Source organism: Sipha flava, unplaced genomic scaffold, assembly GCF_003268045.1.
Source record: "Sipha flava isolate LNK unplaced genomic scaffold, YSA_version1 222_pilon_pilon, whole genome shotgun sequence".
Lineage (NCBI taxonomy): Eukaryota > Metazoa > Arthropoda > Insecta > Hemiptera > Aphididae > Sipha > Sipha flava.
In genome coordinates, this window is record NW_020272853.1 from 1,792,628 (window position 1) to 1,902,717 (window position 110,090).

Sequence of the window (110,090 nt, forward strand, 5' to 3'; positions counted from 1 at the left end):
CCTTCCGTTGGTCGAAACTCCAATGCTTTTGACGATGTTTTGGCAGGTGTTGGTGAACGACATTCTGCAGATCTTGTACTACTGGATGGTGAAGATGTAGGACGACCCCTTTTTTTTCCGGGACTGAATCGTCCAACCATCACTAGCTCTTCAGCCAAAGTGATTTTGAAATGCAACAAATCTTTTTGATCTTTTTTTAATATTCCCATATTTTCTGCGTTCTGTTTGTATTCGAGCCTAGAATTTGCCACAGCCATATCAAAAGCATGAGTTATCATATGCAGAGTCCATTTTCGAGATTTCATGTACACGCGGTAATAACTCACAAGTTGATCGTGTTTGTCCACATGGACTTATTATATAGTTTGATAATTTCTGGTCTTTCGATGTTAACATATTGTTTATTTTTTTTGTCCCAGCGAGAAACAGATTCCGGTTTTCCTGAAGTAATGAAGTTAGATGCCATGGTTATTGCTTTATTGTCGCACCATTTCAACAGTCCAACTCCTAATGTTGAAGTTACTTCATAAGAGGTTCCTCTCCCCATTTTCATAATAACTTTATCGGATAAAACTGGTGGATTAAAAAATCGATTTTCGAATTGTGCCTGCTGCATATATTTGACGTGCGGTGAGTGCATAAAATAAATTATACGAAGAAAAAAAGTTGTCAAAAAAAAGAAAATGTCGATTTGGCGTAAGATGTTTAGTAAGACCGAGGACAACTGCTCCACCTAGACCGAAATTTTTTTGTAAATCCTTGTTAATATTAGTTGAAACTCCTTGATAAAGAATCATGTTATAGACCAGTGTTTCTCAACATTTTTACCACCCCGGACCACTTCGATAATATTTTTTAGGTCACGAACCACCTCAATTTTACAAAAACTAGGAACTAGGAAGACTTTTTTTTTTTTTGTTCATCAACAAGAATACACAAAATTAATTACAACATGTGTTAATTTATTAATTTATGTTACATTTTATTACTATACTATAACTAATTTTTCTAGTTTTGATTGCAAGATTTAAGTATTATACTTTTAATTAATTCTTAATAATATTTTTATAAATCAAAAATTACATTTTAATGAGTACTTTCTAGTTAATTTTTAACAATATATTTATAAATAAAATATTACATTTTAATGAGAGCGTTGTGCTTGTTTTGTTTTAACAATTTTATCAAATCTTGGTTCCACTGTAGTTGTCAAAGATACACGTAAACTATGTGTGGCATCGAGCCTATTTCTAGTTTTGGTTTTTATATGGGTCATTCCAGAAAATCCAGCTTCACATAGATATGTCGAAGAAAATGGAAGAAGAATTTTCATTGCTTTTTCGAAAAGCACGTAATACTCGTCCTTGAGTTCAATCCAAAATTTGGTTACAGACATTGTATTAAATTTAGATTGTAGACCAATATCTGATGATATCTCTAACAAAAGTTCTTGTTCTTTTAAACACAATTTATGTTGAGAGTTTGTTAAAAATGGATTTTGTACCCACAAATATCCGTCTCATGGATCTTGATTCACTGGATAATAATCTTCAAACGTATCATACAATGATTGCAAATGATTTTCGATAGTAATTTTGATATTACTATCGATCTTTAACTCATTAGTTTCTATAAATGATGAAAAAGATTCAAACATCTCATAGTTTCTTTCTTGAATAAGCGTTATCCACAACTGTATTTTTTTTTTAAATGCATAAACTTTATTTAACATGGTGAAAATTGTTGTGAGTGGACCTTGTAAACTTAAATTAAAGGTATTTATTAAGTTAAAAATATCAGATAAATAAATACATTTTGCGATCCATTCAGTATTTTGAATAATTGAAATGTAATTACTTTTCTTTTGAATTAAAAATAATTCAATTTCTTTTCTTAATTCAACAAATCTATTCAGGACTCTACCACGGAATAATCACCGAACCTCTGCGTGCATCAATAAATGAGAATTTTCAGATCCCATTTCCTCCTCACATAAAATTAAAAATAATCTAGAATTTAAGGCATTACATTTAATAAAATTAATTATTTTTACTGCCTCAGTCAATACTTCATTCAAAACAGGTGACATTTTTTTCGCAACTAAATGTTGTTTATGTATAATACAATGTATATGAACAAAATGTATGTTTGCTACATTTTTAATTCTGGAAACTACACCAGAATATTTTCCGGTCATACTTGCGGCATCATCCGTGCACACAGACACACAATTTTCCCAGTTTAGTTGGTTTTTTTTTAGATACTCATTTAATCGTTTAAATACTTCACTCCCTGTAGTATGTGAAGGTAATTCACAACAACACAATAAATCTTCACACATTTCTGATGTTTGAAAATCAATAAAACGTACGTAACATAGCAAAATTGCTTTTTGAGATACATCAGTTGATTCGTCAAGTTGTATTGAAAACCATTTCGATAATTTAATTTTATCTATAACTTGTTCTTCGATATCTACAGAAATATCAATTATTCTTCTAGAAATCGTGTCATTAAACAAAGGTAAATCATTCATTTTTTTAGCAGCGGAAGGCCCTAAAAGTTCACTAGTAACATCAAGTAAACAAGGTTTAATTAAATTTTCCCCGATATTATACGATTTTTTGCATTTGGCTATATGAAATGCTACCAGATAAGATGCTTTAACTAATGAGTAATCAACCTTAGAAGTTGCAGACATAACTTTTTTTTGAGCCGTTAACTCTTTACCTTTTCGAATAAAAAAATCTATAGGTTTGTTATTAAATTCTTTATGCTTTGATTCCAAGTGACGAATAAGTTTAGCAGGTTTCATTGCTTCATTAGATAAAATCACAGAACACAATACGCATTGCGGTTTCGGTATGTCGTTAGAATCAGAAGAAAAACAAATAAATCCATACTTAATATAATCATCATTATAATTACGAACAAATGTACCTTTTTTCTTCTTCTTAGATGGTGATGCAATGATATTATCAACGGATTCCGAAACTGAATTGGTGGCAATATCATTATTATTTTTTTTGTAAAAATTTAGTAAGTTTGTTTGTTTAAAATTCATTTTTATTAAACAAAATAACGTCGTACAGCCGCAACGTCACAGTTGCAATTGAAAGCTGAATCAATAATGTAGATATGAAACTAATTGTTGCGATAGTATACGGGTAATATAATACACTAATAAAATTCCTAACGCTACACTAAAAATAAATCAGATAACAACACAATACGGACCGGCATCTCTTTTATCGCGGACCGGCGGTTGAGAACCACTGTTATAGACAATGCCACTTTGACCACAAAGTAAAAATATTTTAATGCCCCACGGATTCGGTTTTCCTTTCATATATTGTTTTATAACTAATTGACCTTTAAAAGGAACTATTTGTTCGTCAACACTAATGTTTCGTTCCACTGGTAATTGTTTACATCGATTATTTAGCGCATCAAATAATGGACGAATTTTTACAAATTTATCGGTATTATCACGAGCTATATCCATATTGTTGATGATATGAATATTTTGTCGAATAGAATAAAATCTATTTCTGGGCATTGTATCGGCAATTATATTTACGCGAAATTTTTGATCCCAGTACATCCTGATCCTAGGGTACTTCAAAACACCCATCATCATTTGAATTGCAATAAAAGATCTTATTTCTAATGGTGACGTAGGTTTAAAAGAAAAATCATTATTTTGAACTGCGTATAAATTTGTATAAAATGACAAGTCTTCGAATATTTTTTGGTCAAAATATTTAGTGAAATATTCGTATGGTTGTGGTATTGTGGAGGGACAATCTATTGGTTCTAAATCTGTAAGATTTATATACGGCTCTTGAAATGGTTTATTTATCCATTTTATATCTTTTTTTTTGACAAATAGAAACTGCATTGGTGATATATCAAAGACTTCATTCCCAGACTGAGTTTCATTTGTTGTTTGGTCGTCTTCTTCGTGCAAGTCTAATTCTGTATTAGCCAGCATTTCATTATCGAGTTCGGAAGAGAAATCATCATTCGCAAATTTATTTAATAAATCTTCAAGTTCATTCTCTGACTCACTATTCAATATATCTATATCACTAATTGTTCCGTCATCCAAAAAGCTCAAAATTTGTTTTTCGTTTAACGCCATATTATATAAAAACTTGAAATAATAATAAAAAACCGTGACGTGCGAGCGAATACAGACGGTACTGATACAGAATATCAACTAAACACAATATAATTGTTTTTATATTATTACCATTATTACGTCATACGATATTGATAACAATACCACAAAACTCAATTCTAGAAAAAAAACCCAAACAGTTATAAAATTAGAATTGAAATTTTACCCGATATTCCCACTGTCCATTTCAATGGACATACTTTTTATCATGTATTACTTGTAGTGTATGATACTAAGGTATGCTTAATCAACAAAATTTTATCATTCCAGATACCTTTTACCAAGAAAAAAATATTCAGTGTTACCAACACTTATATTTCAGTGAATAAGTTAAAATATATTTCAGTTGTTGATAACACAACAGTATACAAAATTTTTTTTTGTATTTTCATTTCTTCACAAAAAACTATATTAGTTAGAAGTCTAAAAATATTTTTATTTTGATTTATACTAGTATTAGATAAATATATATGCGTAATATGATTAGTTTGTATACATAGTAAATTATAGAAAATAAAATAAAGTCATGTCCATTGCAATGGACAATGGTAGCGAAAGGGTTAGAACTAATTAAAGTTTTTTTTTTTAAAAAAGAGGATATTTTAATAATTTTTAGGGTATAACTGCATACGTAATTAATAGACTTTTAGGGCATAATATTATGTATATTTGTCGGATGTCGGTTCTAATTATTATGTGTATCAAGACCATCACACCGATTGGCCGGCGATCGCCGAGATCTCTATATGTTTTTACTTTATATAATTATATGAGTCTAGCCATTCTAGCAACAACAGACAAAATTATAAAATAATATTAAAAGAAATTAATTTGACCATATGTTGTTAATTTTTAAAGATAAAAATTATTGACTTAATTACTATGTGTCTATGTATTAATATTAAATTCTTTAAAAAGTTAAAATTATATAAATGTTTTAAGGGGCCTCGCTACGGTTATTATTTAAAGAACAACATTTAGGCAATTCATAATCTCGTCTTAGCCGCCTGAGGTCTATGTGTTAGTTGTAAATGATTATAAATGTAAGTGAAATACGATGCGGGTACCGACTGGAGTACGCGCATGCAAATGTCATTAACCCAATAATAATAAAAATTCACTATACAAATTTTACGATAACTTACTCATTGATTTGACAAAATTTAAGTTAGTTAGCGTTGTCTGATCTTAATTCTGAAAAAATATTTATATTCAGCAGAAAAATGTCTATAGATCGTACAAAACATTCTGGTTTTAATTATAATTTTAAATTTTATATTATGATTTGAAGAAATGCATATTTTCAAGTTTCTATTACCACTTCATTAGAATATAAGATTTAATTTTTACAAAGTATTCCGTACGATCTATACACAATTTTCTGCTGAGTTTAGATTTTTTTTCAGAATCAAAATCGGACATCTTAAACTAACTTTAATTTTGTAAAAACTACCTATTTTGAGCTCAAATTGATGACAGTAGTGAGGCCCCTTAACAGTTAATATATTCTTACCTTATGATTTAAATCAATCTGCTTTATTTGTTAATCGACCGATGTTCTTAATCAAATGCGGAATGCTTATACGATAACATAAATTACAACCATATTAAATACTAAGAAATTTTTCCGAAATAAAAATAGACGTGTTATTACACAAGTCAACGCTGTAATACGACGCACGACGCGACGCCGCGATAACGTCGTAAATACCCTCGAAACAATATAAATAAAAATAGTTATAATGATGCCGGTGTATGTAGTTGACTGTACATAGGCAATACGTATGAGTACGAATATATTACATAATATTATCATTATTAATTGATTATTATTATTATATTATCCCAATTATTACTTGATGTGTGTGTTCAAAACTTCAAAAACTTCAAAAATTACTAATTATATTTGAAAATTTTTGATGAAATGAAAATAAGTGAAGACTGAGGACTGGGGTTTAGGACAGTGGGTCCGGGGGCCTTTTCGGATAGGGGCCCAGGCGGCAAATGTCCATTTTTTTCCCGTTAAATCCGCCACTGGACCTTATCGGTATGGACAATTTTTTCTGTAAATCCTCTGCAGATCGGTTAAAAATTCAAACTGCCAATCCGGATTCATATAGAACTCTTGTTCGATATTTAAAAGAACAAAACGCTGAATTCCATACTTATCAGCTTAAGGAAGACAAACCGATCCGCGTTGTTATTCGAAATCTACATCCTACAACACAGACCAAATGAATTAATAAAGAACTGGAAGTTCGCCTTTTCGAAGTCAGACGCGTAACAAATGTTCTCCATAAAGACACCAAAATACAATTACCTCTTTTCTTTGTTGATTTAGAACCAACCCCTAGGTCAAGTGAAATATTTCAACTTTCGTCGCTATTACATACCAAAGTTAAAATTGAAGAGCCATACAAGCTAAAATCGATCAGTCAGTGCAATAATTGTCAAGAATATGGTCACACCAAAACTTATTGTGGCTACCCCTCACGCTGTTTTCAGTGTGGGGCTCATCATCAGTCCGCCACATGTCCAAATTCACGCGATGATTCACCAAAATGCGCACTATGTTCCGGAGATCATCCTGCCAGCTACAAGGGATGCTCAGTATACAGGGAGCTTCAACGCGGCAGGAAACCTACCATCAACAGTAACTTTTTATCAGATAATATTAGAAATCAGAATACAACTGTTAAAGACAGCCGCCCATTAACTAAAACTTCAATAAATCAACCCTTTAACCACGTACCAACTTACGTTCAAGCCATTTCTGGTGAATCTACCAATACAGATCCTAACTCCACATCTGAGCTCAAAAATTTCCTTGGTGAGTTCAAATCCCTTATTAAACCTCTTATCACTCTTCTCAATAAATTAATCTCAAAATTACTTGATAAAATATAAATGTCTACTAATAATATTACTAACAAATCTATCCTTATCCTTCAATTCAATGCAAATGGCCTAAAAAATCATATTAACGTTCTTGAAACTGTATTATACAATAAACGCATAGACATTGCTCTTATAACCGAAACTCATTTCACCAAATATTCACACATTAACATTCCTGGTTACAAAGTATTAAATACAAATCACCCTGATAACACGGCGCATGGTGGAGTTGCCATTATAATTTAATCCTCAATCGTCTATCAACCATTTCCAAATTTTTGCCAAGAATATCTACAGTCCTGTGCTTTAATTACAAAAATTAATAATGTTTCCGTCACTATAGCAGCGGTCCACTCTCCTCCTAAACACAAAATTACTAATCAAATTTTTACAGACTACTTTAACTCAATTAACAACAATTTTATAGCTGGAGGTGACTATAATGCGAAACACCTAGCCTGTGGATGTCGTGTTAATAATCCACGGGGAATAATTTTCCAAAATTTCATATCAACTAAAAATTACAAAATTCTTGATCCTCCAGGCTTCTTGGCCGTCTTCAGCACGCAAAAACCCCGATATCTTAGATATCTTTGTTACCAAGATACCTAGTAACTTAAATTGCAACACCGAAAATCTCCATGATTTAAATTCTGACCACTCCTCAATCTTGTTAACTATAAGTGCTTCTCCTCTGACACGTCTTGAATCTCCTTAATTATTTAAGCCCTCTACCGATAAAAACAAATTTCATGATCTTGTTAACCAACAAATAAATTTAAATGTAAAATTAAAATCAACTAATGATATCGATGTTGTTGTAAATAATTTTACACAACTTATTCAATCTGCAGCATGGTATTCTACCTAAAAATCTCAAACTTAATTTCATAACCCTCTTCTTCCAGAATACATTCGTTGTATAATAGTAGAAAAACGTAGAGCTAGAGCTAACTTTTAACGAACTCGTCTTCCTTCTCATAAGCACAAATACGATAGATTAACAAATCACCTTAAAAAAGTGCTGACAAAACATTAATCTGAGACCTTCACTAATTTCCTTTTCAAACTTTCACCAAAAGATGGCAGTCTTTGGAGAGCGACTAAAAATATTTGTAAATTCAAAACCTCTAATTTACCAATTAAAAAATCCGGACGGTAATTATGTCATCTCAGACTCTGATAAAGCTAACTTTTTAAAGTACATCTATTTGGTATTTTTCAACCTCACCCTGATATTTTCTCTCAAACCAATATTAGTGCTGTGAAAGATTTTCTTAACGCCTCACCTTACTTGCCATCCAATCCTATCAAACATTTCACACCTAATGATATTAAATTTGCCATAAATAAATGTTCCCTTAAGAAATCTCTAGGTTTTGATATGATAATTGCCAAAGTAGCTAGGTGTTTACCTAAAAAAGCCTTTATTCATCTTTCACATATTTTTAATTCCATTATTAGATTATCATACTTTCCCATGCTGTGGAAATTTTCTACTATCATCCTAGTGCCCAAGCCCAATAAGCCACCTGACTCAATAACCTCTTTTCGACCTATAAGTTTACTCCCTTTTTCGCTAAAATTTTGGAGAAACTTATACTAAAACGTATTCTCCCATGTATTACTGAAAAATCTATCCTTCCTAATTCACAATTCGGTTTTCGCTCTTTTCACTCTACTGTCCAACAGATTCACAGAGTTGTAGACGCCATTTCATACTCACTAGAGAAAAAAACTATACTGTACAAGCGCATTTTTGGTTATCTCTTAGGCCTTTGATAGGGTATGGCATGATGGCCTCCTTTATAAATTAAAAAAGTTTATTCATCCTACATACTTCGCTATTATTAAGTCGTATCTCTTCGATTGTCACTTTCAAGTTCGTGTCGGTGATGAATTTTCTTCCATAGTCAATATATCAGTGGGTGTTCCACAAGGTGGTATCCTTTCCCCTACCCTTTACAATATTTTTGCCTCAGACCAACCAACGATACCTAAATACAATAACTACCGACTATGCAGATGATAGAGCAATATTATCTATACACTCTGATCCTGTCGTAGCTTCTCAAAATTTCCAATCTCACCTTGATCTCATGGAAAAGTGGTACACCGACTGGAGAGTTAAAATAAACCAAACCAAATCGGTTCATGTGACGTTCAACCATAAACTCACCCCTTGCCCTGATGTCTTTATTTATAACACTCCAATTACCAGTGCTTTGAATGTTAAATATCTTGGCTTGACCCTTGATAAAAGACTGACCTGGGCCCACCATATTAAATCCAAAAAAAATAATCTAAACCAACGTCTACGCCTACTAAAAAACTTCATCAACAATAATAAATATACTCACATCAATACCAAATTACTTATTTATAAATCACTACTAAAGCCTGCTTGGACATATGGTCTACAGTTTTGGGGAAACGCAAAAAAAAACTAACATTACTAAAATCCAAACATTTCAAAACATCGCACTTCGCAAATTATTAAATGCCCCTTCTTATGTCTCTAACTACTCTATACATACAGACCTTAAAATGCCTTCAGTTTCAGAAGAAGCTAAAGCATACTATAAACGTTTCCATTTTCGCACTTTAACTCATTCCAATCCTCTTGTCAGAAACCTTGCTAATCCTACAATTCCTGGCAACCCTCCGAGACGTTTAAAACGGAAATGGTGTCGTGATCTTTTGGCATTTTAATATTAATGAAAAAAAAAACTGAAAATAAAAATTAAAAAAATAAATAAAATAGCTAATGATAATGTTACTAATGGGTGGCTGCTTTCCTCAAAAATTCTCTTATTATGTATAAATGTTATTAAGGATATATTATATATATGATGTATTTTTTTTAATAATTTGTATATAACTAATCTGTTTCACATCTACTTATTGTGCCAAAATGGTACAGATTGTAGATTGCATTTAAAAAATAAAAAAAAAAAGAGCTACTTATTTCAAAGGTTTACCTTGGAAGCGGTTGCCTATTTTTTCCAAGTAATTCAATCGATCAATTTCGAATACTTTGTCCACACATTTTTCATGTAGGTACCTACTCAATTATTTGTATCATTTCTTTCCGGCAATAGTTATAACAATAATTTTTATTGAATTTAGTTTAAGTTCAGTTTCTGATTGAATGTTAAAATAACATCTATTACTTGGTACACATGTGGATGAGGGTTATAGAATTGATTGTTAAAATGCTTATCGAATACTTCAGCTCCGTTCGTTGTTCTGGGTAAATCATCTGGTTTTCCCGCCCATAGAGATGGATTGAAATTTGAATTAGGTAATGTATATAATGAAAAAACATAATCAGAGAAGTATAATCCATCTGGTGGAGAAATTACTAATAAATTTAAAAATGCTATTTCTATTTCTTCAGGTAGCAAGTACAGCAAACCAAAAAAAAATGTATAAGCCATTTACCTACCCTCTGAATTATTATTTTTATATTCCCGTAAAAATTAACTACTTTTTTGTATTCGACGAAACCATGATTGAACTAAATGAAATGTGCAGCATACAATTTTACACTGTAGAAAGACTTTTAAAATAATTTTAAAATCTTAATTATTGAATTATGAGCTTATTTTTCAAAATCAACATGAAATTCTTTAATAATATGTTGCTAATCGAGAATGTGAGTACAAAGATTTTGAAGCGATTCCCACATAGTTATGTATGTTGATGTATGTTTATCTTCTATAAAACAAAATACTACTGATACGTAAAAATAATTCTGATAAATATGAATGGTAGAATGGTATACTGTTGTGTAAAAAATTTTGGGCAATAAGAAAATGTTCTATTTCCAAATACATGTAGAGCGTCACATAAAGCACTTAAATTTATTGAGCATGTTAACAATACTACACTATTATCGTCACTGAATACATAAATTGTTCATCTTTAAATTTAACTTAAAATTATTTCAGCTGTAATACAGCCTCGTTAACAGTATTTGGGAGTTTTGGGAAATGTTTTTTTCTTGTTGCATTGAATTTCGTAACAAATGCATGTCACCATGATTTAACAAAATATATTAATTGTACAAAATATAATCATAGCTATACCATATTATTGTATTAACAAGAGGTTTCTACTACAGTATTATATGCTGTACTCAAACGAGTTACAGGTTATAACAGGGAAATTTTAAAATGTGCCCAAACTAATTGTAGCCAAAATTAAGACTTAAAAGACTTAACATCTTTTAAATCAATTAACAAAACAATATGTTAAACAATATAAGCTCAACGTATTAACCTATGGTAACTATAATACATATATACTTTAACAGTTTAAATTACTATTTTGTTTAAGTCTAAGTGTGATTATAAATTATGATTTGTTCTTAAAAATTAGATAGTAGTGGTGTGTAATAAAAAACATAAATTTAAAGAACTAATAAAAATTATTTAATATTTAAATATATTTAAATAAAAATATTTTAGTTTGTTTACAATAGTATACTTTAGACTTGTATCAATCAATTAATAATTAATCAATTTAATTAATACCTAATTAATTATCTTATAATCAATGGTTTAACAGAAAAAATTTAGAATTCAATTAAGGATATCCATTTTTATTACCTAGAAAATTATAGGTTTTTTAAATTTTTTTTTTATGTTGAAAATTAAAAAAATAATTTCATAATGACGTATTTAATAAAAATGAAAATTATTTAATAATTTTATAATTCTTGTCACATTATATCAAGCCGTAAACATAGATCGTACATACAAAAAATTTTGTTATTTTTCTTTCCCAAAAGTATTGGTTTTCGGGACTTTGTTCATATTATACACTCTGAAAAAATCTTTTGCCCCGGAGAATTATGCAAGCGCATAGCTGCTTACGAACAAACGAAAATTAAAGCTGCAAATTCTATTCTGGTACTGTGGCGGTATTAAAATGTAATTGATTTAAATTGAGAAACATATCAAAATTAATGTTTCACAACTCAAGAGTTGTCAATCAGGGATGAACGTATGTAAAAAGTCGGGTAGTGAGGTTTGAAAAAATATCATAACCTTAGTATTGCTGTTTATTAATCTTTAATAATAAATATATAATTGGTAATAATATTTCGTAGGGAGGTTCTCTTCGCTGCGAATAGCCCGGCGACGAACCGGTCTGCAGTGGAACGTTCTAGACCCGTTGTTATTATTTCGTAAATCGTAATTGTATATTAAAGACCTGCAAGGGCCGGGCCGGCCAAACCCGGTCTTCAAAAATCCCGGCCCGTACTGAGACTGGACCGGGCCGGGCCTTAAAAAAAAATGAGTGCTTGATCGGACTTTCGTTTTTGTAAAAATTTTCAGGTCGGGCCGGACTGGGCTTTTTTTTGTAAAACTTTTCGAGCCGGGCTGGGATTTTTAATTTCTGGCCGCGCTTGGACATTTTATGGATTTTTTTTTTGCATGACAAATAATTGTTATTTAAAATAAAAATGATAAATTCTCATTACGGCGTAGGAATAACCACGAATATTATGTAATTCGTGGAACGTGGGTACGAGTAATGGTTATAATAAAGTTATTAATATACAATTCAAAAATATGTCATTAATAAGTAACAACACTACCAAAATATATGGCATACTATTAGCGGGGTAGAGGTACTTGTCTATTAGCGAGATTATTATTTCTATAGTATCATAGTACCAAGTACTAATATAAAATAGAAACGATAATTAGTATTTAAAGAAAATCCATTGTGTTTGACTATGGATATTGTTAAGACCAATAATATAGGATACTATACTATAGCCAGTTACAGCTGCCTAGTTTTTAGGTTCCACGTTAGTGTACCACTGAACGGCTACAACTCGTTTGCGCAAAAATGCACAACTCCATTGTGCACATACATTTTGGCTACCTGTGACGAAAATACCTAGTGTCAGAACTCGTTTGCTTATTACCGTTGGTTATTATACTCCTCATGAGTATGAGAATTGGTTACTTTAATTAATTTGTTTTAGTTATTACCAATAACACTCACAGGACATTTTTTTTTTAGTGCATCTAAATTTTGAACATCCACTTATTAAAACACGGTATTTACTAAATTTATAATTATCAATATTAAAACCTCACCGAGATTTAAAATTATTAGAAATTTCTACGTCATATTAAAGTTTACGACATCAACACACTAGTCATCATTGTACCGTCCATATTCATAGTCCATATGTACTGTAACTTTACGTGTCATGTGTGTGAATGTGTCGTGTGCAAACGAGTTATTTATTTTCAGGTAAACGACAACAACAACAAAAAAGACTATATGAGAAGAAAGCACTCGAAGAACTTGAAGGAAAGAGGAACAACCCGAGAATTTTTTTTAAACATTGCAAACGACTCAAACAGGGTTTTAAACTACAAACACTTTTCTTAAAAAATAATCAGAATGATCTCATTTCGGAACCGAGAGAAATCGTACATTTCAGAAAACATTTTGATACGCTACTTAATGCGAGCCAAACAAATAACAGTAACAAAACCAAGTATAAAGAACTGACTTATCAAAGAGCCGTACCAGAATACAAGGAGCCTGATCTTACAGAGATAGAGTATATTATCACTAACCTTAAAAATAAAGCTCCAGGAGAAGATGACAAAAACTCCAAATTACTCAAAACAGCAGAAAAAAACTTAATTATAGAGCTACAATCCTTAATTCGAGAAATATGGCACAAGGAATAGATTCCAACGGATTGGAAAACCGGGATAATTTGTCCAATATTCAAAAAAGAGACACTGGTGTAATATCAAACTACCGTGGAATTTCCTTGTTAGATACAGCTTACCACATTTTATCGATGGCGTAGCTAAGAAGATTAGTAATATATGCGGAAGACATCTTAACTAATTATCAAACTGGTTTCAGAAAAGAAAAATCTACGACGGATCATATATTCACAATAAGACGAGTAATGGAAAAATTCTACGAATATAATAAAGACCTTCATATACTTTTTGTAGATTTCAAACAAGCATATGATAGTATTGACCGTGAACAACTCTGGATAACGCTAAGAATTGTCAATATACAAAGGAAATTGGTGAAACTAGTTGAGATCTGTAACCAACAGACATACTGCAAATTGCGTTTAATGAGGGAAACTTCCGAAGCATTTGAATGCAAGACCGGCTTAAGACAGAGAAACGCACTATCTCCGGTACTCTTCAATCTTGCTTTGGAACAAGTGATAATGGACATGCATGAAAAACGAGAAATGGAATTTGTTTGTTATGAATACTCTTCTAGCATATACAGATGATTTAGTCATTTTAGGATCATCTATAAATGAAATAAAAACTAGCACGGAAAAATTATTTAAAGCAAGTAAAAACATGGGTTTAATAGTTAACGAGGAGAAAACAAAATACATGGTTATGTCAAGATAAGTAACACCGAAGAGCAATCTCAAGATATACGGATATTCTTTCAAACAAGTAAAAGAGTTTAAATATCTAGGGGTAAATATTAATGGGAAAAATAACAAAATTTGATGTTCTAGTGCTAAAAATATATCTCAGATAGAACACAATATCTCTGGTATAATGTTTGATGATTATTTTTCCACCTTTGGCCATAATTTTATAGAGGGTGGTGACTTAAATGCAAAAAACATCGACTGAGAATGTCACTCTAATAATTCTAAAGACATCTCTCTAAAACAAATCTCTCTCATCAAAAACCTCTCCATAATAGCACCCCCTGGCCCAACATAATGGCCAACGTCAGTTATAAAACGCCTTGACATATTAGAAATTTTTGTTTCTAATATTCCCAACCATATTAACACTGAAGTTAATAACCTGTCCGGTCTCTTCTCCGACCACTCTCTTGTCCTCTTAACATTAAATACCTTCGCTCCAAGGCGATACAAATATCCTACTCTCTTAAATGGTAAAATTAACTTGGAACAATTAAAAAAATACTAGATAACAAAATCAATCTTAATATCAGTTTCAAAACTCCAGAACAAATTGAAACGGCAGTAAAAAATTTTACTTCCTTTATACAAACATCCACCTGGAGCTCTTCTTCAATCCCTACACAATCTATTCCTCATTACTCAATGCAACTTCCAACCATCGCTCGTGATCGTATCTTGAAACGCCGCGCAAGATCCAAGTGGCAGAGAACTAGATTACCGTCAGACAAACAAATTTATAATAATCTATCTAATCGAGTAAAAAAAATGCTATCTGAATTACGAAAAGAATCCTTCGATAAATATAACGCTTCTTTAACTGTAAAAAAAACTGTTCTCTTTGGAAAGCTACCAAACGTATATTACGCAGTTATAAAACCATAACACCATTGAAAAAAAAAATTCCAGTTGGGCAATAACTGATTACGATAATGTGGTGTTATTTGGTACTCATCTTGCTAAAGTATTCCAACCACATAACGACATTCCAATATCTCCAGTATTTAATAATATAGATGCCACTTTATCTATTCCTTTACCCATGTATTTTCCCCCGAAACACTTCTCTCCGGGCGAAGTAAGTCAATGTGTAAAACCTTTTCCTTCAAAAAAGTCGCCTAGTTGTGGCCAAATAATGGCCAAAATTTCCCGTCAACTCCCAAAGTAAGCTATACTCATGCTAACATATATTTTAAATGCAATTATTCGACTTTCATATTTCCCCTTATAATGGAAATTCTCCATAATAATACTTATTCATAAACCAAATAAGCCTCAGGACTTACCGTCCTCCTACAGACCAATAAGTTTACTCCCCTTTTTTTCAAAAGTATGCGAAAAATTGTTATCAAAACGCATACGTCCGATTTAAGTGTATAAAAAAATTATCCTAGAATATCAGTTTGGTTTCCGTGAAAGGCACTCCATCTCACACCAAATACACCGCTTTGTAGACTTAATATCTGGAAAAAAAATGTACTACTCAACGATAATGCTTGATATGTCACAAGCTTTTGATAGGATTTGGCATTCTAGTCTTCTTCTAAAACTACGTGACTTTCTCCCTCCTTCTTAATTTTTATTTTTTAAAAATGATCGCGAAAACCGCTTCTTTTCAACTAGAGTTAATAACGATCTATATTCTATCTATCACATCGATTCAGGAGTCTCCCAAGGTGCTATTTCCTCTCCACTTCTTTTCAATATTTACACTTCCGATCAACCAACCACTACAAATACCTACGTAACTGACTACGCCGACGACAAAATACTTATTGTTGTAAACCAAGATCCTAACACCACTTCCACCCATCTTCAATCGCATCTCAATCATTGGCGTTTTGAACTAATTTTTGATGAGGAGCAAAAAGGTATACAAACATACCCACCCATAACTTTTATCCATCATAACGGCATTTCCACCACAACGAAAAATTTAAAATTTACTAAATACACATATATTAGTAGAGGTACTTGTATAATCGGATGTACCTATTCAATTAGTTCATTAACTATCTTGTATCATGATCTATGTAGTGTACATAGGTGTAACGATGTTGAACGTTGTATATTGTCTTGAAATGCTTAGTACTTTATTTCTGTAACGTTTTGAAATTTGTATAAAATACTGTTGGCTTTGGGGATGTCAAGGATTTTGCATTATTGTTACACCGTGCGGGCACTTGTTGATCGCGGTCGTTGGACGAATTTTCAAAAACCATTCATCTGTTTTTTCCTAATAATGCACTGTAACCGACCGATGACGAAAATTTGCATCGACAGACTGATGTTTTCAGCGTACTAATTTACTATTACGTTTTTAAGGCTTTATACTGTAGGGTGTGGCGTAGGTTTCTTATGTAAGGTACATATTATATTTCCATTTTCTACGATGTATCTAGCCACCTAGGTAATTTATGGCAGGGTGACCACCCACTCACCAAAAATTTTGAAGAAGCAATTGCTTCAATATAATACCTTCGCCACGCCACTGATCTCAATGACATGCACAGCTTGTTCCTTAAATGGCGCGTAAAGTTAAATGAAAGTAAGTCATATTACACAACCTTCATTCTCCGTAAAAAAAACCCTTCTCAAATATATTTTAACAATATTCCAATCCCAACCAACACTCAAACTAATTACCTAGGCTTAATCTTATATAAACGACTGACATAGTCTCCATACATCCACTCAAAAAAACTTGCTATAAATCTCCGAACAAGAATGCTTCAAACTCTTCTAAATATTAAACAAAGACTAGTCTACAGTCTAAACTAATCTATACTATATATAAAATTGTAAGGGTTTTTCTTAGACTGCGCTAACCGAGAAAACTACTGAACCGATTTGGCTGAAATTTTTTTTGGCAGAAACCCGACACTCTGTTGAAGGTTTTAGTACCACTTTTGTCAGTAAAAAAGTTCATAAAAAATTTAAATCAATTGTAGAAAAGTCGCGTGTAAGCGGCTTTGTAATCGGGCCGCGGGTTTACAGCTACCTGCAACTTAACCTTTGTATAGTGTTAGATATCTAACTGGTCATCAAATGATTTAATTGACATTCATCAATAGTACACGCGCGTCCAAAAACATTTGCCGAATTAATAATAGTTTTAAAATTATAAGAAGTGTATGGAAAATACCGATTACGTTTTGCGTTATCGAAAAATACTCTTATGTAATAATATTCTTGCCAACAAACGTGTTACCATCGATTATAAATAGTATTTATCAACACTATTATTTAATAGTGTTACGATCCACCTGACGCCGAACGCGTTTTTCCGCAAATAGTATTTTATCTATTTTTATACCTACATAGTTAATCGCTAATATAATACGCAATACCTACTGCTTATCTAACAGCAGGTTATTAGCAAATAACTCACGTGGCATTAAGGGCTCAGTCTGTGCTTGGTAGCCGACGAGTGTGATTCTTTGCTACGCACGCCGCTTTGGTTACGCACTGATATAATTTGTATTTAGTTTTTTTACCTACTTTTTACCTTTTTTTTTATCTAAATTTCGGGTAAGTGGCCAATTCATTATCATGCCGAGAGCGCAAAGAGCACGCATTGGCAGAAGAACTGCTAATGCAACTCGAATGCATAACAGAAGGCAACAAAATAACACACCAGAACGTTCTCAAACACTTGCACAGAAGCAACGTGACGCTTTGAGTATGAAATCTTCGTTTAATTATCAATCCGAGATTGATTATTTAAATATTAAAGCGCTTCAAATTGGGCGAATGACTATATTATGTCCTAAGTGCCATGCAAAAAAATGGAAAGATGAAACCCATGGACTTTGCTGCGCTGACGGTAAAGTTGTTTTCAGAGGCGTCATTTGGGGGATTCAGACTATACATTGGCAGCCCTATTTTTTTAAATGTTTGGTTGGCCCGTATAAAATGTTATAATTGCGCCGTCGTCGATAAAATGTAAGATGCAAACGCGCTGTAATGGTGCGAGTTTTTCATAAGAACCTATTGTACTATTGAAGAATTGAAGAATTTTTTTAAGTTCCGCTAAATAAACAGGATATATAAATGGCCTGGTGGAGGGAACAAATGGCCTGATTCAAATGTTTGCATCCCTATTGAAAAGTTGAAATGACGCCCCTGCTTGTTTTACACCAATTTGAAGATCTTCCAGACCTAATTAAAAGTTTAATTGATAATTCTTACCCTCTATCAAAACATTTCTTTGATAATTCTAGACGGTATAATACTGTTTCAAATGACATCGTTTGGAGCAAACGAAATAGCAGAAGGGAACTTCATGCCCTCTTTTAAAATTCAGGGTCAAGTGCATCATTTAATAGGTAGTTTATTACCCGAAATTGGAAATAATGCTAAATTTTTACAAATATATTTTATGCCAAAGTCGGATCAAATATCTATTCGAACAAATATGATTCCAAATTTAAAAAGAGGTCTCATTGAATCATTGCAAACAATTTTGCGTGAAAATAATCACCTCATACAGAGCTTCAGATCTAATCTGGAGTCGAGGTCTTTTGACGAGTTGCAAAACTTTAAGTTAATTATTCATGCTGACAGAGTTCCTCAAAATGAACACAAAGGTCAATATAATGCACCTACCATCGATGAAGTAGCTGTATTATTAGTTAATGAAGATAAAGGTCTCAGAGATATAGTTCTGCACGGTCGGAGTGGATACTTGAGTCGAGTTTCCGAATTGAATAGATTTAATGATGCACTGCAATATTCATTGATGTATACTAAAGGCGAAGACGGTTATCACATTAATATTTTACAGAAAAATAACCAAAATCGAACAAAAACTGTCTCCTGCATGCAATTTTATTCTTATAGGTTTATGATTAGAGAAACAAGTCTAAATCATCTACATTATTACAAAATATTATTCAGCCAATTCGCCGTAGATATGATGGCAAAAATGATTTTTGAAAGACTACACTTTATTTGTAACCATCAAAAACAACTACGCGTGGATGATTATGTTCACCTCCGAGATGCTGTTAACAATGATGCAAATATTAATGCTAATAACGTGGGGTAACAAGTAATTCTTCCCTCCTCTTTTATTGGCTCCCCAAGTTACATGCATGAAAAAAATCAGGACGCCATGACTTATGTTCGTAAATTTGGCCGTCCAGATTTATTTATTACTTTCACATGCAACCCGGAATGGCCGGAAGTAAAAAATGAATTATTTCAAGATCAAAAGTCGTTTGATAGACACGATATAATTTCTAGAGTTTTTCATCTCAAACTAAAAAAGTTTATGCATTTATTAAAAAATAAATATATTTTCGGTGATGTAAATTGTTATGTTTACAGTGTTGAATGGCAAAAACGAGGTTTGCCATACTGCCACATTCTTTTGTGATTACAAACGAAAATTCAGCCAGATGAAACTGATAAAATTATTTCTGTCGAGATACCAAACAATGATAGAGATCCTATACTTTATGAAATAGTATGCAAGAATATGATTCATGGCCCATGCGACGAGTTAAATATTAGATCGCCATGTATGAATAATGAAAAATGTAGTAAGAAATACCCTCACAAATTGGTCAAGGATACTCAAACTGAAGATGATGGTTATCCGCCTTATCGACGGAGATCACCAGATGATGGAAGTTATACTGCAATATTTAAAGTTCGTGGTCAAACAGAAATCGTGGTTGACAACCGTTGGGTTTTACCGTATTGTCCAGTGCTATCTAGGTGCTTTAATGCGCATATTAACGTAGAATACTGTCATTCAATAAAAGCGATAAAATACATATGTAAATATATTAATAAAGGATCAGATAAAGTTACTTTTTCTGTTAATCGTGAAAACGATGAGATTACAAATTATTTGAAAAGTCGATACATATGTACTTCTAAAGCGTTTTGGAGAATTTTCAATTTTGAAATCCATGATAGAGATCCGACAGTTCAGCACTTGGCTGTTCATCTAGAAAATGGACAGCGTGTTTTTTTTAATGCTAATAATCTTCATCAAGTTATTGAAAATCCAAGAAAAACGACACTAATTGCATTTTTTGAATTGTGTTCACATGATGATTTTGCGACCACACTGTTCTATCATGAAGTTCCTTCTTATTATACCTGGGATGATAGCAAAGGCTGGTTAAAGAGAAGACGGGGAAAAGATGTTCCAAGTTGGCCAGGAATAAAAATGAACACTACCATTGGTAAAATTTACACGATTCACCCAAATCAAAGTGAGTGCTTCCATTTAAGATTGTTACTAAATTATGTACAAGGTCCTACTTCATTTGAAAGCTTGAAGGCCTTTGATGGAGTCATTCACACGACTTTTAAAGCTACCTGTTTTGCTTTTAGGCTTTTAGAAAATGACGAGCAATGGAAAAATGCTCTAACGGAGGCAATTCTTTTATAAAGTCCTTCAAAATTAAGAGAATTATTCGCAATAATCATAGTTTTCTGCCAACCGTCTGAACCTCAATCTTTGTGGGAACAGTTCAGAAATGATTTTTGTGAAGATATTCTTCATACAGAGCGCACTCGATTAAATGACTTGCAATTTACTTTTTCTGATGAAATATTTGATAGAGGTTTGATTGAAACAGAAAATAAAGTTGTTTGTCTGTCTGAAAAATATTTAACTGAATTTGGAATGAACTCACCTGTTTGAAATTAAAATGCATCTGATCTTTTTGAATTCTCAATATTGCGTTCTTACGATAATAACCGATTACAAGAATTTGTAGAAATCAATTTACCAAAATTAGTAAATTATCAAAAATATGCTTTTAATGTTATTACAGAAAGCGTAATGAATCATCAAGGAAGAGTTTTTTTTTTTAGATGCTCCGGGTGGTACAGGAAAAACATTCCTAATTAATTTGTTGTTGGCTCAAATTAGATCCTCAGGTAAAGTTGCATTAACAGTAGTTTCATCTGGTATAGCAGCAACTCTCCTTAGTGGCGGCAGAACTGCTCACTCGACTTTCAAGTTACCGTTCAATGTATTATTTGATACAGAATACGTTTGTCCGATTCTGACGAATGTGAACAAGGAAGCTTGCTTCTGTAATATTAAAAATAGGATCTGTTCCGTGGGAAATGCATATCAATACGAGTAAGTATTGATATTGGTTTCCGTTTCGGTTTTGCCACATTAGTATCAATACATCATATAATGTTAGCGGATGTTTGCTACCCGATGGTTTACTATACCGGGCTTTAGAAAAAAATGTTGAACCGAGCTGGGCCGTACATTTATGACCCTTGCAGGTATATTTTGTATATTATTGAAACAGTTGATATTCGTAGCAATATTTTCGGAGTAATATCGTTATCGGAATAATGATTGTTCGTGGTATTATAATTTCATCATTCATATTCGGAGCAATTTTGTAGTAATTTATTTGAAATATTACTATAATCAGAGAAAACTTTTCGTGGCTATGGTGTTATCACCTTTCCACCAAGGTGGATTTCCTTCTTGGTTTCCACTATAGATAACTGATTCACAGATAACATATTTTATATTAGCTCTTATCAATAATATTAAAAATTAGGTAAAACATATGTAATGCAAACAACTATGGATTCAAATTGAAAAAATATTCATTAGTCTGTGGCCGGTGATATTTATATATAAGTTAATAATAATAATATAAATTTAATATACATTACATTTTTTATATATATTTAATCAAATTCAAGAATGGTACGATTTAAAAACAGGTAATTTGTGACATTAACATTAACAATGTTAATATTGTTAATGTAATTTGTAACATTAACATAATTTATGTTATTATTGTATTAAATACATTGGAAAAGTTAAAAAATGTTGTAGATTACTATATGATTAATTTTATCTGCTACGATTTTGTATTTATGTTATGTACAATATTTTATTAGTATAAATAATACATTTCACATTTTCTATTTATCTAATAAACCACATACCTCTATTACATATTTGTCTGCATGTAATTTAATTTTTAAATGAGGTGCTGAACTCAATCGAAATATAGTAACTGGAATGTTGATGTTAATTTATAGACTTGACTGTTCAATTCTTGATGGTTAATTCAAGAAGAATTATCATTTTTAATGATTTGAAAAAAAATGTACTCAAGAGTTAAAACTTCAAATAATTCAATATTTTTGGATAGAGATAGAAAAATATTTTTAGAGTTGGATTCACTTGTTTTATAGACATTGTATACAAAATGTCTTAAAAGATAATTGTTTAATATGTATTAATGCTGTCCTTATAATTGTAATCAAATTTTTTTTAGATATATGGTTGTACAACTGAAAAATTTAGAAGATAGTGATTTAGATTTTAAAATTTCTGATAGAGAATTGCAGTCAACAGTATTAAATATGGTCAAAACATTACATGGAGATTTTGGAGTAGGTGCCATTCGGACATGTTTTAAAGGTATATACTGAAATATAATTTTTAATTTCAAAAAACCAAGTAAACAACTTTATTATATATTATTTATATATATTAATATAATGCCATACAAAATAAATAAATTTATTAATAATATCCTTTATGTTATTTAAGTTAAAGCCTAAATGTTAAACCCAAAAAATCCCCTTTTAAAAAGCAATTTTTGGATTTTTGACTGTTTAATTTAGTTTGAATCTACACTACAATATAGAAATATTATTTACATTCAAACCATTTTTTCTTTTTTCTTTTTACTGAGAACCTTATTTACATTACTTAAAATACTAACATTCATGGTTCAATATTTGTTTGCTGTTTATTATAATTAAATTTAGAATGTTTACAGTTTCAGATTTCTTATTTTCATCATATTTACTTTAAAACTAACAAAACTTTTACAATTTTTATGATACTTACTACAGTTTTTTTGAATTTATAAAGGTTTTAGAAAATAACTATTAAATGCTTAATTGAAGTAAGGATTAAAAAATAATGCCTAGTATGATGAACATTGAAATCATTTTTCATCAATATTCATGATTGAAAATAATGTGTTTAGCCTCTTTTGAAAAATCTAAGAAAATTTTTCATAAAAATTCAAAAAGTTATTTAAAATACTTAAATTTAAAAATATGAACTTTTTTTATAATCAAAATATAAAACATTTGGATAGTCAATAAAGTGGAAGTTTTGTGAAATGTATAAAAAAAAAAATTGTTGTTATATTTGTAAGAAACAAGACATGATATTTACAAATCTTTTATTTGTTTGAACTTGAAACTTGAACTTATAACTTTTGATAACAATGAACTTTGTATTAGTTTATTAAATTTTCTTTTTAGTTTTAGAAAAACTATTTAAACTTTTATCATGTTTTAGTTCGTTATTGTAATCCAGCAACAAAAATTATTATTTTTAAAACCAGACATGGTCCCCATATATTTCTATCATCTGTTCTACCATTTATAATCAAACTACAGGAGAAACAGATTCAGTTATCAACAATTTATACTGGTGCTTCTATGTTTCAATGTTTCAAATTTATTCAGGTAATTATTAAATATGCTGATATTTTTCTTTTTAATTTTGTTGCCAATTATGCTGCAGATAGATCATATGATATTAAATTATTTAGTAAAAATACATGAAATTATAAATTTTTATGTATGCAAGAGTTGTTATCTAATTATTTCCTTGATGAAATCTAGAAATTAAATATAAAAAATAGTTGTATTTTTATTGGTTATAATTAAATAAAAGGTGAATTAATTTTAATTTTGTTTCAGATTTATCAAAAAAATCTTGTTAGAAAATTATCTAGTACAATAAATGTGACTACAAGAGAAAAACTGTTGAATATTTCCGATATATTTAAATTCAATAAATTTTAAATTAACTTTTACTTTATTATTACTCAATAATTATAATTAATTCCTAAATATATTATGTACACTTATGTATAATAAAACAGTAATTAAGGTATATCATATCAATTAAAAATCAATCTAGAATGCAACTTTTTCCTACCCACCATTCTTTTAAAAAAATTAATGACAAATAGAAACCATATATATATATATAGGGGCAAATAGTGATTACCTCTTTCTCTTTCAAATACATGATTGTAAATGGATGTTCATTTGGTATATTTTAAAATTTGAAAACTTTTTTTTGAACCAGGCAAAGTAAGATTTTACTTAAGTTATGATAAATTTTAAGTCCCAACATTTTATATTTATGATTACTATATATATATTAGGGTAGTCCTTATTTTTTGACTTAAAAATGTTATTGCGGTGACCCCTAAATTTTATTTTGTTCTAAAAAAATATTTATAGTAAATTTTGAGTGTGATAAATCAACTCCTTTGCGTGCCCCAAAAGGGTTAAAGTTTTATAATTAGGGGTGAATTTTCAATCTTTTGAATATACTTAATTTTTAAAAATTTGCAAAAATCATTAAGATCTTTATTGTAAGAATAAACATTTTCAAAAAAAAAGTATCTTGCTAAATTGTTATTAAGTTGGTCCTTTTTTGTAAGATCAAGAATAAAACATCAAAATTAGAGATTCAGAAAAATTATTCAATTTTTAGTTTTCTTTCTAGTTTTCTAGTTTTTTTTAAAATTTTGAATTAATTAAAAACAGTGATAAAAATAATAATAATTCTATATAAAAACACTTTCAGCTCTTCTAATAAATGGCCTCTTAAAATAGCCTGACCCACAGTTCTCAAACTGGATCTGCTGCTGATTGAGTTCCTATTTTAAAAATATATCTCAGGGCCCCCCCATAATTACCAGGTATCTGGGTGGGCCAGATCGAAACTGATTACAACGAATTATTAAATTTATCACTTATATTTTTGAGTGTTAAATCTTATTATAGTTATTCTATTCGAGCTCCATGGCTGTCCTGATGATTTTCACGCTCCAGGCAGAGTAAAATAGCCTTAAATATCGAAAATGTCATTATCGCGCGTTAGTTGCATATTGGAACTCAAATGTGTGCAAATAGTCTTAACATATATAATACATTGCACTTACAACAATATGAACAAGTAAATTAATTAATTATATAACAAACAATTTTATATGAAAAAAAAATGATATGTTTATTTTTTTTTTGCTAATCAATTAAACTTTATTTATTGTATCTATGATCTATTAAAGCAAGGCCTGTCCATCTGTGGTGAGAGCGCGGGGCCCGGGGCGAGGGCCTTACTCGCCCTGCCCTAGGGACGGCCCTGCCTTTCATCATGCGCGATGGTTGGCGAAAGCAATATAAAGCTTAAAAATATTTTTGTATCAAGACTTTTATTAAACAATCGACAAAAAAATTGGAGTTCACGATTTTTGTATTTTTCTTGTACGAACTTAAATTTTGGTTTTCTGCGACAACGCAATTGAAGCTCCTCGACTAGATTAAGAATGCTTAAAAAGTTATATGGGATATTAAAATACTTATTCAGATATAAGTGAAGTAGGACTCAATTCAGCAACCGTTTAGAGTATTTATCATCCGAAAATTCTGTATTAGAGTTTTTTGACGATTTTTTATCGTAAGAAATAAAAAAAGTATGGTTCAGGCATTAAAAAATAATATTAAAAAAAATCAATGTAGCAATCGATTATAAGGTATTTTTTAAGGAAACAATTGATGAATTTATTTATCCAAATTCAATAACATTTTTTAGAAGATTTGATATTAGAAATAGTTTTTTAAATAATAAATAGAATAAATATATAAATATAAATATATAAATAATAGTGCCGTAAGTGCATTTAAATTAATTGAAGATTTAAATTATATTTTAACCAAAAACGAAAAACAAAAACAATATCTTTTCAAAACGTGGCTGACTATAGAAAAAATTATCCTCATTCAAGAAAAATAATTTAATTGAAGGATAAAATAAAATTATGTAAAATAATAATAATAATATAATAGATGTTTTAAATGTAATAATAAAATTAAAAGATCGTATATAATTATAAAAATTGAATTTTACCAAAAAAATTTTTTTTTTTGGTATTGTTACATTCAACAATAAAAGTTATATTCATTTTTACTCTAAGCGCTAGTTTCAACATTAACTTTAAAAAACTAAAAAATGATAAAATACAACCTTTTGAGCAATTTTCAAGCACCTTGCGCCACGTATTATATATATATATATATATATATATTTTTAATTTACGTTTCTTAAAAATATTGAGAAGTACCCCTATAATAATTTCTACTTTCATACATAAGGCATGGGCATATTTAAGGGGAGGGGGTGATCGATCCCCCTGAATCTGTATTTAAGGAATTGATTACATGTGAGATACACATTTCTTATTTTTAATAATGTACAGGTTCATATTTAGGGGGGGGGGTCACGGGTAGGCATATGCCTGGGACGGCAAAATATTTTAGCAAAATTAATTTTAAAAATGTACTTAATGAAAAAAAAATAAAATAGTATTTTTTTTTTTATTGATCAAAAATGCATCGACAACTAGGCCATCAGTATATGTACATTATTGATAATTACATTTTAATATTTTTGACAACTTATGAGTACTATATTAAATTATATAATTGAGATTTTTTGAGAAATAAAATTAGCTTTCTTACATCTAATGGGTTAGGACCTAGAGTTTGGCAGATTTGTTCGGAGATGTGGGATTGGTAGCGGAAATGTTGGTATTTTTGACATTCTATGATGATATGGTTTACCATTAATGGAACGCCACATGAAAAAAATTGTATTTTTATTATGTTATAATTTGTTTAATTTGTTAATTAAAAATGGTATTAAACGATTTCCATTTATAAGTTATATTTTAATATTAAAGAATCTTGATTATGGACGAAATAATAAATGTTATATTATTATTATTTATTTTAGGAAAGGGAGCATAAATTATATGTTCGGGGTACCAAATTTTGAAATACGGGCCTGATAATGTGTATCATTTTATAACGAAATCAAATTGCGCGTGGATGTGAATACAGAATTGGACTTTTTTCGGGTCCATACTTAGTGAAAAATCAAATAAAACACAAGGGTAACTTTCAAAACACAGATAAGTGTTAAAAAATAACTACACAAAAGTCGATTCTAAGTGGATGCGGGCGGTATTAGATTAACCAAAAACCTCAAATATTAAGAATTTACTTGATTTAAATATTACCAACAATTTTACATGTACATTTTGAGCCTGAATTAAAGAAAAAATTTGAGTCGCCTTCCCTAGAAGTACGTCTAAATATGCTCCTGACATAATGACTATCTTAATGTGTAAAGTTTTTCTTTTCTTGCTTTAACATAACTTACTCATATGTGCATGTATAAAACAATTATTTTTAGTTGACTGAAGTAAAAATTACAAATGATGACACAATTTTGCTTTTCTATTTTGCGATAGGCTAACTCTTAAGACTATTCTAGATTGGGTCTTACGAAACTCAAATAGTATTAAAAATTGTAGCGAACGCCTAAGTGCTGTAACCGGTTGTTCTTCAGTGAAAAATGATTTGCTAATTTGTGATCGTTTGTTCACCAAATGAAAAAAGAAATAATATGAAGTAATAACAAAATTGATACGCACAAGAACTCTTTTATAATTATTTTGTATAAACATTGAGTGCTGCAGCGAATAGTTGATCGATGTTTTTCTTATCGGTTACGGAGAAAACACTAATGGTTGTATACAACTTATAAATTACAAAGTTTAATGTACTACCTTAATAAAATTATTCTTACATTGCAAGAACTCATAATACGCAACACGTTTAAGTTTAATTTAAATACCAATAGAAAAATATAATTTATTGATATTGTTAGTTCACGTTTTTTGTATTATGATTTTACTTTTGAGTGTCTTTAATGGGGGTTAAAGCGAGGCCTGGATAATATTCAAATCGCGAGACCCTGGACAAATTTTCCACTTGTCCTACACTAAATTCATCACCACTCTAATATATATATAAAACAACATAAAATATTTCATGAGTTATTATTGGTATAGAAAAACTTGACATTTATATTAATAAGTTATCTTAGTTGTATTAATTAGATATATACAGTTACAAAATCCTAATTTTATTAATAAGGCGTAGATATTTATAATAGATAATTTTAAGAATGTAAAATTGTAAGTATATTTTGTAACACATACATTTATATGTTAATCTATATTATACTATTCATTAATATTTAAGTGAATTCCATAGACGGAAAAGATTTATTAATTGATTTGAATGAAATTATAAAATGTGTATAATGTATAATTGATAAATTATTTGTTGAACTCCAAAATAACATATCTGACAGATTTTTGACTACTAATAAGATGCAACTAAGGAGTAAAATTTATGAAATTAAAAAAGAAGATACTACAGACATTTTATTATGAACTAATTAACATTTAATTTAAAACAGTTAGATTTTTAAATAAGTACAGTGAACTTGATATATATAGTCCAAACAATATACAATATATATTTATGATTGGAAGGTTAAATGAAACTACTGTTCATCTCAATTATATTATATGTATATTACATATTTAATGATGGGCTTTAATTATTATTGTGAGTCATATATTCATTGGAAAAAACCTAATAGCCCGAGCTATAAACAGATTGCGTTAAATATATAAAAAAAAATAATTATGAACATCAGGTATCTAAAAATGAAGATGTATTTCAAACTTTTTCTACCAATAAAACAAAATAAATTGAGTTTCAAAACAAATATTAAGTATTTTTATTAAATTCACTTATTTATATTATTTTTAATTAATACTTTATATATTTAAATGTAAAATTAAATATACAATATTAAGTACACACAAACAAATTACAACTACACTTAAGATAATATTTGAATATTTGTACTACATTAAACACAATATTCATTATAGCATGATTATTTGTATTCATATTAATAACACCTTACAATTACAATCTAATAAAGTAACTTTTTCTTAAAAATATCGTTCCTTTATCAACATAAAATAATACACAAGCAAATACAATGTGTGTAAGTTAATTAACAATGCCAATTATACACCAATATGTAATACAGCTACTACATTTATTAGAAAAAAATATAAATTTGTTCAAATAATTTTATTAATTAACTTATATTATTTAAAAATTTATAAAACACAAGGAAGGTAATGCATTTAAAATGAAAAGTAGGTATATTAACTCACTAAAATCAATTTAATTACATTTACAAATTATAAATATTAATTTATAAAACCTTTTTTAAGTGATAAACTTTATCTAATTTAAAATATAATAGGCATATAAATTCAATGTTGTTAAGATTTGTATCATTAAATCATGAAAAAAAAAAAAATAACAAATTACAAATTATAATCCAGGAAAATTTGAGATATAAAAAATTAATATTTATATAGGAACTTAAAATTCTACCTTTTTGAAAAAAAAAAAAAATCACACATCAAGCAAATGTTTTAATATTATTTAAAATAAAACAATGTGATTTTACATAATTGTACAGAGATCAAATGGACCAATTTATATTATTTGATTAAAATATTGAATATCAAAAAAATAAATAGTGATGTGGCAATGATTTTTGTTTATATTTTTCTTTTAAACAAGATAAATATTCTATTAGGTATTTAACATTATAAATTAGTAATAATATAATAATAATAATAAATGAGTTAAACATTTGTTATAATTAAGTGGCCATCTTTTAATTTCTATACATTTAAAAAATAATACATTTGTTAAAATATAAACAAAACTATAAGATATATCAGAAATTAAAACATAAATAATTCAATGAGGAAAGTATGAAAATAATTAGTAGGTACAATAAATATTAAAATACTCAAATACTTTTAGAAAATATACATTATTTAGCTATGTCATATGATTTTAATATTTACATTGGTTTTTTTACATTAGTAAATTACTTATGAAGTCAAATTATATTAATTTTATCTCTAATATTGTAACAATAAAGTACCTACAATAAGGAAGAACTTAAATATATTTTAATCGATTAACTATGAGATGCAAAAATATAATTTATTTTACTATATACCTCTCTATCAAACCTATCTAATTTTAATTTTTAGATTTGTATTAACTTTAGTTAAAGTTTTAACATTAGTTTTTATCAATAATTCCTAAAATTGTTTAGTCACACTAATCTTCATATGCCAATTCAGCTATAGCTTTAACTTTTCGTAATAAGGGTGGAAATTCATCAAGGGTGTATCTGTATTTAAACACATGCAATTGAGGTGGACATCCACAAAGTTGTTTAAAATGACGAAGACATGCTAATCTTTTAGGATCACATGAACAGGATACTGCAGATACATAAAGAGTTGTATTACACACCATGCATTGTCGGAAGTCATCTGCTTGGTGTTCAAATTCAACAAAATCTGCTTCTGTAACACCCCAATCTAAAAGTGCTTTACGTTGAATTCTTTCGAACTTTACCATTTCATTCAAATCGTCATATACAAGTTCAGCTGCTTTAGGTGCTAAATCATCACATGAGCTTACCATGTTACAAATAAGTTCATCATGTGAAAATACACATATTCGTTTGAGAGATGAATAATGATTTACACATTCACGGCCTATTGATATCCAGTCTGCAGGAGCAAAATTCACAGCTTCAGCAAAATTATAACCTTGATTAAATCCAGTATGGTATGATCTTGGAAAAGTAACAACAAATTCACCAGCATGCTGATCAGTTCGACAAATTGGAACATTTGCTTTCATTAAGATATTTGGATTAAGAATAGTAACTAACTGATGTAAAAGATCTGGTTGAGAATGAAATAATTCTGGTGTTGTTTCTTTCATTACTTCTTCAAAAGCTTCAGCAGAATCTCCAGGAACTCCATACCATGTTTTAGGTTCACCCCAATGTAGGTAGTTAATTGAGTAGCTCCAATGATCTTCATTATGCCAACAAAACGTAGAAAAACACATACCAACATACATCCATGGTATTTTCATACCTGATATATCAGCATTGATATAACTAAGAACAGAATCTTTTAATATAGGAATGTTATTTAAATTCCAATGATCTTCTATATAAGACTTATAAAAAGTATTGTCTTCATTTCCACAAAGCGCAAGGCCTGTAGGGAATCCTGAACCATGGTCCATAGTATGTAAATCAGCACCATATTCTGCGATTACTGAAGAATCAATAGACGACACAATTTTCCAATATTCTTGTTCAACTTTATCTGTAGGTACAAGATGTACAGGCATATTAAAATACTTGGATTTAAACTGGTCTGCCATTTCTCCAAACTGTTGAAGTGTATACTCACGCTGAGCTTGTTCAAAGCCAAAAGCATCACTAGGTTTTATCACTTCATTCACTACACATTTATGGCATCTCCACTCCCCTTTAGGAACAGAAGAAAGTGGTATTATTAAACACTGCATATGAAAACTTAAATCACATCCATCACAAATTAAAATGGTCTCCTCAGATTTACCACTGCCACATTTTTGACAATAATATTTAGCCAAATTGTCAACAACAGGTTTGCGATTTCTTTTAGATTTTTTAGTTTCTTTAGTTTTTAGATGTCCTATTCTGCACTTAGAACTAAAACCTGCCATCTTGGGACCAGCACCAAAAAACTGCAATTTTCTTAATTCTTTATTTTCCATAAGATAAAATGGATCTTTAATATAATCATCGGGTTCATCATCATCAGGACTTAATCTAGCTCGTTTCTTAGGTGAATTTGAAGCGGAAGAGCTTTCTTCTATAACATTAACACTATTGTTTTCTTTTTTAACTGGCTTATTATAAATTTCATCTTTAATTGTAGCATGAAAAAGAGAAAATGGATTGAGCCATCTTTCATGATGAGCTTTTAATACAGCACCAGAAGCTTTTTCGTATACATAACCCATACGACTTGCCACCTTGTTCCATTTTTTTTCTAAGCACACTTGATTAAAACCACCTTCAAATTCTACAATTTTATAAAGAGAATATAAATCGACAGCTCTTTGTTCTAATACAGGTATTTTTATACGAATTCCTTGTAAATGCCAATATTTGGCAATTTTTTCCAAGAAATTAAGTTTAACTCTAGTACTTGCATCTAGTTCATTAAGTTTTTGAATCCGAGGTGTAAATTTAAAATTATCAACATCAACACAAAATGGAGGATGCCAATTAGACGGAGGTCGAATTTTACAAATTCCATGTTTTTGTGCTTCATTCCTAATTTTTGCAATATATTTCAATGGGTCTTTAAATTCTTCTGCGGTGGGTTTATAAACTGGAGCTTCTGGTGGAACTTTGAATACAAATTTTCCATTTTCCATTAGACTGACAGGATCAATAAATTTTCCTTCAGGACATTCTTTTTGTTTTGGTTCATCAATTTCTAGTTTACATTTCACATCCCTTTTCCCACTCATTTTATTATGAATAATAAAATATCTACTTACTTAAAGAATCAAACACTTTTATTTAAACACCTTTTAAACTGATTGAATCTAAAACATAAATATTAAACTTTAAAAATGAAAAATGTATGCCATATAAACAAGAGCCAAAGATTGTATTTTAAATTGACGTCCATCCCACATCACTAAAATGTCACGTAGTCCACACCACTACCACCACGGGTGAATCGTTTAATGATTTTCAAAAGGGAAAATGTATCTTCGGTGCACCTCGAATTAAAATTGTAATAATCGGTGTTAAGTGATCGTTAATATTGTAATCAAACTAGACATATAGATTTCAGTAATATTTAAATATAGAGTAATACACTCAACCAAAAATATTGAAAACTAAATTTACAGCCTTTTGTTTAAAAGTAGTAATTTCACTATGGAAGATTGAATGCAGCCAACATTGAACATACACAACACCAACCACATACACACACAAATGCTATTGGACAGTGCACACATCACACACGTACAGAACTTCAACATAGACTCAAATATTACGAGGTACGCACCACTACCAACTACACAAAATACAAGCGCGCGCACTCGCATTAACATCGACACAAATACATACTTGAGAATCTCGCAAGCAAAAACGCGCACGTACAAGCACAGCACTGATCACATCACAATTTCATAAGTTCTAACGATTAGAAAACCGAGACTCGACCCTAATTATGTTAAATATCCTTCACTACAGTCTTCAATTGAGTAATGATAATATAGTGGTTGTTTTAATATTTGATTATCAAATTCGAAAAATGTACCAATTGTGGAAGTGTAAATAGTGTAAAACTACAATAAAATATATATATGATTACGATTTACAAATAATATTTTATTAATACACCTATATACCTTTTAAGTATACCTTTTGTGTCTTCGTAATTTTAAAAATAATTCATGTACAGAAGTAGTAGTGTGCATACAAATATTTCACATATATGTTTTTTTTAGTTTTATAATTATGTTGTATGTAATACTATTGATTTTAGAATATATTATATATATTTTAATATATTCTAAAAGCAATTGTAATACTTACTGCCATCCATCATAGCTCTACTATTTTTTGATTAATATTTAAAACATTTTGATTGACTATCATATTGAAAACAAATACTAAAATATTTAAATGTATTAAGTTTAACCAATGATATTCTAAAATCAATGGTTTAACTCAAAACTCAATTACTTTTTGTCAAAAATTATTCCTATACTTCAACTCAGTAATAAATAAAGTGTGTTATTTACTTATGAACTGATCAAATTTGTACTCACTTTCTCATTGTCACTGACTATATTCTTGATCCTTACTATCATCTCAGGAACAAGAACACCATAGAAAAAAAGTAAATAACTAAATAGTCAGCAGTACCAAAACGTAAACAATTCAGGTTGTTCATAAAATGATGATATTTAACCACTAACCCACAATTGGATATAGAGCCATGTGTACAGAGTTCATTACAAAACGTGTTTGTTTATAATTCATAATAACTAATGACTCGCTGACCTCTGATGACCAACTAGCACATCACTGAAATATTATAAGATAGGGCATTTGTTTTACCAAAAAAGGTTCGGAGCCAATGTAAATATTAATCGATTAGTTATGATTCTTTATTAACATTTCAAATTTTTATACAATTAAATGTTTCCATATTACATAAATAGCTTAAAAATATCTAATAATCTTAATCATGAAAATTGGTACACTTAAAAATAATAATTAATAATAATAATGTAAAATTGATTTGAAACCGAGTGGTCTGGGATAAAAGAAAGAATCTTCTTTTAATAGAAGATATTATAACATAAGGATTTTTAACATAACAAATCATCGAATAAGCTTATCTAAAGCATTGATATTAAAATACTGCATGGAAGCAGAAAATATAAAATGTAATTATTTCTAAATCCCAACTGAATTTTAAATGGCAAAAAATTTTATTTAAATACATTTTTTTTTCTTTAGTAATTCTTATTATATTAATTATGCATTATTTTACAACTAATATAGAATTTAATGTCAACAATAACAACAATATATACAATTTGATATGCCAAATAATATGGGTCAACACTTTAAACCCTTTAATTATGATTAGAAGGACTTAGAAGAACTTAGCCTTCTCAAGGTATGTATATATTTATTTATAATAATATACGGGCAAGCCCTTTATAAATGTTAGTTACAGTAATAGTGAGAACAGAGATAATAATAAAAGAAAAAGAAAATAACAATATAGAAATATAGATAAAACGTATACAATTAAATAAGTTAAAGGTTGAAAGATGGGTTCGCATTGGCATTTGACATAATTCGTCTTAAGGCTCATTCAATAAATAATTTATATTAGCATGAGGAACATAAAAGGTAGCAATGGACCGGGATGAGCATTGAGGGACTTTAAAACATAATAAAGATCGAAGGGTAGGTGAATCAACAGTGTTATTAAGTAGACCGTTGAAGAATCAAATGGCTGCATCTTTTCTTCTATCATTCAGGGAAGACAAGTTTAAGAGAGTGGTAATGGAGGTATAGTCGTGAGGTTTGTAAGGAAAATTGAAGGAATAACTAATGGATTTGAGGAACTTACATTGAATTCTATCAAGGTGTCTGGAATTATATATATATATATATATATATATATGTAATGGGTAATTGAAGAAAACAAATAGGGTTCTTTTTGTTCAAGGGCTCAATCCCTAAGAATTACACAAACCTATTTATGTTTATAATAATGTATTTATAACTATTGTAAAATTAAATAAGAAAATATAATATTATTACATAATTTGAAGCAAAAAATTATAGAAATATAACAAAAATGTAAATTAATTATTTAATTAGTACTACCTTTACAAAATTTAAACTTTGTTCTCATTTTAGGAATAATAATACTAGTTATATGAATATTGGAAGTATTAAAGCTACTTTATGAATTTCAATTTTAACAAAACTTGAGATATTTGTAACATATTCCATTTAAATTAATTATGCTGTAATCTTTGTGAATAATGATACAAGAGTACATTGGCTTAAAATAAAATAGATAATTGATAGTAACATTTAATCTATTAGTAATAATTGATTGAACTAAGCTAGTATAGTTATAACTCATAATCAAGAGATAAAATATTTTTGAGTTTATTTGATCATATTTATTGAAAGTTATTCTCTAATATTTATTTGACTGTAGACTATATATAAGTGTTATGTGCCTGAGAGAGGTCCCATGCCATTTAATTTATAACCTGACACTCATAACTTATAATAAATTATATACCATATAACTAGATATCAAATAATTTTTGTATATTTAATAATAAAGATTAAAGTACGATTAACAAATATAAATCCTATAAATATAAAATCTAAAAAAAAATATATAATTTCAAAAGAATAAATAAAAAGTGAGATTGAACATTTAAATTTTATAGAAATAGATTATAAATTACAATAGTAATGAATTAAACATAAAAATAAAAAAATTCAAAAAAATTGGATCTAGATTTCATAGACAAATATAAATATATATTAGAGGTCAGGGATATGGTACCCGATCGTAACTAACTAAATCTCTAAGTACCTGAAGAACTTTCATATGAATTATAACATGTATGATAGGTATTCGTGATTTTTAATTAATAATAAATAATAATATTACACAATAGATATAATTAATGGAAATAACATTTTTTCGTTGTGTGAATAATATAATAAACAGAAAAATTATCGTTTATTGAGATTAATAGATAACAATTTTCAAAACAGCTGTGTTTATCGAATCAGTGATCAGCTTTTCAACATGAACAATAAATATTAGGTACACACGTTTAATACAATTTTATTTATTAATTGTGTGAAACATTTTAGTAAATATCAATTTAACCAATATTTTAATATAAATTTATATAAAATACAAATCCCAAATATTAAATTAAATTTAATTTTAAATCATTGAAGTCGTTTGCTCAATTTTGAATAACCTGAAAATTATCAGTAGCCATCTTGAACAAAGCGTTTACGCACAAACACAAACAGTGGTAGTGGTGAAATTTATATGATAAAAATTATAATTTTTTATTAATTTTTTTTAGTCCAAAATTGTGACAAATGTTAATTTTGTATGTAGTCAAAGTAATGTTAAGTTAATGTTCGTTTTTGAAATGTTTTCTTAGTTATGGCTGCTTCTAGAAAACTTCAAGGTAAATATCATTAATCCATGTATTATGTTTGAAAACTTATATTTCATTAATTGTTGAATAGAACATTAGGCTTAAGGATTAACTGATGTGTATATGAACAACAATTATTTGTTAAAAAAATTTATTTTATGAATTCATATGTCCTTGAATAAATTGTTTACAATATTTAAAATACATTACTCTTATAAATTTCAATTGTACAACTTTTTGTGTCAAAACTAGTTATAAATAATGTATGTATAAAATTTAAGATTTTTTTCAGAATTCTTTGTATTGAATTTTTATTGAGACAGAATTTGTCTGTTCATTGATGAATACACTCAAAGTTAATATAAATAACAAATAAATAAAATATATGCTACTTTAAATTATTTTATTGGTTAAAGCATTAATTGAATATCTTGATTTTATATAAATTTTAGGTGAAATTGATCGGTGCCTTAAGAAAGTTACCGAAGGTGTAGAAACTTTTGAGGATATTTGGCAAAAAGTTCATAATGCCACAAATAGTAATCAAAAAGAAAAGTATGAGGCTGACCTCAAAAAGGAAATTAAGAAATTGCAAAGGTTACGGGATCAAATCAAAAGCTGGATTGCGTCCGCCGAAATTAAGGATAAAAGTGCATTACTTGATTATCGCAAACTTATAGAAACAGTCAGTATATTTTATTTAAAATATTTTTCATTTATAAAATGTTTTATATTATAACTTAATCTTATTTCATTAATCATTTTTATTGATAGCAAATGGAAAGGTTTAAAGTAGTCGAACGAGAAACAAAGACTAAAGCTTATTCTAAGGAAGGGTTGGGTGCTGCCCAAAAACTAGATCCCGCTCAAAAAGAGAGAGAAGAAATAAGTGCATGGTTAACACAATCAATTGAGTCGCTCAATATTCAAGTAATTAATTAAAAAAAATATTTTTCATATCTATAAATACTTTTGTGCAATAAATAATTCATTAATAACTAATTAGTATTCAATTAATGATTCTATAAAGACATATTGTAAGTTCTAAACTTTTATTAAAAAAATTAAGGTTAACTTTGTTTTTCTGTAAATTATATAAAAGAATAAAATCACATTTACAGATTGATCAATATGAATGTGAAATGGAGTCATTACTTGTTGGAAAAAAAAAAAGATTGGACAAAGATAAGCAAGAAAAATTAGATGAATTAAAAGCAAGAGTGGAACGACATAGGTTTCATATACGAAAATTAGAGACTGTTTTAAGAATGTTAGATAATATGTCAGTGGAAGTAAAAAAGGTATTATTAACTATAATGAGTATTATTTATTTGTTTTTAATGAGTTTATTCATAGATTCGAACGATAAAAGATGATGTAGAATATTATATTGAAGCATCACATGAAGAAGATTTTATGCATAACGATGACTTGTATGATGATATTATAGGGTTAGCTGAACTTGAATTAGGGGTGGCTGCAAACAATTCGGCTGAAGCTAATGGTAATATTAATTTATGATATTTTTAATTTTATTATTTATAAAACCTATTTTATTGAATGTAGAATTGCACTATGTTGTTTTATTGTGTGTAATCTGGATTCAAAATTTCTTTATATTTATTATCCAATTATATTTTTTTAGGAACACCTACTAGCCAGACTGCAAGTGTAACTGGTTCATGCCCAGCATCTCCTGCTCCAATGACGCAAAATCATTCCATCGAAGAGCCTATTACTGTAGCTATAATTACAACATCCACACCAGTGTCAACAACTACTGTCACTTCAATAAGTGAATCAATTTTAACGATCTCTACAGTATCTACAGTTGTAACTACTACTACTGCTGCTTCTATTGTAGCAGCACCAGTAAGAAAAAAAAAAGAGGAAACTACTAAAGTTAGTTTAAACAATAAAATATTAATCTACAGTAATAATTTATACCAAATTCGACTACATTTTTATTCTAGAATACAATCAAACCAATGCCCATTAAAGCAACTTCATCAAGTAGTGCTAATACTACTGTTAACAGTAAAGGTCCTACAATAGCTGCTGTTGTTAAATCATCAGTTAATAATCATACCACTACAACATCTAGTGTGTCTACTGTAGCTCAGTCTATAACTACTCAAACTAGTACGACTACAGTAGGTAATTTCGCAACTGTAGCAGCTTCAAATCTTCATAATAAACATACACGTAAGTTTTTAAAATATTTTAATATAAAAAAATGTAACTAATAGTAATAATAATAATAATAATAGACAGATTGTATTACTTAGTTATTTAGTTATTAGTTCTTTTCATATTTAAATTATTAAAGAAGTATTAAAATTTTAATAATATTATGAATTATACTATAAGAAGCATTTTATAATTTTTAATATATTTTTATTTTTTTATTTACTAATAAATAAATGAACACTGTTCAACATTTATAGTTATTATACAAGTACAAATACAATATTTGCTAAAAGAACTGTGAAACAATAATGAAAGTATTTAATAATTAAGAATTTAATGTCCTATTTGTAGGTAATTAAGGAAATAAATTTAAATTAGGAATCATGATAGAGAATTTTTAAGAATTTGAAGGCTGTATTTTTTTCACCTATAAATTATAAATTTTAAAAAATTATGAAAATCAAATGTATTTTATTACTTGTATTTTTTAAAAACTTTGAAAAAATAATTGTAAATTAAATTTAATTCAATGGTTAGTAGAAGTAGTAAGTAAATATGTCTTCTAATTGACAAATAAAATGGACTAAAAAAACCAAAGATTTTGATCTCCTATAATAATGTTTTATACAGTTTGATGGTGTACATTCATTTTCTTTAAAGAAATCGTTTTTAGTACACCAACAATAAATAAATTTGTAATAATAATTTAAGATTTTCAGAGAATTTTTTTTAGTAGAGGTATGTGTAATCTGTCTGATTTTCTAAGATTTTGTATACAGAAAAATTTAATGAATATGAATTTATTTTAAAATAAAATTTGTTATAAACAATATATGTAATATATTTATTTGATTTATGTCTTTAGCTTAATTGCTAATTAATAGGGCCCGGATTTAAATGAACTTAAAACCATACAAATATGCTCTAAAAAATAGCCAAAAATGACCTTAAAAATGACATATTTTTTTTTATTTTGGGCATTATTTAACACACTATTTAATACATTAAAATCACATTCACACGTAATATGAGCAACATCTGCAAAGTAATATGAACTAGCTGATTATTTGTTATTTGATCGAATATTGGTGACGGTCCATAGTCAATAATAAATTAAGATAAGATAAAAACTGAATCAAAAAATAAAGATTGACAATGTGTATGGAAAAACCCGGTAAACCTACTTATATTATTTGAATATTATATTTGAATAGGATAAATTTATTTAATATATCGAACAAATATGCATTAAAAACCAACAAAATGACCCAATAATACTAAAAATGCTCTAAAACTGAAAAAACGTCGAAATATACAAAAAAAAAAAAAAAATGCATAATAAAATTTGTAGTTCTGAAACCCTCATTACATGAAACGGATTATGTTCTTAGAGAGCATTGTGTTTGATCAACCAAAAAAATATGCACTTTGCAATTAAAATCTGAGTTCAACTAATTAAACATAAAATTGTATTTTTTTTTTTACAGAAGCACAATCTGTTGAAAGTACATCGGTTGTTACCTCAATTACAACTTCTCCATCATCTTGTCATACAACCAATGTTTCAACCACACAAGTAAATGTTATTAATTCTGACAGTGTTGTTAATTGTGTTTCTACTACACCTTCATCAATAAGTTCTACAACTTCACCTGTACTAGTTGATTCTCACACAGCTCTATCATCACTCAAGACTATGGCACAAAAAGCAATTGATCAAGCTGGAATTGATATATCACAACAGTCTACTGAAACTAAAAGTAATTGTATTAAAATTATTTTTTATTTATTTCATATAACTTTACACAAATCAACTTTTCAAAAAATATAACAAATCATAAAATTACAAAATAATAGTATCAATAACTGGCACATAAAATATAATATAGTGGTTTAACGCGAAGAGAATCATAATTAATTGTAAAGGAAGTAAGAAAATCGCAAATATAGGATATAAGAGTCTTTAAGATCTTCATAGCATATGTTGAGATTAATAAAACAATTTATTGCTTCTGGAGTTACCATATGTATACCTTCGAATCCTTGGTTGAATTTTCTTTCTTGGCCCTCCAATCACGATTTAATTCATGGTTTGATCTCCATTGCCACAGTCGCATACTGGGTTGTCTTGGAATCCCCATTTGTGTAGAAAAGCACCGCATCGGCCTTGACCTGTTTAAAGTCTGTTTAATATAGACCAGGTACTACGAGGGAGATTTATCCCTAAGACTTTTTCATTAGGGTCAGGTTCTAGATTCTGATTTGGTACAGAGAAGTTAGCACTATTGTATCTTGAATTGATCAGTTTCCTGGCAGTCTCACCAGGTGGACTCTTAGCTTTTAATCTTTTTTCCGGAATTTTGAGTAGCATCTGATACAGGAGTGAACGTTTTAGGTCTTCAGCTTTCACAGCAGGTTTTATAAGCGCTTATTTTTTTCGTATGTTTGGAGGTCTAATGTTTGCCAGTACTGGTAACCATTGAAGTGGTGTAGATTTTACAGTTCCACTGATTGTTCTCGTAACATTGTTCAATTGCGTATCTACATTATTAAAGTACACACTATTGCACCAAATTTAGGACCCGAACTCTGCTGTACTATACTAATTATTGATCACTCATATTTCATCAAATTCTACTTCAAGTTTATCCTTAGCCTGTTTATTGTTGGGGTGGAATGCACACACTTCAGTTTTCGCTGGATTCAGCTTTAAATACTATTTGCAAAAATATATGTTCATTACCTCTAGGTCATTGATTAAAGATACACTACCATCTTTTCAAGGTCTTTTCGTGATACCTATGTGTTCCGCAAATTGGAACTTAACCCCTTCCATATTTGGTATGTCATGTTATATAAATTAAACTAAGTAGGAGCTAGTACCGAGAAAGCCCTAGGGAAGCCCATTACTCACCATCCTCTATATGTTCCCTTTTTTGCCTAAATATACTTGAAAACGTCGATTTACTAGGATTTTTTCTAAAAGCATTACTAATTTTCAGCATTTTATGACCTTACTAAATTTATACAGTAAACCGTGTCTCCAGACCATATTGTACGCGGCTAATAGGTCAATTAAAACTACACTGGATTTAGTTTCTTCTGTAAGCCATTTTTTATTAAAGTAGTTATGGCAAGTACTTGTTCTTCACAGTCTCTATTGTGTCTAAAGCCTCCTTGTTCTACTGGGATGACCTCTTCAATACAAGACTGCATTCGCTCCTGTGTGAGTCTTTCTAAGATCTTATATGGGATGCTAAGCAATGCGATTAGGTGATAATCTGGAGCCTCTTCTCCAGATTTTCCCAGTTCTAAGAGTGCTTACTATGGCTATTACTTTGGCCCTTTTAAACTGTTTCGGTATATTTGATGTAGCTAAAATATCACTATAGAACCGGGAAAGCCACTCACGAGTCCTGAGTCCAGAATATTTGATGAATTTGGGATAAATCCTATCAAATCCAGCTGCTTTATTTATTTTGATTTTACTCAAAGCAATATCAATCTCATTTATTGTAAAAGGTGCACCGACTATATCTTCTTCTTGTAAGAGTTTCTTTTGACGTTTTAGTTCTGCTTTTATGGTCCTGCTATAATCTTTATAAATTTGGATTTTCCCCATCTCAATAAGTCTTGATGCCACTTCATTAGGTCTTCAATTTTCTTGTTTCTCCTTACCATAACTATGAACACCTAGTTTTTTAATGAAGTTTCACTCCATCTTTGCTTCCTTATTGCATTCAACCTATAGATGAACTTGTCTACTATTTCATCATCATTATTTTACTGGAAATCTTCAAATAACTTTGTGCATGAATTATTCCATCTTGGTATGTATTGTTTTCTAAAGCCTCTGGGAATATGTTTTTTTGCCACAAATTTAATTGCTCCAACAAATTGTTCATATGAGCTGGATCTAGGAAAGAGATTATTTATAATGAATTCTTATTAGACATATGTCAAAATATATAAACACTTAGGTTATTATTATTTATTATTTTTTAAAAGTATTGATATAAGATATTGTTTTTAAAATCGGTTTGTACATTTAAAATTGTATTAAAAATATTTTTCTTTATTTCATTGTGTTTGTGTACTTTTCTATAATGAATTATTGTAAATGTTATTTTAGGTTTTTAATATTTCTAAGTCTGTATTATTATCAAAATATATCTTATGATTATTTTTTAACACATATTTTGTGAAGTTTGAATTAAGCAAAGTATTTTTTAATTTAATTTTAGAAATGTGTTCTTTATATCTAATTTTAAAATTTCTATTTGTTTTACTAATATACAATTTCTTACAATTAAACTTTAATTAATATATACCTGCATTTTTTAAAAGAAGGGATTTTTTGTGAAATTCTTAGTGTTTTTATTTATGAATTAATTTACAAGTATTAACCATTTACTAATAATTTTATTTTATTTTTTATTTTAAATATATATTAACATATACTTCCTTAGTATATTCAGTATACAAAGTCAATACACATCTTGGATTTAACCAGTGTTTAGATTATTTAAAATTATTAATAAATTACATTATTGTTTTTTATTGAGAGACTAATTTTAATCTAAATGAATTCATTATTAATCAATCGTTTGCAAACCAATATATCCATAATACCATATGTCTTTCATCATGTATGTAATTCTATATATTAATTATGTTTTATTTTGTATTTTAAAGGTATGAATTCAAGTGTAATACAAAATTCAAGTAATCACCTAAGCATGCAACAACAGCAACAACCACAACAGCCACCAGTTTCATTTGAAGCTAATATTTCTCCTTTATTAGGAGTGGCTCCATTGGGTCCAGTTCCACTTTCTAAAGACCATCAATTTCAATTTACAATGCTTGAATCAGCATTTCTTCATTTACCTCATCCATCAGATTCAGAACGAATAAAATTATATTTACCTCGAAATCCATGTTCAACACCTCATTATTATAATCAAGTAATTAATGTATCTACTATTTACATTTAATACTTCATATTATGCGTTTATTAATACAAATAATGTGTTTTTAGGGACCTCTTCCTCATTCCGATAGTTTAGAATTTTTCCAGAGGCTTTCAACAGAAACTCTTTTCTTTATATTCTATTATATGGAGGGGTCTAAAGCCCAATATTTAGCGGCTAAGGCATTGAAGAAACAAAGTTGGAGATTCCATACAAAATATATGATGTGGTTTCAGAGACACGAAGAACCCAAATTAATAAATGAAGAATATGAACAGGTTTGATAATTTTTTTTTTTTTTATATAACTTAAGATTGTAAATTACATGTATAATTTTATTATTTAATTAGGGCACATACATTTATTTTGATTATGAGAAGTGGGGTCAACGGAAAAAAGAAGGTTTTACATTCGAATATAAATATCTGGAAGACAGAGAATTAAATTAAAAATTGTTTTTTTTCACATAGTCCTACACTAAAAAAAAAAAAATTGTATAGAATATAATCCGTGGATAAATAAGGATTATTTATAACCTTAAAACTTGTGATATTATGTGAACATTTGGAGAAAAGAAATTTGGAGTATACTAATTTTTTTTAAATATTGAAAAAGAACATTAATATAGTCTTTGTTTTTATGTATAGTACATATTAACCAATGATGTACATTTTAACAAACTGCTTTATACATTTTTTCTAAATTATTTGTTCTTAAATCAAGAAATACTAGGGTTTATGTCCCATATACATTATTCCTTGAAAATGTCATGTTTTCTTTTTTTTTTCAATACTTTTTTATGTTTCAAATTTAAAACTCGTGCAAATAGAATTATTATTAGTGACAGTTAAATTTCTCATAGTTTAATATTAGTTTTTTCTGTATTGCACTTTTTGTACTTCAGGTTTTTTGTCAAATTTGTTATTAAATCTGTGATGCCAAAAAGTTAACTTTATTTGGTGTCATTCAAAAATTATGTAAATGTATAATTTTCCATTCCTTATGTCTTGGAATTAGTTTTTCCTTCTTCATTAAAAATATGTATATAAACACATGATTAACCATGTTATATTCAAGTAAATACAATTTTTAATATAATTCATATAAATAATATAGATCAATATATTTTTTTAACAATAAAATTGTATGAATTTATATAAAATTTACCATTTCTATTAAGTTTTAAATCTATTTGTGTATATTAAATAATTTTTGAATGACCCTTTTTTTTATAAACAAATTATTCCCTTTTCCATATAATTAAAACAAATGTAAAACTTACATTATTGTAATTATAATATTTTTTCTCTTATTGAAAAAATATATAGCAAGTACTACAAATTAATTCTCCACTTGGTACTTAAAAAAATTATTCACTTTAGAACAAATCATTTAACTACTATTTTTATACGGTTATGTACCAATAATACAATTTAATAATTTTCATTTGTAACAAAATTTACCAACCAACATTTTCAAAATTGTATTTCATAAGAGTCTTTCAAAACAATTATACATATTTCATCAATAGAATTAAGCTTATTTTTAATTATTATTATTATTTTTGTATAATTTTTTTTTTTTTAATTCATTAATTAAGCATTGAACATTCTTTCAGATGGTTCTAAAATATTCAATAAATGTTGATAGACTCTTATGGCCCTGTTAAAACCAAACAACCTCACTTTTATCAATGTAATACATAGTTATTATTATAGACCGGGAAAGTATTAAATTAAGTTACTTTTCCTCTTGTGATTTATCTTAGGGACAAAATGATCAATGTTTTTATTTTATTATTATTGTTGGCTATTAGGTATATTAAGCTATGATTAAGGTTAAATGCATGGACTAACAGTTTGATGTTTTGTTCCTATAACATCATCTTAAAGCCAATCAAATGAATGATAGATGTACAAAAAGTAAGCTATTTAATAAAATAAAAAATAAAAAAATACATATATATATATATATATATATATATATATATAATAAAATTATGTTTTGATATTTTTCTGATCTCTTAATTTGATTTAAGTTTTAAGTTAATGAATTCTTAATTTGATAATTGCTAATTTTGTTCGTAAAATATCAATATATAGTAACATTTATTAATTAAATAATATCTTAGTTTATTTCTCAAGTGTCAATAAATTGTTTACTATACAATATTTTTAAACAATCAAAAATTGGTGGTCTCCAAAATAGTTAATTACTATATGTTTCGTTTATTATTAATATAATGAGTGATGAGATCTGAAATATTGACTTTCTGGACCAATATTCAATCTAAAGTATAGAATATAAAGCACGCATTATTCGTAAGTATATTTAAAAATTTTCCTTATAAAATGAATGAATATTATGCTATCTTCAGAATCATATATTTTAATTCTTTTTTTATTTATTTTATACAGATGTAAAAATTATATATGAACAATATACCTCACAAACAATTTAATATTTCTTCATATCAATTATAATATCAATAAACCTAAATTTAACATAAAATATTCACAAATATTTAATAAATTTAGTTCAAAATATACATAGGTAAATTATACTTTACAATATAAAAATGAATTATTCCATATAATCTATTATAATGCTGTACAATTTTTAATTCATTACATTAAAAATTCAGTGATTTGGGATTGGATAATGATGCCAATGCTTTATTAGCTTTACTACTTTTACCTATCCCAAGTTTAGGAAGTCCTCGATTTAATCCTTCTAGTAACATACATGCTTTACAAATATCTTGACTTGACACAAATCCACATTTAGTACAAACACCTCTTTCAGGCATTTTTACATTTTCTTTAATACACATTGTCTCACCTATATAAAATTTATAATTAATAAGCATAAGAAAACATGTACAATTATTCAATACCAGAATGTATTATATCCATAATAGATGATGGTTTTAATCTTTCTAAGTCTTTCAAAAAAGTTCTTGCGTGTCCTCTATAAGCATTTGGCGCAAAAATACATTCAGTTGAAAAATAATTTAATTTCTTGAAGTATGCATACATCACTATTTCTTTTTCATAAGTGTATTTCAAAGGTTTACAACGAGGAATAGCACCTTCTGTAGTCTTAAAAATACATCACAGTAAAAAATTTTAATTATGAACACATAAATTACAATATAATATATATTATACTCTTTTCAAGTTATGAATCACACCTAAATTATCATGATTATGTTTATGGCTGGTATTGAAGCTCAGTCCTGAGGATAAGTAGTCTACTATGTTTCTTAATTTCAATAGAGTATGGTTTATAATAGAAGTAAAGACACTTGTCTGTTAAGGTTAGCAACCCTTTAGTATATTATGGTACACTTATAGAAACACCTATTTCTTTATATTGACACATTGTTCATTTAACATAAGTATTTTAATTCAAACTGAACTAAGAAAGCAAAATGTATTCATCTTATAAAAAATAAATTATTCTAGATAGCTGGAGGACACCACAGTATTGAGGAAATTTAAAGGTTTCAAATATATATTGCAAAATAAAATATACAAAAAATTGCAGTTGGTTGAGTTTTTTATTCAATTTCAACTATTTTAATACTTACGGTTATAATATTAACACATCTTTGCAATCTAGCCACATCACCACGCAAAATATTCATCAAAACAGTTTCAGCTATATCATCAGCATTATGACCAGTAGCAATACAATCAACATTTAACAACATTGCACCTCTATCCAAAGCTTGTCTTCTGAATACACCACAAAATGTACAATTATTTTTACGTCCAACTTCAGCAACTATTTTATCCATTGACCACCCATATAACTGTTGATATGATAATATTTTCAATGGCATTTGATATTCATCTTTATTTTCTAATACTGTTTTTAAACTATCATCTCTATAACCTATTAAATACACAAAAAATTTAAATATGGTTAAATAAATTCAAAATAAATATAATGTGAATTACAAACAAATTATTAAAAGTATTAATTTAGTAATAGCATATTCTAAACAACAGAAATAAGTATTTAACTTATCTACTTTATAAATTAATGGTATCAAAAATATTTTTTAAGTAAACATTAATATAAACTTATAATTACAAAAAAATGTTCACAAGATATTATATTACCAGTAATGCCTTCATCTATAGATAGTAATACTAATTTTAATCCATAATTATAACGTTCATTCAAAGTCTTAAGAACTTGAGCTAAAACTGTTGAATCTTTACCTCCAGAAGCAGCAATTGCTATAACATCACCTTTTTTAAACAATTTACCATTGATAATTGTGCTGTGTATTTCAAGTTCAAATGCCCAAAAAAAACATTCTTTACATAATGTATCACCAGTTTTTGGGCGCTATAATAAAATACATAATAAACAGTTAAAACTTTAATAATAATATTTAATTCAATATAATAAATTATTATTATAAAAAAAAGTTAAAATATTTACAAATAAATATAATTTTAAATAACATTGTTTAAATATTATAATAATAAATAAATTCATGGATTCCTAAAGTATGAAATCTATCTAGATGAACTTAAACAAAGATATATAATATAGATATACAGATACAATACATTATAAGTTGTTATTTATATAATTCTTCCATATCTTTATGTGCATTGGTAATAGCTATTACACACATTAAACATTTTTAAAGACTATTTATTTTATTTATATCGCTAGCAATTTTATTACCAACATTAAACTATAATAAATATAAATTTTATACCCAATTATTTACATCTAATATATAATAAATATTGCAATTTTTTTTAAATAAATACCGTTTGAAAAATATTTACCTATTTTTTATATCTTATACATAGTTGCAAATTACAAATATCATAAATCTTATACATTAAATCTATGTTCCTCGTCCTTAGTATTATGGCGACACATTATTAAAATATTTCATACTCTGTGACATATAATAATAAAAATAAGAATGGGTAATATTAAATATTTATAATTAATTGATAATGTAAAATATAAATATACTATATAGTAAACACTTTTTATAAATAAATATCGATAAACCAACATTTATCAATTAGAATTACGATACTGATAAAATTTATTTAATATCGATATCTGATAATCTATTTTTATTCATCATAGAAATTATATCAAATACCTATTAATTTTTTTAAATAGTGTCAATAATGTACATTTTGTGTTATTTAATATTACTACACGCAACACATTTGGACTTAGTCGGCAACACATCAGTGTTATACTGATACTGTAAATTTTTTAAAAATCATTAGTGTGAAATTTATTTCATAAGCGTTTAAATCAATTATTTTACATAAGATTTTTACATCAATTTTTAACATGAAATGTTTATTAAAAAAATTTGGTCTATCCAATCATAATAAAACTTTGAATACAGTTAAATATTTAGTTGAAAAAAAAAATGTCTTCGTAAAGAAAAAAAAACCTATCGATAATTAGACTAAAAATGGTAAAGTATACTTATAAAAGGTTGATTTTTATACTGAACCTTTGCTTAGAACTGTTTTGATAAAGAAAAGACTAATAATTTCTTTAAAACTCAGGATATTTCTACTAGGTTAGTCACTAATCTCGGTGTCCCGGCCAATCATTCAGTTTTTCCCGGTTAATAGAAGTTGAGAAGCTAAGAGAAAATAAAATTTAATATTATATTATTTAATAATAATTTAATTAATAATTAATATTTAATAATAAAACATATTATAATATTGTAGATTATATTATTATATTATGGTAATCTAATCAGTATGGTTATATACAAAAATAATGTATTTTTAAATTAGCCAATAAATATTTCAATTACAAAATGATATATTTATTTTGTTTCATATCAAAATAAAAAGAGTCATTCAATATGATGGTTTGAAAGTGGCAAGCCTAGTAGAAAATATACTGAGTTTTAAAGAAAAAAGTCATCTCTTTAACAAAACAGTTCTGAGCAAAGGTCCAATATAAAAATCAACCATTTATATGTATATTTTACCATTTTTAGTCTAATTATCGGTAGATTCTTTTTTTTATCAACCATTTCAATAATTTTATTGTTGACGAAGAAATTTTTTTTTTTTTTTACCAAATATTTATCTGTATTCAAAGTTTTATTATGATTAAATGGACCAAATTTTTTAAATAAACATTTAATGTTAAAAATTGATGTAAAAATTGTAGGTATAATAATTGACTTAAACACTTATGAAATAAATTTCAAACTAACGATTTTTAAAAAATGTACAGAATCGGTAAATAAGTATTCATAAATAAGTATGGTGATATTAATTTTCACTTAATATCCAAAAACAAAATTTTCATTACATAAATACTTTCAAAAAATTAGGTATTTTTAAAGTTCTATATTTAAATCAAAATCACTTTTTGAAAATGTTATCAAATACGAAAAAAATATTTTTGTTACAGAGTAAAAATTTCAAGTTTCTAACCACATTACTTTTGGAATTATGACTAAATAACTGAAATTTGAAAAGTGAAAATCTAATTTACAGCATATTTTTACCGTTTTAGGAAAGTTTATTTCTCATGCCTAATAAAATTATTAAGATTCAAAAAGTTCCTAGAAAAAACTTTTGGACCAGTATTTCTAAGCTTTTCGTGTTAAAAAAATAAAATTCGAACATCATTATAAAACCATAATATTCTTCGCTTTACTTAGAATCTAAAAGTGATCATGTGATGAAAAATTTGTGTTTACAGACGGGTAATTTGTTATATGCACAATAAAAATATAAAATCAAAGTGAACAATTTAAATTTAGAAATATTCAAATATTTTAGTAACTGTTGAACTTTACGGGTTGCAGATGTATATAACCATTAAGAACACGAAATAGATGGGCTTCAGCACCCCCAGTTTTTTCATTGAAATTGCGCCTGAGTATACAACCTATAAATATTATCTTAACAATTCTAAACAGTTATTTCAACAATGGCCGAGTTACTGTTGATGAAAAAATTATTATTTAATAATTTAAACCAAATTATTCATTAGTTATACCTTAAGAACAGCATTCCGCCCACATTTTGTTGAACATAAAATGGTCATTTTGGTTTAAATTTTTTTTTTAAAATACTAATAATTATAATAACTTAATTATATTGTAGGTAACTGAAAACGTAAAATAAATTGCACTTAATCGTTAACAGAATAATTAATATCGATTTGCTCACAAAACAATATAATTATTAACTCAACTCTATACAACCGACAGCTGTGATAACATGATACAAATTACAAGCCCACGTGTGTGTTCTTATCAAAATAATATTTTACAAGTTGATAACAGTGAAATGCGGACTATATTATCACCACAGATATGTATAATAATGTTTATTATACATATCTGTGATTATCACAGATTAAATAAAATTTTGTATTATTTTATCTGTGGATATTATTCTGTACTACCACCACGAAACAATAATACCACAGATTATATGAATCTATTATATTAAAATAATATAATATTCATATAATATATGTATAATATAATTAATATAATTAATATAATATAAATACTATAAGTAATAATAAATATTATTAATATTATTAATTATTATTATTTATTAACATAAATAATATAAATTATATTTATATAATTAATATATAATATAATATATACAGTGAAACCTCTGTATAGTGGACAGCCACGGGGAATTAAAAATTGTCCATTATAGAGAGTTGTCCACTATTGAGAAAACCTCTACTTAGTGGACATTTGCAAAAAATTACTAGACACTATAGGAAATTGCAGGTTATATGTTCACTGTATATGAACATATACATTGGAATATTAATTTATTATTTATTATGTATCTATATTATAATATAAATATGCAGTGGCGTAGCCAGAAATCTCTCAAGGGAGGGGCCCACCAAATATAACGCCAAAATCATACGTTTTAGTATATTATATTTTATATTTAATTAAGATTAAGACAATTGAAGTACTTATATTAAAGCATGTACAATTTAAGTAATGTTTATTATTTTGACCAGTCTTGTAATTGCATTCTCCTGGTGGAGATTTTTATGAAATCTTGTGCTATTTCCTCCATAGTTACATTTACTTCCTTATTAATGTTTGTTAAAGCCAAACCATTTAGCCTTTCTTGGGATATTGTTGATCTCAGGTAAGTTTTTATTCTTTTAAGAGTAGAAAACGTGCGTTCTGGAGTGGCAGAAGTAACTGGTAGTGTGGAGAACAACTGTAAAAGTGTTTTAATGTTCGAAAAAAGATCTTCGCAGTGCTTTTTTGATTGCTGAGAAGTACGTTTACCGCTGTTTGGTCTCCATTTTCATAGTTTTTTAAGAAGTCTTTTGCCCTTTGACTAGAGATCATATGATAATTGGTTTTAGAATGTTCATTTAAATCAGCCATTGCATTCTTATACTTGGTCATCGGCTCTCTTACTAGATTATTTAACGACTACAAGAAATAATTATAAAATTATTATATTTATAAATAATCAAGGGAAATAGTTATTTTTTTCTGTGTAATATACCTGGTTGCCTGATCCACCGCCTGAAAAAGCAAATACAACACACCATTTGCAATAGGCTCCTTTATTAATCTCACTATAAGCTAACCATGGAAATATTTCTAAATACTTATATTGAAATTTTCTGCTATGTTTGCCTTCTGCATGTATAGGAAAATCATACTTTGGGTCGGGTATCCAAGTCAATTTCAAACAATTAAATATTTCAGAAGACTGTAAAGTGTGTTTGACCACAAAATTGGCAATATCATACAAATGCCCTGATTTCTAAAATAATAATAACAAAAGCGTATTACATATTACAATACTAATTAAACCTACATTTTTAGTATTCATAGCTAAGAATTGAAAATTTAATACAAGGTTTTCTATAAGTTTTAAAATTTATATTTGATGAAAACTGTGTTTTAATAATTATTATAATTCTATACATGAGTGGTGTCATATTATTAAACTTTTTAAAATAAAAACAATAATTTGTATTATTTTATTTTTGTTAAAACTGCTATGTCCATGCTATTCCATAATTAATATTATGATTATAATATGATAATGATCAAATTTTTTTACTTCTGTAAAACAAAAAGTATGTGCAGCTCTAATATTTCTTTAGCGCAATCTCTGAGACATTAAGATTTTTAATATTTGAAAAACTAAACGTCATATTACTCAAATACTACACAATAGTATCATTGCGACAATACGTATAGCGTATATACCTACAGTCTTGCTTATTTATTTTATAATATAATACCTTCTTGATTTCCGTTGAAATTAGTCTCTGTGAGTCAGACTGTGACTGCTGCTGTCCGTCATCCACGACGTCGTTAGATTCTGTTATAATTTTTTTTTGTGTTGAGTTAAAAAAATTAGTTATCTTCGATGTTCTTTTATTTTGTTGCATATTATTTTTAAATTCGGTTGTCAATTTATACAAATATTAAAATATATACACAAGTAGATAGTTAAGTTATAACTTATAAACAATGCATTGACAAGTAAAAGAATACGTTATTCACAACTACACGATTAGACTAGGATCACACTATATTGTGTTTTATCGGCAATTAAACAGCAACTGAAACTGAGCAACGCGTGTGCGGTATCGAACGGTTCCAGAGAAACAGTCTAGTCTAGAATCTAGATACGATAATCCATTATCGATTTTATCTTTTGCTATTTATATTTTACTGGGTATTGCAAAATAATGCGAATTAACAATTTACTATTTTTATTTTGGTTTTCATATCAAATCATTATTTAATCATACATTATAAAGTATTAAAGTATAATACGAGTGTCGATTACTGAGTAGTATTGTGTTATACTATTATAATATGTACTACACGGGCCAAGGGGGGGGGCCCGGGCCCCTATGGGCCCCTCCCTAAATACGCCACTGTAAATATGTATGTTTATGTATGTATATTTAATGTATGTATGTATGTATTAAAAAATTATGTAGTATAAAAATGCTTATAAAAATGTTTAATGATTATGTAAAATTAAAAAAATCTGTAATTTTTTTTGTAATTTTTTCTGCTCTTCAAAATGAATTTGTAAATTGGCTACCATTGTTAATGCGATTTCATCTTCTTTATTTTTAAAATATGTTTTTAAATTATTTATTGTTTTTCAAACTTCTTCAAACGTTGGATTGTATATCGAATCGTCTTCATCTTCTTCTTCTTGTTCTTCGAGTTGTTCGGTTTCTTTTTCACTAAAATTGTCTAGATTACAATTGATTATATCTGATATGATTAATGTATTGTCTTCTGTAAGGATATTATTATCTATAGAAACATAGTCCTCAATTTCGATAGTACTCGGTACAAGTTCTGAGAATAAGTCCAAATTTGCAACATTGTCATTTTCCAATACATATTCTGCTGTATCGAACGAAAAAAATCCCTACTTTTTAAAACAATTTTTGACTGTCTCTGGTTTTATATTTTTTAATGCGGACTTTATCCAAAAAATTGCATCTAAAACGTTTATAGATTTGTTTTCTACATTCTGATCAACTCTAGATAAAATATGACGAAATAATCGTTGGCGATAATGAACTTTAAAATTTTTAATAATTCCTTGATCTAGTGGTTGGCAAATCGAAGTCGTATTTGGAGGTAGGAATATAAGTTTTATATTTTTTAAGTTTAATGTATCAGGATGTGAGCTAGCGTTATCTAGAAATAAAATAATTTTTCTATTTTCCATCTCCATTTTTCTGTTAAAACACATTAGCCAATCTGTCATTAAATCTCGATTCATCCATGCCTTACGGTTAGCTTTCCAATTAACACCTAACGTTGATACATTTACACTTTTGAAAAAACGTGGTTTTAGTGATTTTCCAATTATTAACGGAGTTTCAAATTCCCCGATCATATTTACACATAGTAAAACAGTTAATCGATCTTTAGCTATTTTACCTCCACGACAAATTTCGTTTTTTAAACACAATGTTTTATCAGGAAGTGCTCGAAAAAATAAACCTGTTTCATCACAATTGAATATATTTTTTGGTTCATAATCTGAAATTAATGTTTTCAATTTTTCTAACCACTTTTCTACGACACTTGTATCAACAGAGTTACCTTCACCACATATATTTTTAAAAGAAATGTTATGACGTTCTCGGAATTTTTCAAGCCAACCATTTGAAGCTTTAAAATTTTCTAAACCTACCTCATTTACAACTTCTAGTGCTTTCTCTTGGAGCAATGGTCCAGAAACAGGTAAATTATATGAACGGGCTCTACAGAACCATTCAAATGTAACTTTATCTACAAGTGCTCCATCCGATGTCTTCGAAAATTTTCTCCTCATATCTTCATTGCCGTTCTCAGCGTAATATTTTTTCAAATTACACGCATCTTGTAAAATGTTATTCACCTGTATTTTTCATTAAATGATTTTTAGATAAATTAAAACAAAATATGTATGTATTTAAATTAAATATTTAAATTTACCTGTGACTTGCTTATGCAAAATAGTTCTGCTAAAACACGAACACTTAGATTTTCTGTTTCTTTGGTTTTAATAATATTTAATTTTTCTTCTAAGTTCAATCTTTTTCTTTTATTATTATTCATTTTAACGCAGGTACGTGTTCACACAATGTGCTGCACACAACTAACGACCGAACACATAACCGAACCATTAGTAATTTTTCGAATAGGAAAATCATTAAGGTAAGATAAAATATGAACGAATATATAACAGATAAATATAGTATTTTTATTAAACTTTTTCGAAATGTACATGTATTGTGTCCATTTATGAGAGGTAATTTTTAATTTGGTACCAGTTTATTATGTCCACGTCCACTATTAGGAGTGTCCACTACTAAGAGGTTATAACTCCTATTATGCGCATACATTTTTGCGGGGAATTTAGAAGTGTCCACTATTGGGAAGGGTCCACTATTTAGAGGTGTCCATTAATAAAGGTTTCACTGTATATATATTATTCATATAATCTGTGATAATACTGAACTAGGGATGGGTTGTACGTGTGAACGACTCGTTCAATCTAAACGAATCAATTTAGTGAACTAAATAATTTAGATTCAAAAAGTTAGTACGATTCGTTCACATAATTTATTTCGTTCGCTGATTTACGTTACGGTAATGGCAATGTATAAAAAAATTTTAGATTTAGATTTTATTTGTACCCTATAGTTTTTAAAAAAAACGTCATGTTTAAAGTAAAGAATATTGCAGAGTTATTGGAAGCAAAAAAATTAAATATAATGGACGACATGCAGTTAATTTAAAGTACAGTAATACTTATCGTTTCAATCAGGCACCTAAGCAGGTGTAATGAGTGATGTCCGAAAATTTTTAAAACTAAAGTTCCGATTTTTCGAAAATAGATTCAAAAAATGTTAGTTACGATAAGAGATTAGAGCCAGATAAGGTACCTTAAGCTTAGGTTTATAGTCATTTACCATTAGACTATGAGTCTAAAATTAGAGTTTAGAATATTATCTATTTAAGCGTATATATGCAATCGTTGAAAATTCTTATTTTTCAAAAATGAATAACTCAAAAACTAACGCTTTCCACCAATTTTTTTTTCACCATCATTTTTAAAACGTCAAAATAGTTAGGTTTTCGAAAAAAAAAGGGTGTCCGGTAAAGTAACAAAGTTCAAAAAACTATATTTATTAACATATTGCAAACTTGGTGTGTATTTTTTTAATGTGAAGATTAAGGAGTCTCCTAATTAATATTCTCCAGGCCCTAAAAATCCTTAGGACGGCTCTAAGTGCAGAGATTTGAAATAATATTCTATTTAAAACAAGGACTGAGACCGGACCGAAAAGAACCGGTTACGGAATCTAAAACCTATTGTAAATTAAAGAACTGAAGATAACCGTTACCTGAATTTTATATTTTTAATATACCCTAACCAATACCGAAACCTATAAACAATACCAAGATACCGGTTTTCTTAAGGGTTTTTTACTGTTTACAAATTCCTATTGAAATCGAAAGAAATTACTCTTTAAACTAAAGATATATTATTTAGAAACAATAATTACATATAATAATTTATATTATATTAATATATATATATATATATATTAATTTATTATAATATATTATACAGTATTTACGCTGTTATATTCGGCCGTCGACCAATGAATATAATATTATTTTCTAAGAAATATTAATATATATTATGAATATGTTACACGATAATGTCGATAACAGATCATTTCTGCGGACACATAAGTTATTTTTACAATTACAAAAATGACACTGGGTTGTTAAAGTGTTTATTTTTATTACATATCTACACGTAAACATAGTACAAACGCATATCGTATTATCGTTATTAATTATTATCGAATATCGGTGCTCAGTGGTGAATTTGCTATATTTGTTATTCAGTCGCCGATGCATGAATACGCAGTCTACGTTTATTAGTTAAAAAGTATCAAATTAAAATTATGGGTCGTCATACCGTGTCATGCGCTTATAAATATTTTGTTTACGATAAGAAATCCAACGAGTCAGTTTGTAAAAGTTGCAATGGAAAAATAAAAGTAAGTAGCTACATATTTTTGTTTCATTTAATTTTAATTTAAGTTTAAAATCATTGACAAAAGAATTAAAATAATATGGTAATATAATGGTAGGTAACTATGTAGTATTCAAGTAAATAGACAAGACATTATCTTTATAGTTTATCTATACCATCAACTATAATAGTGCAGTCTTAAGTAATTTATTCAGGTCCTACTCGCTAGTATGTTAAGAATACCCAATGTGAATATTATGTGATTATCTACAAAATAAAAAATAGTACCTATGATTTTACCAGTAATTGCTCTACCTGTACGTGTAGCTTTGTAGCAGATTACTTATGAAAAGTTAAATAATTTTTATTTTGATTAATTTAGTTTGTATATTGTATTCCTTAAATATTTATATTTTGAAAATCTAATTGATATAGCTAGGTAATCAGATATTATATAAATATTTATAAATATGTTCCTATAATTTTAAAAGGGAAAGCATGGAACAAATTTGAAAAGGCAACTGAATTCCCACCATGATATATATATGAGGAGATGCTGGTTAAAGATACAGAAATAAAAAGATCTACCCAGATTAACACATCTGTTATCAAAGCACATGAGAAACTCTTTTATTTTTTTATTACCGAGGTTAAAATTAACATTAATATGAATACTTTAATCAACGCCTGCAAATACTAAACAATAGTATACAATATATATTTTTGTATTAAAATTTCTAGTTTGAAAAAATAATGTACAAAAATAAAGATTAGAAACCGGTCGGAACCGGAACTTAAATTTTAAAACTTAAAATCCCTAAATTTAACCTAAACCCTTCAAAAAATATTTTAAAAACCCGAACCCCTACCTAAACCGTTAAAACCATTAAGGTCTCAGTCCCTGGTTTAAAATCTCAGATAAAAAAGTAAGTTAGTAGTCTATTATTGTAGATCATTCTGTAAATCATGATTAAAAAGAATATAAGTTTTCTTACGATTTTCCTTTATAAAACTACGAAATTGAAACAGATAATTTGATAGATAATTATTACATGAAAATTTAAATATTTATTCTATTACTCGTTAGTATAGGTACCTTTTGGTCACACCATCGTGTTGTATGGTACGACCACAATTATATAATTAATACTAGCTGAATTACCCGTCGTTACCGGGTTTAAGTATAAAAATCTATGTAACCTAGCAAGATTAAATTTGGTTTAATCTATTGAAATTGAAATTAATTAAGATTATTGAAATATTATTTTATTTATACATATTTTTATTTAGTTTTTAAGATAATAATTATTATCATAACCCATCGGTTTCCAAAATATGCACCGCGATGTCTGTACAGGGACACCGTGCCGTCATGAAATATCGGGTATAATATTTTCCTTATGATTAGTCATGGGTAGTTAGTTAAATTTGAAAAAACAGGGCCAGAAGAACCTGTGGAATCTATCTGACCATGTTGTAAAATCATTATTAATTCATCTAACTTTTTAATGCCTTTTAATTTTGCTTCATCTGTTGCAGTGGTGGCGATTCCTATTGTTACATTAATTAAAGCTGTAAAGCGAGTCGAAATGGAAACCGATTATTTTTGATTTACCGATGTTATTTGAGATTCTTGGACAACATGATTACTGTGCTCTTCAAATTCTGACGTCGCTCTGTTTTTATCAATATTTATTTCACTATCTTTTTTTTCAGATTGCTTATACAGAACGCAATTGGGCAACCAGCTCCAAATTCATCAATTACGAGTAACGTTATGAGCTGAAAGTCATGACTGGTAGTTTCATGGGTGCTGTCAACGCAAATTCTGTCAGTTGCGTATTTTGACAAAACATCTATTTGATATGGTGTCATTATTACAATTATAAAATCGTCTTTGAATAGTGAACCTTCTTTCTCACCATCTTGCATTTTAAAATATGCTACTGGTGACTTTTCTTTGAGTAACATTTGTTTTTGTACCCATATTTCTGTACTAAAAGCGTCATTTGTGTGTACAATGTCTCTGTCCCGGTCATAATCCCTTATAATATTATGTAAATCACGTTTGTCCACAGCTTGGAAACGGTTGACATTTTCTGTTGAAGTTACAGATTTTCGAATATCGTCCAAAATCCGTTCAAGTCACACCTGATTTTATTTTACCAGCCAGTTCATCTCTTTCTTCTTTTGACAGATGTAAAAATTTCATATTTAATGCATGGCCTACACGGGTTCTTCTAAATTCTACTGTTATGTGACCGTCAATATTAGTAGTCATCATTCCAGCAGGACAAATCTTACCAATTTTGTAGGTTTGTGACCATTTCATTATCTTCCCTGTACCTGTTGTCCGAGAAGATCCTGATCTGTGACAAACATAGTAGGTTTTGTTTTCAACTACTCTTTAAACTATATGAGACAACCTAACTCAATAGATACCAAATTCTTAGTTTTTAGTTACCTACTTCTTTTTTTATTATTTACTTATTTATTATTGTTATTATTACTATTATTTATTTATTTATTTAGTATGCCAAGGCCATATGCTAATATAATATATACTGAAAAAATTATCTTTTTTGTTTCTTTTAAAATTATGTTATATAAATATAATATATTATGCTGGATTATTTTGTAATAATATTTACATTATTATACAGTACTATAATATTAATAATCATATATAGTAAAATCTCTCTATAACGGAATTGTTTGGGACCAAACATTTTTTTGTTGTAAAGAGTTTTCTGCCCTAGAGAAGTAGAAAAAAAATTTAGTTTCAAGATTGTATGTATGAAGTATTTATGTGTTAAAAAAATTATATATTCGGTAAATGCTCCGTAAAACGTAAATTTATACAGTAAGATTATAATGTATGACTTAATATTTAAATGGGTTATTGTATAATATTAAAGAACTAAAACTAAGAACTAAAATAATATATATTGTATTATATATTATGTAATTAATATGACAAGATGTGCATTGAGAGTAACACATTTTGCACATATGTACCTTTTCTAATAAATATAATGTTTGAGTATGGTTATAACTAATAATATTTGAAAAATCACAAAGAGAGAAAATAAATAATATGGACAGATAGAAAATGTATATATTACTAAAAACGTTGAATACAAACTGAATAATCATAAAATACATTATAAAATATAATAACTAAGAATAATCTGATAACTGAGTTTAATTCTAATAAATAAGGGGTTATTTAATAATTTAAAATTAATAATTTTCAAACATTAACAATATTATTTTGTTTTATATCACAATTCGAAATTGTATTAAATATTACATTATTATTTTTATTATAGTACCTAACACATTTTGCACTTATGTACCTTTCTAATAAACAATTTGCTTATCACTCGTATTAATAATTGATATGATGATAGTAGTAATGATGTGCGCCTGCGCGTGCGGAGCGTGGAATTAGCTGCAGTGATCCGCTCGTCTATAGCTTGGAGAAGGGCATCCTGAAAAAAACCTTAGATCAAAAAAGGCGCCATGAGTCGAAAAAATTTGGAAAGCACTGTGACATAACCTATTCTGTAAGTTAGTTTTTAGCGACCGTAGCTTTGTTGGCGATTAGTTTTGCTGTAAAGGTTTAAAATAAATGTTTTACTAATAGTTTTTTCAAAATGTTATCTAAAAAATTTCTCTATAGACAATATTCTTCGCTGATCTATTAGTACGCGACAAAATAACCAAGCTACTAGGTGAGCTTACGCGTGAGCAAGCTACGTAGAACTGCCCATGTGAAAAACAGTTTTATCGCTAATCTATTCCTGCAAATCTGAGAGTTTGACCTTGAGACTTGAGAATCGTTTAAATTCGAACGGAAGATCATTTGGAATTAAAGGAATTTGTGGTACAAACACAGTTTCCCCTTTTGCACATCCCGTTAAAATTGTGGCTTCTACTATATTGCGATGTAAAGTTTTGACTTTAAGCATAGTCCCATTGCACAGTTTAGGTGGTTTCAAATTTCGCAACAACATAATAGGTGTGCTCACACGCAGAATAAGCCTATGATGTAGCATACCCTGAGAGCTTTTATAACGGGTTAAGATTGTTATATTAAATGTATATTTAGAGAATTTTTTTTTTTTTATACATTTATATCAGTGAAACAAAACAAAAATTAGTGAATGAAAATTATAGTAAGAATGAATTTTAATATAATATAATTAAGTTACAATTGGCTTGTAATATTATCAATTGTTATCATTATACAAATTGCTTATGAATAGTTTAGATTTTTATTCGGTATTTAACTATAGATGTGGCATACCCGTTGGCTCAATGAATTTAAAAATTCAACCGGATAATTAGTAGCATCGTCTATGTTGACCACCGCCGTACCTATCAAAGTATATACTTTTTCTTACCCTTCAAAAGACATCAGCAGTGTATCATTGATAGCCGCCGCTTGGTCATATTTCGCAGTGAGTATAGCACGTTCACACAACCATTCCATAGGCTTATCATGAATATGAGCAATATCTGGATAAATTTTTGATCTTAAATCCTGAACCGTAGTTGCAACTGTGCACAAATTTTCTGAGATAGTTATCATTTCATTAACTGATGAATAATCACCATTGCCAATTTCAAGTAAAAGATCTGCAAATCTACCAGAAAACTTTTCTTCTTCCAAGTATACTCACATATTTTTCGACAGTTTATGTATATAAATCTGAGGCCACAAAGTAGATCACTTAAGACATGACTTTATTAACTTCATCAGTTCTGGTCCTTTTTGGTACTACTGGTAAAGCCCGCCTAAAGTCTCCAGACTGCAAAACCATTACACCACCCATTAACCTTTTATTTCATCTTATATCCTTTAGATATCTATTTAAAGCCTCAACACTAACCTTATGTTTCATTGTAATTTTGTCCCGTACTATTTTATTTTTGTATTTTTTAAAACTTCCGCAAAATTACTTTGTTTTAATATATTACAAACGGGAGTGATCGAAGTTGTTAAATTGAGTGTTATTTTGAATGTAGCATGGGCAGTTCGATCACCCTTGAGCAGCGTAGCTGCGATTCTAGAAGATGCTACAGCTAAGGCAATGTCGCGAGTACTTCTAACTTTCGCTAAAATCAAATTGATTAAAAGAGTTTTTCTTTTTTTTTTCATTTTTTTTTCATTTTTACACTTTTAAACCCTTTAACTTAACTCATTTGGGGTTGAATTTTAAAAAATCTATTCTTAATGAATATCTACATTGCGAAACAAAATATTTATATGCATATATAAACAATACATTTCATTCTCATAGCTTCAGCAGTTTTGGCTAGATTATTTTTCCCATATTTACACTTATTAACCCTTTTAACGCTCTTAGGGGTTGAATTTTTAAAAATCCTTTCTTACAGATGTCTGCATCATGCAACGAATCTACTCTACCGTACTAAGTAAGAATGCCGTAATTTCCCTCCATGCTATCTTGAGAAAAAATGACATTTTATGTTTAGTAGTTTTTAGTAGTTCTAAATAAATAAATATAATATTTTCCAAAGTAAAATCCATAGTTTCTCATGGAAATATATCTGATAAATGCAATTGCACTATTCAATTTTATTTTCGATTTTTATTTCACCAAGATATCATTGTTTTGATATTTATACTAAGCACGCTATTAATTATTTAGAATTGTTTACTAGGCAAAAATGCCGCAATTCTGATTACGGAATTTTTAAGTAGCATACCAAAATGTACTGATCACTAACGGTTGAAGAAATAATGCCGTATCTATATATTTTTTTAGTTATAATTATTAATATATTTAGTTATAACACGTCAATAAGAAAATGATTAAAATTATTACAATGGCTTTACCTTAAAATCATAGTTAATATCTATATATATCTTCAAATTCAATTAATTACATATCGTTATATTTTCCCAAAATTGTTTTCTATATTTTCTATATTGTTTTATAAATAACACATTTTCTACATTCAGCTTTTATTTGCACAATGTCCTTTAACAAAACTCTATTGGTAGATTTTAATAGTTTCTGTTGTGCCTTATAATCTTTCTATTGAAAAAAATCAGAATAACTCATATTTTTTTTTTAGGTGTACATTTCCTTTATTAGTTGCCCCTACTGCATTAGCAAAATCTTCAAAATCATAGGTTTTCTTTTGATGTTTTAAAGATAGTTCCACTTGATGGTGAAAACTATCGGCTGACATAAATGTGTGTCTTGCTTCAAAATAATTAAAAATAATTTCTTGGGCACAAATATCACTTGAGTTAACTATGTATACTAAAAATGACAATAAACACCAGTTCTTATTTTGACTGCTGCAGTTATCTAGCCAAATTGTCAACTTTTGGGCATCGCGATAGTATAGGAAAAATGAAAAAAATTTACTGACCAGGTCTTCTTTTTTTCGTCCACTAATACCTTCATGCCATATGCATGCAAATGGAAAAAAATGAATATTTCCCCCGATAGGCATAAAATTTTCATTGTAAGCAACTATTCTTTTAGTAAATAAAACTTTTTTAAATGTATCTACACGTGGTAACATAATAACTTTTTGGAGATCTACTGTAACATAAATAGATTTTTTATTGAGTTCTTTTTTAGCGTGCTCTTGATACAGAGCTCTTGCAATATCGGTTTTTTTTTTTATGTACAGAGTAAGTTTGGAAAACTTCACAACCATCAACTAAATTATCTTTTGCGTGTTCATAAATTTTTAAACTTTCACATTCCTTACACTCTTCATTTCTAAGCACAGTAAACGATATATTTTTTTTTTTATAAATTTGATTTCTATAATAATCATATGAAATCGTATATTGAGGTTCAGGATATTTTTCTAAAAAAAAGTTGATGCATTAGCGTAACTGTTATGTCACTCGGTAAGTACCGAATATTTAAAGCGTGCTCACGCCTATAGTGTGATATAGTCGGATTAAATGACTCTATATGGTCATCTATTAAATGTTTGTATAAATATTTTTTAGTTGATTTAATGCCACGAAAATCATCAAAAGCCTCTAATTGATCATTGAAATAATGTCTTAATGTATCGAGAACTCTATCATTTGTTTTTTTAAAGCCTAAGGTGGTTAAAAAAAATGGTTTGCATACTTGTATTTTAATACCTCGGTCATCATTTACATATAATTTTAAACTATTTTTACGGTTACCTAGTCGATAGTGTATTTTTACGTGTTTTAACGTCAACGCATTGACACGTACTTAATATGAAAACCCTAAGTTCTTTCCAAGTCATATTCCAATATTGAAAGTTCACATCAGATCGTCTGTCTTCTGTAATTTTTTCAAAGCACTTTTTTGTACAATTGTCTTTATCACAGCATGGTAACACCTTATATTGATCTTTTTTTAAGTCAAAATTTATTTTTTTTTTGTATTTCTACATTTTTTAAATATTTTTTCTTTTTTCCTTTTTCTTTTTTCTTCTTCTTTCCTAAGTTCTCCGGATTTTGTGAAAAACTCGACATCGTTATTAATCTCAATTATACCATCATCAATATAAATAGGTAATTCAGATATATCCATTATAGATTTATTATTATCTGAAAATTAGAGAAACCTAATTCTTTATTTTTCGAATGAAAAACTAAACATAATATTATATATTATATAGTTATAATTTTAGTATTTTATCTCGATTAATTTCTTCAATTCAAACCTGTGGCGGATCTAGGATTTTATCATGGGAGGGGGGGGGGTATAAAATATTTTCATACATAATATTTATAGGTGTAATAAGCTTTATTTTACTAAATTTACAAAACAAAATTTAATTTTCTTGATAACTGTGTCATTACTCTGGCTGTATTCCGGGTCATGATATAAATACGAGGTGTATATCTGTAATCTGATATGAAGTTAGATACTAATGTATACTAGTGTATCCTTCTTGGTTACGAAATAATAAAAGAATAGTTTTTATTTAATTTGTGCATGCAAAAATTGAATTGGTTGCAAAAAAATTTTTTTAACTCTTGGTCCATGCCCTCCCATATCCAGATCCCCTCCGATCCATCCCCCATATCCACTCCCGTAGATCCGCTACTGCCTCCAACTAATAAATCTATTTCTGCAGTTATAGCTGTGGTTGTTGATTTTGATGAACCATGAATAACACTTATGTTTGGGTCATACTCATACACAATATTTTCTGTATCCATTGCAAAAATAAAAACTGTACATAAAGATATTCACGACTCAGTATTATCGATAACTGAACGAAATATAATTTGTGTGCGATATACGTTGGGATGTCAAAAAAACATCGATGTTTTAAGCTAAAAAATAGATGTTCAACATCGATGGTTAAGTTTTGATATTTTGCATCGATGTCTCATGTTTACCGATGTTTTAATTTCGATGTTTACTTTATCTCCGATGTTCAATGATAATATACAAAATATTTTTAAAATTTTTCTTTTTCAAACAATAAAAATATATATAAGTATAATTATAATTTAATATTTACTTGGTTAATAAAACAAGTCAGGATGACTGTATCTTGATCTTAATTCATAATAATATAGTTTATCGCTAGAAAAATAATATAATATATAGTCTTGTATTTAAGTCATACCTAATTATCAAAATAATATAAAATGTTTCCCAAAAATAAATAAATGAAACCGGTAATGTGGAAAATCGGCATTAAAATTTGCTTTTTAAAATAAAAAAAAAAATTAAATAAATTAAAATAAAATAAATTTAAATTTATTTTATTTATAATTTATTTTTTCTTTATTTATTTTTTTAAAATTTGACTTTTTTAAACAACTTGGCCGATAGATATTGGTTTCAATATGAATGACAACATTGGTTTTCATTTAAAATTTTTAAAAAGTATATATATTAAATATACGGCTTTATGGCAATCAGTTTCCTAAACGTAAATATAGATTATGTGGAAGTGCTAATCAAAAACGCCACATTTGAAATAAAACATACGGTAATCTTTCTAAGCAAACTGTGGTTACGGCGTTTTTGCTAAGCACTGATTATATTTTATTACAATTGCGGCAATATTGTTTTCTTATAAACACATATTTCTGGATAAATAATATCATATTTACGGAATTGTACAACTATAATAATAAAACGTAATATAGTGTATCTCATTTTTTTTTTCGATTTACGGCCTTTTTTCTTAGGACGCCAATACTGACCAAATTTCATACTCATAAATTCAACGGTTCCGGCTTAGCGGTTTTTTCTATTTTTACACTTTTCAACCCTTTAAAATCAAAATTTAGGGGTTGAAATTCAAAAAATAAAGTTTAAGACAATATTTATTTGTTTTACAGAGTATGTAAACTTAATTTTAAAAAATCAGAACAAAAAAAAAGTTTTAAATTTTTATCTCTTTTACCCTTTTTAACCACCTTAGGGATTGAATTTCCAAAAATCCTTTCTTAGCGCACTCCTACATCATAATAGCTATCTGTATGCTAAATTTCAGCCCGATCCGTTTAATAGTTTAACTATGCGTTGATTACACAGTCGGTGAGCTTACTGTTTTACATATACAGAAGAAGAAGATTAAGATTATTCAACAATCTTAATCAGTGGCGGCGCCAGATATTTTTTATTGGGGGGGGGGGGGGGCGATACAGGGGCAAATTATTTTCTGGTGGGGCATTTATGTATCACTACTCGATCACCCACTAATTTGCTTATATTATATTAAATAATCTCAAAAATAATTAATTAATAAAATTTCTGTTTACCAAAATAGGTATAAGGTATAACCTTAAGTACTTATAATATGTTTTATATAAACTTGTAGATAATAAGGTTATATGACTTATGTTATATAAAATGTGTTATTTGCACATTCATATTTTATGTTTATTGCAATTAAAGAAATAAAGAGAAGAATTTTTAAGTATCTAAATAGCAACATATTGGTATTACCTATTAAAATAAAAATCAATAAATTAAATTTATTATGTTAGCATTACTTATTTTATTTTATTATTATATTATATCTAAATATCAACATATCGTTAGTTATTAGTATTAAATGAATAGGTATAAATAATTACAAATTATTAGGATAGTATTATTTTTTTATTTTTATTAATCACATTAAATTTATCTACAACCATATCTAAATTGCTCAATAATCAATATAAAATGCATTTTATATTAAAATGTTCAACATTAAATTATAGGGGGGGGGGGCAAAGGAGGAGCATTTGATTTTGGGGGGCATTTGCCCATCCTGGCCCCAGTGTAGCGCCGTCCCTGATCTTAATTCATTTAAATTTCAATAGATTAAACAAAATTTAATCTTGCCAGGTTAAATACATTTATATACTTAAGCCCGGCAACGACGGGTAATTCAGCTGGTAATAATAATAAAATAATACCTCGAAATCGCTGTAAAGATTATTATTCGACAACGCAATTTGTATAATTGAGCTAGTCGGTGTTTTCTATACAACTCATAAATAATAATATAGCCATGGAACAATTCATATCTTCTTGCTGATAAATTCACACACAAAAAAAAGGTCAGGGTACAGGTAGATGGAAAGCCGCCGTGCCGTATCATATTTCCCATAATCGGTCGACTGCTATTGTTATTATTATATGAATATATATATCCAAATTACATGTAAAAAATTATTTTTACCGATTTCAACCCTTTAAAATAAAATTTCGAAAAATCCTTTCATAGCGGATGCCTAAGCCATAGTAGCTATCTATATGCCAAATTTCAGTCCAATCCGTCCAATGGTTTGAGCTGTGCGTTGATAGATCAGTCAATCAGCTTACTGTTTTATATATACAGATAACAGATAAAGATAATATATCGTAATATAATATAGTTATATCCATTGAACTATATGATATCACATAATCTGTGATACAACCATTGAACTCTATATGATAACATAATATTATGTGATACAACTTGTACCACAATATAATATTCATCGATAAGAGATAACATAGTTACACGTCATTTACTCTAAATTTTCAGAATCTTTAAATTAACATTTTTTGTTATTAAAAATTATTATTGGTTTGATCAAAAAATTATGAAATCGTAACTCTTAACTTGCAAAAATTTAGTAACTTCATTAGAGAAAAAAATGGGAACTGCAAATAGTACGCCTATTCCCGGTGGAGGAACAGAAGGATATCATATTTTAAAAGTAATAATATATTTTAATTATCAACTCGGTACTATTAATGTAAATAAGTGATTAGTTACTGAGCTGTATGTATTTCAATCATATATTACCTTTTGTTTTTAATGTACATAGGTTCAAGATAATTCACCTGGACAAGCAGCCGGTTTGGAAGCTTTTTTTGATTTTATATTAGCTATTAATACCACAAGACTTGTAAGTTTTAATATACTAAATAACTTTGAGTTTAAAATAATAAATTGCAATTTTTATAAGCTATAAGAACTATAAATCATACAGATATTAATTAATGATTATGACCAAGGTAGTACATTTATATATAAATTTATACACACTATATATATATTTAATGTATGTATATAAATAACTTGAATAATACATGATAAATGTTCTACTAATGATATTTATGGTCTATAATATATTATTAAATAGTTTTGTGGTAGACTTTATTTAATTAGGTATAAGTTTACATCAAATTAAATTCATAATATTTATTATGAATCTATTATTACAATGGTATTTTTATTTATTTTATAACTTTTTTCAAGGATAAAGACAATGATACACTTAAAGAAATGTTAAAGAATGGAGATGGACAAGAACTCATATTAAGTGTTTACAGTAGTAAAACACAAATAGTTAGAGAAGTTAAAATTATACCCAATAGTAGTTGGGGTGGCCAAGGTTTATTGGGTGTAAGCATACGATTTTGTTCCTTTGCTGGGGCCAATGAAAACGTCTGGCATATTCTTGTTAGTAAATAAAATAATAATATGTGTTCAAATTAATTTTTAAAATTTGAAAATGTTCAGGATGTACATCCAAACTCTCCTGCTGACAAAGCTGGGCTTAGATCACATACAGATTATATAATAGGATCTGATTCTATAATGCATGAGAGTGAAGATTTGTTTATGTTAATTGAAGCACATGAAGGAAGACCATTGAAATTATATGTTTATAATGTTGAATTGGATACTTGCAGAGAAGTTTCAATTACACCCGATTCTGCATGGCCTGGTGAAGGAAGGTAATTATACTTTCCAATTGAAGATTAGAATAGCCATTATAATAATAGTTTATTTTTTTATTTTTAAGTTTGGGCTGTGGAATAGGTTATGGGTATCTTCATAGAATACCTGTTAAAAAAATATCACAAAATAAGGATATTCCTGCACCACCTGTTATAAAACCAGCAGTCATTAATAATGTTATGGTAAGCTAAAGAGTGTTTGCATCATCAAAATAATTAACAGTTTAAGTAATGTTTACAATAATTACTTGATATAATTTTTTTATTTGATAAGAAAAACATGACTATTTGTGTTGAATTTTTAAATTATGTTTTAACAAATAATGAAATAAATTAATTTTTTGTTTAGTTCCAATTGATATGTTTACATGCAATATCTACAAGTAATAACATTTGAAATTAAAAATTAAAAAAATATTTACTTTAACTGAATGTTTTGATTTTTATTGATAAAATAGAGCTATTTATTTTCTAATTATTTAAAAAAACCATAATTTTTTCTTTGTAAAATTTCTTTAATCAATTTTATTACAATTTTTTTGTCCAAAAATGTACTTAATTAACTCATAGGTGTGCGTTCAGGGGTTACTGGGTGTGCCCGGAAACCCTGTGAAATATTGTAAATGGTGCCCTACAACTAAGTCCAAGAGTAATGGGCCTGTATTTTGACCGATGTTACTCAAATTAAATGTAATTTATTTTAAATATTTGGTAAAAAATTAATGATATTTCATAATAGAAAAATAAACCTAAATTTTTGAGCAAAAACTTATTATGATAATATAACAGCTTTAATTGACTACAAAAGTACAAATCATAAATAATTTAAGCTATCTGAGAAAAATATACTATTCAAAGAAAACATATAAAATTTCAATATACCACAATATTTAATAAAAAATTAAAGTAATGTTTATTTAATTATTTATATATAATAATTTATTAAACATACTTACACTTTACTAAAACAGGCCTAAAAGTATTGTAGACCCCCCTGAAATACAGGTATACGCACGTCTATGAATGAAACCTCAAACCTAATTAAATTTATAAATTGTAAAATTAAATATTTTTTATATTTATATTATATTTATATTAGGCATCTGCGTCTCAAGTACCTGAAATAATTAATCCACCAGTTTTAACATCTCAACTGCCAATGATCAAACAAGAACTTCCAGTTTGCGATACAAGTTCGCCTGCTATTGAACCAGAAAAAACCCAGGAACTTTTAAGTGAAATCAATCCAAGCACATCTTCGCCATTTATGAACAATACAAACTCTCAAGTACCTGCTTTCACATCAACAGATCAACAAATTCCTCATTTTAACTCTTCTATATCCATCCCACATTTCTCTCCAGAAACAATGACATTTAAAAATCCTTCTGTACCTGCATTCCAAGTAATTAATTCTCAATTTAGTCCAAACCAACAGAGTTCTACTTCAGATTCAATGAAACCTTTTGTATTGACACCACAAGTAACAACCTTACCATCATTTTCATCGCAAGAATCTATCACTGTCTCTACATCTCAAGAGGTATTTGTAACATCTGTATGTTCTTCCCAATCATCTACAACTCAAGAATTGGCCTATCAGTCATCCATCCCGTTTTTACCTCAAAGTAGTGATTCCCAATATCATCCTACCGATATAGGGAGTACAGCTACTACAAGAGATGAACCAAGTTCTAAAGATCTAAGTAATTATTTCACAGTGTTTCAATCTCAAGCCAATTCATCAAATAGTCCAAGTACAATACCAATGTTTTCAGTAAAAAATTTTCCACAGATTTCAACTTTAGCCCAGCCTCTTGGTAAATAATACATACTTCTTTATATTTTTGTTTAAGTTTTATTTTTACTTAATAAACTTAAAAAAAAAATATTACAAATTATTAAACATATTGTTGTAAACATTTTTAATTATGATTGACTGGTAACTGTTAATTATTAATTCTCATTATTTTTCATCAAATTTTACATTTTTCATACAAACACTGTTTCTCAATATAAGAGATCTGTACTAAAAATGTAATCCATTATATACATTGCGCTAAGAAGTAATTAAGACAGTTAAATTCTATAAGTTCTATAAAAACTTAATATTATAAAATTTTAAAATTCCTATGAAGAACAATTTTTATTTTTTTTTTTAGGGAACCATTTTTCAGCAACACCTATATCTCAATCACAGCCACCTCAAGTACAGCCAGGTAAATAAAATTAATGTATGATAGTATTCATGGGTTTAGGGTATTTCAGCATGGCCGTCTGAGTGTTGTCATTTCAGCATAAGTCCATTTTGACATAAAATATAATAAGGGAAAAACAGTGAAAAACAATATTGGGCATATGACCCTCCTTACTAGCCCTATGGGCGATTATTCTTTTCATACAATTTACCATCACTGGATAACACATTGTCTCATCAAGTTTGTTAAGGACACGATGAATTTCTTGCTTGAGTTTGAAGATATTTCGAACTTTGTTCTGGTAAATTTGTAACTTAGTGTATCCTTATAAGAAAAAATCATGCAACCAGTGGTTGTAATTGAGAATGTTTTATGGGGGGGGGGGATCAAATTAAATTTGTATGACAAGCTTGTGGTGGGCAATGCCCTCCACACCTCCTTTAACTAAAGTTATTGAAAGTAAACGTAGAAACAAAACACTAGTACTAAACAACTTTAAATTTTTTATTGGATCAATTAATAAATATCAACTAATTTTATATAGTTACAATTTACATAACTAAGGTATTGTATACTATAATATATAATTTTTTTCACATTTTTATATCTGACAATTTTTTTAAATAAAATTATTACTGTGCTATAGCTTTTAATTTAAGCGTAGTATACAATTGTTTTGAAAAAAACGGGCATCGCCCAATTTTACATAGGTATCTTCAAAATTTTCAGAATGAATTGAAAATCATTCTTCTAGTTGTTGTATAAAAAAGTTCAAGTATAGTATAAATACTGACACTTTGTAGTATTCTTCAATACTTAAATTGAGTTTTGGGTTTGCTCGATTTAATTGTCATTTAGATATTATTTTAGTACTCAAGTCTATATCTATAATTATTGACATCTCCTATTACAAATGTCAAATATAAACATAATTCTTTTCATATAATTCATGTAATAATATACTTTATTTTAGTACACTTATTTTTGCAAGTAAAAATAATTTGTGAAATTCACAATTTAATATATTTTTTAATACAATGATAATATCTTCAACAAGGCTTACTGCTTCTCTTAAATTAATTTTTTATTTTTGTAGCAATTTACACAGTGGTAATCCAAAAGTAAAAACCAACTAGAAAAATATTTTATTATAAAATAAAATAAATTATATTTATTAATTACTATTTACTTGTATAATTACTTAATTTGTAAGGATATAAGAAATTCTGAATCAGTAGCTTTTAATAGTATATTAGCTTCCGTTGCAGTGGAATCATTCCAATTAGAAATATTTTCTAATGATTCAATTACGAATGCAAATAGTTCAATGAAATCTGTTAGCGCATCATAACGCTGCACCCATTGTGTAGCACAAAATCTTTTTAAAGTTTTAACATTAGGATCCTCATTACTATTTTTGATGTTGGTGAACATCAAACAGAACATTTTGATATTTTGGTGTATTTAAGAAAACAGACGTTTACGGATAAATATTTAAAATCTGGTTTTTTTTTTTTTTAAGTTTCGTAATAATTTATACGATTGTATTTGAGCTATTTATAGGTTTATGACGATATATAAATACAGCTCATGAGGGGAGGATTTATTCCCTATACCCCCCTCCGTAATTACTCCCCTGCACACGGCGTCAAGTCGCAAGATCGAAATGGGTAGCTTTGGTCTCCACGCAACTAGATTAGTTTGCCCAGGAACTTCTTGCGTAGCAAAGGGATTGTATCTCTTGAAGTGTAACAAGTTGTAAACCATACAAGAATACCTACTGAGCTCAGTTATTTTCTTTGGTCTTATTTGGACCAAATGGACAAAAAAAAATGTTCGGTTTCATCTTGTCACACTTCAAGAGAAATAATCATTCTGCTGACGAGAAATTCCTGGACAAACTAATTTTATTGCGTGGAAAACAAAGCTACCCATTTTGATCATATGATTCGACACCGTGTGATTTTTTCTTATGGGGATGTATGAAGTCATGAGTTAACCAGAACAAGGTTCGAAATGTCTTGAAACTTAAGCAAGAAATTAATCGTGTCTCAACGAACTTGATGGGACAATGTATGATCGAGTGATAGTACATTTTATGGAAAGAATAATCACCAATATGGCTAGTAGGGAGAGTCATATGCCCGATATTGTTTTTCACTGTTAAACCTTAACTTCTTCCGAAGAGAATGATATATTTGTTATATTTTTTTAAAAGAAATAAATTTAATTTATAGCAGATTTAAATCCTGCGTTCTTTTGGAGACACTTTATACAATAGGTGGGAATTGTTTACCGGATGACATATCGCATACAAATTCTATATAAGCATTACGATTTACACGGTCACTAATATAAAAAACTGTATTAAAAATATGTTCGAGTTGTTATTCATATTAATACGACTAAACACACTTTCTCATCGATAGTAAAAATACAATTTTTACGATTAAAAAGTAATTTTATAAATACAAGTGGTATATAATATTCTATTTATGTAATACAGTACAGGGGTCTTCAAACTTTTTACGCAGCGGGTCACATATTATTTTTTTAAATCTTGCGGGCCGAATTCATTGTAAAAACATATATTATATATAAAAATTCAGTTTTATTCTTACAATTTTTAAAATTAGGTAGGTACATTTAAAATTACAAATTAGTAAATTTAATAATTTAAAAAAATTGCAATTGGACCGTTTTTCTTGAAAAACGCGTTTTTCATCCGAGATTTTACGTTTTTTACTCACCGATATATTGTACAAATATTACGAAGAAAAAGTATGAAATTGAAATTTTTACACATAAAGGAGAATATTGTGCTCGTTTCACAATCGATTACGAACTAACAGACAATAATAATTATATATTGGTAGGTAATTCAATTTATATTATCACATAGCGATAACTTAACTGTTATAATTTTATTGAACGAGAAAATGTAAATGCTAAATTTAAAATGTGATTGCGGGCCGGGGGTTGAAGATCCCTGCTCTAGTATATGGTATATACATTTCATATAGATTTTATACAGGGTGGCCCAAAAATTTTTGATCGCGGACTCGACTTGTACTTTTACACATCAGTTGTTGTTTTTTATTTTTACCAGATATTATCAATACTATTTATTAGGTGTTTTTTTTATTATTATTTATTTAAACATGGTTAGTGTTTAATTCCACTCAAATAATAATAATAATAATCGTATTATATCATGAGTTATGGCGATTGATTTTTTAATTAATTATCACATATTATATTAATTGATTAACACAATTAATATCTTTAGATCTAAAATAGTTGAACATAAAATAGGAAACAAAACAATCCATACAAATATGAACCACCCAAATTCAAATAAAGTATTTAATTGTTTTATATTAGATTTAGTCCTACTGGGGTAACTTTTTTTAAAATTTTAACAATTTTGATGATTAAATTGTTAGTTATTTCTGTAAATACATAAGTGCCTCTTGTTACACACAAATGGAAACTGAATTTTCAGATACTTTATTATCACAAAATAGTTTGTTTTATATAATATATCTGATGTGTCTTTTTTCAGAAAACATATATTCTGATGTATCATCTCAATTTCAACCAGTAAAACCACCTCATCAATTACAACATCAACCAAGTAATTATTAAATGTTAATTTACTTATATTTTTTCTTATTCATAAAACGTTTTTGAAAAAATTTCGTTTTTATTTCATTGAGTTGACTCCTAATTTTTTAATTAAGAACAGGAAACCACTCATTGAGAATTTAATTTTGCTTAACATTTTCACGCTTACTACAAATATCTATTTAAAGGAGTAATGTTGTTAGACAACTCATAGTTTCCATGTGTGAGACCACATTCTTAATGTTGATAAAATATTTAATACTAAAATTTAAAATGAATAAATATAAATATAACACTGTGATGCATTTATCAAGTATAATTAAAATATGTTACAGATATTTATCCAGGAATGCCACTTACAACTCCAATATCTTTACCAGGCATGCCTCCAATAACTGTTAGTGCTACTCTACCTTATTCAGCAATAGAAAGTTTACAAATTGATCAGAAGAAAAATATTCTAAACAATAACAGTTAATTATCTATTATTTAGGTCATTTCTACTTGTTTGAATAAAATTAAAAATTATAATTAGTATAATATATATATATATATATATATATATATATGTGTTAAATACTCAAATGAAACCACGAATTTTATTATAAAAAATGTATTCAATTATTTATTAGTACTAATATTTAAGGTCTTTAAAATAAAACTTATACAGATTTTGGGTCTTTACATTTTGTGTTCATGAAAAATTCTAACATTTTTATAATTGTACTTAAACCCTAAAAAAAATATTTATAAAAAAATATATAAGAAAACAAATTATGAATAATAAAGCTAAAAATTAAGCTGTCTTGGTTTAATTTAAAAATTTTTAATTTAATTTTCAATGCATCCCGTTTTCCAATTTTATACTTCTATAAATTTATTTTCTGGAAAAAAAAATACATTAAGTTTACTCATAATTATTTTATGGTTTAAAATTAAAAACTTCTATACTTATGTTTTTTTGATGAATGACGATCACTACTATCATCATGACGTCGTTTTTCACTTCCTGAAGACTTATGTCTTGAGTGGTTCCCACTGCTACTGTGACGATTGCTATTATTATGATGATTGCTACTACTACTTGATTTATTGTGAGATGATGATTTACTTTTAGATGGACTGTAACAAAAGTAAAAACTATGAAATATACTAAATCCAAAATGACCTAAAATGTCATTAAATAAAGCTATTCACATTAAACACAAGGCTATTCACTCAAATAAATTTTACTTCTGTAATTTGAAATCAAAAAATAAATTAAATCATTAAAATACTTCGAACATGCATATGAAAAATAATAAATATGGTATAACCGAATATCAATCATTGTTCTTGATTATAAGTTTATAAGAGAAGATATTAATTAATTGTAATGTATATTGTTGTTATATATATATATATGTTGTTATTGTTATATATAATACACATTGGTTATCATTAGTTTCAAATATTTATAAAAAATTAACATTTAGAAAATTTGGTCGTTGTAAAAGCAAGGGTAATCCCTTAACTTTTGTCTTTACAATTTTCTGTTATCTAGGCAATTTTTAATACTCAAGACCAATACCAAAAGATAAATTTTACTCAGTTCCTTAATAACTTTTTATTATACTCTTATGACCAATTCAATCATGATTTCTTATCTTAGATATTTAACTAAGCATTTAATTCTTCATTGAGTATATTTATAGAACCTTTTTTATTGTTCAACCTAATTTCTACTATGAAAAATAATAAAATTAAAAAAATAAACTAATAAATCTAACTTATAAAATACTAAGTACACAATTTTTAACTTAAAAACAAAATATGATAAACTACCAAAATTGTACAGACTTCTATTTATATATATGTACATTTAATTAATAAAATACAGCAAAATTATTCATTATTTTCATCAAATATAAACTAGAATAACTAAAAAGAATCAAAATGCCAATTGTAATTCTATAAACTTATTGACAGAACTTCAAAAAATAATACTTTACCTTGAATAGCTGTTAGAATATGATTTGTTTTTTTGACCAATATTTGATTTTGAATATGATATAGAAGATTGTCTAAAATGTATAATATTATCATACTATATTGTCAAAAATTTCTGAATCTATTTAAAATTTTTTTTTATTAAAAAAATATTGTTGTATACAAAAATCAGCAATAATACGAGTTGCTTGAATTTAATCTCAATGATAAATTGGAAAATAATAAATTATTAATTATAAATTCAAAGCTTAAAAAAAAAACTAATGCAGCCTTTGCTGATATAATACAATTAAATCATACTACTATTAGATAAAAAAAATCGATGTGAGGAGACTCATTTACTGGTGAATAGTCTAACGCTTATAGCATTTTTTATATGACTACAAAAAAATATTAAGTAACAAAATATCAAATTACATAAAATTTGTAAATACAAAAATATTGAATCACATTATATGAAATTTTCAAAATTATTTGGTAAGACATTTCACAATTAAAAAAGAAAACATGAAAATCATACTATATTTATAAAATAGTAATATAAGGATTCAGTAAAAATGAAGTTTTTATAATTTTTTTTTTTTTTTTAATGTCTATCCTAAATGGAAATACATGAATTAAATGTTTTTATACATCAATTATGTTCATTGCAGTAGTTTAACTATTATGTTTAAGATTGTTTACTTATATAGTATAATACAAGATTAGTAATACAAATAGTTATTTTATAAAAATATAAATAAAATATTACTCTGAAGATCACTATTATTTAATGTTTGTAGTTTCCAATAAATTTAAATAACTCATTGTATCTTGTAAGTTGAAAGTGGTCCGAGCCAGTGGCATCAAAGACATACTTTTATGGGATGGTTCGCCACTGTATTTAACTTTGTGATAATTAATGTAACATTTTTAATGAAAATAACATAATAGACGATCAAAAAAAGAAAGTTCTGATGGGCAGGACATGCAAAGCGGAGCCAGAATTCTCTACTAAGAATTGTGCTGGAACAGAATTCAGTAGGAAAACGACCCTTAGGAAGATCAAAATTAAGATGGGAAGATATATTTGAGAGGAATTGTAGATGACTTAGAAAGCAGAGCCAACTGGATAGATTTGGTGATGAAGAGATGGTTGGAGAACGGGTTTTGAGACGGGATAGTCCTAGCAGCCGATTAACTTAAGAAAGAAAGAAAAGAAAAGATAACTAATGTGATCATTTACTATAAAACCATGAGACCAATCATTATTTTTCTCTAGTTTAGAGGTTGATAGTGGTAACAATTTGTATACCTTGGTCCAAATAAAATCATACTTAATAATATGTTAAATAAGCTTATTTATATTGATTATCAAAAACTAACTTTTACTAAGAATTAATATTATTACCAATATCTACAATATTCTTTTTTTTGCAATAGTTGACTCATTATTTATTTCTTCTTTGCCTTTCTCCCAACTATTTGGGGTTGGTCTTATTGGAACCCTTATCCTAAACCTCCACTGATTTCCATTTTCTACATCCCCTACACACATATCAACGTCCGTCTTATCATTCTCCATTGTATTATCCAACCAATTTTTTTTTTAGTCTTCTTCTTCCTCTTTTCCCTTCAATGTTCATTTTCATAACAACTCTCACTGCATTTGTTTCCTTTCGTTTTTCGCCCAAACCATCTCAATCTATTTTCTCTCATCTTGTCCACTATAAATGCAACACTAATACTTCCTCTCACATATCCACTTCTTATTCTATATTTTATTATTAATTCATTGAACCATCTAACTATTCTCATCTTTTCAATACTCATACTCTGTTCTATTCTCCTATCAATCACCCAACATTGAACCATATAGCATAGTTGGTCTCACTACAATCTTATACAATTTACCTTTTAGCCTCATTGGAATTCTCTTATCTTAAAAATAGCCCAATGCTTCTCTCCATTTCATCTAACGGTACTTAATTCTATGTTTTACATCAATGCCCAAACCCCAGTTATTTTGTACAAATGAATATTAAAAGTTCTCGACTTCACCTATCACATCACCACTTATTGTCATTAGTCACCTCAAACCCTCAACTTCTTATCTTCCTCCAAAGTCATACTCTATATACTCTTTTATTTCTACTAGTTCTCAATCCCTTTTCATGGGCTAACCTCCACCCATCTAACCTAATATTAATTTCTTCTAGATTTTTTCCTAGCAAAACTATAAAGCCGACTTCTAATGCACACCTATCCCTACGTTAAAATCTTCTGTTACTCCACACTAACTCTTTACACAAGTTCTTGAGCTTTTATACATATTCTGAATCAAATTTATATATATTTTTGGAACCTCCCTTTTTCATTAATACCCACTTTGAAACTTTTCTTGGCATTCTGCCATACACTTTTTCTAAATCTATAAACATACTTTTTTCATCTTTTTCCAAAACTAATCAAATAATTGTCTAACACAAAATAATGGCTCCATTTTATTTTCATAGCATAAAACCAAACTTATTTTTCGATATTGATGTCTTATCTTTTATTCTCTATAATCTTTCCCCACATTTTCATGCTATAACTCATAAACTTTAATTCTCTATAGTTGCCACATTTAATTAGTTGACCTATTTTTTAATTATTAAATTTTAAAATTTGAGTAATTTTAATAAAATTATGAAGTATATGTACATAAACACCAAATTTTTAATTATTTTACCTGTGCTTATCACCACTACTTGATTTTTTATGTGATGAGGAACTTTTAAAACGACTTCCACTACTACTTCCAATTTTCTTTTTTGAGTATTCATCTTGAAACTCATTTCTATCGCGGTCTTCTTCAGCAGCTTCTCTTTCCAAATCTGACCAATCCTTTCCAGATTCATCAGAAGAACCTAATTCTTCTTCTAAAATGTTTAATATTTCCTCACAAATTAATAACAATTAAACCAAATAGATTAAAAAATAATAATATATTACCATCACTGTCAGAATCTTCAGAAGCTTCTGAATATTCAGATCCATCATCATCTGATTCTTCAAATGATTCAACATCAGTTGGCTAGAAAATAAGTAGTTTATATAATTTCAAATATTTGTAAAACAATTCATGGTACTCGTCTAATATGCTACCTACCGTAGTAATTTTTCTTTTATTTCATTTTACTGTGGAAAAGTACATTTGAGTCATTAGGATAAATAACATATTATAACAGTTAAAATTACTTTGTAGCCCTTTCCTTGACTTATTTCCTTGGATGTTGTCGTAAACAACTATTTATTAACATACTTTTATATTTGGAGACGGGTTTTAGCTAACAAGATAAATGGGTATTTTAGGTAGTAAGAATATTTATATTATTTTTGTTATTAGCTAACCGCTCAAAAAGGAATAGTTGTTTTGCGTATAAGTTTTTAAAAGATTAATATTATTATTGTTTTTAATAAACAACGAAAAGCCTTGAGTCTTTTCCTTGTCCTAAATTACTATTGCGTATTACGTTTATTTATCTGTGTATAAATAGGGACATAGTGCCAATACTTATTCAGATACAATGTAGCCAGACTTATGAGTAGATCGATACTGTTAAACTTACAACATTAACTTATCAGGCTACAATTACGTTGTATTTCAGTATTATAATAAAATCACATTTATAACTTAGTGTTTTCTTCATATTAATTCAAACTTCTACCAACGAACGTGTAATTACTGCAACAAAAGGTGACATAGTTGTAAAAATGTTTTGAATCAGTCTTGATCAAACTGGCTCACTACACTTAATAGCCATTGTGATATCTGATCTAACAAGACCCATGATAACTTATTTTTAGATATATTATTATTGTATCTGTGTTGTGTTCACATATGTGTCCTAATCATTGTTAGTTTTTCTTTATTAAAAAAAAAATAAAATAAAATAAACACATTTTTTTAAAACTAAATACACATTTATAATACACAAATAGTATATAATGTATAATAATATATAATGACATTTGATATGGTTAGAAATATTATAAAGTACTTGACAACGATAAATTAATAAATTATTTAGTAATAAATTTTTATTAATATTGTTATATAATCAGTTAATGTTTTTTGGTAGGTATCATTTTATGATAGGTAGTGTATTAGTCGAGTACCCAATTTATAATTTTATTTTGAGACACCTTTACAAAATAGCATAAAATATTTATAAAATCTATTTCCAGTCAATTTTAAACAACCACAAAACTACTGAAATCAAGATTAAAATACAATTATATGTATTTAATTATTAAAAATAAAGCATATAAATAATATTACTGCAAGTAACCTATTAAAATGTGAGAAGACTGCAATATTATGAAATATATAAAAATATATAAAAATTATTAATATATTATTTACAATCAAAAAAATTAATTTTGATTAATTATGAGTTAAATTAAAAGTATCAAATAAACTATCTATCCTTTAAAAATGGCCATAAAAAAAACTAAAATTACAACTACCAAAATACAAGAATTAAAACATTAGATCAGATAGATGGCATTGCTGTATAAATCTTTTAAATTTGAAAACTGATAAATAAAAATATGAGAACTCTCAAAAAAAGATTCTGAATAAAAAAGTTCAAGTTAATAAGTTTAAATGTTCTAAGATAGTAGATACAGAAGTAGAAAAAACATTTCCAACATAGTAATTCTATTTTTTTTTTTTTGGAAATGCTTCCAAATAATTGCTGTCTTGTTGCCATTGCTTTATTTTTTTTATTTTTGAAAATACTACACAATATTCTTCAAATTATATACTGTTTAATGTACCATTGGTTTATTAAATAGATTTTAACTGTCATAAAAAAAAATTATAAAAATGTACCTTTATTTTGCACAAATTAACTTTACCCCATCCTTAATAAGGTAAAAATTGTTAGGGTTTTCAGTTCATATATGTAGGTTTCAAACAGACACTTGGTTTATCTTTAATTTGAATTGTAGCTTAATGTTATAATTATTTATAATATATTTACTTCATATGGTTCATCCTCTTCTTCTTCCTCATCTGCTGCTCCTTCTTCATCATCAGATTCAGGATCAAGGAATGTCCAGCCACCATTTTCAAAGAAACCTTCAGGATCATCAGTAATTGTTTTCATAATTTTAGTCCAATTTAATGACTGAATACCTTCAGAGTATCGAATATCACAAGAACTGTAACAAAAATTGTAAACAATTTATTTCAACAATGCATAAATTATAATTAATTTAATAATATTACAATAAATAATATTTTATAATATTAATAATTTAATAATATTATAATATTGTATGCTGTATCAAATTCAGGGGAAAAACTTGATAAAATAATTCAAAATAATTTTTTTAATGCTCCATTAAAATTACTATACTTTATTTTACTATAAAGCATTAAAATTAAACATAAAAGTAAGTATATATATTTTCTTATAACATACTTTAACCATTCTTTAACATGATCCAACATGTTCATTGGTATAGCGTTAACCATAACAACTTTTTTTTGGTAATCTTTAAAAACAAAAATCATATCAAAGTTTTTTAAATGGAATTGAACTCTTTCAAAATGAACCAATTCAACATCTTCTAAAGTAATTACAAATGGTGGCCATTCAGTAAAATTAACAAGACATCCACTAGTAGGCTGCAGTAGTACTGTACTCCTAAATGGTGCACCAGGAAAACCTAAATCTCTGAATGGAGTATCAAACTCTATTTCTTGTTTTGTCACAGATTCTACCTAAAATGATTCAAAAAATATTAATATAAAATGTAAAAATTATAAACATTTAATTTAATACTTTTTCACAAAAACTTTTGAATGCGGTTTTTAATTTAACACGTAATTCACGTTCAGATTGCTCAGCAGCTAAATCATCTCTATCATGCATATGCTGATGTTTACCAAGATCTGTAGTTATTTCTCCAACTTCTGTATAGAATTGTACATCTAAATGTTTTTTTTTACCAAACATAATAGCATGCTGTCAAAATTAAATTTTAACAAAATTAATTTAAATCTTATAAAATGACATTTGTATTATGTATATTATGGTTCACAATTGTTACTTTTAAATGGAAATGTAACAATATTATCATTTCACCATCACAGGGTTGAAAAAATGCATTTTTAATATTGTTATATAAAATATCAACTTTATCTCCCCTGACCGAGTTATATCTAAATCCATTTGAATGAGCTTCCAAGGTACCTATAATATAAAATATAAACATTTAGTTTGCCATAAAGTAGTTCTATTATTTTTAAATTGTACCAGTCATTCTTTTATTAACAATGTTTGGTCTTATGTACAAGTCCTTTAATTTTGGGTTTCCCTTGTTAACTGATAATACTAAAGAATCTTGCTTAACTAAATCTTCTTTTTCTTTTTCTTCAGCTTCTCGAGTTTTAAATTTTTTTTGAACTTCTTTAATTATACGATATGCATTCACTAAATTTGTAGAAGCTGTAATTTGTTCACCAGGTTCTCTTGTATTTGAGCTCCGATAAGTTCTAAAAAGTATAAAAATATTATATATATCTACAAGAGCTATTTAGAAGAAAGTAAGGAACATATATAAAAAAAACAAGTATAAGAAAAACATTTTATTATATACATGTGAAAGAGGGACTAATATACTACTTTTCTACATAGTCACCATACAAATTCAGGCACTTATGAAAGTGGTATACAAGCTTTGAAAATCCTGTCATAGAACCTGTGCAATCTTCCTTGATGACAATCATGGCAACAGTGTTCTAAAATAAACAAGGTGTTCTTCTTATTGATTTTCTTGAGTATGGTAAAAGTATGAACCCTGAGCGGTACTGTTAAACATTGCAAAACCTTCGGAAAGCTGTCCAAAACAAGCACAGCAGAAAACTGTCATCCAAAATTTTGTTTTTGCATGACAATGCCCAACCATAAGCAAGAACTCTTAAACTCATTCAACTGTGAAGTTTTTCCTCATCTTGCGCCAAGTGATTTTCACTTATTCCAAAAAATAAAGAACTGGGTTGCAACACAGTATTTTGATGATGATGAGGAGCTTTAGGTATGCATCACTAAGTGGCTGAGGTCATGGGCAACAGAATATTATGACACAGGAATCTCAAAGCTTGTATACCGCTATGTTAAGTGCCTGAATTTGTCTGGTGACTATGTAGAAAAGTAGTATATTAGTCCCTCTTTTACATGTATATAATAATATATTTTTCTTGTATTTATTATTTTTTTTATATTCCAAAATTTTCCATACTTTCTGAATATACCTCATACAAATAACATTTTTTTTTTTTTTTTACTTACAATTCTTTAACAAACATTGACTCTGGATTTTGAAAGTAACTTTCACCTCTTGCTAATGCAGCTCCAGGATGGAAAAAGTTAATTCTTAAGTATGTATAATCACCTTCAACACTCTGAGAAATATTTTTAATAGTAAATATATGAAAAGGAACAGGAATACCAAATACTGGAAGTATAACTGTTTCATATTTTTTGTCTAAAAACCAATTTAATATTAAACGTTTATATTAAAATATAGCATAGCGGAATTGTAAATAACCACTAAAGTATACTAAGTTTCAAAAGAGAACATACTGGATAATGACCAGTTTTAGTGGAGCACATATTTATAACCAAGTACTACCAGTTATGACAAGCATGCAAATCACCGGTGATTGTTGTGAAATGGCAGTATTCCAGTGTTAAATATCATAATTATCATTTGAGTCTGTCTGTTTACAAATTACGCGCAATTCTTCGGCCACTAGTTATATGACACAAATATTTATAAACAATTGATTTGAATTCAGTGTATAATTACCGCATACCTTTGGAGGACTTTTTTACATGCTTATCGCCACATTTTGGCGAAAGTAGGAAAAATTGGCCTTTGAGTAAGTCGTTCTGCGTGAAAGCAGTATGTTCTCTCATGAAACCCAGTATAATACCCTAATAGACATTCAAAACTTACCAACATAAATTTTGAGGTCTTTCACATCTCTTTCTTGTGGCATTTGATTACGATATTTATAAGATACATTAGATTTGCGAACTTTTTGAGCTTCCTTGCCACTAGATTGTTCAGCTAAACGTTGTTTGGCAGCTTCATTTAAAGCCACGGCCAATTCTTTTTGATGTAATTTACGTTTTTCTTCACTTGAAGAATCCATCTACAATAAGTTTAAAAAAATAATTAATTACATACACAAAAATAAAATAAAAATTATATACTCTAAGTTTAGACTCAAGGACTGCTGTTCTCTTTCCTCTACTGACAATTGGTTCTTGTTTAGGTTCATTTTCTTTTTCATCATCCTCTTCTTCATCTTCATCATTGTCATTTAAATATATGGCAATGTTTTTAATTTTCTTTTTTGATGGAGTCATTTGAGTAGCTGTGGTATCCTAAAATAAATTGTTTATTAGGTATTATATATATTTTATAAATTATCATTATTAATTAAATTATTTGTAATCCAAACCGGTTTATTTGATAAATTGTAAAATTATCACAACATGTGGTCAAAAAATTAAAAAATACTTAAATACTTTTATTTAGGCACTTAGAACCAATAAAATATCTTAGTATAAAATTACAGATATATTATCTTTAAATTTAATTTGATTAAATAAACTAATTATAATATTTATATCAAGGTTTTCATACGTATTTATATATATATATATTAACAATTTAAATTTTGAATTTAATTTATTTAAAATATGTAAAATACTAACTTCATTAACTAAAACTGTATCTCCAACATATAAAGCATATACTTTGCTTTCTTTATCAGATCCTTCTTTATTTGTTAACCCAGATAAACCAACACTTAAATTATAAACTTGTCCTTTTTTTACAATAGCAGTGGTTTTAGGTGCTATCATAAGAGAACCTTCGCGAAACTCAATACCCATAACAAATCTGAAAAAATTACAATAAATTTATCATAAAACAAATCAAAACTTTTTATAACTTCAATTATTTTAAATAAATTTAAAATATATTATATTTTAAAAATAAATTAAGACATACCCAAAATTTTTAGTTAAAAAGTCTACAAGATTTGGTTTTTCCTTTTTAGCAAATTCTAACCCTGAGTTATAAACGTCACAAAGTTTAGTTCCAGATTTTAATTTTGAAATTAAAAAATCTTGTAAATTGATCAAAAATTCATAATTCGACTGAAAAATAAATCAAAATATTATCCTTTACGCGCTTTTTAATAACAGTATTTACATACTCTTATATCTTCAGTAGGATTAACAAGTATTGTTCGTATAAGGTTTGAACAGTACGATTTATATCGTAATCCCAAACTACATATTATGACTCCAAAATGTAAAATATTTTTATCACTAAAAATAACATGAATATTATAACATAAAAATAATTTTAAAAAGTAAATATTTTATAAATACCTAGTAGCTGAAAATTTTAAACTATAATTTCCCCCGCTTTGAATAATAGGAGGATAACAAAATTCTAGTTGTGATGGATCAACATTAGCTGGCAAATACTTTTTATCTGATATTGCAACTTCTAAGCCTTCAACTAGTTTTGTATGTTTTACTTTCTAAATGTACATAAATATAAATTTTTATTAACTAAAAATTAATAAAAATTGTTAATAAAGAAAAAAATTACTTTATCTGAATCAATTATTTCCATAATTTGTTCTTTAAGATATTTTGTAAACATTTCAACTGAACTTAAACTAGCTTTCTTCATTAATGTTATTTCATTTTCAGCTTTTATACTTAAAATATAACCAATTGCAGAACTTATATCAACCTTTATAAGTTAACAATTGAAACCATTAATATATCAACAACAAAATTAAAATTAATAACTCATACAGTTTCAAAACCTCCTTTGTCAAATTCAGTTTTCCATGCATCCATAAATGTTCCGGGATATTTTTCTTTCCCAAAAATACCAACCACTTTACCATTCTTGCTACTTTTAATGGCTTTTATCAATTTATCAAAGCTATCTTTATCGTTGCCACCCTACCAATTATCATGTTATAAGACAATTAATAAATTAATTTAAATGTAGTAAATAGTGTACTATATATTACTTAAATCAATATTGGTAAATTTAATTTTAACATATTTTTTTTTTTTTTTAAATAAAAATATTAAGCATACTTTTTCTCTTGTGATTAGTTTCACAAACGGACAGTCAGATTCTTTAACATTCTCAGCAGGTTTTAAAAATTCAACTTTTTTTTTACTAGCTACAATATAAATTCCGTCAGCTGTAAATACAGACACAGTGTCTGTTAGTTCATATCCAAATAACCAAATCTAAAAAAGAATTATAAAATACATTCTATAACAATTAAAATTCAAATTGAACAAAATAATAATTATTTGGCATACTGGAGGATAACAATTAATATTATTACTATGTGTTCTCTATGGAATTTTTATCAAAAGCAATCAATATATAAAAAATTAAGCATATAGCTTTTAAGTTATGGCATAATTCTTGTGTAAATATTAAATAATTATCATTACATATTTTTTAATTAATTTAAAGGTAATTATGAACAAAAAAATGTTGAAATAAAAATAAAAACTGTATACGCTTTATTTTTATAAATTTTTATTTTAAACTATATCATAAATAATAAATATATTTTTTAAAGCATTTGATTAACTTATACATTTCCAAAATATTATTGCTAATTACATTAACAAAGTTTGGAAACCATGGTAGATCAAAATAGATGGCAATACATTGTTAAAATTAAATTAAAACTGATTATAGTTAATAGGAATGCAGAGCAATACTCTCTTTCATAGTAAAAAATCAACCATAAAAATAATTTTATACAGACAATGAACAACTTTATTTTCATAAATATTAACATGGTATTAAATTTGTATAAGACTACAAACATCAAGAAAACCCAATTTTCCCATAACACTTTTTTTTCTGAATCAAAAGGATTGTCCACTCTTAACATTAAATCACTCAGTCATTTCTCATACACATCAGTTTAAAACCCTTGGTCTTATCTTCAATAGACTTCTAACCAAGTCAGCTCAATTTAAAGACAAAAAAAAAAAAAATCTCAAAAAATCAAATATCATTAATGTGTACCTTTACAAAATATTATTAGTCTATTTGCTTCTGAGTAATTCTCAATGCTGCATGGTTTGGCACTAGCATAATAATCTACCACAAATTTAATTTCCTAAATATCAACAAAACTGCCTCAATAGCTTAGAAAATATTTAACACTAAAACACAATCCCAATAAAAAAGTAGCCCTTGAAAAATCAACTTGATAATCCTATTAAGAACCTGCAAACACTGGGTCAAGGTTCCTTCTGTAAATAAATCAAACCAATCCTTAAAAAATTCAAGATTCAATCAATTTCAAAGTGCTCAAGCTATAAATATAATTTCTTTTCATAAAAATGTGTTTATTCCATTTACTATATAGATCAAGAATGACCAACCTGCGGCCTGCGAAATTTATTATACATGTACAAAAAAAATTTATTTTTGTCCTAATAAAAAATTCTGGAATGCCCGCATAACACAGAATCCGTATAATTAACAATGTATTACAACAAACTGTTTGATTCTTCAACAAAATCTTTGTTCCCAAGTTTGATGAACCATGTTATGCAAGTAGTCATAAAAACAGTTCTTGGAAGAATTGGATTCAGAATATGGTGATAAAAACAATAATAATTCATTCTGTTTGTTTCAAATACTAATATAATTTTATATGTGGCCCGCAGTATTGTAATGTATTTCCAAAGTTACCCGCAAGATCATTTAGGTTGGCCACCCTTGATGTAGACCATAAATACCAGTCTTCAAAAAAAAAAAATTATTCAACAATATATTCAAGTACATGAAACATTTATATTACCATTTTTCTATACCTAGTTTTTAGGCAAACTTAAATTAAAAACAAAATCACTAAAATTGTAAATACATAGTCAGATTTATTTATCTACCTGTAAAGAAGATGATTTACTATAGATAGTATAGTCATCAACTCCTACAGCACATGTAAATGCATCTAGATTATTTAAGGCTTGTGTATTTTCATCTTTGTTATTCTGAAACAATTATAACAACCAATAAATAATTATAATATACATTAAAAAAATAATTAACTAATAAGTAAATATTGAATCAGAAATTCAGTTGTGTAATACTAGTTAGAATTTCTAAATAAAAACACAAAGCATAAAGGATAGTTTTTTAAATTGAGAAAATCAACATTGTTGTGATTAATAATTGTTATAAAATTAAAAACCAAACACAACTAAATTTGGTAATTATAAATATAATTATAAGTACTTAACTAAAACAACAAATATTAATAAAATACATTGGACATAATTTAGAGAAATATTTATAAGCTTTTATATTAACATAAAAACAAGAAATTTACAATTACAAAATAATAACACAATTTTTCCAAATTTGAAATATTATAGGAAAAATAAAAGCTGTTTCATGCAAATTTCTTTTAAATTGTGTTTCTATTCTATAAAACAATTCTGAGTAAATAAAATTAGCAGTATCTTAAAATGTAATAGAAATAATAAAAAATTACCTTCCAGAAATTGTAAAGATGTTTTATACGCTTATAAAACGTTTCCTTATCTAATGCAACAGACGGCATGTTCAATACACATTCAAAACTACAACTAGTAAATAATTATTTTTGAAATTATATACAAAAATATTAAAAAGAACAAAAGCGTGTTTCTTTTTTAACTAGTTCGTTTCTTTTGGCTTTCCCTCTAAAAACAACTTCACAATATAGGTAATAACCAGAATTTTCATTCGTTCAATAAAATATCAACAACACAATATAACGTTTATCATGTTTGTAGATGTCGCTTACTTCGGATTAAAATGTACAGTGTAGCCATCGTTAGCTGCTGTTTCTTATCATATGCCTAAAAAAAGATAAAAATTCTACTATTTTTACTATATTGTTTAAAACATAGAGTAAGTTATTCTACAGTATAAAATAGTGTTTAACCTTTTTTTAAATTATTTCAAAGTAGTATGAATTTCATAAAAATGAAATCATTAGTGAAACTTGCACAGATTTCGAAAAAAAATGGTCAGCTGCTTCAAATAATTCGACGTCAAATTTCTACATCAAAAAAAAATCAAGAAGTGTGCGTTACAAATGCTGAAATCAATGAACAAGAACCAGTAATATTTTTAAAAAACACTATTGAAAATTAAATCTATTTATTTGTTCTTAATGAAGAGTTTATTTATACCAAATTGTTTTCAAATTTAATTTCAGAAACTAATTTTTATTTTGTTTTTATTACTACTTTTATTTTATAGTTTATTACTTTTATTACAGCTGTTTTAATAATAATATATTTATCATTTTTAGTTATTTTTTTTATGTAATTTATTATAATGATTTTTCTAGAGCAATATTCATAACTTATTTTAAATTACAAGTTCAACAAAATTATGTTCTCAGTTCTATGTATTTATATATATATATATATATATATATATACCTAACCTAGTTTTTCTTGTATTAAAATTTAAATAAGAAAATTTAAATTACAATTCAAGTTATTATCAACAGTGTATTGGTACGTATACTCTGTATACCTGTCTGCGGATTTTCAATTTTTTTGGCTTATACCTAATGTAATATATTTTACGGGTATACACTTCTAAAATAACTCTTAAACCAAATAAAACTTATTTAATAGCTCATTGGAAAAAATTCTTATGAACTATAAAGTTTGAATGAAATATTTATTTGTTGAAGATTATAGTGTACAGTTTACAGTTTAATTACAGTTTAATGTATTTTAAGTTTAATTTATTAAATAATATTTTGAAAAATAAATGTTATTAAATGTTATATAAAGTATGGACTTTCAGCTCATAGTTCATAAATTACCACTAAGCAATGTATAATGCACGACAAATATATATCTTGTGGTTTTGTATTTTCTAGTCTTATTAGAAGTTATAAACATGTAAAGGGTTAATTTAATTTATTCGAGTTTAGCAAGAGAGAAAAATGGTTGAGTGAAGCTAGGACATTTTTTTAGGATTAATATACATATTTTATTAGTGTGTATACTCATAAATATATTTACCAATACACTACTGGTTATTATTGATTAAATTTAACTCAATATATCTATTCGAAATAATTACATGACAATATGAATAAGAATGAAAATTACATTTTAAAAGATTTAAGAAAAATATAATGCTTATTATATATATTTATTAGGAATTAAAATAATTTAAAGTACAAATAAGTATCAATTATCAGTGTGAGGAAGTTTGTATTTGAATATTTTGAGTATTTTCAAAATACTAATTTTAAATCATGTTGAGTAAAGTGTTTTTAATAGCAATTTCTTCATACCGTTTATGTTATCAACACTGATGGAATTATGGGGATATCCCCCTAAATTTTTTAAAATAACCTTCAAAATTATTTTTATTTATACTTTAATGCATAATTTATAATATCAAAGTTTAGCACTTCTAAAATATTATCTCAGTTCTAACTAGGACAGCAGTTCTCAACCTAGGGGCATGTCCCCCAAAGGTGTTGTAATAAAATCTCAAGGGAGACATGAACATTTTTAAAAAACAACAAAATATTAAAACATTATTTTTGCTTATTTTGATATTTATATTATATTATTAAATCATAATTTATTGGAAGTAAGCGGTTTTAACATTCTTATTAATTTGTATCTACTTAATAATAATAAATTTAAAATTTAATATTTTCTGAGTGAATATAATATAATTTGTTTTAATAATTTTAAATTCTAATTATATTTTTTTTGCCTTAAAAATAAATTCATTGAATATTTAAAATCAATTTCATTGATTTTCATAGTATCATATTAATCTATTAATCTACATTAAAGGCATGATGATTTTATTAATATATATATTATACATAATTCAATCTTATTATGACAAGGGGGGAGGGCATGACATCAAAATATTAAAGGGGGCATGTACCTTCAAAAGTTAAGAATTCTTGATCTAGGGTTATCCAATTATTTTTTATCAGATATATTCTATTAAGTCCTAATATTTGGATTATATGTGTATTTAAATTAATAAATAGAAACATTAATCATTGGGAAGATTTCTCAATTCTATCATTCAAGTTATATAATCTTATATTTGTTCAAAATTACTTAATTTTTGATTTTATCTTTTGTAAAAAAAAAAAAAAAAACTTGAATACATTTTTGTAGATTTTAAGCCAAATGTAGTATGAATTAACTTTTATTATTAAATGTAACATCTTTAATAATTATAAAAATTGAAATATAATTATAAATACATTTTTTTTTTAGCCGAAACGTAACTGGCAATCATATGGGTTTGAAACTGATGATGAGACGAAAGACTTAAATGCTATGCATGCAACAGGATTTTTTTCAATCACTCTATGTATAGTTGGTGGTATTTTTATGTTTGCGTATATGCCTGACTATAACAATAAAAACTGGGCGGAAAGACAAGCTTTTCTTGAGTTACGAAGAAGAGAAGATCAAGGTTTACCACTTATTGATCCTAATTACATACAACCAGAATTGATGAATTTGCCCAGCGAAGAAGATTTAGATGACCTTGAAATAGTAATTTAATGTTTTTTATGTATGTTATTACAAAAATGCCAATTTTCATGTTTAGTAAATAGAATAATGTAATTTTCAATTAAATGAAACCAAGAGTTTTGTTGTATAATAAAAATGTTTATTTTCCAAATCTACTGACCAACAAGTTGTTTTATTTTTCTTTAAAATGATATTTTCTATGCTTTATCATATGATAAATTTCTGTAAAAACTAATCCACATATTCCACATGTAACCAATTCATTTATGTTGTGTAATTCTCTATGTTGTTTTAATGTAGCTAATTCATTAAATATATTATCACAAAGAACACATTTGAATAATTGTTCACCTTTATGTATTCTAAAATGAATATCTAAAGCACATCTGAAATATTTAATCAATTAATATTTATTAATTTTAATATGGCAAATAATAATATTATAATTACCTTGTGCGAAATTGATTCATACATACGCCACACATGTATCTCATTGGACCATTTTTATTCATACATTCATTATAGCTTTCCGGATCATCTACAAAATCTAATTCTGGTTCCCACATCATTCCTATGATATCATTGTCGACTGAATGAGAGTTTCTGTCTTTTAACTGTTCTAAATGTACATTTGTCGAGTTAAATTGGTCAGATTTATTTTGGTTAATATGTACCAAAAAATCAAGTAGTGTGTTATTTTTAGATTCATTTTTCTCAAAACCATAAGTCTTATTTAATGAATTCATTATAGCTGCATCTATTTTAGCTCTAAAAAAAAAAAAAAAAATTAAAAAATTGTAAAATTAAACAGAAATAATACATACCCATAATCTAAAGAAACTTCGTGATTATAAATCTTACTTTGGTTCATGGTTTGTGAATTACATAAGTACATTCGCGTCAGAGCCAAGTTTCAAAACTAAAATAGGTGTCAGAAGTGTAAGAGTTTCTACTCCTTTTTGGGTAATAAGTTATCATCTGTCACTAAATCGAATCCCAATAGGGTTAAAATAACGGTCAACCATGACAAATTTTATCGTTTTAAATTATTCTTTCTCTCAAATCTTTTGAATCATGAAACGTTTCTTTTGAAAATATAACAATAGTTTAGGGTCAGATAATATTTAAACCTAACACCAGTAAGACGATTTTCATTGTTACACTCACACTTATAAAATTGTTTAAAATAGGTTCTTGTGTTGTTCACTTGCTGTCAGGGATAGGGTTATAAATATTGACAGTCTAAAATAATGACAATAACGATAGCATTTAACTCTGTGAACTCGAACATAAGCGTGCGGAGAGATTCAGATTAAATTTAGGTACAAGGCCTACAGTAAATACTTTTATTGACCTAATTTCGCTCTTACATACCGCCCCCAAATATAATATTTTTTAACTTACATATTAACGTAAGTAACTTATAATTTTACTCTTACAATGAAATACCTACCAAAGTATTAAATAAATTAGTAAGGTCTATTGAATAAAATGTACCAATAATATAAATTTATAAAATTTATTATTATAATAGAGCTCAAGAATTCTCCATAGAATAGAATTAACACACGTCCCGGTACATCGGGACCAAGGTGGATATATATGATGGACCAGCTCAAAAAAAAAACCTTATAAATTACTTCAGCTATTTTCAACACTAGAACACATTGTTATCAATTGGTATCCCATGTAACGAATGAATAATATAGAAACTAAGTGATTTGAACATTATTTTGCATTATTTTATTTTATTGATGACAAACAGCAATTTACAAAAAAATTTAGATAAGTAAGCACAATAAATTAAGATGAGAAAATAATAGAAATTAAATAATTTTAACAATTCTAAAACTAAAGAGAATAAGTACTCGTACAAAAAAAGTAACCGAAAATTAAAGTTGTTAAGTAAACAGGTTATAGAAAAAAAAAATTCTTAGATATAAGATTTAATAGGTAGCATTACTGATACAAAGCATGCGGTGTAATTAAATAAGTTTAGATATTTTTGTTAATCGCTTTTCGGTATTTTTTTTAGTTTCAACATCTTTATTTTTTGTTTACGTGCAAAAATCATTCTTGTTGTCAAGTAAAACTTGGTAGTATGTTTGAAAAGTTAAAATTTATATTCATCACAGCCAACTTTTGGATAGCCACGACTCATAATTTCATCTAAAATTAAAAAACAAATATACTAATTAGTATCGTGCGAATTATTAAGGAAAGAAAATTTTGTACATTCCTTGACTTACCATTTTTCTTTTTGTGTACATTATATTGTACACGAGTTTTTTTTTTTTTCAAACAAATTTCATGTACAGAAATGTGTACACGTCTGTACTGATATAATATTGGAATTAAATATTGTGGCGCCTAGGACCAGTTTTGTCTACTCAGCGAAATTAGGAAATGGATATTTCTTATTTAATTCAAGTTTTTATTTTGAAAAAGAAGTTTTTGCAAATTATCGCTTAAAATTTGTTGGACAGTACAAAAATATTAGCATATACAAGTAGGGAGATTTGTTCGTGTACAAAATAATGTGCACATGAAAGTCAACCTGTTAAAAATATTAATAATAAAAAAGTACAAACAAATATATTATATACTCGTATTTTATTCATGAATAATATTATAAAATAAATGTTAAAATTAAAAATAAATAAACTTATGCAGGTGGCCAAAGTTGGATACATCTTTCAGTATTTCCTCAAAAAAATCCATCCGTTTAATTTAGAGCGTCACATAAACTCTGCCGAATATGAATTGAGGAAGCATAGACGGATATTTGGTTTCATCTGTGGGGGGCTTAACATTTTTGTTTTATTCATTAATGGAAACAAATATTTTTATTCGATTCCAACGCTTCCACCTACTAAAACTGTAGTGGCTACTCCTACTTGATTCTAGCTGAGGTACCAAATATATGCATATAGGTAATAAGAACATAAAAAAATAAAATATTGAATAGCTACTAAATTATTTTTATTTGAATTGTACATACCTACTTTTTTGTAGGTATACATATATATTCAAATATATTAACAATTGTTTCAGTATTAATCAAGTGGAGGAACTTATAGGAATTGTTAAAGCAACTTGAAATAGCTTATATAAATTAGGGAAAGTCTGTTTTGTTAAAACCTTATTCACATAATTTAAATTTATATAATTTTCATCAGTAAAATGCAATATACAATTCTTTGCCACTTCTATTTCTGACTTTAATACATTTTTAGATACATTTATCAAATCATGAAAAATATACAAAATACAAGTTCACTTTTAATAAAACTAGACAACTAGAGCATAGGTAAGTAAAAATTAATTTTCAGATACCGATATAATACTTACTCTATAATGAATTATTTATAAAGAAGACTTTCCTCAAAGTTTAATTGAAAAAATTGATCAACAGCTGTAGCTATTTGAAAGCTTTCAGTAGATAATCTTTTTTCCAGATTTATCAAGATAGCATCAAATACAAGAAAGAAAGTATTTTTTCTAAAATAATCTTCAATGGTTTCAATGGTATCATTAATATTTTTTTCAGCACTTATGGTTGCAGTAGTATCAAAATGTTTAAGATTGTGTGGCTCTTGTATTTTTCTTTTGCATCCTAGTTAAGTAAATATTAACTTAAAATTATTATAATTATAAATAAATATAATATGTTTATTAAGTCTTACCTTTAGATGAAGTTTGTATTGATATTTCATTGTCTTTAGCAAATATTTCTATTTCACACCAAAGCTTAGAAAAATACTCTGTTCTAGAATTTTTAAAAGTCATCATCACACTTACAATAATACTTTTAGATTCCACTAAGGTTGCATTTTTTTCTTGAAATTTGTCAGAAACAATATTAATATTAATTAATACTTTATGTAAGATAAATAAATAAACTATAAATCGTCCACCACTTTTTAAATTTGTTAATATACCTAAAACAAAGATATTGGAATTTAAATACTTTGAATAATTAATTATTACTTATTATATAATACAAATTTCTTCATTTACTCATCTATCATCTTTATTTTCAATTTCTTCTTCTAAAGCTTGAATAATTACTTTATAACTGTTTTTAACAGACTCTATATTTCGATAACGGCAATTCCATCTAGTGTTACTAGGTCTAATCATTGTCGTATGTTTTATTCTTGTTTAATTTGAATCTCAGTTAATTTTTGATTTTTTGACGGATGAGAAAAATGTACAGGGATTCTAAAGTGTTGAACACATGCATTGTTTAATAATAAAAATATAAGTAATAAATAAAATCATGAAGAACTAAGACATAGGTTCTTAACCCGGGGTCCATGGACCCTTTGGGGGTCCGTAGATGACTACTCGGTGGTCCACGGGGTGGCTGTGAGTTTTTTTGAAATGAGCCAAAATAAATTTGTTTTGATAGTATTTTTAAAATAATTATGATTGTTAAAACATTCGAAAGCCATTTGAAAGACAACAATGTTTTTAAATATAAAACTTAGATTATGATAATCTTATATGCCATAAAAAGCTATCGTAATCGTAAAATGATATAACATGACAATACAATCTAACGAGCAGTTCAATTTAACACTGAAACCTATCTCTTCTGTTGACCCGTTGCCGTATAATAAAAATTATATTTATTTACCTATACATATATTTTTTTTTGCAGGGGGGTCCGTGATTTTATTTTACGCTTTAAAGGGGTCCATGACTAAGAAAAGGTTATGAATCTATGAACTAAGATGTATATAAATATTCATTACCTATACAAATGTACACATGCCAATTACAATGAGGTTCATTTTATGAGCCATACAATGGGTATAAATAGCGTAAGGATATTGATTTTTTATTTTATTTTGTAGTCCATTAAATTTCCCAGACATAACATTTGCACCGTCATATGACTGAGCAATTATTTGTGGCTTAAAACTAAGTTTACACTTTTTCAGGTACCATAATATGTATTATATAAACTTTCAGCATCTTGATTTTTAGAACAATCTATAACAATACACCACTCTCCTCGTCGTAAAACCCCAGGTTATAACTTAATCACATCTGAAGTAGCTGTAAAACTGCCCAAAAAAGACTTACTGATGCTCACGTATATATATATATAACTCCATGTTGAGGCTCTCGTATTTCCCAGTCCTATGGAAGTTTTCTGTAATCATCATGATTCTCAAACCAGGGAAACCACCAGATTCACCTAAATCATACAGACCAATTAGTCTTCTTCCGCTGTTCTCAAAAATCTTTGAAAAAATTATTCTTAAGCGCATCCTGCCCATTATTGAATCTAATCTACCCAACAACCAATTTGGATTTCGACATAACCATTCAACTATTCACCAGATCATCACCTTTTTGATAACATCTCTTACGCTTTGGAAAAAAAGCTAATATGTACAGGTGTATTTCTTGACGTGGCACAAGCCTTCGACACAGTCTGGCATAAAGGTCTCCTCCTTAAGCTTAAAACTTTTCTCCCCCCTTATTACTATTTAATGTTTAAATATTACCTTCTAAACAGACACTTCTCTCAAATGAATCCAAAAAATGAAATCATTTCTCTGTTCGTTCAGGATCTGCCATATCCAAAATATTTCCGATCTGTGCTGGCATCCCCGAAGGAGTAGTCGCAGCTCCACTACTGTTCAACCTATTCATCTCTGACCAATATATCACTGTCCATACAACTACTGGGGACTTTGCCGATGACAAGGCACTCCTGGCTCTCCATTCAAACCCTGAAACGGCCTCAAACTTTATCCAAAACCACCTTAATATCTTATCAATATGGTATAAAGATTGGGAGATAAAAGTTAATAAAACCAAATCCGTCCACTGCACGTTCATGCTTCGACAAGCTGTTTGCCCTCCTGTGTACTTAAATCACCTCCCGATCCCATCTACCTAAAATGTTCGCTACTTAAGACTTCACCTAGACCGCCGGCTAACCTGGGCAACACATATCCACACCAAACGGCTTGCTCTAAACAATCGTTCTCGACAATTACATTTTCTCTTAACATCTAAACATGTTAACCTTAAAAATAAACTTCTCTTATACAAGTTATTCCTCAAACCAATATGGACATATGGTATCCAATTACGGGGTGCCGCCAAACCCTCCAATATTACTAAAATTCAATCTTTCCAATCCAAATGTCTACGACAAATAACCAAAGCTCTATTTTGTCTCTAATGATATTCTCCATAAAGATCTATCCATCCAAACAGTAAAAAACGTTGCCAAAACTTTTTACAAACCCATGCACTCCGATCTACAGAATCATCGTAACCTCTTGATTTCGAAAATATTTTCTCCCACTATTCCTGGTGACCCCAGAAGGCGTCTAAAACGAGCATGGTATCGTGATCTACTTTTAGACTAACCCCCAACACAATATGTCATGAAGTCCCATCAATGGATGGTCTCTTCTCTCAAACCCCCTGTCTGAATCGATGTAAATAATAGTAATTATTCGACTTGTTTATTAATTTACTCACTATTTGTCTTTTCTATACTAACTCCCTTATCACTTGTGCTTATTGTAAACCATAATTTTACAGATTGTACAATTCTCTAGCTTAAAAATACAAAAAAAAAAAAAGATCATTTAAGGCTATTAGTAATATTAGTTATTAGTTATTACTTTTTAGTTGTTAGTTTAATACATTGATTTAAAGAATCTTTTGTCTCGTCGTGTCCCCTTAAACCAATTCCTTGACAACTTACAAATAAAAACAATACAACTAACATTTTCATATATTTTTTATTACTTTCGACCATCAACGAATGCTGAGAAAATATTTGAGAATAAACACTACCAGTTTCTTTTGTTTACTGATATGCTGACCATTTAACCATACATGTAAAATATAAATTACTTTTAGCATGTGCATCCAATTTATTGAGTTTACTTTTATTTCCACCTTTAGATCCACTACAAACACTCAACTATAAATTATAATATACTTATATTAATAATTATAATTAAAAAATTATAAATAAAGCATAAATACAAAGCACATGTTTTTTCCAATTTCTAAAACCAACTAAAAAGCTATCTTCAAAATTGTCACTATTTCAAGCACTAAAATTTCTACAAACAGAATAAAAATTTGAATCTTTTGATAAAAAGGTACTATATTCAAGTCGTTCATATGTTTTGTAATGCTAATGATTGAAAGCGCGATTTTATATACTAAATTTAGTTAATGGATATGACTGCAATTTAATTTAAATATAATATAATAACTTAAACAATGTTTAGTGTTTACCTACATTTGTACTTACTGTTAAAATTGGTCGCACAGGGCCTGTTTTTAAAGTTCCCAAGTAGGAAATGACATTTTTATCTACAATATTTTCAACATTTTTTTGTGTAGTTATATCAGTGTCTTAACCAATATTTAAATCTTCATTTTCAGATTCTAGTGTTGTTGTTGCCGAGGAATTAGTAACAACTAATTTTTGTTTTTTAATAATAAAGACATCAAACATTCTTTTAGGTATTATTGAATTAATTACAATTTATAATTTAAGATTAATTGATTAATTCAGATAAATGCACAATTCGCACAAATAATATAAAATTATAATGTTTATTTGTTTAGCACGTTACTTACGGAAAACCACGCGTAGGTATTAAAAACAAAAAAAATAAAAATAAAGGCGATCACCGTACACGCTCCAAAAACGTAATCGACATTAATGCTGTACGGTCTGCAGCTTGAGAATTTATAACTTTACAGGTATCGCAAACAAGTTCTAGAATATTCGCGATTATCAATACATAACTACAAAATATGATTTTTCCAACAACGATAAACCATGAATATTCCAGACCATTCTCGTATCTCAACAAAATAAAATAAAAATTTTATATATCAAATATTGAAACACATAATTTTTTATTTTAACGTTTACATTCTGTAAACGTCCCCCTGATATCCGCCTATGTGAGGAAGTTTCTCTTAATCACTCTTCGCTTCTTGTTTTCTCATTTAGCACTTCCCCGCCATCTTTTCAACATTCTGTGTATGAACTCCACTTGTACAATGCATTTTTTAATTAGTCAACTAGGCGACACAAATGTGGCTCAGTGATTATACTCTGTCGACAGTAATTTAAAAGATTGGGCGAAATAATGCGAAACAAACGTGTAATACTATAATCGTACTATGGTATTATATATTGACTATATTAAGAAAAACATTTTTTGTCACCCAGTGAAAATTCCTTATAAAATGCACTGTACTAGTAGGATCCACAAAATTATATTTGTGGTTTACTGTTTAGTGATTATGATCACCGATTTTTTGGATATTATTATAGGCTCACCAGGAGTCTGATAAAATGGTCGATCCAACTCGTATACGTTTATAAATTATTGGCAATAATATATTTTCCAACCGATCAGTTACACATACGACGAAGCACTCTTTGTTTTCACGACATATGCCACTAAAAACCCATTGCTGCAGCAGTATTTGATCTGTATTGTTTTCATAGGCGCAATCAGAGTAAAAAAATTGGGGAGGGGGCTTCAGCCCCTCACATACATTTTTCAATCACTACCTCTCAGAAGCTTTTTTTCCACCCTTTACCCTCTATAAAAAAATGTGCTTATTGGAAGGCAAGTAAAATTTAAAAATAAATAATAAAACAAAAAATTCGCTTTTAAGTATAGATAACAGATTTAATACAGTTTTTTACATTTTATATTCTTATTTTTCTATTTTTTTTAGCAAATGTATATAAAATAATTTCGGTATCAACAATAATATCTCTCATTAAGTATTGCAAATTTCAGAAACCATTTCTGTGACATAGTAGACCTGAGATAATTATTAATTCTTCTTATTGGAGAAAATGACCGTTCGCAAGTAGCCGAACTGACCGGAAGAGTGATAGCCAATTAAATCATTTTAAAAAGATTTGGAAACGTATCTTTAGATATATTTTCTTTGATGGTTAAATAATTAGGAACTCCTTTTATCATATTTTTCAAAACATAATTATGTTCTGCAGTGCGCTATAATAAGCATGGTCTAGACTCTAGGAATAATAGATATATTATTTAAGACCATGATAATAATATTGTTACTAAAAAAAGAATAACAAAAATGTATTTTATTCGTTTTTTCAGTAGTAATCACATATTTTTTTTTTATTTATCAATGTAATAATATAAAGTTCTGTATAGTTTTTGGGAGGGCTTTGAATGTTTTTGAGGGGGCTTAGCCACCTAGCCCCCCCCAATTGTGCCTATGATTATTTTTACGTCTGATAAATAAACTTTCGTCAATTTCAACAATGCAACCCCACCTCCTATTTTTGAATCGCCGCGAGAAAGTTTCCATACATATACTTCTCTAATATAATTGTTCTAATCTACTACAGTAGCTTTGCTCAGTCCAAATTCACGTTTACAAAAGTCCACCGATGTAAATTCATGAGCCCAACCATAAATAAAGTGAACAATAGTTGATAACTTTACCTTTGTACTTTATAACCAATTATTAGTCTTAACACCTTTATCTTTTCGACATGATTTTAAATGACATCGCCACCGGCACTTTTTTATATCTAAAACCATTTCGTGTCCATTGTCACAAATCCAAGACGTATGAATAATATTTGCTTTCGCAAAAAAATTATTGCTGATGAATCATCATGCATGTCACTATAAATTTGTAGAAAATTCATGTTAAATTTTAGTATGACGACGACTGCATGATTAAAGTAGGTACCTACTCGGGAGCATATAAATTGTTGAAAAATAATTTCACCGAAAAAAAATTTCAAAAATAAATAACTAGAAAAATATTTGATTGAAAATAATTTAATAGAAATATAATTGTAATTTAATCTAAATTAAATTAGAATAATTTCATAGTAAATAAAAGTAAATAAAAATAAGAATTGGATTACTAATGGGAAATAATTGGTTGGAAAATATTAATGGATGAATCATAAAATTCAAGAACCTTTAAAATAGAACACTAAAGAAGAGGAAAGCTAATACCGTAGATCTCTATCAAGGCACTCTACTTACCCCATGTGTAGATCCGCCATTGCTTAAGGTAAGTATAAGGGATCTAAGCAAGGGTGTATTTGAGTTGTGATCATGGGGAGCACTCATTTTTTTTCCATATAAATTTAAAGATAATTTACCGTTGATCACATACTATTGTGTTATATAGAAAAAAACGGCGATGCGGGGGGAGGGGATGCAAATGCCCAATTGCCTCTAAATACATACGACCTACAATCTAAAGTACAATGATCATTTTCATTGATTTTTAGGTTTCCAATTATTTATTTTCCTGTAAATTATTTTTAATTAATCTAAAATTCTTATTATTTATTTTCATTGTAATTATATTCTGTGTGTAATATCTTCAGCCGGCCTCACACGATGAAAGTTTTATAACGAAATAACTGTATGACAGTAAACTGTTAACGTATGAATAATTGTTTACATTTCTGTCGTACACTTATCTAATTTTCGCGACACAAGTCTCGTGACAATTCTTGCGCCGGTCTGAACATGTCCGAAATAAGCGTCGACAGTGTAATTAATAGACTATCTACTGTTTTGATGAATCAAAACAGTTGACAGTTGACAGTTTTTTGTGTTCTGTGTAGTTCGCTGTACATTCTATTAATTAATAATAATAATAATAATATTATTATAATATAATATATTAAAATTAATTAATAATAAAATTAATTAAAATTAATATTATATTTATAATATTATAAGTTATCATTTATATTATATATTATATTCTTAATCATATTCATTTTGATATTTGTTTTCTACAAATATTGTTCACCAACGTTTATTGCCTCACGCGTATTGGTATCCGTTTTTTTAGACAATTGGTGCAATCCACGAACTTAGTTCCTCAAAATCTTCGGCAGACATCCTTATAAAATTTCTCAGATGTGAAGGATCTTCCATTCTCAGCTCTCGGGATAATGCATCATATGCACCATAGCATTTTCTTCTTTGAAGGCATTTGCGTTCCCACACACTTCTAGCCTTTTTTTTGTTTTTTGCTCAAACTTTCTATAATAATAATAGCAGCCGCAATTCGTTCACGCTTCGATACCATGGTTTATAATAATGAATATAAAATACAAATTATGAGCACTGTAAAGTAACTACTGCGCACTATAAAAAGAAGTTGTTATGTGACTGTCACTCGTATTCAGAAATATTTTGCACACATCGTGTGAACACTCAAGATATTTCTGTCAAGACAGTTCTGTACTTTCTGTATAATACCTAAATATTTTTGTTTCATAACAACAACTGTCGCAACATTTATATCACTAGTATAAATGTTCATGACATAAATATTATCGAGTTCAAAATTGTTTCACGAAAAAACTGTCATCGCATGATGCCGTAAATTCAAAAAACATTTAGCACCTCCCACCTACTCTATAATATTAAACACAGTGCCACTGTTATTGCGCCTATCTTATTAATTTTACTTGGAGGATTTTACCAAACATTATTTTTAAAATATCCAATAATTGAATTTCTAACGTACATATATTCAGATAATACCGCTGTTTTTCGTAACTTTTTTATCTGCAGTATAATAGAAAATACAAGAAATATTAGTGGCAGGCGTCAACTAAACCAGTACCTATTTATATATTTACATCATTTTTAGGAGCTGTAAAAAGTGATGTATACTTAACATTGGGAATCAAAGCTGAATGTTCCTTCCTATGTTTTTTATACCCAACATCAAAGCCAGGAACAAAACATTTGTTGTTTTTACTCATTTTAAGTACGTCAACAGCCGTTAATAAATAATAATCATAGGTAGTATAATAGTTATAATATTATATTATGTTGATCACCGGTAATCGGTATGCTGCAAAAAAAATGCATCCGCCAGTTGGTGCCCGGTCAGCTGATGATAAAAACAGGACACTTATTGCAAACAGCGCACTCTGTTGAGATTATCATCTGTAGTAAATACGACGTACCCCTCTAAACAGATGAGAGGGTGTTAGCTGGTTCACCGTATTTATCCACCTTGATCGAGACCTATCACCAGCTTATAACTTTATTTCCGGTTGTACCATCACAACCTCAAAGTAGTAACAACCTTCCATGGTGGATTTTATTTCAGAACTTATTTTTGCAAAAAACCCAATTTTAATTAAACACAAATACCGCCCCTTAATTTGATGTGCCCATAGCCCATTTCACCAACCTCTAATTATGGCACTACCTGTGAATGGTGCCATGAATCATAAATTATATTTTTGAGCTATTTTTTATATTTATGAATAAAACTGATTGTAGTTAATCTTTACAGATAATAATTATTACAATATTATTACGTTTTAGTACGCGATCACACTCAGTGTCATAAAAACCGGTTATGAATAGGATGCATTGCACATAGTTCCCGGGTCTCGAACTTTATATTATGGGGCCTCAAAAGGTCGAATGCTCAAAAACGTTAGATGATTAGGAGAGTCAAGGTTTTGATTCACATACGGGCCTCGAATGGTCTAGTTATGGCATTCATCACACTGTTAGGTTTCAACCGCAACAATCAGGTCCGTATTTAGAGCGGGGTACGGATAGACACATGCCCGGGGGCGTCAAGTCTCAGGGGCGGCAAAATATTTTAGTAAAATTAATTTTAAAAATGATGTACCTAATGAAAAAAAAAATGAAACATTAAAAAGAAATAAAATAGTATATTTTATTATGTTATAATTTGTAAATTTAAAAAAAATTGTATTTTTATAATATAACTAGCTGACCCGGCAATGCTTTGCTATTGCTAAATTTCAGTACATTTATATATGTTTAGGAATATGTGAAAAGTTTGATATGAATTATATCAGATATTTAATTTGATTAATTTGTTTTATATACGTGTGGAATATATTTGTTTCGTTATGATGTATGATGTATGATTTTTATTTTTTTTGTTAATTATATCAATTTGTCTTAAGTATTAAATATTTCTGGGTACACCACGTTAAGTGTCTCACCTTCTGGGGCCATCACAAATAGATTTTGTTTGCATGTGACACGTGACAGAGCTACGTACAATTGACCATGGGAAAAACACTGGACGGTTAAGTCTAAACCTGCAACGTTTAATGTTTGACCTTGTGCCTTATTAATAGTCATTGTAAAGCTTAATTTCACGGGAAATTGGTGCCGTTTGAACTGAAATGGCAAATTGGTTGGTATCATTGGTATTCTAGGAACCAAGACCATTTCCCCAGCTCCGCAGCCAGTAAGGATTATACACTCAAGCAGACAGTTTTTTAAAGACTTTATTTGTAATCTTGTACCGTTGCATAATTTAGGTGGACTTAAGTTACGAAGTAAAATTATAGGAGACCCTATTTTTAGAATTAATTTGTGTGGTGGGGTCCCTGAAGGTGATAAAGAATTTAAAAATTCAGTTGGATAATGTATCGCCTCCTCTGCATCTAAAACAGTGTCAATGGAATAGTAAACTTTTGTTGGTGCGTTGAATTTTAACAGATCGTTAGTTGGCTTGATCGTTAGTTGGTGACAATATTGCTCTTTCTTGAAACCAACTTGGCATTTTAGTCGAAATATTAGGTAAATCTAGGTAAACATTTTCAATTAGGTCCATCAAATTAGACATCAAAAAACAAAGCTCAGACAGATCAATTTTACCATTTCTAGTCAGTGACTGACCATTACCAACACGGAGTAAAGCATCAGCAAAAGTTTTATTTCCTTGGTCAGATGATAATATTCTCATATTAGTTTTAGGTTTCAATTTAGTTATGTCTGGCCAAATGTAAGATCTCTTTAATGATGCATTGACTTTATCAGCTCTCGTTCCTCTTACTACAACTGGCAAGATTTGACGAAAATCTCCAGAAAATAAGACTGTACAGCCACCCATTAATGTATTTTTATTACGTAAGTCCCGCAAGGTTCTATCCAATGCCTCAACCGAGCTTTTGTGGGTCATGGATGCTTCGTCCCAAACAATGAATACACAATCCCGCATCAATTGAGCAGTGTTGCTTTGTTTGGATATATTACAGACACTTGATGTGTCATCGTAGGACATTTTTAGCGGGATCTTGAAAGTGCTATGCGCAGTTCGACCACCTTCTAAAAGCGTAGCTGCAATTCCAGATGAAGCCACAGCAAGAGCGATTATTCTGTCTGTTCTTATTTTGGCGAGCAATAAGTTAATTAAAAATGTTTTTCCTGTACCTTCAGGGGCATCAAGGAAAAAGGCTAACAATACAATAGGTGGAAAGGTAAAATAGGATGGTAATATAAAACACTACTATTTTAGCACCACACTACTATTTTTAAATAATAATAATAATAACAACGATGGTGTACGGCGAGCGATCACACGTAACACGCAGTAACTGCCTAGACGACTTGGTAAATGACTGACGACGTGTCTCGACTGTGCGCTCAAAGAACCAATTATTATTATCGTGTTGTGATTATCAACCGCGCTCACGATAAGAGTCAATAGCATTCGATAACGCGTAATGTCACTGCCAGTGTGAGTATTTTGGTCTATTTTGATTGCGCGAACAGGCATAAAATGCAAACGTACGGTAACTACAACTTCAAAAACCAACCGTGACAGTCCACTTCAAAAATAAAATTAATACCTATATCGACTGAAAACGTCGTTTTAATCGTACGTACAATTATTTTTTCGCTTGGTGTGCCTGTTCAATATAACACTAATACGTCGAGAACGTGCTCCACTTCCACTGTAGACGTTGATGAGATAACTAAAAAAAAAAAGAAATACGATCCATACATATACACAGGAACTATAGTAACTATAATAACTATACTGAAATAACTCAGTTATTATGTTTCTACAAACAAAACTAAGATAAGTTGAGTGAAAAGTGGGAATAAAATGCAAACAAAAAGTGTCTGGTATTGAGATTTGAACTCGAGTCGCTGTCTTTGAAATCTTACAAAAGTGCCATTGCGCAAGAGAAATCTGTGCACAGATGATAAATTTATGCTATTTAAGTATATTTGAATGTATGGAACAAATAATTTTTTAATTTATTAATTTTATTAATTAAGTTATACGAATAAATTGTATATTAAAACCTTTCTTAGTGAAAACTGTACTAAAATCCGTTGGGTAATTTTTGAGTTATGCGCGTACATACAAAAAAGGGGGTTCTATTTTATATATATATATATATATATATAGTTAAGTTATAGTTATAGTTATAGTTATATATTTATATTTTATATATATATAGAATAGATAGATAATTTGTTAATTAAAAAAAGTATTAAACAATTTTCATTTATAAGTTATATTTTAATATTAAAAAATCTTGATTATGGACAAAATAATAAGTGTTATATTATATTATTTATTTGAGGGGGCATAAATTATATGCCCGGTGGGGCTCCAAATTTTTAAATACGGGCCTGACAATAGATTATGTCCTGACGGGTGCCGCACATTGGTAAAGCAAAACTATTTTAAAGCGACTTTAATCGCTTCATTGTGACTAATGAGAAATACATTTTCATTTTATTGGAAACACGCACACTGATAAAGCGTAGTCAGCAAAACTAAACATGTTTGTCTTCACTCAGAACTAAAGTTCGAATTTTTATTGAAATAATATTGTTAAATATGCACATATTTATGCACACGAAAATTAAAAATATGGAAAAAACTGAGCCGTCGCGGTGCCTTGTAGATATGAAGAAACATCAAAATTATTTCGTATAAAAAAAATTCATGAAAGGATGATTTATAAAAGGAAATTAATATAGTATAAATAAAAACAAAAATATTCAGATTTTTTCCAAAAAAATTTTTTTATTTACAAAATGTATATTCAATTAATACCAAAATTAAAAAATCAAAATTTACTCGTCAGAAGTTTGAACCAGGGGCCTGTTCCACTAATACACTTTGTAATTTTTTACTTTGCACTTTTCATTTGTATTTTTGTTCCATCAAAAAGTGAAAATGAGAAATTAAAAATGCAAACTGAAAAGTGAAATGTTTACTACTTTTCATTGTTTTCTATGTTTTCATTCCACAATTATATTTTTGATGAAAAGCTTTAAGACTTTTCATTAAACATTGATAAAAAATGCAGACTGAAATTTTACTCTATAAAAATTTGTAAAGTTATTTCTTTTATTTGTTAGAATTAGAGTTATATAATTGATCTATCTATCATTGTATTACATACAGTGGCAGTGCGTCAGGGGAAACTTTGAGACTGCGTATCACTAATAATTATAGCATGACAAAAAAAAAATTATTCAAATATTTTGATATTTTTGTATGATTTATATATAATACTTCTTTTGCCAACAATACTTACTATCTCTACATATATATGTACGTGTGAATAAATATTCTTTCCATCGTGATGCGCGTATGGTATG

The 110,090-nt window shown here is 27.9% G+C and overlaps 14 protein-coding genes and 1 pseudogene across 15 annotated transcripts in view; 5 read left to right on the top strand and 10 right to left on the bottom strand.

The window, feature by feature from the left end:
• Positions 1-5,732, bottom strand: part of LOC112683287 — an 11,598-nt gene extending 5,866 nt beyond the window's left edge. The window contains exon 1 of the mRNA XM_025554240.1: positions 5,697-5,732. The gene's annotated coding sequence lies outside the window, so the exon portion shown is untranslated. The remainder of the gene's footprint in view (positions 1-5,696) is intronic.
• LOC112683230 lies at positions 3,215-4,381 on the bottom strand. Its single transcript, XM_025554147.1, has 3 exons — positions 4,350-4,381; positions 3,840-4,115; positions 3,215-3,551 (listed from the first exon to the last, which is right to left on the bottom strand). Exons 1-3 carry the CDS (start codon positions 4,379-4,381, stop codon positions 3,215-3,217), a joined length of 645 nt encoding a protein of 214 aa, XP_025409932.1.
• An 8,061-nt stretch (positions 5,733-13,793) lies between the features above and the next one.
• LOC112683231 lies at positions 13,794-14,387 on the top strand. The gene is made up of 2 exons (XM_025554148.1): positions 13,794-13,897; positions 13,994-14,387. Exons 1-2 carry the CDS (start codon positions 13,794-13,796, stop codon positions 14,385-14,387), a joined length of 498 nt encoding a protein of 165 aa, XP_025409933.1.
• Positions 14,388-22,142: 7,755 nt separating this feature from the next.
• LOC112683252 (ribonuclease P/MRP protein subunit POP5) lies at positions 22,143-24,397 on the top strand. Its single transcript, XM_025554174.1, has 4 exons — positions 22,143-22,268; positions 22,832-22,977; positions 23,875-24,044; positions 24,282-24,397. Exons 1-4 carry the CDS (start codon positions 22,249-22,251, stop codon positions 24,384-24,386), a joined length of 441 nt encoding a protein of 146 aa, XP_025409959.1. The 5' UTR covers positions 22,143-22,248; the 3' UTR covers positions 24,387-24,397.
• Positions 24,398-30,536: 6,139 nt separating this feature from the next.
• On the bottom strand, positions 30,537-33,781 carry LOC112683288 (lysine-specific demethylase lid). The gene has a single exon (XM_025554241.1). It carries the CDS (start codon positions 32,949-32,951, stop codon positions 30,678-30,680), a length of 2,274 nt encoding a protein of 757 aa, XP_025410026.1. The 5' UTR covers positions 32,952-33,781; the 3' UTR covers positions 30,537-30,677.
• A 3,399-nt stretch (positions 33,782-37,180) lies between these two features.
• Positions 37,181-44,942, top strand: LOC112683289 (CCR4-NOT transcription complex subunit 3). Its single transcript, XM_025554242.1, has 11 exons — positions 37,181-37,205; positions 37,628-37,860; positions 37,950-38,105; positions 38,297-38,476; positions 38,532-38,679; positions 38,821-39,077; positions 39,149-39,380; positions 40,853-41,125; positions 44,061-44,332; positions 44,407-44,616; positions 44,689-44,942. Exons 1-11 carry the CDS (start codon positions 37,181-37,183, stop codon positions 44,785-44,787), a joined length of 2,085 nt encoding a protein of 694 aa, XP_025410027.1. The 3' UTR covers positions 44,788-44,942.
• A 1,964-nt stretch (positions 44,943-46,906) lies between these two features.
• LOC112683219 (cytoplasmic tRNA 2-thiolation protein 1) lies at positions 46,907-51,716 on the bottom strand. Its single transcript, XM_025554131.1, has 5 exons — positions 51,377-51,716; positions 48,469-48,700; positions 47,931-48,238; positions 47,235-47,439; positions 46,907-47,179 (listed from the first exon to the last, which is right to left on the bottom strand). Exons 1-5 carry the CDS (start codon positions 51,422-51,424, stop codon positions 46,971-46,973), a joined length of 1,002 nt encoding a protein of 333 aa, XP_025409916.1. The 5' UTR covers positions 51,425-51,716; the 3' UTR covers positions 46,907-46,970.
• Positions 51,717-52,275: 559 nt separating this feature from the next.
• On the bottom strand, positions 52,276-53,789 carry LOC112683254. The gene is made up of 4 exons (XM_025554177.1): positions 53,636-53,789; positions 52,885-53,148; positions 52,659-52,808; positions 52,276-52,587 (listed from the first exon to the last, which is right to left on the bottom strand). Exons 1-4 carry the CDS (start codon positions 53,783-53,785, stop codon positions 52,366-52,368), a joined length of 786 nt encoding a protein of 261 aa, XP_025409962.1. The 5' UTR covers positions 53,786-53,789; the 3' UTR covers positions 52,276-52,365.
• A 727-nt stretch (positions 53,790-54,516) lies between these two features.
• Positions 54,517-55,710, bottom strand: LOC112683232 (tigger transposable element-derived protein 6-like). The gene is made up of 2 exons (XM_025554149.1): positions 54,895-55,710; positions 54,517-54,792 (listed from the first exon to the last, which is right to left on the bottom strand). Exons 1-2 carry the CDS (start codon positions 55,708-55,710, stop codon positions 54,517-54,519), a joined length of 1,092 nt encoding a protein of 363 aa, XP_025409934.1.
• An 8,267-nt stretch (positions 55,711-63,977) lies between these two features.
• On the bottom strand, positions 63,978-66,121 carry LOC112683233 (annotated as a pseudogene).
• A 2,783-nt stretch (positions 66,122-68,904) lies between these two features.
• On the top strand, positions 68,905-76,498 carry LOC112683285 (Golgi reassembly-stacking protein 2). The gene is made up of 9 exons (XM_025554236.1): positions 68,905-69,121; positions 69,233-69,313; positions 69,667-69,870; positions 69,931-70,148; positions 70,217-70,334; positions 71,251-71,971; positions 72,314-72,370; positions 75,915-75,986; positions 76,312-76,498. Exons 1-9 carry the CDS (start codon positions 69,059-69,061, stop codon positions 76,452-76,454), a joined length of 1,677 nt encoding a protein of 558 aa, XP_025410021.1. The 5' UTR covers positions 68,905-69,058; the 3' UTR covers positions 76,455-76,498.
• Positions 76,499-76,807: 309 nt separating this feature from the next.
• On the bottom strand, positions 76,808-90,835 carry LOC112683286 (FACT complex subunit spt16). 2 transcript variants are annotated; one of them, XM_025554237.1, is made up of 22 exons: positions 90,588-90,835; positions 89,980-90,084; positions 88,147-88,305; positions 87,853-88,005; positions 87,641-87,787; positions 87,415-87,569; positions 87,237-87,351; positions 87,029-87,177; positions 86,731-86,917; positions 86,224-86,397; positions 85,964-86,162; positions 85,294-85,489; positions 84,259-84,497; positions 84,053-84,195; positions 83,785-83,967; positions 83,422-83,723; positions 82,978-83,158; positions 80,942-81,023; positions 80,679-80,868; positions 77,968-78,039; positions 76,928-77,098; positions 76,808-76,860 (listed from the first exon to the last, which is right to left on the bottom strand). In XM_025554237.1, exons 1-22 carry the CDS (start codon positions 90,654-90,656, stop codon positions 76,854-76,856), a joined length of 3,378 nt encoding a protein of 1,125 aa, XP_025410022.1. In that variant the 5' UTR covers positions 90,657-90,835; the 3' UTR covers positions 76,808-76,853. The 2 variants fall into 2 exon arrangements, with proteins under 2 accessions (XP_025410022.1, XP_025410024.1); XM_025554239.1 differs by lacking the exon at positions 77,968-78,039.
• A 193-nt stretch (positions 90,836-91,028) lies between these two features.
• Positions 91,029-93,775, top strand: LOC112683243 (NADH dehydrogenase [ubiquinone] 1 beta subcomplex subunit 11, mitochondrial). Its single transcript, XM_025554161.1, has 2 exons — positions 91,029-91,201; positions 93,361-93,775. The coding sequence occupies exons 1-2, from the start codon at positions 91,049-91,051 to the stop codon at positions 93,652-93,654; spliced, it is 447 nt and encodes a 148-aa protein (XP_025409946.1). The 5' UTR covers positions 91,029-91,048; the 3' UTR covers positions 93,655-93,775.
• LOC112683242 (zinc finger protein 534-like) lies at positions 93,775-94,556 on the bottom strand. Its single transcript, XM_025554160.1, has 3 exons — positions 94,449-94,556; positions 94,075-94,392; positions 93,775-94,010 (listed from the first exon to the last, which is right to left on the bottom strand). The coding sequence occupies exons 1-3, from the start codon at positions 94,517-94,519 to the stop codon at positions 93,797-93,799; spliced, it is 603 nt and encodes a 200-aa protein (XP_025409945.1). The 5' UTR covers positions 94,520-94,556; the 3' UTR covers positions 93,775-93,796.
• A 12,628-nt stretch (positions 94,557-107,184) lies between these two features.
• On the bottom strand, positions 107,185-108,646 carry LOC112683234 (ATP-dependent DNA helicase pif1-like). Its single transcript, XM_025554151.1, has 3 exons — positions 108,636-108,646; positions 108,351-108,439; positions 107,185-107,918 (listed from the first exon to the last, which is right to left on the bottom strand). Exons 1-3 carry the CDS (start codon positions 108,644-108,646, stop codon positions 107,185-107,187), a joined length of 834 nt encoding a protein of 277 aa, XP_025409936.1.
• Between the last annotated feature and the right edge of the window lie 1,444 nt (positions 108,647-110,090).

Coding starts and splice junctions, on each gene's coding strand:
- LOC112683288 (XM_025554241.1), bottom strand. CDS start 32,951: ATGAGTGGGAAAAGGGATGTGAAATGTAAACTAGAAATTGATGAACCA.
- LOC112683242 (XM_025554160.1), bottom strand. CDS start 94,519: ATGTACTTATGTAATTCACAAACCATGAACCAAAGTAAGATTTATAAT. Junction 94,393..94,448: donor GAAGTTTCTTTAGATTATGG/GTATGTATTATT, acceptor TTTTTTTTTTAG/AGCTAAAATAGATGCAGCTA. Junction 94,011..94,074: donor ATGAATCAATTTCGCACAAG/GTAATTATAATA, acceptor TAAATATTTCAG/ATGTGCTTTAGATATTCATT.
- LOC112683231 (XM_025554148.1), top strand. CDS start 13,794: ATGGCACAAGGAATAGATTCCAACGGATTGGAAAACCGGGATAATTTG. Junction 13,898..13,993: donor AACTACCGTGGAATTTCCTT/GTTAGATACAGC, acceptor AACTGGTTTCAG/AAAAGAAAAATCTACGACGG.
- LOC112683289 (XM_025554242.1), top strand. CDS start 37,181: ATGGCTGCTTCTAGAAAACTTCAAG. Junction 37,861..37,949: donor ATCGCAAACTTATAGAAACA/GTCAGTATATTT, acceptor TTTTATTGATAG/CAAATGGAAAGGTTTAAAGT. Junction 39,078..39,148: donor AAAAAGAGGAAACTACTAAA/GTTAGTTTAAAC, acceptor TTTTTATTCTAG/AATACAATCAAACCAATGCC.
- LOC112683234 (XM_025554151.1), bottom strand. Junction 107,919..108,350: donor CACCAAGCGAAAAAATAATT/GTACGTACGATT, acceptor TTGTATTGTTAG/CCTTTTTCCTTGATGCCCCT.
- LOC112683232 (XM_025554149.1), bottom strand. CDS start 55,710: ATGAGGAGAAAATTTTCGAAGACATCGGATGGAGCACTTGTAGATAAA. Junction 54,793..54,894: donor TATCTAGAGTTGATCAGAAT/GTAGAAAACAAA, acceptor TTTAAAAAGTAG/GGATTTTTTTCGTTCGATAC.
- LOC112683230 (XM_025554147.1), bottom strand. CDS start 4,381: ATGTCCATTGAAATGGACAGTGGGAATATCGG. Junction 4,116..4,349: donor ATGGACAGTGGGAATATCGG/GTAAAATTTCAA, acceptor ACAAATTTTGAG/CTTTTTGGATGACGGAACAA. Junction 3,552..3,839: donor AATAAACCATTTCAAGAGCC/GTATATAAATCT, acceptor TACAATGCCCAG/AAATAGATTTTATTCTATTC.
- LOC112683285 (XM_025554236.1), top strand. CDS start 69,059: ATGGGAACTGCAAATAGTACGCCTATTCCCGGTGGAGGAACAGAAGGA. Junction 69,314..69,666: donor CTATTAATACCACAAGACTT/GTAAGTTTTAAT, acceptor ACTTTTTTCAAG/GATAAAGACAATGATACACT. Junction 71,972..72,313: donor AACTTTAGCCCAGCCTCTTG/GTAAATAATACA, acceptor TTTTTTTTTTAG/GGAACCATTTTTCAGCAACA.
- LOC112683286 (XM_025554237.1), bottom strand. CDS start 90,656: ATGCCGTCTGTTGCATTAGATAAGGAAACGTTTTATAAGCGTATAAAA. Junction 87,788..87,852: donor ACAAAGGAGGTTTTGAAACT/GTATGAGTTATT, acceptor TAACTTATAAAG/GTTGATATAAGTTCTGCAAT. Junction 84,196..84,258: donor TGTTAATAAAAGAATGACTG/GTACAATTTAAA, acceptor TTTATATTATAG/GTACCTTGGAAGCTCATTCA.
- LOC112683243 (XM_025554161.1), top strand. CDS start 91,049: ATGAATTTCATAAAAATGAAATCATTAGTGAAACTTGCACAGATTTCG. Junction 91,202..93,360: donor AAATCAATGAACAAGAACCA/GTAATATTTTTA, acceptor TTTTTTTTTTAG/CCGAAACGTAACTGGCAATC.
- LOC112683254 (XM_025554177.1), bottom strand. CDS start 53,785: ATGCAACAAAATAAAAGAACATCGAAGATAACTAATTTTTTTAACTCA. Junction 52,809..52,884: donor GCGGTGGATCAGGCAACCAG/GTATATTACACA, acceptor TATTTCTTGTAG/TCGTTAAATAATCTAGTAAG. Junction 52,588..52,658: donor AAAATGGAGACCAAACAGCG/GTAAACGTACTT, acceptor ACACTTTTACAG/TTGTTCTCCACACTACCAGT.
- LOC112683252 (XM_025554174.1), top strand. CDS start 22,249: ATGGTACGATTTAAAAACAG. Junction 22,978..23,874: donor CATTCGGACATGTTTTAAAG/GTATATACTGAA, acceptor ATCATGTTTTAG/TTCGTTATTGTAATCCAGCA. Junction 24,045..24,281: donor AATGTTTCAAATTTATTCAG/GTAATTATTAAA, acceptor ATTTTGTTTCAG/ATTTATCAAAAAAATCTTGT.
- LOC112683219 (XM_025554131.1), bottom strand. CDS start 51,424: ATGACCATTTTATGTTCAACAAAATGTGGGCGGAATGCTGTTCTTAAG. Junction 48,701..51,376: donor GGCGGAATGCTGTTCTTAAG/GTATAACTAATG, acceptor ATTTTATTATAG/CGCCCAAAAACTGGTGATAC. Junction 48,239..48,468: donor TATAGATGAAGGCATTACTG/GTAATATAATAT, acceptor TGTATTTAATAG/GTTATAGAGATGATAGTTTA.